The sequence below is a fragment of the Vipera berus genome, assembly GCF_964194415.1.
Source record: "Vipera berus genome assembly, chromosome: 7".
Classification (NCBI taxonomy): Eukaryota; Metazoa; Chordata; class Lepidosauria; order Squamata; family Viperidae; genus Vipera; species Vipera berus.
Window position 1 is genome coordinate 10721649 of NC_138209.1, and position 117114 is coordinate 10838762.

Consider the following 117114-nt stretch of genomic DNA (forward strand, 5'->3'; position numbering starts at 1 on the left):
AAGGAACCAGCTGACGCATATTTAAGTTAAAATAAATAAGCCCATTTATTAGATAAATATGCATCATTACAATAGTTCAAAAATAGATTGGAGAACCATTTGATTGGGATAGTATAAGACTCCTGCCTTGAGTATGGGTTAGACCAGAAGAACTTCCAGTGCTATGATTCTATGAATCAAAAGCAGATAATTAGATGTATGTTGTAAAACAGGGACACATAACTATATGTGGCCACTGAAGCATCCCACAAAATTAAAATTTGAGACTTCTGATGAAGGCTTGGCGATTTAAGTAGAGAAACCATGACAAAAAAAATCAGCTTAAAGAGAGGAGGAAACCAAGAGATAAAATTAGTATCTTAAGCCTCAGCAAGGCTTAAGATCTTGCAACTGTTAAAAACCATTCCCAATTTTTTTAAAAAAATTATCCTAACCTATTCTAATATCATAACATCTCCAGCCATATCCTTGTGGCTCTAGAGGCCAAACAATGTTGTCTGCTCTCCAAAACATTCACTAACTATACGTTTGCTAAAGACTTGGGGGAAAAATATCCAAGTGACAAATGTGCTAAGCAAGATATTGGTCTGCTTTATGTTGTTAACAGTTCCACATTGAACAAAAATAGATTCTTCCTCTTTAAGGTACGTAATCAATGTGTTTATTACTTAACTATTTAAATATTTTTTCAAACACCCCAAAAAAACCCTGTGTATTTACAAGACTGATGCACCATGACAGACCTGTCTATTCCAAATAAAACATGCAAATCATATGTAATACCTGAACTGCTTTTTAAAATAATGTACTAGTTTTGGTTGCATTAAAAGGTTTTTCCACAACAACTTTAAAGTTATAACAGACTAAAGTGGAAAAAAATAACTCAAACACAGCCAATTTTTATCACTAAAGATTAGGGTTCTGCTAACAATTTTTAAAACTGAAAAAGTTTGAAATCCTCTGTTTTAGGCAATCAAATCTATATACTCCACTGCATACAAAATACAAAGCTTTCTTCTCACAAATATCTGGATACCCTCCAGATATTTAATAGCCAACCATGTCAACCACAAAATCAAAAGGATCGGCAATAGGGTCTATGAGGCTGCATATGTCAATTACTTTCCTGTACTCATTAATCTTTATTTCACTTTAAAAGGACATTCAAATTCAATGCCCAAGCCCAAAACAAACTTTTCAGATTGTTATCCCGAAATGAAGAAAAAATCTATACAATTTCTCTGGTGCTACAACCTAGCACTATTTCCCACAATACATTTTTGTAGCTGTATACATGGCACTTTAACAACAAAACAGGATTGTTGTTAAGTTTTCACCCTGCAGGTTCTTTCCAACTATTTCAACTCTTGAAATTCACGTTACTGGGCAGGGGAGAAGGCATATGAAATAATACAGGTAGTCATCGACTTACAACCACAACTGAGCCCAAAATTTAAGCTGCTAAACAAGACACTTGTTAAATGAGTTTGGGCTGATTTCACAATCTGTCTTGCCACAGTTGTTAATTGAATCATTGCAGTTGTTAAATCAGTCACATGGTTGTAAAGCGATCCTGGCTTCCCTGTTGACTTTGCTTGTCACAAAAGGTGATCGATCACATGACCCTGGGACCCTGCAACCATCATAAATATGAGTCAGTTGTCAATGCCTGAATTTTAAGCACACCACCACGGGGCTGCTGCTACCACCGTCGTGTGTGAAAAATGGTCCTAAGTCACTTTTTTTTCAGAGATATTGTAAGTCTAAACAGTCACTAAATGATCTGCTGTAAGCAGAGGACTACCTGTAATAATGGTGTTGTCCTAAGCCAGACCACAAGCCGGTGATTTCGACTAGTTCTTCCCACCTCCACTAGGATGGCCGGGCGGGAGAAGTGGGTCACGAGAAGTGGGTCACGAATGTGGCTGTCTAAAACAGGGATCCAAAGCAATCCCTTCGGAATAGCTATGGAGATTTGCAGTCATCCAGGTCACGGTTGCCCCAAAGGTGCTTTTTCAGGATTCAACTGGACTTTTTTTTCTCTTTTTCTTTTCTCTTTGAAGACGTCTTGCTTCTTCAGCTCTGACTAGATCAGGGGTAGGCAACCTCGGCTCTTTTATGACTCATGGACTTCAACTCCCAGAATTCCTGAGCCAGCATAGCTGGCTCAGGAATTCTGGGAGTTGAAGTCCACGAGTCATAAAAGAGCCGAGGTTGCCTACCCCTGGACTAGATGGTGGGGAATGGAAGGATTTATACTCCTTGCAGACAGCTGGTCATTTGCTTTCTTTTAGACTTTAGTTTACAGAGTGGTTGAGGCCACTTGGAGGCTTCTTCGTATCCTCAGGGTCACCTGAGTAGTGGATTTATACTGACCAGCTGTCTGCAAGGAATATAAACCCTTCCAATCCACCCACCCACCCCCCACCCCCCAAACATCCAGTCAGAGCTGAAGAGGTTTCTTGGATGAGAAGCGGAACAGTCTTCAGGGGAAAACAAGAAAGTCCAGTTGCCTCCTGAAAAGAAAAAAAAGCACCTTTGGGACAAGCCCTTCGGAAGTTTCGACCCTTCCACAGCCGGCGATGCCCGACCGCCCCGCGCCTCAGCCGCCCGAGTTCAGCGCGCTTTTCTTCCAAGGTTCCCTCGGAGAAGGGGAGGGGGAGAAGGGCCGGGTTACGGGGGGCGGAGGAGGGAAGGGAGAGGGAGGAAGGAAGGAAGGAAGGAAAGAAGGAAGGAAGGAAGCAAGCGGCGACGGCGCGTTTCCTGCAAGAGGCGATCGCCTCCCATCGCCGCCGTCTCCTCGGGCCGCCCGTTCAGCTCCTGCGCCTCGCGGAGACCGAAATTGGTGGATATTGGGGGGGGAGGAAGGAAAGGAGGCCGCCCGCTTACCCTTCATCCTCCTCGTTCTTGCTCGCGTCGATTTTGGCTCCCTCCGATTCGGTTGAGCCGCCGCCGCCGCCGCCCCCTCCTCCTCCGCCGCCGCCTTCTCCTCCTCCACCCTCGGCCCCTTCCGTGCCGTCTCCGCCGGGGGCCACGATCCCTTCGAGCTGCTCGGTCTCTTCCGAAGCCTCCGCCATGGCTTCATCTCCGGCGAACTGCTCGTCCGACATGAGTGTGTGTGCCTATTTGTGTGCGTGCGTGTGTGTGTGTGTTGGGGGGGCGCTGTAGAGACTCGGTCTCGAACGAGGAGAGAAATAGATGGCCGCTGAAAGGGAAAAATCGAGTTCCACGGGGAGGGAAGCGGAGCTCCGGCTACGGGGAGAAACAGGCTCCCCCCCCCTTTATTTCCTTCTTTCTCGCACTTTTAATGGCGCCGCCTCGTTGACTCCGATCTAAAATGGCTGACGGGAAGAATGCGACGGCGCGGTCACGTGAGCGAGAGCCGCTCTGCCCCCCCTCGTTTCCTGGCGCGCATTTCCTCCCCGGGTGCAATCACCGAGGCAGGTTGCTAGAGCGGAGCTTCTTTCGCGCCACGCTCGAGCAATGCGGCCTTGGCGCTTCCAACTTTTGTTTCCTTACCCCCTCTCTCTATTGCGGCGTTCCTCGACCTTGAAAATTTGTACGGTGGATGTGGGGAAATCTGAGAATCGCAGTCCGCTCATCTTTTTTTTTTTAAAAAAAAGTTGCCACGGTTGGAAAAAAAACGAATCCTCGAGACGTTAAAAATGGGGGGATTTGCAGCCCTAAAGCGTTGCCATTATGTGCCTGCACCGTTAGACGCCAGAAAATCGCTCCTGCGCTGCAAAACACAAGCCATCTTTCCAACTCATTACTTTGGCAGCCACATTACAACATTTTATATTTTGTTTGTCATCTGCTTTTACCCACTCCCCTAGAAAATTGATAAAAACCCAAGCTTCGGTATATCAATCTTCTAGCGGAGTGGGTAAAACAACAATGACCCAAAAACGCTTCCAATAAAAAATAAAATAAAAATATTACTGTGAACTGCCAGGCAGATAAAATTTCCCGACTGGGGAACTGAAGAAATTAAAATCCTGCAACTTGGGTTTTTTAAAAAATCATTGCCACATCCCTCACCATGAATAGCGTTAAGGCAGAATTAAATTGGTCCAAACTTTTTGGAAACCTTTAAATGCCCCTCAACCACTCTCCAAGACACAATGGTCCTTCAGCAACTAATTTAAACAAAGAGCATCAGGAAAATAAGTACTTGGAGGTGTCTCCCAGCAAAAAAATTTAATATAAAAGTAATGATCTGCAATATTCATCAATATAGCATCTAAAACCATTCGAATCACAGTTGAGTCATCAGTAACTCTATTTGACCACCTTCCATTCCAAACCAGATTTTGAAATATGAGCCAAATCTTCTCATATTCTGGACATTTTTATTCATACTTAAAATACTATATATATATATATACCGGTATATAATTCTTAGTTTTGCTTTGCTCTATTCTTAAAATACAAGCAACACATTTTGCCTTTCCCAGCAATCAGCCATGTACAGAAGTGAAGTTAACTAATCAGCAAGAGTAAATAGAATCAAGTTCATAACTCTTCTCTAAAAAGCTATTTGCTTCCAATTGTTCAATTAACTCTAAAACAACTCACCTGAATCTCAAATGGGCAAAACTGAACTCAGTAAAGCTGGTAATACATTTTGTAATTTTGCTTTTTATAGATCACAGCTCTTGAAAGTGAAGTCCCTTTGAGTCAATCTCAATCCCTTATTTCTTGAATGCATCTATAGAACTTTCTTGAAACATGAAAATATAACTTTTTCTTTACTTCCCAGTAAAGCCTTAAAGTCTTGACGTTTTCAAAATGTTTTATCAGATTCAACCAGTTAGCTTTAGAGATTAGACAACATCAGCCAGCTGCTGCCATTTTCTGGGCAAAACTAACATTAAAAAGTATAAAAATAAGTCTTAAGCTTATAGACAAAATTAGCCTGAATGAGGTAGTTAAGTTTTGAAGCTGTTTATATCCTTAATGCTAGGTTGACATGCAAACTTTCCCAAGTATGCTACATTTTTCTATCACACTTACTTTTAACATTTTATCAAGATTGACAAAATTATATTAAATTTTCTATTCAGGAAAGTGCTCAAATTCAGCTGATATTAGGGGTTTTTTTGTAAAAGCCTTGTTACTTAGGTCTTAACATGATTTCTCCGTAATTCAGGCTTTTTTCTTTGCTGAAATTTTTGCCCAGCCGATTTTCAGATAATCTGCTTTTAGAAAACATTTTTAATCAACAAAATTATAGGGGGGGGGGGGGAAACAATCCTAATTGTAGCGCTTTCATATTTATCTAGAAACAGCCACTATTCTGCTTTCATAAACTGGTTTTGCAGACATATTTTATCAGCATTATCTTTAGGGTTAGAAATAACACAAGGTGGCAGTACATCCAGAATATATTCTCAAGTAGAAGTTGTAAAAAAATCTATTATTTAGCAATCAGTATCTTACCAAAGTTGATGGCTACATAAATTAGGTTTGTGTTTGCCTCTATTTTCATGTGATCACAAAGTGGTCATTTCAATGCATGAAAATTTATTTATTAACATTTCTATATTGAAGATTCCCAGCAGTTAACAAAATTATAACAAATCATAAGGCATTACAACACAGGATACTACTCTTTTGAATAATCATTCTGTTTGCAGCCTCCTCACTGCAATTTTCTAGTCCAGGTACATATCCGTAACACGACACTCCAGTGCTGCTGACCTTCAAGTCCCAGCATCTGTAGGAAGCATGGCAACGGCGTCTCAAAAACTGTTCACCTCTTGCTACTATACAGCAGTGCCAAGAGCACAACCTCAAAATGCAACAGTCACAGAAGTTTTTATTTGAGTCATTCAACAAGAAATTATACAAATAAAATTGTATAAACACAAGAACCACATTGGCATCGTAACACAGATGACAAAAGGACAAAAAAGTAAAAACCATGAAGAAAACTAGCCAGTCACTATGTACAGTTAGACACTGCTGTGTCATACACTAAAAGTCTTTTACAAAACAATTTCATGTCACGAAGACTACCCTCTCCAGTCAGTCCTTTAAGTTCTGCAAGATGGCTTTGCTGTAGTCTCTACCTATAAAACCAAGACAAAATCATTATGAGACCTGTGTGCAACGTTTGAAAGAATTTTTAAAAGGTCCATTTTCATGAACTGCTTTAAGTCCTCTATTATTCCTTGCTTCACCGTTAAAGATCATATGCATCTGTCAACATGAAATAACTTTTGATCACCCAATTACATTTTACATCCCGGTTGACCAGTTCAGCTCAAATGATGGAGCTATGTCAAAGAACTGTAGAAGCTCAGCAAAGCAGTTCTTGGTTTACTAGAAACCAAGCTGTGGAAAGAATCTTTCATAGCTTCAACCGCTAATAAAAATAGAAAGTGGCAATACAAGGAAAATTGTTAGCCAGGTGGTTAAAATAGAAACTGCTCTCTGCACATGATCTTTAATGTTCCCAGATTTAAAAGTTCGTTTTGGCTTGTAGATTTCACTAATAGCTATAAAAGAAAAAAAGCAAGCATTAAATCTTAAAGAACGAACACTTAAAATGAGGTCCACAATTGATATACAACACTAAACAGAAGGCCAAAAATGATTAAGCTGTAAAGGCATTTATGCACTTTTAACTCCTGTAAAAAACCATTTTAAGTTAAGTTAAGACACTTAAATCTTCAAAGTTTTTTTTAAAAAAGAAGCCAAAGTCTGAAGTTTTCCACTTTAATCTTTACGCTGGTACATGAAGTTGGAAGAGACCATACCACAGGACAGCGTTTTCTGGTGTATGCCTTGCGCTCTGCCTGCAACGTGCGACCCCCAGAGATAGACGTGGTCAGGGTGACACACGGCCTGCAAGGAAGTTCCCGCTGGCGGGTACAAACAAGGTATAATGTCAGAGTTAGAAGACAACAATCTTGTTTTGCTTAAGTTGTACCCATTTCAGTACTTTACCTGTTGGTTAACACTTCTATTAAGTTTAATTATTCGTCTACACCACCTGGCACACAAAAATGTAAACAGAAAAACTCTTATGTTTCTCTGACATACTAAGGACGACGAATCACCTTTTACAGAGTTAAAGATCTATAGACACTTAAAACAGAAAGTTTAACAGACATTCACACACGTTTTAATTTTTTTTTAAAAAATAAGCTATCCAAGAGAAGTGATTTTTAAAAATTTATTTGTCTATTGATCTTTAAAATTAGATTAGATACACGAGAGGTGATACATTCACCCAATACACACCTGTTTCTTCCCAAATATTTTCTTTTAATATGGCTGGTAGTTGTTTTGGTGATTACCGCCACCTCGGGATGCCTTTCCGTATGTGCTTTGCTGTCCTATTGCAAGAGAAAATATTGGCAGTTTTAGGAACTGTAAGAAACCTCAGGTTGGTTTGACAACAAAAAAAAAGCACTTGTCAAGCTAGACCTTACTATTTAAACACAAAAAAAAATTCTGTAATACTCTTAAACTTTGACATCAGCTATTGTTATAAAAAGCACCTCAGAAAGTTGACTTTTTCAATTTTTTTTAATTTATTTGGTCTCATTGATTTACAATAAACTCAAAATCAAGACATTACAGTTCAATTAACATAGTTAAAAAGTAAAAGGTAAAGGTTTTTCCTGTCAGTCATGTCCAACTCTACGGCACAGTAGTCCTCTTCTCCGTTTCTTGGCCAAGGGAGCCAGTACTGTCCGAAGGCACACAGAACACATGCTTTCAAATAGCTAGGTGGGCAAGAGCTGGGGCAAGGAATGGAAGCTCATCCCTTCCCGAGGAGCTCAGGTCTCAAACCTGGACTATCAGCTCTCCAGCTGACAAACTCAGCGCTTTTAACTGCTGAGCCATGGCACCCGAGTTAAAAGTAACAACAGTTAAAAGGGTGTTAAAAATATTTTAAATGCTTCTTTGAAAAGCTAATACAACTATTAGAATCCTCAACTCTACAAAGAATGCTTTCGAAAAGCATGCACCCACGCTTTTGAATACATGCAACAGTACTAGCTCTTCCTGGAAAGAGAGACTGACCAGAAAATTAAGTTACAATTTACAATTAAATGGAAAGTCAAATAAAAATCTTACCACTGTAATCAGCATATCCCTGGCCGTAGCCATAACTTGGGTAATTGTACCCAGAATAATCATATCCCCCATAGCTGCTATAGCTTTGATCACTGTAAGGACTGTTGTAACTTCCGTATCCTTGATCATAGTAATTGTTATACCCTTGATTCCAATTTTGGCCTTGACCTAAAAATGAATTGATTGCAGCATTAAGTCTACCTGTGTTTTAAGTTAATAAATAAAAACTAGAAGTTGCTATAGGACAAAATCTGTGAAGTACTTGCTTTGTTCCTTTCCAACGCAGTTTCTAGTCTGGTATTCCAAAACTCATTTAACGCTAGACCAGGGGTAGGCAACCTTGGTTCTTTTATGACTCGTGGACTTCAACTCCCAGAATCCCTGAGCCAGCCATGCTGAGGGGAAAGGGAGAGGTTTCCAAGCTGAGCCATGCTGGCTCAAGAATTCTGGGAGTTGAAGTCCACGAGTCGTAAAAGAGCTAAGGTTGCCTACCCCTGTGCTAGACCAAACAAACTAGAATGTACTTTTCCCTTCGTGCTAAAACTGAGGGAATTTTTTCTTAAATTATTTTATTTGGCGAGTTGTGTACTTCAGCCATTACGTTACAATTTACCATACTTACCCCTGCCACGTCCTCTGGATCCCCCACGCCCACCAGATGAAGCACCTCTGCCTCCCTTTTGTTGTTGCTGCTGCTGCCTATAAACATCTTTGGGTTGTGCTACTTTGATCTCACACTAAGGACAAACAAGAAAGTGAGTGTAACTTTTAATACGAAATGTATGAAGACTATATGAAGTTAATGATTGCAACTTCTACAAGTAACAACCACCAATACCTTGCCAGAACCAATCTGATGGTATCTGCTTTCCAACAATTTCTTTACTGGTTCTTCATCTGAGTAAGTGATGAAGCAGAAACCTCTCCTTTCATTAGTTTTTGTGTCCATGGGAAGTTCTATATTCTCAATCTGAAAGCCACATTAAAAACAATCAAAGTGTATTCACTTAACCCCAAGTTCCTTACCCACCCCGTAATAGGACCTCCAATTTTTAAAACCAATCTCTTTTTCTTCCTTTTTTTAATGCTTGGAAGGTATCGTAAACTTTATGTAGCTGCAATTCACATGTTTTAAATCAACTCCATGAAGTTTAGCCCCTTTTAACTTTTGCCATGCAAAAAAAAAAACGTTTAGAAGATAATCACTAACACCTCACCATATTTGCATTCCTTTCCATGTTATTTCTCCTCTGATTTTCCAGTTCAGACTTTTTAGACCAAAAATTATGTCATCTCTACCCTGACAATCACCACCTTGCTACAAACAACACTGATGTGGTCAAAAAGAACAAAGCAAATTCCCTTGCATCCTTCTCAGTGCAAATTCATTCCCAATTTTTTGCAGGCAATTTGGGCTGCTGTTCTTGATTTAGACCAGGGGTAGGCAACCTCGGCTCTTTTATGACTCCTGGACCTCAACTCCCAGAATTCTGGGAGTTGAAGTCCAGGAGTCATAAAAGAGCCAAGGTTGCCTACCCCTGATTTAGACGTTATACGGGTCAAGTCAGTCAAAAGAAAATGGCAAAAATTACTTGGGCGTATTGCAATAAGCTATGTTTTTAACTAGACATTATACTGGATAACACTCTCCCCTTCCGCCATTTAAATAAAGCTTTAAATGGATTATACCTCTCCAAAACCGCCAAAATACTCCTTGATTTGTTCTTCAGATGTATCTGGACTCAGTCCACCAACAAAGACCTTTTTTGGTGGCTCTTTCCCTTTCAGGGCTTTTGCCCTTTTGGGATCTATTAACTTGCCATCCAGTTTGTGTTCTTTCAATTCCAAGACCTAAAAAAAAGATATTTATTGAAAATTCAGTTCCAGGAGGAAAAATCAACAGATGGTTGGAATTGTTTAGAAAAGATTCCATGGTCCCACAGAGATGACTACATACCTTCTCAACACTGGCAGCATCTTTGAAAAGCACAAACCCAAACCCTCTTGACCTCCCTGTGACAGGATCTGTTTTTATTGTGCAATCCACCACTTCACCAAAGCGAGACAAATACTCTGTCAAGTCTTTTTTGCTTGTATCCCAGCTCAGACCACCAATGAACATTTTACTGGAATGGAAAAAAACAAGGTTTCAAAAACTGGCATTCATATGGTTACATTGATCAAACACAATTAAAAAAACGTACTAGCTAATTTGCCCCAATTCAGGTTGGGGCAAATCAGCTAGTAAGTTTTTCCCCCAAGTACATTGTACTTGGGGGAAAAAAACCAGAAATAATTTTTAATTGAAACAATGAGGGGGAGAATAAAAAATCCAGAATGTCATCCTTCATCTACTTTCCATCACAAAACATGCCAATTGTCATGCAGAAGTTATTAATCTTCTCCAACATTTACAAAACATGAAAATGATCTTCAATATTACCTAAACCAGTGAAGGAAGGAGTGAAATGTCTAACAATCCAAAATAGTTTATTAACATATGCTAGGTATGCAATACATTTGAACATAAACTGTCTTAAGCAAAAAAGCAAAGCAGAATAAAATAGAAAGTGACCTCAGCCATTCTGGAAACATTCCAAATTTAAAACAGTCCCAATCCAGCCATGAAACACCATTTTCAAAACACAGTGCAGTAGAACAGTACAGGAATACTTCTGATACATGTCAAAATATCACTTTTTGAACTCTAAAAACTTTATTTGAATAAAGTACTGAAATTAGGTGTTTGCAATTTCTGCATATCTCTGCTAAATATGACTGTAAGGAACATAAACAATCTCAAAAACTACCCCCTTCTGACAATTAACATTTGGAAGTCTTTAAAAAGAGGGGAGATTTTTTTTATTTAAAAAAATGAAGAGCAGTTCTGTATATTCTGAAATTATGGCCAGCTATCTCAGCTCCATAGACAAAATTTGGAACATGTTTACTGAAAGGGTTAATGGATTACAGTAGGATTTTTTCATAAATAAAAGGTGGGCCAATTCCTGAATCAAAACAGTTGAATAACAAAACTATAGTATTGATGCAATTAGAGATCGAAGAAAGTAACTGGATTACTTCAATATTGTTGTAAAAAAACACCAATGAAATACAACAGATTCCAAGGAAGTAACTTTAAAAAACCAGTAAAAACTTGCATACATTTTATTCCAAGGTAGGTGCCAATCACATCTTCCCATAAAATCAGAATACAGCATTGTGCCTATGAACGGTTACAAACCCCAAAGTATCACAGCAATTGTGTGAGACACTGGATAAGCAAATCCAGATCTTCCTGATGCCAGTCCAATTTCTTAATTATTACATTGCACTCTGTAAATTCTCCTTAACCATAAACACAGGTAAGACGTTTATGCATTTAAAGTGAAGGCTACAACTACTACAGCTCTACAAAAGTGGCAACCTTTCTTCACGAAGATCTCAAGCAACTGTTTTCTTTTAACTGTAATCAAAACAAATAACTGCAACTGGATAACTGAAAACATGTCTACAAAAAACTAAGGCAGGGATAGGCAACCAGCATGGCTGGTTCAGGAAGTTTGGGAGTTGAAGTCCATGAGTCATAAAAGACCCAAGGTTGCCTACCCCTGAACTACGGGAACCACAAATTTTTCAGTAGGAGATAAATAAGCTATAACCAGTATGATGTTGACTTTGCTAATAGGCTACAATGGTGGCATCAGATTTGCCATAGAAAAATGGAACCGGAGGTTCAGAGTTCACTATCTTCAAACTTTCTTTCCTACGTAAATTCCAGCATACAGTAGATAACCTTGATTGTATTTTTACTTTATTATCTTCTCAATGTCAAAGTTGCACATACACTACTGCTTCATTTTATCTTCACAACAACCAATCATGAATTGGCAGAGGGGGCACACATAACTAACCCAAGATCATGAAGACATCTCTTATCTAATCCTCAAACATCAGAACCACACTACAGCTAAGGAGGGCATCCTAAAACCCAGGAGAGTTGGTACCTTATCCTTCATCTGCACCTAAAATAACAATCCAAGCAACTTACTGCATGTTTTAATAATACTGTACAGTACTTTACATCTTTTCGAGATCCATTATGGCTTCCAAGTGTTGTGTGCAGCCTGTAGACACCAAAACAGCTCTCTCCCCATACTCTGTCCTGCACATGGCTTACTTTCTGCTATTTGCAGTCCTCCAAATACAGGCAGTCCCCTATTTATAACCATTCATTTAGTGGCTATTCAAACTATTACAACAGCACTGAAAAAGATGACTGTTTTTCACACAAAAAAGCATCCCCACGGCAACTGCTATGTATTTATGATGGTTGCAGTGCCCCAGGGAAATGCGATCAACTTTTGTGTCCTTCTGACAAGCAATAGATTAGTCAGATTCACTTAACTGCAGTTATTAAACTGCCTTGATTCACTTAACTGTGGCAAGAAAGACTGTAAAATGGGGCAAAACCCATCTGTCTTGCTTAGCAACAGAAATTTGGGGCTCAGTTGTGATCGTAGGACAAAGACTACCTGTAACTACTTTAACAGGCATATACATAGAATGAAGGCTACTGCTAAGCTTGTAAGCCGCCCTGAGTCTTCGGAGAAGGGCGGGATATAAATGGAATTAAAATAAATAAATAAATAAAAGGCATGCTTGCCTCCAATCATCTCCTAGACCAGGGGTCTTCAAACATGGCCCTTTTATGACTTGTGGACTTCAACTCCCAGAATTACTCAGCCAAGCAAGTTGAAGTCCACAAGTCATAAAAGGGCCAAGTTTGAAGACCCCTGTCCTAGACCAGTCTCAAACTTTGCAACATCAAGACACGTAGCCTTCAGCTCCTTTTAATTTCCTAGCCAGCATGCTACGAATTGAAATCCACAGATTTTAAGTTTCGGACACTGCTTTTAGACCACCTTTCTCATCCTGATGTAATCCAGATGCATACAGCTGAGAAGGATACAAAATCATAAATCTAGTATATCTAGAGAACAGACAGCTCTCCCCTGCAAGTGGCTGACAGCAAAGAGGGTGGCAGGTAAAAAAAAAAAAAGAATCCTGATCTGAAATGTGGAACTTTGGAAAGATCGTCCCGGCGGGAGGGTTGGGATTACATGCACCTGATGAGAATCAAAACCCCACGATCTTTCTTGAAAATGTAACGCAGGGGTCTTCAAACTCGGCCCTTTTATGACTCATGGACTTCAACTCCCAGAATTCCTCAGCCAGCTTTGCTGGCTGAGGAATTCTGGGAGTTGAAGTCCATGAGTCATAAAAGGGCCGAGTTTGAAGACCCCTGATGTAACGTTATCGGGGGGGTGGGGCGGCCCTTACGGCCAGCCGCGCTCTTGGCCAGTTCACCCCGCAAGGCTTACGCTGGCCTGAAGCGGAGGAGAGCGCGCGCCTGCAGGGCCCAAGCCAAACCCGATAAGCATCTTGAGGCGACGTCCTCGCCCCGCCCACAAAAGCACCTTCTTGCCAACTCCGCCCTTCCTTCCTCCACTTCAAATGTTGCAAGTTTGGAGTTCGCCCCGCCCACCCGACGGGGCCAGCAACGCGCAATCTCGGCCGCTCCGGATCCACCTCCCCCCCCGTCCGGGTCCGCCCACTAAAGTCCTATAGGCTGCCGGTTGCGTCACGAAAGACCAACCAAGCCCCTCCCCCTCGCCGCTCCACCCATTCGGAGGTGAGGCCCCGCCCCCCTCCCGCGAGAGTGTGGGGGGGCGTGAAAAGACACAAAGGGAAATACGGCGGCGGGAGGTGCAACGCTCGCAAGGAAAGAGCGCGATCACGTGGCAGCTGCCGGGCGAAAGGCCTTACTGAGAGGCCCCCCCCGGATTACTTTTTTTTTTTACGGGCCAAAATGGCGCCCGAGCTATCGACTCGCTCTCTTCTCTCCCCCCCCCCTCTTACTCGTTCGGTAAAGCTGTCCCTTCCTCCTGATTGCGATCCCCCTCGTACCCGTCATCCTGCTGGTTCTTGCTGGCGTTGATCTTGGAGCCTTCGGCGAACTCTTCCTGGCCGCCACCGCCGCCGGCACTTGTGTTGTTGTTGTTATTGCTACTGCCGTAGTCGGTGTTCTCCTCCATAGCGGGAACGGGCCGAGGGGAAAGGAAAAAAAAAAGCGCGCGCACAGACGCAAGGAAAGAGATTGAATACGCGGTCCGACCCGAGTATTAAAATGGCGGCCGTAACAAGAGATCCGGGCAGAGCCTGCGCTGCGTTTATATAGGAACCCCCTCGGCCAATCAGCGCGCTCCAGCGGCGCAGGCGCAGTGCGGCTTCTGAAGGAGCGGCGGCGGGTGGAGGAATTTCGGGGTTGCCCATGGCGGAAGGGCAACGGCGGAGGCGGGGAAGCGCTTGCATGTCTCGGGGAGCCCAACACGCCTTTGCAAGGTTTCCCTTCCCCTGCAACTGCAACTTTGTGGATCCCAATCCCTTTCCAAGCATGGTTTTCTGAATTTGGGCCAGGCTCCGTTGCACAAAGCAAACCCACCGAATGTGACAAAGCATGGGCGAAGCATGGCTTTCATCAGGCATTTCCCCAAAGCATGCAAGCTACATTTATGCAGGCCTAGGAGCGGGTCGGCGACCGCCCCACGTGCGTATGGCGTAACTTGTGAACACCAAGCCGGTCTAACGGGGCCTTTGCGATGGGCTGGATTGAGAGGAGCTGAACAGCCATCGGTTCAAAAATAGGATTTTTTTCCCCCCTAGAATCTTTTTTTTAAAATTAGGCTCTGCATGAAGATGCATCTAGCCTTAAGCATTGCCTTCACTCCTAAGAAGCATCAAGTCCTAAAATGCAGACCTTCGTTTTTCTTTCTGCATTCTTTTTGCCTCCCACTTTTTTTAAAAAAAAATAAACCCTGTTGAAGGAGCCCTTGCGGTCTCAAAAGTTGTTTTTGCTTATTGGGGTTTTGTATAGAAACTGCCTAAACCTTATTAATTTTGTTATGTTATTGGTTCAAGGGGGAATTATTTGACAAGGTACTTTCTATAGTATTTACTCAAGAATGCATTTTCTATTTCTTGTCCGGGATGGTTTTTTTTTACTACAACCATTGATTGCATGCTTCATCTGCAGTTGTAAAGTAGACCATATAACAGGACACCTTATTTTGAAACTAACGAAGAACATCACAGACCAAGTGTTAGGATATATATTAGGATGTATCTCCTAATGTTTAAAAAAAAGGTTTTGCGGGAAGTCAGCTCCCCAGAGAAGGAAATATTAAAAGGGCAGAAAAATATATTTAATAATAATAATAAGTTGGAAGGGACCTTGGAGGTCATCTAGCCCAACCCCCTGCTAAGGCAGGAAACCCTATACAGTTTCAGACAAATGGCTGTCCAGTCTCTTCTTAAAAACTTCCAGTGTTGGAGCATTCACCACTTCTGGAGGCAGGTTGTTCCACTGGTTAGTTGTTCTAACTATCAGGAAGTTTCTCCTTAGTTCTAGGTTGCTTCTCTCCTTGACTAGTTTCCATCCATTGCTTCTTGTCCTGCTTTCAGGTGCCTTGGAGAATTTCCTAAAAAGATATTGAAGAACCAGAAAAGCATGCCCAGTTTGCCTAAAATCTGCATACTCCACCTGAGACAGAACATGGTAGGATTAACTCACAAAGGGCACACCCAAACTCAGGTCAGAATACATGACACATGAAATAGCCTCAAAACAGGAACAGGAAATAACTCCAAACAAAAGGCTCCAGAGGGTGTAAAAACCCACTCCCTACATGTGTTCACTCTGTTTTCTGCCAGGCATCTTCCTGTCTGGTTCTCCTCTTCAACAAACTGCAACCTTCTTTCTTAAGCTGTCGCCATGTTGTTTATTCCCGGCTTGGGTGAATCAAGATGGAGACTTTTCCTTCAACAGTTTATTTTGCATCTATATTGACTGGCATTTGCAAATAATAAAATGAAAATCTTTGAACATCTGTGTACCTGCTTCGAACTCTTTAGATGTGCTGAAAGGTAATTCAAAAATTTTCAAATGATTTAATGTTTATGGATTAATTTAAACTAAAGTTAATCTGCTCTTATTACACACACGTAATAGCTTTTAAATTATTTCTGTTCTACTTGGCTAGGTCCCTAGGAGATAACTGGTCTGCATTATTTTCCATAATACGAGTTGGCTGTCTCACACATAATTGTTTTCCTTGGAAAAGTGACAATGTGACACATCGCCCCCTCCCCCTACAAAACTGATGGAAAACCCATACTTCTGGAGAGACTATTTAGAAGTAAATGTAAACTCTAAATTTTTGTTGTTGGGTATAAAATATCAGTGGACACAGTTTGTGGATGGAACTAATGCAACTTGTGCTTTTGATGGATTAATGGTAGCGTTATTTCCCCCCCCCCCCCAAAAATACTATTTTTTAAAAAAATTATGCTAGTAGTTGACTATCAACTACTTTGGGCAGCTCATAACAATCAAATCAGAGTAAAATATGAAAATGAATGTCACATTAATTTTAATGGGTCTCAAATTTCTTAAGTAAACTGAACAAGAGGAAGCAAAATGGTGCTAAAGGATGCATTCTCTAGTCTAGAACCACTTCTGTATCCCATCATCTCCATGGCCCAGCTTGGATGCCAACGTTCACCCACATTTTGAAGGTCCCTGATGGAAGATGACTGTCTAGAAAAGGTGTAGAAAATTCCATTGTATATGCGAAGCCATCCAAAAATAAAATCAGCAATACCCGGGTTTTTTAGCCAAACTGTTGATGGGTCTTTTGACAATTACAAAAACTGAATCACATCAGTGGCAGCTGCAAATGTATTTATTAAACTTGCAAAGGTTATACATGAAGCTAAGGCACGTCTGGTCCATATCCCTAAAAACGAAGAGAGGTAGGATGCTTTGCCCTTGTTTTGGGAACTTTCTAAAGAGGCAAAATGGTTAGATTATACCTAGGAAAACAAGGATCTTCAATCTACCACCAGTACAGGTAGTCCTCGACTTGCAATAATAATTGAAGCAAAATTTTCTGTTGCTAAGCAAGACAGGTTTTGCTTAATTTTACGACCTTTTTTGCCACAGCTGTTAAATGAACCACTGCAGTTGCTAAGTGAATAACATAACTGTAAAGTGAATCTGGCTTCCCCATTGGTTTTTGCTTGTAAGATTGCAAAAGGTGATCCTATGACACTGCAACCATCCTAAATATGAACCAGTTGCCAAGTATCCGAATTTGGATCATGTAACTATGGGGATGCTGCAACGGTTGTAAGTATGGAAAACAGTCATAAGTCACTTTTTTTAGTGCCACTGTAACTTCAAACGGTCACTAAAATGAATGGTTGTAAGTCGAGGACTACCTGTAACCACATTTGAAAATTTAAGGACATGCTGGTAGGACGGGGGTCTCACTGCCATTGTTGGAAGAAAGATCTTCTGTCGTGGTTTATCCACACTGGGAATAAACATGGCAACTGCTTTGAGAAGAAGGCTGTAGGTTATTGAAAAGGAGAACCAGACAGGAAGATGGCTGGCAGAAAAGAGAGTGAACGCATGCAGGCAGTGGGTTTTTATACCCTCTGGAGCCTTTTGTTTGGAGCTGCTTCCTGTTCCTGTTTGAGGCTATTTCCCGTGCCATATATTCTGAGCTGAGTCTGGGTTTGCCCTTTTGGCAGCTGTGGGTTAATCCTATTATGTCCTGTCTTAGAGTTTGGGTGGGCTATGTAGATTTTAGGTGTCGTGGGTCTTCTTAATCTCCTATCTTCAACTTTCCTGAGGGTCTACACCTGCATTTGTGTAGAGTTGGCTTCTGCTTGGTGAAGTCAGACCTGGGGTTATTAAAAAAACTGGGCATGCTTTCCTGCCTCTTCAAGATCGTTTGAGGAAATGTGTTTTTCTGCCCTTTTAATATTTCCTTCTCTGGGGGCTGACTTCCCACACCATAATGCTGAGGCTGGTTTTTTATCAACACAGTGGCAGGCGCAGTGTCTTTAGATGCCCCCATTTGCCAAAGTCAACGCGGGTTTAGTTATTTAGCATACGGCAGTCAAACTGTGAATAGGTGTTTGCCTATTCGGTTCATTTCCCCCCCCCCCCCGTTTCCTTTTGAGCAGGTGGGTACCCTTTCAAACAGGTTCTTCTCTGGTAATTTTAATAGGTGCAGGAATTGGGGCAACCATCCTAAAGGCCCCGTCCATCAGAGTTTAGGTGTTTCTTTTCACACACACACACACACACGGCAAAAAAAATATCAGGCACCATTAGTTTTTAACACACAGTGAAGTATTAAGCGGCAGGCATTACCGTGCCGTTTTAAACGAAAAGGAAGGAAGCACAGAATTTAGAGCTTCAAATAGGCTCCCTGCGCCTCGACAAATGTTTGCTTTAGAGCAGGGGTCAGCAACCTGAAACAGTGAAAGAGCCACTTGGAACCGTTTCCCTCACAAAAGGAAAAACTGGGAGCAGCAAAAACAATGTGTGCGCATGCGCGTAGATGTGCACATATGGAGAACAGGGTTTGACTGAAGAGTGGAGCCAAGGCGAGATGTGCACCTACCCTGCATATTTGAATTGATTGGTTGAACTTTTTTAGTCCCACTTTTTTTTGGGGGGGGGGGAACTACAGATAGCAGAGGACTGGGAGCCGCAGGAGATGGCTGAAAGAGCCGCATGCGGCTCTGGAGCCGTGGTTTGCAGACCTGTGCTTTAGAGTCATTTGAGATTTGGAGGATTCGCAAGACAAATCGGAAAGCCGGGTTTAAAAGATGCGCAAGGCAGCTATAATAATAATAATATAAAGTTGGAAGGGACCTTGGAGGTCATCTAGTCCAACCCCCTGCTCAGGCAGGAAACCCTATACCATTTCAGGCAAATGGCTGTCCAGTCTCTTCTTAAAAACCTCCAGTGTTGGAGCATTCACCACCTCTGGAGGCAGGTTGTTCCACTGGTTAATTGTTCTAACTGTCAGGAAGTTTCTCCTTAGTTCTAGGTTGCTTCTCTCCTTGACTAGTTTCCATCCGTTGCTTCTTGTCCTGCTTTCAGGTGCTTTGTTCTTATCCCCTAAAAGGCTGATGTCGGCTATTTGGTTTCTTAGCCCAACAGAGACCCTCCCCTCTAAGCGCGCTGGACCAATAATTCCACGGATCGCGTTAAGCCACCCGTGCAAAGCGGTCGCTGGGGAGGCGAGCAGCACCAAAGCCCAGCAAAGCGTTGCCGTTCCAGGCGCAACTTTGAATAACCTAGCTTTTCCTGCGAGAAGCCGGGCGCCGGCTCCGCAGTTCTCAGACGCCTTCGCCCCTGGCTCGATCCATTTCACACACACACGCGCGCGCGCGCGCGCGCTGGGGAAAATGGCCGCTCGTTTTACACAACATGGTCGTTTGGGGCGTGCACCTTCACGCGCGGGTTCTTAACCTCCACCGAGTTCGGGGAACGGCCCTTCCTCGAACCGTTTCGAGTCCCTTTTGTCCTGGAGGGGGGGGGAAAGGAAATGAGCACGAGTCTAGCTGAGAGACGGGCCCCAGTCGTATTTGCGCGCCCATTTCCCCTTCCATTTTTAACAGCTGCAAGGGACCATCATTAACAATCCCGGGATCAGATCGCCTTCCTTTTTTTTTTTACTCCGCTGTAAAACCCGGGAATTTCGCAGCCTTTCGTGGCAGCAGTCCCGGGCGTGAAAGAATAAAACTCCTATCCTAAGTAACCGCCTCCTCAGGCCGGAAAAAGGCCCTTTGCACCTCATGTATCTATTACATTTACTGTTTAATAATTCTTTTTTAAAATTTGTATTCCACGTTTCTTAATTTTTTTTGTGGTGAGCCGCCCTGAGTCCTTAAGGGAAAAGGGCGGCATATAAATTCAATAAATCTAAGCTAAGCTAACCCGCCTGGTTTGCACTCGGAGCCGCGTGCAAGGATAACGAGTTGCAAGCCTTTGCAACCGCGACTGATCCCAGGTGCAAAACCAAGGAAGAACTAGACAAGCGTGCAGCGCTACGCGGTTTGCAACCACCGGCCGCCCACTTGTAACCCCCCGAAGCTGTTTTTTTTTCCTCTCTCTCTCTCTCCGACCGAATAGGCCAGGGGTAGGCAACCTCGGCTCTTTTATGACTCATGGACTTCAACTCCCAGAATTCCTGAGTCAGCATAGCTGACTCAGGAATTCTGGGAGTTGAAGTCCATGAGTCATAAAAGAGCCGAGGTTGCCTACCCCTGGCATAGGCGATTACAAAACCCCCCCCATACACACATTTTATCTTTCCCCCCCCCGCCACCCCATTTCTGGCCACCAATCAGAGCGGCGCGATCCGGGTGCTGCGGCGGCTCCGCTTCCAGCCACGTGGGTCTCCGCCCTCCGCTCGTGCTCGCGAAAGACCGTGGCGGCGCCGCCGACGCCGCTGCTGTCTTGTCTGAATTCCCTCTCCCGAGCTTGCCGGGGGAGGTTTTTGCGGCGCAGCGGACCCGATCCCCGGGAATTCCTGGTTCGCGTATGTCCTCCGGGGAGATCGGGACTCGCGGACATCGGGGCAGCTTCCAACCGGGGACATGGTGGGGTTCACGGTCCCCGCGGAAGTCAGCGTCTTTTTGCTCGACGTAGAAGGCACGACCACTCCGATCACGTTTGTCAAGGTGAGCTGCCTGCGTTGCGATTCCCAGGCTGGTAGGAAAGGGGTGGGTTTTTTTTGGGGGGGGAGGTCGTGTGTGGACGGGGCTATTGCAAAACCCGTGTCTTCCTCTCGCGGGAAGCTGCCTTTTGCCCTGCCTAAACTGAACGCCTGTCGGTATTTTCTCTTGGGTGAGCATTTCCTTCAGTCTGGCCGCCTTTTTTTTCAGAGAAACGTGAGGATTTTGCCCCAAACGTGTCGAGGGCGCAGCCAGTTTAGTGTAGCGGTGAAGATGCTGGGCTGTAACCCAGCAGACTCTGAATTCCATGGTATAGGCTGGACTAGAAGACCTCTAAGGTCCCTTCCAGCTCCATTCTGTTCTTTTCCTCTCTTAAGCACTGAACTGGCTGGGTTTGTTTGAATCAATTCCCCCCCCCCTCTCTCTCTCTCTCAGCCCAGCCTACCCTGCAGGTCTGTTTTTTGTTTGAAAAGGAAAGAGCATTAGTACGCTGCGTTGAGTGGTACAAAATAAAAGGCAGGATGTAAATTGTGTCTGTATCTATTTCCTGTGGTTTGGATGAGTATGACAGTGTAGGACAGTGTCATTGGTGGCTGGAGAATTCTGGGAGTTGAAGTCCGCCCATTTTAAAGTTGCCAAGGTTGAAAAACTACTGGTGTAGGATTGTGTTTTTTAACTGGAGACAGTACACTATTCATTGTTTAACTCTGTTCTTTCTAAAAAGTGCTGGGTTGAGTGTGTGCAGGTTTCCTGTAAAGCCATTCTGACATGGGAAGGAAATTAATCTAACTTCTAGGGTAAATGATTAACTGTTTGGTAGCTGTAAGGTAAGAGAAGATGGAATTACGGTATGTGAGTCGTGTGTTGTTTTAAAAAAAATATTTTGTGTTATATAAAGATTCTCTTTTAAGCCTCATATTTGCTATGCAGTTGAATGTTTTCTGATGATCTATACTAATCTATGCAAAATTTGGATGGGCAGATGGATATGATTTGATGCAGTGTCTTGTGTGAAACCAGCCAACTCTGAGACATTTAGTAAAGCATTATTAAATGATACCTTAGTCGCGTATTTCATTCTGAGATTCTAAGCCAATATTGTTGCGTTTCAATGGAAAAAACGATTAAATTATGTTTTATATCTGCCTTCCCATTTTTTTTCCACAACACCAATCCTGAGAGATAAATTAGACTGACAGAAAGTGCCTCCTATGCCTGTGGGTGGACTTGAACCTGGATCTCTCCAGTACCAGTCTTAACACATTAATTGCGTTGACTTTTCAAGTACCAGAACAGCCCAGTGCAGGTTTATTGGGCAATAAATTGCAGTGCCTCTGTGGGCTTGCTACCTGGAAAGACATGAAGACATAATAGCTAAGAATCCACTTTCTGATTAGAGGAGGATTTTCTTCCAATAATATTCTAAGTGGGATCTGCAAAGTATGCAGCCTTTTCACTTAGCACATGCTTTGTACTGCAATCCACCTTGAAGTAACCCCATCCATTTAGGGGGGAAAAGTCACAGTAACAACTATGAAGAAATAATTATGGACTGCAGCACAATGGCACAATTGATACAGATTATGTAATGGGGGTGGGGGAGGTACTGCTATGGAGAAGACACTCCAGGTCCAATAGATACTATTGGAGTTAGGTGTTCCTTCAAGTAACCAGCCTAGACCATTATGACTCGTGGACTTCAACTCCCAGAATTCCTGAGCCAGCCATGCTGAGGGGAAAGGGAGAGGTTTCCAAACTGAACCATGCTGGCTCAGGAATTCTGGGAGTTGAAGTCCACGAATCATAAAAGAGCCAAAGTTGCCTACCCCTGCTCTAGGCCAGGCAGGGCTTAATAGGCAGCACCTTCAACCGTACCTGGAAGCAAACTGGCAACCTGTGCAGCTACATGGGCGTACTGAGGCGTGGCCATTACTGCCTGCGCTGCTGCATTCTGGATCTGTTTAAACTTCTAGGTGGCCTTCATGGGCAGCCCATGTAGAGCTGATTGCAGTAGTCAAGCCACGAGGTAAGCAAAGTCAACAGGGAAGCCAGATTTCACTTAACAGCCATGTTACTAACTTAGCTGCAGTTATTCACTTAACTGTGCCAAGGAAGGTGAAAAAGGGGCAAAATTCACTTAACAAACGTTTTGCTTAGCAAACATTTTGGTCTCCATTGTGCTCATAAGTTGTTGCTAAATTAAAGAGATCTGTCTTTTATCATCTTTCCTTCCAGAAGGTCTATTCCGCATAAGCATCTAGATCACCGTTATCGAACCTTTAGGCTTACCTGGGCCACACTGAGTGAAGAGGAATTGTCTTGGGCCAATTTGTGTTTGTGTACATACATACTTCCTTTATTTTTATTTGTTTACATTTTATATCTTCTGTGGCTGCATTACAAGTGGTCCAGGGTCTCATGTGGCCCATGGGCCACGAGTTGGTCATGTCTGATCTAGAGTTTCTGGATGAGTGCGTATTGGCATAGAATTTGTTTCAAGGTAACTTACTAGAGAGAATGAATCACATTCCTTTCCTCGAAAACTACTTAAAAGCACATCTCACATCTACCACCAAAGTAGTGTTTGCTGCAGTCCAATGCACGAATAGGTCTTTAGCACAATTAGTCAAGCAGAGATGGAGGTTATCATTTTTGGTTGCACAAAACGGGGCTTTGTTTCAATTGACCTTAATAACTTTAAGAAGGTCTCTTTTATATAGTTAATTTTCCCCATGATTTGCTTTTCGAGCCCGAGCAACCAACCTTAACATACGTTACTTATTTAACATGAAGGTCACATCATGGTCACTTAGCAAGCCCAGTAGACCAGGACATGGAGATCTAGCAGACATGATCAATCTTAGTTTAATTTAGTTCTATCTCATGTAGCTGTGCCTCAAATTATCCTCTTTTTGATGTTTAAGAATAGCACTTACTGTGGCTGATTCAGCATTTAATTATGCAGCTAATTGAAAGGCACATGGTCTGCTGGAGCAGAAAAAAGTATAACGGAGGAATCTGTCTCACATCACTGGCATACAGGAAGTCCTTGACTTACAGCCATTCATTTAGCGACCGTTCAAAGTTGCAAAGGTGCTGAAAAAAGTTACTTGTCTCCAGTCTGCCTATTTATAATCACATCATCCTGACAATCAGGTGATCAGAATTTGAGTGCTTGGTAACCAGCCTGTAATTTACAGCAGATCATGATTCATTTGAGACCTTCCCAGCTGGATTTCAATAAGCAACGTCAATGGGGAAAGCCGGATTCGCTTAATGACTGCGTGATTCACTTAACAACTGCAATGATTTGCTTAACAGGAGCAAAAAGGTCATAAAATTGGTTGTGATTCACTTAATGACTGCCTTGCTTAGCAGCAGGTCCCAATTGTGGTTGTAAGTCAACCTGTAGGTCAAATTTTTCCCATTGGGCCTGTTTGAATTTATTAAGAATTGTGGGGCTTTTGCAGCCAAATCAATCAGGAACCTTAAAAACTATCACATTCGTTATCGCATATTTAGACCATGTGCACAATACGAACAGATTCTTCATTTGTTTTTTTAACAATGAAAGACTGACCCCTTTGCAAAAAAAAATACCTGCATTTAGTAATATACATTTACTCTCAGAAATGATTCTGTCTCTTTTTCATCTTTGTTCTCACTAAGTATTCTCACTATTTTCCTACCTATGTATTTAAATTTCTCTTCGGAGAATTAGACTGCATAGATTTGGTGAAGTGACTAAATTAACAGTATTGGATAATCAATGCTTTTGAAGATGCCCTGAGGGTTTGATGTTGTTTCCAAACATATGTCCACAGTAGCTTAAACCACCTATATGTTTTTGTTGTGTCCCCAGGATATTTTGTTTCCTTACATCAGAGAAAACATTCGAGATTATCTAGACACCCACTGGGAAGAAGAAGAGTGCCAACAAGATGTTGGCCTACTGAGAAAGCAGGTAGAGCATTGGACATCTCTTCTTCATTATTTATTTATTGCCTATCTTAACACAACTCTGGCTCTTTCCATGCCAGTCTGGTTATTGGCAGAATGACAAAACAACAGAATAACAAGAGTTGGAAAGGACTTTGGGAGTCTTCTAGTCCAACCCCCTGCTCAGGCAGGAGACCCTATACCACTTCAGACAAATGGATGTTCAATCTCTGCTTGAAAACCTTCAGTGATGGAGCACCGACAACTTCTGGAAGCAAGCCATTCCACCGATTGTTTTAATTGTCAAGAAATTTTTTCTCCTTAGTTCTAGGTTGGATCTCTCTCTGGCTAGTTTCCATCCGTTGCTTCTTGTCCTGCCTTCAGGGGCTTGGGAAATAGGATGACCCCTTCTTTGTGGCAGCCCCTGAGATATTGGAAGACTGCTATCATGTCACCCCTAGTCCTTCTTTCCATTAAACTAGACATACCCAATTCCTGCAACTGTTCTTCGTATGTTTTAGCCTCCATTCCCCTAATCATTTCTGTTGCTCTTTCTGTTTCTAGAGTCTCAACATCTTTTTAATATTTATTTATTTATTTTATTTTATTTTATTTAGATTTATATACCGCCCTTTCCTGAAGGACTCAGGGCAGTTTACAGGATATTTAAAAGAAAATCAATACAAAAGTTAAAACAAATTTAAAAAGATTAAATGAAACCCTGAGAAAAAATAAAAACCCAGTTAAAATTAAAAATTAAAAAATTCTCAGCCTGGGCCAGAGAGCTCGAAGAGCCAGGTCTTCAGGTCCCGGTGGAATGAACGGAGGTCAGGGGCAGTCCTAAGCTCCGCGGGCAGCTGGTTCCAAAGGGCAGGCGTGCCCACTGAGAAGGCCCTACCCCTGGGTGTTACCCGCCGGCAATCTTTAAACAGCGGCACCCTGAGAAGACCCTCCCTGTGGGAGCGCACTGGACGAAGGGAGCTTGATGCTGGCAGCAGGTGTTCCTGGTTGCCACCAATTATAATACCTGAACCTATACTAGACTTGCAAATAACCCATATCGACTTCCTGATTAATTGACATGATAGTAATGTCCCAATATTTTAGGGGATGCCACAATAAAGAAGGGGTCATCCTATTTCCCTAGCCCCTGAAGGCAGGACAAGAAGCAACGGATGGAAACTTGCCAAAGAGATCCAACCTAGAACTAAGGAGAAATTCCTTGACAATTAATCGGTGGAATGGCTTGCTTCCAGAAGTTGTCGGTGCTCCATCACTGAAGGTTTTTAAGCAGAGATTGAACAGCCATTTGTCTGAAGTGGTATAGGGTCTCCTGCTTGAGCAGGGGGTTGGACTAGAAGACCTCCAAGGTCCCTTCCGACTCTGTTATTCTGAGTGATCAAGTCAATATGACTCTTGATAGATTTTCTCCGTGGGGATCAATTGTCCTTCAGGTTTTCAAATGATGCACCGGTTACTGCTTTAATTCAGTCCATCCGTCTTGCTATTGGCTGACCTCTTCTTCTCTTTCCTTCCAACTTCCTAGCTAACCTCCAACTCTCATAAATTCTGACTTGCCAAATTGCTGAAAATATATATATATATTAATGAGGTATGGAAGAAAGATTTTCCCCCCCCTCCCTTCAAAACCTGATCACCCGGGGACAATTTTTATTTGCCCAGAGGAGTGGGAAGTTGTTACAAGGCTGGACCATGAGTTGTGTATAGGAAGTCACACAAGTCTAGTAGAAAGTGCATTTTTTTAAAAAAAATCTATGTAAAAATTGCATACAGACCTGCACAGAAATGGCATAGAACAAAAATGCAAAAACCTGTTTTTTTACGATTCTGTAATCACACTGTTAAAAATAAGGCTTATGCTGAATGACATTAATAGCATTTTTTAAAATTTAAAACTAATTGCATCGCAAGAAGGCATGAATTAAAGCAAAACACCAGCCCTTGGGTCTTACTGTGATTTACTGGAATGCTTCTGGAACTGACATAGGCCAATGCTTCCCAAGCTTGGTCCTGTGCAGACATGTGAGCTTCAACTTCCAGAATTCAACCAGCAAGGTTCGTATTAAATATTCCAGGAATTGAAGTCCACACATCTGGAGTATATCCAGATTGGTGAAAGTAGCTGTTGGCATTCTCAGGAAATAAAAATGGTGAGCATGTCAGCCTAAGAAGAAACAAGAAGTTATGTGGAAGGCAGGAACTTGTCAAGCCCCGCCGGCCTCCCGTCCGCCCGGGCCTCGACAATGGCCGCGCCGTCGCAGCCGGAGCCCCGCCGAGCAGCCGGCCAGTCCCCAGCTGATCGGCGCGCCCCAGCTGCAGCCTCCTCGAGCCCTGGAGGGCGGGGCCCCGTATCCTGCCGGGGCAAGCCGCCGCAGCCCCGCCGAGCAGCTGGCCGGTCCCCAGCTGATCGGCGTGCCCGAGCAGCCGCCTCCTCGAGCCCTGGAGGGCGTGGCTTCGTATCCTGCCGAGGCAAGCCGCCGCAGCCCCGCCGAGCAGCTGGCCGGTCCCCAGCTGATCGGCGCGCCCGGGTGGCGCCTTCCCCGAGCCCCGGACGCTTTTTCGGAGGGCGTGGCTTCGCCCGGGCATCGCGGAGCACGCTGCCGCAATCCCGCCGAGCAGCTGGCCGGCGCTCAGCTGTTTGGCGCGTCCGATCCCGAACAGCCGCCGGGCGCGCGCTCGCCTCGTCACCGGGGACGGCGCCGGGCACCCACCGGTCCGGCGCTAATGTTTGATACTCGGCGGCTGGACCCTGGACTGCGGATGGCGCCCGGGCGGCAACAGGCTGCACCCAGCGAACAGGCGGACACGCCCCAGCAAACTGTGGAGGGGTGTGTGGCTGTGCCTGTTTTGCCACCCTCCGTTACTGGACTCGGGGGGAGCTTAGCGTCTGCAACGCCAGCACGGACTGGGGCGCGCGAGGGGGCGGAAGGACAGAACTCACCTGGGAGAGGGCTTGACAGGCTGCAGCAGCGCACACGTTGGGTGGTGGCTATGCACGGTGATGGGTGGGGTCTTTATGGGGAGGCGGGCGGATGCCGGTTTGCTTTGAAGGGGTGGGGTTAGGGTGTGGTAACATGATAAAAGAGCGTTGAGGCTAGGTGCCTCAACGCTGACTTTACCGCGGTTTGCTTTGGAGAAGAAATAAACCTTGTTACCCGTTCCTTTTGGAGTGCTTTTGTTTCCTGGCAAAGGACGTCGTGACAGTAAGTCAGCGTTATTCTAGGATACCTACTGCTGTTACTCACGCTTTGGGAATGGCAGAGGATCCATCGGGGCTTGATCTGGCAGCCGAGGAGGAAGGGGCTGTTGGGGCTGCAGATGCAACTCCCCCTGATCCTGGCGAGCCGGAGGAGCCAGCAGTGCGGCCGAAGACCAAGGGGGTTATAGCCTCGGCTGAAGCTGGTGACAGGTGGGAGGTAGGGTCTCTGGCTCAAAGCGGGGGAGGGTGGCAAAGCCCTCCCTTGGAGCGTTGGGACCAAGACTGTGGTGAGGGCCGTCCACGGGCTGGTGTGCCGGCTTGGAGGGAACGGCGGCTGACGGAGGAGGAAGGCGAGGAGTGGAGCTACTCTACGGCCCCAGGGGCCTACACGATGGACGTGTTGCGAGACCGTTTTGGGGAGTTTGGCTATCAGGACACTGCACCTTGGTCACCTGCAGGACCGGCTCAGGAGTCGCAGCGGTGGTCACTACAGAGGCTGACACCCGGCCAGGCGGGCCAGCCCAGTTTCCGCCTGGCAGGCCCAAGGTTTCGGGCCCCGCCATCACGGCTGACGGAGATGGGAGCTGTTCAGGCCGAACGACAACGCCCCGGGATGTCAGACCAGGCAGAGGCCACCAGGTGGGCAACAACGGCTGGGGCTTCCGCCCGGCCATGGAGCAGGCGGCACCAAGCACCAGGTACAAGGGGGCCCAGGCCCCAGGGGGGCCCCTGGGGCCCGGGGGTGTTCTGGGGCCCTCCACCACTGCCGGTTACGTACGACGGCCACCCTGACCGGCTTGCCATGTTCCTAAGCCACACCATTCACCACCTGGACCAGTACGGTGCAGCCTATACCTCCCAATGGGCCATGGTGGTGGCTATTACAGCAAGCCTGCAGGGAGAGGCCGCGGCATGGGCGGCTGACCTGTACGGCGAGCATGCACGGGAACTAGCTGACGTCGGGTTGTTCCTGGAGTCACTGCGGACGCAGTTCGAGGACGTGGCCCGTACTCACAGAGCTGAGGCGGAGGTGGTGGGGCTGCGACAACAAGGCAGGCCCGCAGCAGAGTATGTCGCTGAATTCCGCCGGGTGGCTCGTAAGCTCCGCTCTTGGCCGGAACGCTTGCTGGTACACCACTTCCAGTCGGGGCTGGACGGTGCGCTGCGGAGGGCGTGCGTGGTGCGTGGAGTGCCCGAGCGACTGCTGGAGTGGTACCGGGTCACCGTAGAACTGGACGTCCGGCTGCGCGAATGCAGGGGTAAGGCGGAGGGGGTGGTCGGGACCCGTAGGACCCCCGAAAGGCCGAAGGAGGAGGGTCGGAAGGCCGTGGCCTCAACGGCAAGCCCACCCGTGCCGCCTCCAAGACCGGCTATAAGGTGTTTCCGGTGCGATCAGCCGGGGCACCGAGTGGCCGCTTGCCCCTTGCCGGCACCTCGTGCCACCGCGGCAACTCCCGCCGGAAAAGGCCCTACCGCACGGAAGTCGCTGGAGCGAACAAGAGCAGCTCACCAGCTGGCATCCCTGATGACCACAGCAGCAATCGGTACAGAACCACCCGAGGCCAACGACCCAGAGCCCTACGAGAGCCTGGAGGAGGAGGAGGACCCTATGGTGAGTGACCCAGTGGTGCCCTTCACAGTACCGGTCGTACTCGTCAACCCGCGTACGGGACGTAGGGAGGCTTGCCCAGCACTGATCGACACAGGCAGCACCCGGTGCCTTATCAGCCAAGTGGTGGTTGCTCGGCTGGGATTGGAGGTACGCCGCCTGCCAACTCCTCTTCGTTTCCAGCAAGTGGACGGATCCCTTTTGGGGGGGGCTCCAGTCACTCGGGTGACAGGTCCTATTCGATTGGAGATGGGGACCCACTGGGAGACTTTGCGCTTCCTTGTTGTACCATCAATGACGGAGACAGTGATTCTGGGACTGACATGGCTCGACAAGTAGGGTCCCACGATCTGGTGGGGGGAGGGTTGCCGGCACCTGCGGTTGGGGACAGGGCCACAACCACCACCACACGCATATGTGGGTCCTGTAGAGCGGCCTGGTGGTGAGCGGGTCCAAGGGGCAGAGGGGGTGGCGGAAGCCTGCTTCCCACAGGTGTACGCCGACCTAGCAGAGGTTTTCGACGAAAAAGAGTGCGACGCTCTGCCACCCCACCGAACGACGGATTGTGCCATCGAGCTGGAGCCGGGCGTAAAACTGCCGAAACCACGCATGTACGCGCTGACGCCTCGCGAGATGCAGGAGCTACGTCGTTACGTCGACAAAAACCTCGCGAGGGGGTTCATCCAACCTGCCCGATCCAAGATAGCAGCGCCAATACTATTTCGGGAGAAGAAGGATGGCACGCTTCGCTTGTGTGTCGACTTCCGAGGCGTCAACGCGGTCTGCGTTGAACATCTGTATCCGCTGCCACTCATGAAAGATCTTCTGGCACACCTGTCGACGGACGCATCTTCACGAAGCTAGACCTACGGGAGGCGTATTACCGGGTGCGGATCAGGGCTGGGGATGAGTGGAAAACGGCGTTTAACTGTCCGCTGGGCAGTTTCCAGTTCCGTGTCATGCCGTTCGGACTCCAGGGGGCCCCAGCCGTTTTTATGCAGATGATAAACCAGGTGCTTCACAAGCACCTGTACCGCGGGGTGTTAGTGTACCTGGATGACATTCTGATATACACTAAGACTATGGAAGAGCACGTTGCCCTCGTGCGCCAGGTACTTCGGAAGCTGCTGGCTGCCCGCCTCTATGTGAAGCTCACCAAGTGCGAGTTCCACAAGACGAGGCTGGATTATTTGGGGTATCGCGTGTCGGCGAGCGGCATAGAAATGGACCCTCGCAAAGTGGAAGCCGTCCTGCAATGGCAGGCGCCGCGGACGCGGCGACAGCTTCAGAGTTTCCTGGGGTTCGCGAACTTTTACCGCCAGTTTATTCCAGGTTTTGCAGCGACAGCCCTGCCGCTGACGGACCTGTTGCGGACGCGGAACTCCGGGGTGAAACCACGTCCAGGGTTGAAGCTGGCATGGACCACCACGTGTCAACGGGCGTTCGAGACATTAAAGACCCTGTTTGCGAAGGAGCCGGTGTTGGTACATCCTGACCCCGACCGTCCGTATGTGGTCCAAGTCGACGCCAGCGACGTCGCGGTAGGGGCTGTGCTGTTGCAACGGAACACGGAGGGCGTGTTGCAACCCTGTGCCTATTCTTCCAAAAAACTGTCATCGGCGGAACGTTCGTGGGCGATCTGGGAGAAGGAGGCGTTTGCTGTGCGCGCGGCCTTGGAGACGTGGCGACACCTTCTGGAGGGGGCTGCCCATCCCTTCGAGGTCTGGACAGACCACAAGAACCTGGGGGTTCTGCAGTCCCCGAGGAAGCTGGCGCCCAAGCACGTCAGATGGGCTCTCTTTTTCCGGCGCTTTAATTTCGTCCTGAAGTACGTACCGGGGGGGGCGGAACTTCCTTGCTGACGCACTCTCACGGCTGCCGCAATACGACACCAAACGAGAAGCGGTCATACAAGAACTCATCCCGCCTAATGCATCCCCGAGCGCGACCCAGGCAGTCTGCAGCGTGGGGGACGATTTGTCCCGTGCCATGGACGAGGCCTTAGCTACAGACGCCTGGCTGAAGGAGCATCCCGGACTTCTGACTATGCGTGACGGCTTGGCCTGGCACGGAGATAAGCTGTATGTGCCTCAGGCACTACGCCCCGCCATTTTGCGCCGTTGTCACGACGCCAGGCAGGCCGGTCACTTCGGCTTCCTGAAAACGTTACACTTAGCACGCCGTCAATTTTGGTGGCCGTGCATGAAGGCGGATGTGGAACACCACGTCCGGGGATGCCACGTCTGCGCCACAGCAAAACCCCGTGTCGGGAAGCCATTGGGTCTGCTACAGACGGTTTCGGACCCCGTACGACCATGGCAAGACATCGCCATGGACTTCATTGTCGGGCTGCCGGACAGCAGAGGGTACTCGGTAATCTGGACGGTCATCGATCTTTTTTCCAGACAGGCGCACTTCGTCCCCTGCAAGGGGCTGCCGTCCGCCAAACGGTTGGCACGACTGTTTATGACTCACATCTATCGGCTGCACGGGGTTCCCCGACGGGTTATTTCGGACCGCGGGGTCCAGTTTACAGCACAATTCTGGCGAGAGTTTCTACGACACATCGGCTCTACCCAGGGCCTCAGCTCCGGTTACCACCCAAGCACTAACGGGGCCGCTGAAAGGGCCAACGCCACGGTGGAAAGGTTCCTCAGGAGTTATGTGTCGTATCAGCAAACAGACTGGGCAGACCTCCTGGTGTTTGCGGAAGTCGCCCACAATAACGCCGTGCATAGCAGCACGGGTTTGACACCATTCCAGGTGGTGGCGGGGTATGATTTCGTCCCTGTCCCGGAGTGTGGACAGGGATCGGCGACACCCACCGGGCCTGGGGAGTGGATGCACCAATTAGGGGCCGCCTGGAAAACCGCTAGGGAGGCGATGGTGAAGGCCCAGGCACGGGTGAAGGAGCAGGCAGACAGGAAAAGGGAGCCCTTCGACACCCCCAAGGTCGGGGAGTGGGTGTATCTGTCAACTAAATATTTGCACTTACGGGTACCAAGCAGGAAGCTAGGCCCCAAGTTTCTTGGCCCTTTCCAAGTGATTCAAGTGATCAACCCCGTGACCATCCGTTTACGGCTACCAAGGTTCCTAGGAAAAATCCACCCGGTCTTCCATAGTAGCCTACTAAAGCCCGCTAGGGGAATAACAGAGAAGGCGGGTGAGAACGCTCCGGGGCCTGTGCACGGGGACCGGTATGAAATACAGGCAATCCTAGATTCCCGGGTACGGAGGGGGCAGGTACAGTATCTCGTGATGTGGAAAGGATATCCATTAGCCGAGGCTTCATGGGTGAGGAAAGGAGATGTTCAAGCGGACCGTCTGGTCACGGCTTTTCACCGTACACATCCCTCCAAACCGGGGGGTAGCACTGGGGACTCAGCGGCTCGTCTTTGTGGAGGTCTATCTTGTCATTCTTCTTTTGCAGGAGGGCAGATGGTAGGGGGAGCCGACTGTCAAGCCCCGCCGGCCTCCCGTCCGCCCGGGCCTCGACAATGGCCGCGCCGTCGCAGCCGGAGCCCCGCCGAGCAGCCGGCCGGTCCCCAGCTGATCGGCGCGCCCCAGCTGCAGCCTCCTCGAGCCCTGGAGGGCGGGGCCCCGTATCCTGCCGGGGCAAGCCGCCGCAGCCCCGCCGAGCAGCTGGCCGGTCCCCAGCTGATCGGCGCGCCCGAGCAGCCGCCTCCTCGAGCCCTGGAGAGCGTGGCTTCGTATCCTGCCGAGGCAAGCCGCCGCAGCCCCGCCGAGCAGCTGGCCAGTCCCCAGCTGATCGGCGCGCCCGGGTGGCGCCTTCCCCGAGCCCCGGACGCTTTTTCGGAGGGCGTGGCTTCGCCCGGGCATCGCGGAGCACGCTGCCGCAATCCCGCCGAGCAGCTGGCCGGCGCTCAGCTGTTTGGCGCGTCCGATCCCGAACAGCCGCCGGGCGCGCGCTCGCCTCGTCACCGGGGACGGCGCCGGGCACCCACCGGTCCGGCGCTAACGTTTGATACTCGGCGGCTGGACCCTGGACTGCGGATGGCGCCCGGGCGGCAACAGGCTGCACCCAGCGAACAGGCGGACACGCCCCAGCAAACTGTGGAGGGGTGTGTGGCTGTGCCTGTTTTGCCACCCTCCGTTACTGGACTCGGGGGGAGCTTAGCGTCTGCAACGCCAGCACGGACTGGGGCGCGCGAGGGGGCGGAAGGACAGAACTCACCTGGGAGAGGGCTTGACAGGCTGCAGCAGCGCACACGTTGGGTGGTGGCTATGCACGGTGATGGGTGGGGTCTTTATGGGGAGGCGGGCGGATGCCGGTTTGCTTTGAAGGGGTGGGGTTAGGGTGTGGTAACATGATAAAAGAGCGTTGAGGCTAGGTGCCTCAACGCTGACTTTACCGCGGTTTGCTTTGGAGAAGAAATAAACCTTGTTACCCGTTCCTTTTGGAGTGCTTTTGTTTCCTGGCAAAGGACGTCGTGACAGAACTATTTAGTGGGGGGGGGGGGCCTCTCCATTGCATCCCTGCTGGAAACATCACTTGGAATTCCCATCACCCTTGACATGTTATTTATTTATTTAGAAAATGAATATAGCCACCTATTCACTCATAGCAAGTCTAGATGGCTTGCAAGCAATAAAAACGCAGTATATAAAATATTTTTTTTAAAAAAAAAACAATAACCCACCCACCTACCTCCATGCAACTATACACAGTTAGAGGTCAGTAAAGTGAGGGCCCAGATTGTTGGGGGCGATATGCTGACTCTGTAAACCGCTTAGAGAGGGCTGTAAAAGCACTATGAAGCGGTATATAAGTCTAAGCGCTATTGCCATTTGATGGGGACCATCCTACTCTGGGTTCCCCAGACCCACTGGAAAAAAAACAAGTCTTCGGGGCCTTACGAAAAGGTCAGCGTGGAGGCCAATCTAATTTCTGAAAGGGAGATATTCCAAAAGGAGGGAGCCACCACAGAAAAGACCCTTCTTCTGGGTCCTGCCAGATGTACCTCCTTAAGCTATCACCTTTCTTGCTTTTTGTTTTGACTTCCTTAGGCTGAAGAAGACTCTCATATGGAGGGAGTGGTGCCTATCCCACTGGAAACCAGGGATGGAGAAGAAGAGGTTGAACGGGTCATCCAGGCAGTGATAGACAATGTCCTCTGGCAGATGTCTTTGGATAGGAAGACCACAGCTTTGAAACAGCTCCAGGGCCACATGTGGAGAGCAGCCTACGAAAATGGCTGCTTAAAGGGAGAGTGAGTAGTCCTTTGTGGTGGGCAGACTTCTTTTATGGCTGAGGCTGCTTTATACATAATTTCTTTCATCATCAAAAGAGGTAATGCAGTCGTGATGTCATCAAAAAGGGCCGGGATGGAATGTTTGGTGCTCTTTATCAGTGGGTCATTTTAATGCAGGTGATCCCTGAGTTACAAGCGTTCACTTAACGCTCGTTCAAAGTTACGTGCGTGATGAGCGCCGCCGAGTGCTTACGAGCAAGTCCCAAAATTGCGAACGTTGCAGCGCCACAGCAGTCGTTCGCCCTTACGAGCGACTGCAGGGACACTGCAACATTCACCCTGGTTATTCCCTCCCTCCCCACCCCTTGCCCTGGGTCTCCCTAGGCACCAGGCCTTTAATACTCTGCGAAGATTGAGATCCTTCGCTTTCTTGGCTGCTCCAGGCCTTCAGTGCATTCGCAGAGAATGGAGGCCTAGAGTAATGCAAGATCAATGGGGCGAGATCTCACGCTACTGATCTCGCGTGAGGTATCTTAGTGGGTCAGGGAAGCCTTGGGGGCCTGTTCCATTACTACGCCCTCCATGGCATTCCCCTCCCTGAGATACCTCTTGTTCACTTAACGAGCCCCGTGCGTCTTAACGAGCGAGGGAGTGATCACGTTCGAGGTACAAGATTCACTCCCACGAGTTACGAGTGGAATGGACAGGCTCCATTACACCCGTAACTCAACTACCTGTACAGGTAGTCTTCAGCTTACTATCATTCCTTTAGCAACCGCTTCAAGTGAACAATGGTACTGAAAAAAGTGACTTAACGACCGCTTTTCACACTTACGACCATTGCAACATCCCCACAGTCACGTGAACAAAGTTTGGTTGCTTGGCAACTGACAGGTTGCAGTGTCCTGGGGATCACATTGATCCCCTTTTGTGACCGTCTGACCCAGCAAAGTCAGTGAGGAAGCCAGATTCACTTAACCACCACGTTACTGGCGTAACAACTGCAGTGGTTTAACAGGTGTGGCAAGAAAGGTTGTGAAATGGGACAAACCTCAACTACCGTTTTGCTTGGCCACAGAAGTTTGGGGCTGAGTTGTAGTTGTAAATGGAGGACTACCTGTAGAAAAACTAGCACTTTCTACAATGACTCTAGGCCAGGGCTCTTCAAACTTGGCCCTTTTATGACTTGTGGGCTTCAACTCCCAGAATTCCACAAGTCATAAAAGGACCAAGTTTGAAGGCCCTTGCTCTAGTCTCTGAAATGCTTTTACCACATTTATACAAGACACAACCCCCTTGCTCTGTTTTCTTCATCTTTGGAAGCCCATCTTTCTGCTCAGCTTTTCCTTGAACATTTGATGATGATCTGATTTTACCATGGATGCTTTAATTGCTTTTCAATAGTCCTTTTATTGCTTGCTGCTTAGAGATCACGATTAGGATAAGCTCCCAGTGATGTCATAAAACAGGAAAGCAAGTTTCATTGCCTCTTCAACCATTCTGCCTCCATACTTTGCCCTCCCTACTCCAGGTTCTTTAAGGATGTTGTTCCCGCAGTGAAAAAGTGGAAAGAAGCAGGAAGAAAGGTGTATATTTATTCCTCTGGGAGTGTGGAAGCGCAGAAGCTTTTATTTGGAAACTCTACAGAAGGTGATCTTTTAGAGGTACATATACAGTCTAAATGTCTGTGGAGATTCTCAATCATCCAGGTCATGGTTGTCCCAAGGGTGCTTTTCCAAAGCTTTCCAAACGTTGCAGGAGTAAAACATAGGAAGAACTACATGTTCTTTTTGTAATATTGCATCCATTGTTGTGCGTTGTTTTTTCCCTTGAAAACATTTCACTTCTCATCCAAGAAGCTTCTTCAGTTCTGATTGAATGGTGAGGAGCGGAAGGATTTATATTCTTTCCAGTCACCTGGCCAGCACTCTGAAGATCTGTCATTGGTTCTCTTGAGAGCTGTTGAGGTCACTTGGGGTTTTGTCTGTATCCTCCAAATCACTGAATCAGAGTGTAAATGGGTACGGAACATTCTTGGGACTTCTGAAAGATCTTTGTTGTACACAGGAGATAAATGATGCCGTATCTCTCCCCCTCTGTCAAGAGGGGACTGTCCAGTTTCAGAGTAGTAATGACCAGATGATTGCAAAGAATGTAAATCCTTCCATTCGCTACTATTCAGTCAGAACTGTTTCTTGGAAGAGAAGCAACAGGTTTTCAAGGGGGGGGAAACAAACAAGAAAATCCAGTTGGCTTTTGGAAAAGCATCAAAAGATGAACTAACTGCCCACATAAACGGTCTTCCAGTGTTTCCCTGCCAAAGATAATAGCATTTTCTGCCTCTACAACAACAGTATTATTACAAAGACATCCGTTGTGGTGTGGTGCTTAAGGTGTTGGATTAGGATCATAGGAATTCCAAGTTTCTAGTGTGTCCTTAGCCATAAAAACTCCTCAACTGATTTTGGGCAAGTCCCATGTAGATTACCGCAAGAGAATTGTTGTGGGAATAAAACATAGGAAGAAGGGTTGCAGGAATTGGATATGTCAAGTTTAATGAAAAGAAGGACTTGGGGTGACATGATGACAGTATTCCAACATATAAGGGGCTGCCACAAAGAAGAGGGGTCAACCTGTTCTCCAAATCACCTGAAGGCAGGACAAGAAGCAATGCATGGAAACTAAGCAAGGAGAGAGCCAACCTAGAAATAAGGAGAAATTTCATGAGAATTAATCAGTAGAACAGCTTGTCTTCAGAAATTATGGGTGCTCTATCACTGGAGGTTTTTAAGAAGAGATTGGACAACCATTTGTCTGGAATGGTGTAGTAGGGTTTGCTATTTGAGCAGGGGGTTGGACTAGAAGACCTTGGACGTCCCTTCCAACTCTGTTATTCTGTAATGTTCTCCTTCCACCTTCCAGCTCTTTGATGGTCACTTTGACACCAAGATAGGACCTAAAGTTGACAGTGAGAGCTATCAGCGGATTGCTGCAAGCATTGGATGTGCCACAAACAACATACTGTTCTTGACGGATGTCACTCAAGGTAATAAAAGCTGGTGAGGGCTCCCTGGTGTGGTGAGAGGATACATGTCTAGTTGGTGCTAGAGGCAAGATGAGAGCACATCTGAAGGTCAATAGCCATGTGGACCAAACCTTTACCAAAAAAATTGTGTAATTCCCCCTTTAGGGGAGAGCTGTAGAGGAGATGCTTTGGACCTAAAGCTGATTTGGTTTAATGTTTGATACCACCAGCTGGAATTTGGGAAGATGTGTCCAGGTTCAAGATTTTAAGGCAACTGCGATCCACTCAAGTCTGCTGTGTGACTTCCACATTGCTGGGGTTTGAAATTGCAAAAAGGAAGGAGAATATCCCTGTTTTAACTAATTTTCACATAAAAAAAACTTAACTTGCAAACTTGAGAGTAACATGATTGTTTCTGTTTCTGATGGGGCTGTCAAATTAAGCTTTCCCCTCCCCAGATTATTGCCTGAAACGGTTTGAATGTAGGGATTTTTTTTTACTATATGCTTTCCCCCTTCCCCCACTTGTTTAGATAAGCCCCTTACAGGTAGACTTACGATTAGAATAGAGCCTGCCCATTACAATTATAAGTTGTGACGGTTGTAAAGTTGGATCATCACATGACCAACCTGATTTTACAACTTTTTTCGGGAGGTGGTTGTTAAGTGAATCACCATGGATGCTAAATGAACTCGCAGTTATTAAGTGAATGAATCAGGTGTTAAGTAAACCCATTGTCCGCTATGGGGTGCTTTTGCCAAGACACTTCAGCAAACAAGCCATAAATCGCAGTCACATAACCACGGGACACTGCAAACAGCCATAAATGCAGGCTGGATGCTGAGCACCCACAATGCAGTCATGTGACCGTGGGGGAGGGGCATGAGAACCTTGGAACTGGATCATAAGTATCTTTTGGGAGGTGGTCCGTCATAACTTTGAACGGTCGCTAAGCGACCCATCATCAAGTCAAGGACTACCTATAGTGGCTCCTAAGGAAATGGGAAGTACAGATAGTCTTCGACTTAACAACGGTTCATTTAGTGGCTGTTTGAAGTTACAAAGGCACTGAAAAAAAAAAGATTTACGACCACATTTCACACTTAAACGAGCGTTGCAGCATCCCCGTGGTCACGTGATCAAAATTTGGATGCTTGGCCACTGACTCGTATTTATGACGGTTGCAGTGTCCCGGGGTCATGTGATCACCTTTTGTGACCTTCAGACCTGGGGAAGTCAGATTCACTTCACAACTGTGTTACTAATTTAACAACTGCAATAGTTCACTTAACAGCTGTGGCGAGAAATGGGGCGAAATTCACTTAACAAAATGTCTTGCTTAGCAACAGAAATTTGGGGCTCAATTGAGGTTGTAAGTCGAAGACTCTCTGTACATGGACAGAACAGGTGACACCCTGAAAGTAGATGGTTCAGTGTTGTCTAAATGAGCCTCGCTTTGTGTCCTTCAGAAGCAGATGCTGCCGAAGAAGCGGAAATGCACGTGGCTATAGTGATCCGGCCGGGCAACGCAGGACTGACAGACGATGAGAAATCGTATTACAGACTCATAACTTCTTTCAGTGAACTCTCCCTGCCTTCCTCTGCTTAAAATTTGCATCTAGGAACTAAGGAAGGGATGGGGAAAGATAGAGGAGCAGCTGAGAAAATTCTCCTTACCATTTGCCGTCATTCCTGCCAGTGATACAAGAGTCTCAAAAAAAGAGAAATATTGAACACTTGACTTCCCCGATGACACAGAATTCAACCCCACGGAAAAGTACCAGTTCTGTGATTGTAGCAAAGTGAAGCTCTCAACGTGGCGAGCTTAATTACTTTGGATTTTCAAAAGGAAGATTCAAGAGGTACAGTTCAACAGAAGCTTCTCCAGCCGGTGGGATGCAAATCCCACCTCCCGTTCAGTTCCAAGGGGCCAGCCCCGGAGACGTTCCTCACAGAACGTGTCTTGGGTGTCTGCTACGAACTCCCATCTTTTATTCGCATCACAGCTGATTGCAGGTTTTCAAAGTCTTCCGTTCTTCATTCTCGTTTGGAGTGCACGTTGGGGAAATCGGACTATTGATTAGATCCGTGAGTTGAACAGGTTGCAGTCTTGAGCTCTCCGAATGGTTGGTTTTGGAAAGAGGAAGGAACAACCAGCACCAGGCACCATTAACTAAATCAAGCATGCAAGCTGTGCCAACTGGAATGTGTGTGCATGTGGAAGGCATGATTGATCCTGGTCTCAAAGAGTTGCATGACTGCTCAAAGGTTGTCATACTTAAGCTGGGGAAAGGGGTGGTTGTTGTCCCCACCCCTGGGATCAAATTGCTGGAAAATTGCATTCTATATCTATATGCAGGTTAGTACTTTACCTATTGCACTTGAAGGTACCATGGAGAGCCGATTGTTCGTGTGGTTTCGCTGGTGCAGAGCGCCGCTTGTTTCCTTTTACGCGTGGCATTTCAAAAGTGATAAGCATGTCTCAGTGTTAACACCTCTTCCTTCCTGATTTTAAAAGGCTGCTGGGTGTTCCAGAAGAGACCCAAACCTGTCTCTTCATGTGCATGTTGCACATTTATGTTTTGCTATACGTAATGTTCTGCCTCCCTTAAACCCTGCTCCTTTTCACTAAGGATGTAAGGGGAACAAATCCCAAATCGTACGGAACGGAACTAACGCCGATATTTTTTTTCCCCATCTGGCCAACATATTTGAGTGTTACATCCTTGCTTGGAAATGGGCCTGTTGTAATAACGGCGCAGCTTGATGAAGCACTGAAATCGTAAGATGTCAAGAACATCCCGGTTTTAATTGGAGACCTCCTGAGAATCTAGTAAGATGCCTAGAGATCTTACAGCGGAACAAGCACATAATATCTAATCTTGAAATTTTGATGTCCTCTGTATGTTATGTTGTGGGCAGCCCTTCCGGAATTTGATGATGACGATGTTCCAGTCGGTCTTGCTGTTGCTTTCCAGGTGGAAAGCTCTTGGTGTGAACACACAAATGAGTAGCTGACCCTCAGAATTCTACAATTCCAACAATCAGTGTTGGAAAAGTCAAGACATGGTACGAAAATTCTCACGTAGTGAGCTTATAAATTTCCCCTCGTTCTGGATGCTAATGGAGAATGGTTCCATATTGCCGATGTAGTCAGTGTCAATATAGGATTGTCGCCTTGTGGTGCATGTCTTGCCTTTAAATAAAAGCTATGACTGAAGTAGAAGACTTTGTGTCCGAAAGTGGCTTCAGCTTCCCATTGCACTTGTGAGGGGAAAAGTCAACTTTTATTCTTTGCTGTTGATCTCAGCCTTCCATCCTTCCGAGGTAGGTAAAATGAGGACCCAGATTGTTGGGGGCAATAAGCTGACTTTGTAATAATGCCGCTTGGGGGGGGCTGAAAGCCCTAATAAGCAGGCATATACATAGAATGAAGGCTATTGCTAAGCACATTGATTTGTGCTTTAAATTGTAAGCCGCCCTGTCTTCGGAGAAGGGCGGGATATAAATGGGATTAAAATAAAATAAAAAATCTTTTCGGTTTTAGAGGTATGCCAGTGAAGACAATTCTGTCCAGATCAAGGAAATCTCTGCCTTGTATCTAAACCTTTAGGGATTTAATTCCAATTTTCCTCAAGACAGGTGTCCGTTACTGAGGCCCAGATCCAGATCATCAATACTGGCAGTCATCGACTTACAATGGTTCATTTAGCGAGCGTTCAAAGTTACAACAGCATTGGAAAAAGTGACTTATGACCATTTTTCACACTTATGACCGCTGCAGCATCCCTATGGTCACCTGATTTACATTCAGACACTTGGCGACAAGTTCATATTTATGACGGTCGCAGTGTCCCGGGGTCACGTGATCCCCTTTTGCAACTTTCTGGCAAGCAAAGTCAATAGGGAAGCCAGATTCAATTAACAGCCTTGTTACTAATTTAACAACTGCACTGATTCACTTAACAACTATTGCAAGAAAGGCGGTAAAATGGGAGAAAACCCACTGAATAAATTTCTCGCCTTTCTCCCTACTACGGAGCTTAGGAAGAAAAGAATGCAAACACAAACACAGATGGTCCTCAACTTACAGTTACAATTGCAGCTGTAACTCATGCCAGTCGTTAAGTGGTTCATCGTATGACCAACCTTTTTACTTTTTTTTTTTTGCAGCAGTCGTTAAGTGAATACCATAGATGTTGAATGATCCATTGCCCATTGTGGGTTTTTTTTTTGCCAGAAACTGGAAGTAGATGCCAGTTTCCCACACAGAATATTGTAAATATGAAATATAAATAAAATTGCAGTCACATGATCACAGATACTGCAAATGGACATAAATGCAGGCAGGTTACCAGAGGAATTCAGGTCATAGATACCTTTTTGGGGATCTGTCATAACTTTGGTCACTAAGTGACCGTAAGTCAAGGACTACCTGTATATTCCACATGGAGAAAAACGTAAACATATAATTCCTTATAACTTTGGCTTTGGATGAACCACTTCTGGGTTATCGGTGTTTTCCCTGCATGAACACAGATGTTTCTGTGAGTGAGCAACAAGGCCATTCTCAGTGGACTCCTCTGAATACTTTTAATTACTTGGCATTTGGGCTCAGCTTTAGAAAGCACGCAATGACATAACTATGTTGCTGTGTAGGCACAAGCACCAAATAATCCTCAGGCTTTCCATAAAAGAAATTTATTTAGTGGTCATGTGTCAGTATGCAGTTATGAAGTCTTTGCTCAACCATATTGAAAAATGTGCCGTAAGAAATACTTAAAAGATATTTACACTATTATCATGAAAAAAGTTGGGTTGCATATTAAATGGAGAGAGAAAATGTTCACAAAGCCATTTTTCCTCCCTTTCAGAAAAAATGCAAACTATAAATGATAACAACATAAAAGATTTAAAAAACTGACAATGAATTATTTACAGTAAAACACATTTTAACAAACCCATTTAGTTGCTTGTTGGTGGATTTCTTAGGTTTTCAACCTTTTCATAACTAGGCGAGCACAGCTGGCTTGGATTCCTTCACAGCTGGGGTAAGCAACCTGTTAACCACCAGATGTTTGTAATACAGTCTCTTGCCATTGGCCATCCTGTCCAGAGCTGATGGGAAATGAGATCCAAACATCTGAACAGCATTTAGCTATCTACCCCTGACTTGCAGCCTCTCTCATAAACCCCTCTAATATAGAAACACTTGTGTATTTTACAATTTTGTGTGCGTTTTGTTTCCTATATTGAAAACCATTATCACTTTGACAAAGTGTCCTATTTCTAATTATTAAACTTCCGCTTTTCGCACAATTCGTTGTTGAAATATTTTCTGAGGGTGGCAACTAATTTCATCCCAAAGAAATCTATACCTTCAACTGTAGATATTCCATATGGCAAATTAGCAACTTTTCAATTGCCCTTTATAAGCTCCTTGTTATTGCTACTTGGTTAGCCTTCCAACATCTGATGTTATTATTATTTTTTGCACATCAAGCAATGTTACATTTTTCTCTTTAAGTAACAACTCTATCCCACAACTTCACATTGGCATATCTAGTCTTAACATTCATTCCAAAGTAGAAACATCTTCCAGTCTCTGAAAAAAAAGATGTGTTAAATATACGGGCCATGTAGGAGAAAGAGAACTTTTATGCAACTTGAAAAACTTGTCTAGGAGGAGGATTTTGCAGGATAGTTCCTTGAGATTCCTGCCTCTATGAAAATATTAAAGAACCTGAAACAAATCTTCTGCACCTGGCTAAGTTTCTATAGCTGCCCACCATCCATTAACTGGGCCCCAGAGGGAAGCTGCATAAAAATGTTCCTGGTTTTGTTGTGTGTGTGCGTGTGTGTGTGTGTGTGTGTGTGTGTTCTTGTTCCCCAAGTCAGTGAGAAACGAACCTGTTTTCAGTATAAAGGGTGGTAAAAGCACCAGAATATGGGAAGGCAGATAGACTGACAATCCAAGCCCTGATTTTTGAGGTCAAGCACCATCTGCCTCACTCTCTTAATGGATCATACTGGGGTAAAGTTGGCAGTTCCTTTCAGAGAGTCTGAATTTTTTTTAAAAAAACAGGAAGATAACATTGCACCTCAGCAGACAACTGACCCCAGACACTTAGTAACACAGGAAACTGGTTTGCAACCTCAATAATAGTCTTGGGAACTGTAAATTCCATGGCCAAATGTACAGGTTATAGTATATACACAATGGTATCCAGCAGATACACTCCTGATCTGTAAGATACTTGCTCAGGTGTCACAGTCATAACCCTGTCACGATCGTAGCCTGTCTTTTGTGTGGTGTATGCACACAGACAGCATATGCAGCCTGCATTGCAACTTATCGACACATCATCTGCACCCAATGGATGCCCTATGATACGTCCACAGACCATGGTTGCTGTGTAATCCTGGTCTAAAATTTGCAGATAACAAGACCTTTTCTCTCTTTCATTGTCACTCAAGGTGCAACCGCATATACTGTATGTATGAATAACAGTTCATAGTTCTCTGCTACCTGTTTTATGTAACATAACATAATGCAAAATTAAGTTCTGCCAGCCAGTCCCAAGCAGACCATGGGAAACAAATGTAAATTTGATGACTCAGCATCTCATACCGTATTATAAAATGCCTTATGCAGAAAGAAAGAAAAAAGTGCGGAGGTAGTGGTGGGCCAAAGGTTTCCCAATGAGCCATTTTAAGGACAAAGCACCCTGTCCTAAATGTGTGACAACTGTTCTAAGCAAGAAGTGGACTGTTTTGAACATTGGGGAAAATGTGCCTTGAGTCCAGAAAACGTGCAGGAAGTTTGATAGTATCCCGCTTTGCACTTAGAACAGCCATTTTGCGTTGGAGGCGGGATGTCCCAAAGGCGTTTTTTTTTTCCAACAAGCAGCTGGATTTTATTTCTTTCCTTGGAAAATGTTTCACTTCTCATCCAAGAAACTTCTTCAGTTCTTGGATGAGAAGCGAAATGTCTTCAAGGAAAAACAAAGTCTAGTTGCCTTTTGGAAAAAAGAAAAAAAAAAGCACCTTTGGGGCAACCATGATCTGGATGACTGAGAATCTCCACAGAATTTGAGGCTGGATGTTCAGGCTCAAACCGAAAGCGATTCAGTTGGAAACATTTTTCACATCCATGCAAAGAGGCATCTTGTTCTTTCTTCAGAAGAGAAAGGGAAGGAAGGAAGGAAGGAAGGAAGGAAGGAAGGAAGGAAGGAAGGAAGGAAGGAAGGAAGGAAGGAAGGAAGGAAAGGAAGGAAGGAAGGAAGGAAGGAAGGAAGGAAGGAAGGAAGGAAGGAAGGAAGGAAGGAAGGAAGGAAGGAAGGAAGGAAGGAAGGAAGGAAGGAAAAGAGAAAGGTGATTGCAGGGGAGAAATTAGCAAAAAAGGTAAAACAGTAAATGAAAGAGGCCGTGAGTTCAATCATTTGACATCAAACATCATCCGCCTGGTCAATGGAAGTTGGGTTACACCTGATCGGTTTGATACTCAGAGGCTTCAGAGAGGCTTTCAGAAAAGCTGAGGAAATTCTCTTGGTACTCGGAGCAAATGATCTCAAACCGGTAGTGTCTGAATTCCACCGCGAAGGAGCCGAAGAAACACAGGAAGCACATCACCATTCCCCACTGGACTCGTGACGCATGCATGTGAAACTTAAACTCACTCATCAAAATGAAATCTGAAGCAGGGTCAAGGAAAAGACACAGAAACATACACGGTAACAGGAGCAAACATTGAAATGCCTCTTGGAATCAGGGCTATACCTGAAACCTACATCCCATCGAACCCACGTCTGACCATGAAAAGCAGCAATACTGGCAGTCCTCGACTTACAACCACTTGTTTAGTGACCATTCAAAGTTACATTGGCACTAAAAAAAATTAACTTATGACCATTTTTCCCACAACTGTTGTAGCACCCCCACAGTGTTCAAAAGTCAGGAGCTTGGCAACTGGCATGCATTTATGACGGTTGCAGTGTCCTGGGGTCATGTGATCCCTTTTTGCAACCTGACAAAGTCAACGAAGCCAGATTCACTTAACAACCATGTTACTAACTTAACAACTGCAGTGATTCACTTAACAAATGTGACAAGAAAGGTCACAAAATGGGGCAAAATAACTGTCTTGCTTGGCAATGGAAATTTTGGGCTCAATTATGGGTGTAAGCTTTGAGGACTACTGTATTAAGTTGACAGAATTGTAACTCAACCTTTATTTCACATTGCTTATTCAACCATAGTTTCCAACTTTGCTAGTAATGAGAAGAAGACCATATCAATTTAAGCAACTGGAAATGTTATTCCTTGGCTGCTAAGACTCGTCCAGATATTGCTGCTCGTGTTTTTCCCCCACAGTATATATTTGTGAAACACAAAGATTAGAAACGTCGTATTGTATGTTACAATAAAGTTAAGTTTCTCAGGAAAACCTAAAGCGTGTGCCAATTCAGGCATACGTTATCAACAGTGATTGTGGCTAGGGCAGGGTTTCTTAAATAGTGTTTTGCACAACTCTAAACTTCTACAAGAATTTGATAAGATACAGTATCTCTGGCAGATTAAGAGCAAAAAGGAATGAATTAAAGTTCTCTCAAACACAGCCAATTTTTTTTTATATTCAGCATTTGTCTCTGGATTAGGCAATCTGGGAAAATTGTCTTTCTAAAATTCCACAGCCTAAATAGGTTTCAAAATCTCTGGCATAAAAACATTAGATCTGGAATTTTCAATAGCATAATCCTATATTCAGGACCTCCTTAAGAATGATCTCATCAAGAAAGAAACAGAACATTTCCTGTGGGCTATTTCCCCACACCGTAGGAACTTCCCAGCAGTGTTGACCTCCAGCTGTTTTTAGATTGAATAATTCCCCAATACCGTCTCCCAGCTAGAATCAATTTGAGTTCAGGGCTGCACATTTTCCATTCCTTTTGTAGGGACAAAACGTTTCAGAGAAATCCAAATAAAATCTGAAAACATTGCAGGATGTTTTCATATTTGTACTACACGCATATTTGCACTACCCAGGTGACCCTGAGGACATAGATAAACCTCCAAGGGGGCTCAGTGACTCACTAAAACAGCGGCTCCCAATCTTTTCTACACTCTGCACCCCTGGAGCGCTTCTGATATATTCTCGCACAACTTAACAAACGTTTGAAATATAACGGCAAGAAATTATGCATATACACCAGACATGTCAAACTCGCGACGTCACATGATGTCGTGCAACGTATTGGGACAGTTCTGCCATTGTCAGCAATGGGGTGGGCGCGGCTTCCAGGTGATGCGTCCAGCCCGCGGGTCAGAAGTTTGACACCCCTGATATATACTATAATTTTGACACAAGCCAAGTTTTCGCACCCCTTGGAATATCGTGCGAGCACCCCCCGGTTGGGACCCCCTGCTCTAAAAGAAGGCAAATGACCAGCTGTCTGCAAGGAAAATAAATCCTTCCATTCCCCACCATCCCGTCAGAACGGAAGAAGCTTCTTGGATGAGAAACAAAATGTCTTCAAAGAAAAACAAGGAAGTCCAGTTGCCTCCTGAAAAAGCACCTTTGGGACAACCGTGACCTGGATGACTGAGAATCGGCATGGACTTGCATCAATCCATTGCAAAAGGCAATTTTGTATGAACAATTTCTGACCATACCTTTAACGTCATCACCGTGCAAACCAACCATAATAATTCAAATGCAGCTAACTTTTTAGCACTAAAGCTTTGTTTCCTTGAATACTGAAACGGGGGGGGGGGGGGAGTTTGAAAACCTGTAATTTGGGTCATTTGGCTGTCTCCAAACATCAAATGAAGCACATGAAAATAGGAACAGTATTGAATTTAGTAACAATCCAGAAACAGCTTATCAGGATTCAAGCTGGGGTGTTTTTTTTTGAAAGCAATATTTGCATTTTGAAAAGAAAAAAAAAGAAGCAGCGAAAACTGAAAGGATACATAGGACTAGGCAGAGAGTTATTGCCGCTGACAAAACCACCCGTGGGATTCCAGCTTGTCTACCTTCGTTCTTCAAGTTTATTTTGAGGGTTAGCGCGGACTGAATCCAACAGGCCAGAGTGCCGAACCCGAAGGCCAAAAACGTGCCAACATTGTGTATTTCTTCATCATTGGAAAGCTGGGGGGGGGGAGGGAGAAAGAGCACAGAACAGGTGACCTTGGTTAATACAGCCAAGTTAAAAAAAAACAGCCAAATTTTCCTAAAGTTTCCACTTTCTAGTGCTCAACTCAGAATGCCCTAATACAGATATGTCAAACACCAGGCCCGGGGGCCGGATCCGGCCCGCAAAGTGGTTTCACGTGGCCCGCGAAGCCATCCTGGAAACAGTGAGGGAACGGCCCCCACTGCCTTGGCCCTGGCCCAGAGACCCTCCTCCTGCCAGAGACCCTCAGATCTGTCCCACTCCTGCCCAGGCCCCCATAGGCGCCCTTGATGCGAACGATGTAGAGCTGGCCACGCCCACCCAGTAGGCCATACGCACTCTGGCCACGCCCACCCAGTAGGCCACGCCCACCCTGGCCATACCCACCCGGCCCCTTGAGGGCAACTGCAATGCTGATGCAGCCCTCAATGAAATTGAGTTTGACACCCCTGCCCTAATATATCTGCAATGAGTACTGACACAGCTGGAGAGGTTCCCTTGCCAGGTTCTGCTTATCTCTCAACTTCCCACCTGATACAGGTAGTCCTCAACCTACGACTACAATTGAGCCCAAAATTTCTGTTGCTAAGCGAGACATTGGTTAAGTGCATTTTATCCCCCTTTTTATCACTTTTCTTGCCCTCGTGAAGTGGATCACTGCAGTTAGTGACGTGGTTGCTAAGTGAGTCTGGCTTCCCCGTCGACTTTGCTTGTCAGAAGATCACAAAAGCTGATCACTTGACCCTGGGACACTGCGACCGTCGTAACTATGAGTCAGTTTCAAGCGTATGAATTTTGATCCCATGACCATGGGGATGCTGCAACGGTCATAAGTATGAAAAACAGTCATCACTCACTTTTTCCAGGGCCATTGCAACTTTGAGCGGTCATTGAATGAACTGTTGTAAGTCCAGAATAATCTGTACAGGTGGTCCTCGAATTACAACTCTAATTGTACCCGGAATCATGGTCATAAGTCAGGCTGGTCGTTAAGCTGATCACCATGTGACTGACCCGATTTTATGACATTTTCTGCAGTGGTTGTTTAGCAAACAAGACGGTCTTTAAGCAAACTCATTGTTTGCAGTGGGTGTTTTTCCTAAAAACCGGAAGTTCAAAAACATTGTAAATTGTGGTCACATGACCACAGGATGCTGCAAATGGCCGTGAACACAGGCTGGCTGCCAAGCACCAAAACTATGATCACTTGATGGAGGGGGCGGGGTCAGAACTCCAAAGCTGGGTCGTAACCTGGAGAAGGCTACTAAGTGACTGGTCATAATTTGAGAACTATCTATAACTCTTACATATTTGGAGCTATGAGTTAGAGAGGGATTTTGACATTCTTCTGTCTTTTCTGAAGAAGACCCAGAGATCACTGACGCAGTGTCGCCCTTTCATCATCCCTTATACTTATCCCAGATAATGTAGGTAATGAGGGGCCCTTGGTGCTCTCTGAGCTGGCTTGTTTTCTTGCAGACATTTCATTACCCTAACTAGGTAGCATCATCAGTGCTAGTAAGGAGTGCTGTTTGCTGTCAGTTTACATTCTGGTGTCTTGCCTGCCTGGGTGGGTGGGTGGGTGGTCTTAGGGATTCTTTGGTTGGGCTGTTTACTAATGGCAGTTTCTTGATTGGGGTATTGCTTGCTTGATGGTTGGTCTGAAGCAGTGGTGGGATTCAAATATGTGAACAACCGGTTCTTTGTGTGGATGCCGCTTCTGGAAGTCCATTCTGGGCCTGGGCAACAAAAAATTAGCTACCGGTTCTGCCAAAGTGGTGCGAACCGGCTGAATCCCACCACTGGTCTGAAGGTGACCTTGGAGTAAATCTATTCTATGCTGATTTGGGTGCTGATTACTGGTGGAAAGATGCTAGAGTCTTTTTTTTCTCTTTGGGGCTGGTTGATGATCTCTTTTGCTATAGCCTATAGATGTTGTTAAGGGACGCGGTGGCTCAGTGGGTTAGGATGCTGAGCTTGTCAATCAGAAGGTCGGCAGTTTGGCGGGTTGAATCCCGAGTGCCGCGTAACAGAGTGAGTGCCTGTTACTCGTCCCAGCTTCTGCCAACCTAGCAGTTCGAAAGCACGTAAAAATGCAAGTAGAAAAATAGGGACCGCTACGGTGGGAAGGTAACAGCGTTCCGTGCGCCTTTGGCGTCTAGTCATGCCGGCCACATGACCACGGAGATGTCCTCGGACAAGCGCTGGCTCTTCGGCTTTGAAATGGAGATGAGCACCAGCCCCTAGAGTTGGAAACGACTAGCATGCATGTGTGGGGGAACCTTTACCTTTTTATAGATGTTGTTAATGTCTATGTGTCAATTGACAGCTGATTTGTCAGAGTGCCAGGCTTCTAGAAATTCCCTGGCGTTTTTGGATTTGGCCTGGTCAAAGGATGGTCACATTTTCCCAATTGAAACTATGGTTAAATCTGTCTAGGTGTTATGAAATTAAAGAATTTTCATCATGCCTTTTGATTGCCAGTTGGTGTTTGTGGGAGCGTTCTGCCAGTCTTCTGCCTGTTTGTCCTCCATAGTGGCGGTTGCAGTTCTTAAAATTGTATGTTGTAGATCAGAGGTCCCCAACCTTTTGGGCACCAGGGACCAGTTCTGTGGAGAGAGGTTTTTCCGTGGACTGGAGGGGGTGTGATTTTGTGTGCTGCCTGCATCCCGCAGATGGGGCTTTGCTTGTTTGTGCGGACCGGTTGCTGGCATGCCATGGCCCAGTACCGGTCCACAGACCTGGGGTTGGGGACCCCTGTTGTAGATGACTCCCGTTATTTTCTTCTGAGGTTGCTGGGTCTTTTGGTTAGGATGTTTTGAAGGGCTTTAGGTACTAATTTTTATTTTTTATTTTAATTCCATTTATATCCCGCCCTTCTCCGAAGACTCAGGGCGGCTTACAAGCTTAGCAGTAGCCTTCATTCTATGTATATGCCTGCTTATTAGGGCTTTCTCACACACCCCAAGCGGCATTATTACAAAGTCAGCTTAATTGCCCCCAACAATCTGGGTCCTCATTTTACCTACCTCGGAAGGATGGAAGGCTGAGTCAACCTTGAGCCTGGTGGGATGCGAACCTGCACTAATTGCAGGCAGCTGGTGTTACTTAAGGAGGCATTAGCCCACTGCTCCACCAATGTAAGTTCTAATAAAACTGAGGCTGCCTATGGATTCTAACTGCTCTTACTAATCTATTAAAACCAGGCATATTTTACAATCTTGCCACAAAATCTGGATTTCAGATTTGCAAGCTGGCAAGTTTTTTTTAATCCCTTCATCTCTTAATATGCCACAGTCCTATTCTTGTGCAAATCTATCAGTCTCGTTTCTTGTGCTTATTTCTCGAAGATATCACTATCGTAAATTTGCCAAATTTCTCAGCTGCCCTCAGCCAAAAAGATAGCCTAGAAACTTTATGGCTTGACTCCCAATCAGGGTTTTGGCTCATGCAAATACATCTTAGGTATATCCAGGCAGCCATGCATGCTCAATGGATCTTGCCTTTCTGCCATCAAGTTTTCCTACAGAAAAACTGAAGGAAGTTCAAAAGAAACTTATGTGGCTGAAGCAAGACAAATGGCACCAAACGATCTTGCTAATTACCTCCAAGGCCTAGCATAGTGGACTGATTCTGGCTTAAGTCAATTCAGAAGAAGAAAGCCATTGATAGGGAACTGGGACATTTCATTAAATGAGACAGGAAACCAAGTTCTGGATTCTATTAAGCTATAAAAGTCATCATTTGCTCCAGCACATTTTATTGAATAAAGAAACCATAATCGTTTATGCAGAAACAAAAGCCTTAAGCCATGATTCATAAATAGTGGCTAGATATAACAGTATGTGGGAAAGATCCTGGGAGACTGGGCAAAAAGACAAAGCCAAGGGGAAAGGGAAAGGTAAAAGGTTTCCTCAGGATGGCTGTTTCCAACTCTAGGGGGCAGTGTTCATCTCTGTTTCTCAGCCGAGAGACTCCGTGTTCTCTGAAGACATTTCTGTGGTCATCTAGCCAGCATGACTATATGCCGAGGTGCATGGAGTACTGTTACCTTCCCACTGAAGTGGTACCCATTTATCTACTTGCATTTGCATGTTTTCCAGCTGCTACGTTGGCAGGAGCTGGGGCAAGTAACGGGAGCTCTCCCCATTACATGGCACTTGGGTCTTGAACCCAGGCTGTCAGCTTTCCAGCTTACAAGCTCAACAAATTTAACCCTCTGAACCATCGACAAGAGAACGGTCAGATTTAAAACTAACATAACCCACCGCAGCATAGTAAGTGGGGACAAGAGGCTCAGAAGACACCTTTCCTAGTTTCTCAGGCTGAAGGACTATTCAGGTAGTCCTCAACGTACGACCACAATTGAGCCCAAAACGCATGTTGCTCAGTGAGACATGTGTTTTTCCCCCTTTTACGACTTTTCTTGCCACGTTTGTTAAGCGAAAAGCCGCAGTTGTCAAATTAGCAACATGGTTGTTAAGTGAATCTGGCTTCCCCGTTGACCTTGCTTGTCAGAAGGTCCGTAAAGGTGATCCCATGACCCCAGGATACTGCAAACGTCATAAATATGAGTCAGTTGTCAAGCATCTGAAAGTCACATTGACCGTGGGGATGCCGCAATGGTCGTAAGTGTGAAAAATAGTCGTGTCCCTTTTTTCGGGGCCGTTGTAGCTTCGAACGGTCAGTAAGTGAACTGACGTAAGTCGAGGGCTATCTGACTATCCAGACTTGCGAGATTCTGTCTACAGTAGAATTAGCTCATCTTGTTGCAATTCCTATCTGGTTTACCCCAGGAGATCAACACACTGCACCAAAAGCAACAAAATGAGTGTGAAAGGTGTGAGTCCAACCAGTAAGGACGAGAAAACAAAATACCTGGAAGTTGCCCAGAAGGGTCATACCAAAAGAAGCCAAGCATAAGGCCACCAAGCCACTGACATTGAGCCATGGATTCAAAACCTTTGGCTTTAGCTGAATGAAGCGTAGGACAGCTATGACCAGTGCTGAAAAAAAGAGAAAAAAAACTGGTGATGCAGCTCTGCAATTTTAACTTCCACAGTAAAAGCCATTAAACGTACAAGAGCAGACCCATTCACATGGACAGATGCTGTCATTTACTACAAAACAACTGTTAGCACAGGTTAAGCAGCCCCAAAATGAATTCCCCCTTTAACTTTGTGGATGACTAAACCAGTAAAGTCACTAGCGCCAGGTCCCCAACTCCTATCCCCATGAGATTAGAGATGTATAACTGAGTTTGCACACAAAGCTTAACTTGGTTATACTGCATCAGCCTTTTCCTGTGCTTACAGTGTATAATTAAACCACACTTTGATTAAGCAAATGGGCTTGGCTCAACATATGTTAGCCAAGTTTTTAACTAACCTGCTATATGAGCAGTGCAGTCAATACCGAAGCAAATCACTTGTTATGATTTTGCAGCCCGATTACTACTCATGGGCCTCATACATGGAGCTGAATACTTGCAGAAAGGAATGCTGTACACAGCGGGGGTCTTCCAACGTGGCCCTTTTATGACTTGTGGACTTCCACTCCCAGAATTCCTCAGCCAGCGTTTCTGGCTGAGGAATTCTGGGAATTGAAGTCCACAAGTCATAAAAGGGCCACGTTGGAAGACCCCCGCTGTGTACAGTGTAAAAACCTGATGGGCTTAGAGCAGGGGTCTTCCAACGTGGCCCTTTTATGACTTGTGGACTTCCACTCCCAGAATTCCTCAGCCAGGCATGCTGGCTGCTGGATTCTGGGAGTTGAAGTCCACAAGTCATAAAAGGGCCAAGTTGGAAGACCCCTGGCTTAGAGCAAGATTCTAAATTTTTCAGGAAGCTCACACATAATGTTATAATTTAAATCTTGAGTTAAGTCTTTGGGGTCCATGGCCATGATCTGTGGCCACAAAAGATATTTAAAGGGGTTCCATGGAGAAGAAAAGGTTGCGAACCACTGCTATATGGCCCTGTTTCTCCACCTCAGCAACTTTAAGATATGTGGACTTCAACTCCCAGAGTTCCTCCGCCAGTATTGTTTGTATGCTGAAATTCGTTTTTGAATGCATGTACAACTAACTAGTCCTTGACTTACAGCAGTTCATTTAGTGGCCCTTCAAAGTTACAACGGCACTGAAAAAGTGACATGACCGTTTTTCACACTTAACGACCGCTGCAGAATCCCCATGTGATCAAAATTCAGATGCTTGGCAAAGTCAATGAGGAAGCCAATTGTTAGTAACACTGCTGTTACTAACTTAAACCAATGGTGGTTTAAGTGGTTTAAGTGGTTCCCTTAACAAGAAAGGTGGCAAGAAAGGTCGTAAAATGGGGTAAAACCCATTTAACACTATCTCGCTTAGCAACAGAAATTTTGAGTTCAGTTGTAGTCATAAGTCAAGGACTACCTGCACAGTATAGTGCTATGTTTTCTGGAATATAGTATCAAGAGTCATTCCGTTTTCTGCGAAATTAGCCACAGGCTTACACAAATCATAATTAATAGTGAATCTGCTTCACCTTCAGACTAAGTGGATTTTTAAACCATGGATTTTTAAACAACCTTTGGAACAAAACACTAAGTGCACATTGCCACTTTCACACTTGCAATGCAACTGATGAATGCTTACATTTATCAAACTTGTGGTTTAACAGATCTCAATCCATGAAAACCTCCTAATGGTAAAAGCAGTTCAATGACAAACCTAATTTCTGAGAAGGGGATTGAGCTTTCTCCTGGATATGGCCATGCAGATGGCCACTTAGTGGGGGGCGTTCTACACTGAGCAAAGAGTTGGTCTCAATGTCCTAAGATTCGTTCTCTGTTATACATGGGGGCGATGTGGAGCCTTGCTCTCTGGCTCTGCTTTCTGGGTTCCTTCTCCTGTTACTACAAAATGATCAGAGAAGCCCTGGAAGATTTAGGTTCTTCAGCAGATTTATACCTTGCAGGTTCAACCGTACAAGAAGCACTAAATGAATTTCTTGCATCGGAACCTTCCTTCCACTCTTGACCGAGAGAACTTAGGCTGGCAGGAGTTAAGGCCATTAAGACTGTTCCTTCTCTTTCTCCTCACATGATAGGCATACTTGAGAAAGAAAGCATCAACGAAGCTTTATTGTAGCTACTACTTATTTCCTAACACTGTTTGGTATGGGCTGCTGCTTTGAACTCCCGAGCTTGGCAATTTTACAGCCAAAAAAGCCAAGCTCGGAGATCAAACCAAGAGCCCAACGACCAGCCAGAGCTATTAATATTCAAACACATCTCAACTGCTTAGTATATTCAATTCTCAAGATTATAAAAAAAATATGTCAACGCTGCAAACGAATTTGGCTGAAGCCAATTCCACTTCGTTTTCGGTTGCCACAGAGTTGGGAGGGGGGAATGAGCATTTTTTAGTTTAGTCAAAACAATAAAGTGTTCTGTGGGAACCAAGGTCATTGTTGCCTGAGTTTTGGCGGACTGAAGTTTTAGTTAGGAACCCCGCCAAAGTAGTTTATTGGGGAATGTGATTTATGACATATTACTGGGGTGAGGAAATCAACTTTGTGACATTGTAACCTTTGGGGGGAGGGACTTCAGTCTTGATTTCACTTTTGAACGTGCTGTTATTTTGTAGCCAATAAATATGTTCCTTTAAGGAAATCTCTTGCCTTGGAGTTCCGTTTTTACCGGTCTCATCTATCGGAATCACGACAAAATAACAATCTATAATCTTTTGTGCCTATCTATAACGTGGGAAGACTGACCAGCCGCCCAGAGAAGAAAGATTTACATATAAATGGTACATTAGTGCTGTTATTATATGCACACTCACAACTGTGCGATATTTACACACATGCAAGGTTCTCAAACAACAGTCTGTAAAAGCCTCATGCAAACCAATAATAATAACTGATGATGTGGTTTGTTTGTTTGTTTTTATTTCACATATGAAAAAAACAATAAGAAGGCACTCAAGTGTCAATATTAGAATATTTAACACATCTTTTATGGGCCTAGTTCCTGCTGAGGTAGTAAGCTTTAGGTCTGATGGGGCTCCCCCCAAAAGGATCAATTGGTAGCTTCTTCACAACATTATTGCCCACCAACAAGCTATCACTAATGACAGAAAGCGGCATTTTCACCTTCTATTTTAATTACCCATAATGCTTGGATATGATGTGATTCCAGAGCTTTGTGGAACATTTTAAATGGCAGCCAGCTCACAAGAATCTGCAGAGAGATATTAAACAAGTGACCACCTTGTACAGTAGGACAGGCCCAATTTGAAGAAAAGTACCTGGTTTTTGACTTTAAAGATTCCAGATATTTTTGCCCTACTTGGAATCTCTTGTCTATCCTACATAAGAGTATACAAATAGAAACTGAATATAGTGTCCATTGTTGGTTATTGACTAAAACCACACTAAAGTATTAATGTGTCAGGGAAAATGATACAGCCTAGCTTTTTCCTAGACATGCTAACTTTCTTTTTACTATAATAACTGGAGGATGTGAAGTTGTTCCTAGCCCAAACCCAACTTTACCACCTCAGAGAGAATTTAGCCCTTGTAGCTTGTTGCTCACTAGGTCTCAATGACATGGATTTGGCTGAAACAGGAGATTCTCTAGAGCAGGGGTGGGCAACCTCGGCTCTTTTATGACTCATGGACTTCAACTCCCAGAATAGCTGACTCAGGAATTCTGGGAATTGAAGTCCATGAGTCATAAAAGAGCCGAGATTGCCTACCCCTGCTCTAGAGTGAATTAGAAGAGATAAAAAAAAGAAGTCACACATTCTTCATGCAACGCCTACCTAGGAATGCTGCCATGTTCATGACTTGGCTAAATACACAGCTAGCAGGAGGGACATCACCTGCAATACTTCAAAAATATAATGTGTTTCATTGTAAATCTACTAAAAGCCTGCAACAAAGGTAAATAAATCAATTAAAAATGCACAGGGTAGAAGAGACCTTGTTGGGGAAAAGGATGGGAAAAAAAAGAGAAGAGACAAGAGAAGAGAACGGACAAGGGCATGATTACCTTATATATGGCGGTTTTAAAGAAGTTGGTTTGCTGCGGGACACAAAAGGAAACTAATCACACCTAAGTCAGAATGACAGCATTAGTCATTTGGTACTATTGAACTTGTTTTGCATAGAAATATCTAGATTTAAACAAATGATCTACTTCCAAACAAGATGAAACAGAGCTCTCTGACTGAAATCTATCAAAAACATCTACAGCAATCTTCTTCAGTCCGGGCACCTGGACATGTGGACTTCTACCTGCCTCCAGAGGTGGTGAATGCTCCAACACTGGAGGTTTTTAAGGAGACTGGACAGCCATTTGCCTGAAATGGTATAAGGTTTCCTGCCTGAGCAGGGGGTTGGTCTAGATGACCTCCAAGGTCCCTTCCAACTTTATTATTATTATTATTATTATTATTATTACTCCAAAATTGTCAGCAATGTTGAGGGTACGGCAGGGGTAGGCAACCCTGGCTCTTTTATGACTTGTGGACTTCAACTCCCAGAATTCCTGAGCCAGCTATGCTGAGGAGAAATGGAGAGGTTTCCATACTGAGCCATGCTGGCTCAGGAATTCTGGGAGTTGAAGTCCACAAGTCATAAAAGAGCGGAGGTTGCCTACCCCTGGGGTAGGGGAACCCTAGAGTTCAGGATCCACATATTTGGACATGCAAGATTGGGGAGGGCTTTTCACCGTAAATAACAATTTCTAGAAGTCCTGGTTCTGAACCCTCAGGAAATTCTTTTTGTGAGGTACTCCCCAACTTTAAGATGTCCCAAGTCTCCTTCTGCATTCTGTTCTCCCAACTGTTGCTGCCCTCTTGAGAACTGGTCTCCATTTCTGAATGAAGGTGTGTGGGTTTGTGTCAACTGCCCATCACGGAGAGCCATGATGGTGGGAAAGTGCAAACATCAAATAGTTCCTTCTCATAATCTTTCCTTCACCTCAGCGCTCAGAATGGGGCATGTAATTCGATTTCTCTTCCCGAGTTGTGGAGTCCTTGGGGCACTCTCTCCTTGCTCTCTTGTAAGAAAATTACCAAACTCAGAAAGCACCAAGGACCCCACAATTCAACCAGGAGCTACAAATATTCTCTCTTTCCTTGAGCTGCACAGAAAGGATAGGTGAATTCCAACTCCTCCCAAGCATTGGGCAATCATGATTGTGCTTCTTCTTACTCTTCCTGGTATATACGTGTGTGTTAAATAAGGTCTTTGGTTCTGAATCAAAAGGAAAAGAAGGAAACTCAGCAGGTGTGTCTGTGATCTAAACTGCTTGCCACTCTCATCTCGAGTGTCTCTTCCTCTATCAGTTCCTCTATCCTAATTCTTATTATCAATTGTGCAAATGGTATTTGCTTTTTCGAGCTATTCTGCACGTACACTGATTCTTCTGCTGGCACAGTTTTGTCAGTAATTATCTTTGCTGGCTCAATATAATTATACCTTCCTTCGATATACAGTGGCACCTGTACAGTAGTACAGTATGCTTCAAAACTCATCGAGTTTGCTAGTCGACGCATTTTGATGCGAAAATATTGTCCCAGTCCTTGTTTCTTTGGAACTCGATGCACTGCAATAGGAAAAGGGGGACAGCTGCGGAGAACAGATAGGAAGTTGGCTATGTCAGGAAGGTTGATACAAAAAGAAAAGGGGGACGGCCGCCAGAGGGTGAACAGGAAGTCGGCCAAACTGGGAATCACTGACATAGGAAAAGGGACAGACAGGAAGTCCTTCCTGTCCGAAACAAAGGGTCACATGGTAAGTCACGTGGTTAGTTTGGCACTCATCATTTAGTACTTGGCGCACCTCCTGGAGCCAATGAATGACAAGTGTCAAGGTACCACTGGATCAGAAATGGCCAACTTGCTCCCTCTACTGTGGTTTCATCTCTCCTTCTCCCCATTCTTCGTAGTGTTTACTTTTTTAATTTCTATATTAATGTAGCGCTTATATGCTGGAGAGTGTAAGGTTTACAAGGCATGGTGATAACCAAGACCAGCTCTGTTCTTAGGCTACCACTTGGTAACTGGATTCAACTGGCAAATCTCAGAATGTTGCTAAAAAACAAAGCGAAGAAGAAAAAAGTAGATTCTTGTGCTATGTGGCTCAAGACTATGAGGTACTAATGACCAAGTGCACAATTAAACAAGCTGAACATCTTGTCTTTGTTTTTAATCTACTTTCACTGATCCACATTTGGGTTATTTACAGCACATTGAGTTATTAATATTAATTTAATTATTAAATTAATTAATTTAATAATTATTAAATGGGCTAATGACCACGAACGCTCTCTACGGTTCTTTAAAGTGGATGGGAGCAAAATTATAGCATTCGTCTGCAACTTTTTAAAGAAGTCGTATCTTTTTCTGAGATCATGCAACTGCCATCCCCAGAAAAGACATGGCTGCTTTAAAGAGTTATAGATAGTGGTGACCTTCACAGACTTGTATGTTTCAAACATCTCTTGGGAATTAAATGCCGAGCACTGCATAGCCTTATTTAAAAAAGCATTAACATGTATGTCGGAACTCGAGTTAATAAAAAAGGCTTATAAAAAGGCACTTCAGGCTTAAGGGAAGCTAATTCTATTTTATTATAGACGGCCAGAGAGTTCAGCTCCTAACATTGTTTTGGAAACGAGCCTAACGAAGCCTTTAAATGCCAGATAAGAAGAAAGGAAATACATATTTTAAAAAATTAGTGTTTTACCTGTATGGCACATTTAATGGAAGAATTTTCTCGTCCTCTACTGCTATAAAATATCTGTCGAACATAGGAAAGGAGAAGAATAAAAAATGTTAATACAATTATCTCTCACAACAAAAAAAGAGTGTTATATAAAGGGTTATTGGAACTAGGAGCTGGCAAGAAATTTAGGAGAGTCAGAAAGAAGCATATGTGAGGGAAGAGTGAATGGACTGAGAGGAAGGAAAAGACCAAGAAAGTTATGTTTGGACGGCATTGATAAATTCCTCTAAAAAGAGACAGATGAGAAGTTTAAAGAACTAAGGACAATTAATGAAGTGGCATATGGGTACCACGAAAACTAGAATAACTGAAAGAAATAGAAAGATATGGAGAGATATAGGGAATGCTGTTGCTGTACAGTAATAAAGTTACAGATAGGTAACTTATATATATACGCGGTGGCTCAGTGGGTTAGGACGCTGAGCTTGTCGATCAGAAGGTCAGCAGTTTGGCGGGTCGAATCCCGAGTGCCGCGTAACAGAGTGAGCGCCTGTTACTCGTCCCAGCTTCTGCCAACCTAGCAGTTCGAAAGCACGTAAAAATGCAAGTAGAAAAATAGGGACCACTCCGGTGGGAAGGTAACAGCGTTCCGTGCGCCTTTGGCGTCTAGTCATGCCAGCCACATGACCACGGAGACGTCCTCGGAGAAGCGCTGGCTCTTCGGCTTTGAAACGGAGATGAGCACCGGCCCCTAGAGTCGGAAACGACTAGCACGCATGTGCGGGGGAAACTTTATATACACACACTGGGTGGTTGGCTGTGTTGTGACATCCCGAGATATATATATCATGTTTCCAACTCTTTGGCTCACTAACTTGATATGTTTTACTTTCATCCTGCCCTTGCATAATGTTGCTTTCCCCAGGGAAAAGCCATGAGTTGTCAGGGAAAGCCATGACTTCCTGCAACTTCCTGTGACAATCAAATACAGAATAAGCTCTAATTTATCCTTAAGGAGTCTTTACTCTGAGCAGATAGTGGCGCCTGGCTACCTTTGACTGAGGCTAAGCAGCATGGGGATTGGTTAGATATTCAAGGAAGAGGCTATAGGCCAGGGGTCTTCAAACGTGGCCCTTTTATGACTTGTGGACTTCAACTCCCAGAATTCCTCAGCCAGGCACGCTGGCTGAGGAATTCTGGGAGTTGAAGTCCACAAGTCATAAAAGGGCCAAGTTTGAAGACCCCTGCTATAGGCTCTACTGGGAAATCAAACATCTAGCCATCTTGGAAGAATAGGTCAGTAATAACATCAGCTGACAATTTATGATAGAAAATGAGGTTTCCATCTTCTGACTAATCTTTTGCATACTTCCCAGGGTGGCAAACCATACCCAGATAAAATATTGCATAAGGTAAAAATGGCAAATTAAAACAATGCAGAACAGGACAAGTTTTGCAGATTTGCTTATGTTGCATAAGTATGCAGATTACCATCACATCTGGATTGCAGACACAGGTGCTTCATTTCTTGCATATGTGTGCATGGTTTTTATCAATGGCATTGCTTATATTGGCAAGGCAATATTGTTCAACCTCAGTACGCAAGAGAGGAACATTGGCAGGCTTGGAAAATGCTAATTTTGCATCAGTACTGCAAAAATATAAACAAACAAACTGGGGAAAAATAACTTCCACAGCCCACCAAGAATAACTGCATAATAATCATGGGATTTTGACTGAAAACACTTCCAGGCAAATTTATTATGCAACTATCTTACCTCATTCAAGTTATTGTGATGAAAGAAATAAAGCATTCTAAGAAAAAATATTTGATTATAATAATGTTCCTTGGATAGAATGCTGCTTCTGCTGGAAGCATTTTCAGTCAAGATCTGCTGGAAACATGTTGTGACTTCTATTATTTGACAGACTTGTTTTGTGTCAAATAATCTTTCTTCCAGAAACTACAGCAAAAGGTACTTACACAATCCACAGTCCTGCTGAAGTAAACAATGTCAAGACAAGAGGTAAGAACATCCATACACTGCATTTCTTCCCATCCATGTCTGGGGGAAAAACCAAGGAAACAGGAAATGAACTAAGTTATGTAGAATGGAAGTCAACAGATTCATTGGCTGAAGACATCTTTTTACTAAGCACAGTGTTGTCCATATAGAATATGGGTAATGCAGTTTTTTTCCCAACTTGCTCATTTATCCCACTTGGATCTCTTTTCCTTCTCTGGAGCAACATGATCTTATATGATTCTGTTCAGATGAGGAAATGGGGTTGTGTTATTATGATTATTATTTTTATTTAATTGTATCCCGCCTCTATTATTTTTACAAATAACTCAGGGCAGCAAACATATCCAACACTACACCCTCCTCCTATTTTCCTTACAACAGCAACTCTGTGAGGTAGGTTAGGCTGAGAGAGAGTGACTGGCCAAAAGTCACTTAGCTGGCTTTTATGGCAGAAACATGGTAGAAGTTGAACTCACAGTCTCCTATTTTTTAATTTGGTACCTTAACCACTAGTCCAAAGGGGTTCTTAAATTAAAAACACAGAGCATCATGGTCTGGTTGCTCAAACCTACCTGGACACTATATTCGATCCCCATGTTTCTCATTTTTGGCCAATCAAAGATATGTCGTCTTCAACCCCCAGAATCCCCCAATTTCTCGGGGTTAAAATCTACATATCTTTAAGTTGCTAAGGATGAAATACACTGCTCTATCCATTATCAGCATTTATCTTCCATTCCCGAAGACTGGGATGGAGAAACATCATGTAGGAATGTCTATGGAGATTCTCAGTCATCCAGGTCATGGTTGTCTGAAGAAAGCTGAAGAAGCTTCTTGGATTAGAAGCGAAATGTCTTCACAAAAAAAGAGAGAGAGAGAGAAAGTCCAGTTGCCTCTTGAAAAGGCACCTTTAGGACAATCATGTAGGAATGAATAACTGGCCCACAACCATTTCAGATGTAAATGATATAAAAATTGGGAAAAATATGAGGAGGACACTTTCCAACTAGGAAAAGATTATCAAATCATTGGTGCAGACTTAGCAAAATGGTAGTTCTGTGTGGCATACAGAAGGTGAGCATGCAGTTACTCAAACCACACCCTTAATTTGTTTACAGGTTAAAAACATTGCCTAATATCCTAACCTTGCTTTGTTTTTTGTAGCTTAGCACAGTTGTGCAATTTTATTAATTTGTTTAGTCTGCAGTTTAATATATTATGCAAAGCTAGAAAATGATTAAACTCGGTAACTAGGTTAAGCGTGCTGGGTGAACAACATTCACCCAAGTTATTTGCTACTAGGCAAGCAACTGAATGGTTTAACATTGCTTCTTCATGTTACCCATTCTTGAAACAAGGGACATTCAAAGCACATTTTACATAAATTGTAATGGAACACACATATGTAAAAGCAAATGTCTATGGAAATTCTCAGTCATCCAGGTCATAGTTATCCCAAAGGTGCTTTTTGACAAGGCAACTGGACTTTCTTGTTTTTTCTTGAAAGACATTTCGCTTCTCATCCAAGAAGCTTCTTCAGCTCTGAAAGGTGGGGGAATGGAAGGATTTATACTCCTTGCAGACAGCTGGTCATTTGCATTCTTTTATAGCAGGCATGTCAAACTGCAGGCCCATGGGCCGGATGCATCACAACGAAACCGCACCCTCCCCATTGCTGGCAATGGGGGAAAAGTCGCGATACGTCACGCAACGTCACATGACATTGCGAGTTTGACATGCCTGTTTTAGAGTTGTTAAGACCACCTGAGTAGTGCAAATGGGCATGGAGCCTTCTTGGAACTGCTGAAAGGACTGTGTTGTAGACTGGAGACAGACAATGTGGTATCCCTCCCCCTCTGTTGAGAGAGGGCTGTTCAATTTTGACATAGATGGCCTCTTTGACACCTTTTTCAAACTAACGGTCCTATCTGTCCAAAATGTGGACTTTGCTGTTTTCGAAAGAGTGGCCTTTGTCTTTTAATGGCAGATGGACTATTGAATCTTGTCCTGATGGGTTTGTTCTCCTATGTTGCCCCATGCATTTATGAAGTGGTTGTCACTTCTGAACATGGCTCACTGCATTGTATTCCACGTACGTTGCTCAGTTTGTGTCTGGGTGTTTTATCCTTGGGGTGACAAGCTTCTGCCTTAGTGTAGTCATGGGTATGAAGTGTGCACGTATGTCATGTAAGCTGAGGATCCTCCTCAGCTTTTCCGATAGTCTGGCCTACATTTTGTTTCAAGGACTTAACATTCTTTTCTTTGTAGCTTATATTCATGCTGGGTTTTTTTTTAATTGGCAACATCTTTCAAGTAGTAATAGCAACACTTTTAATTAGCACATGCTTATAGCTAAATGGGAAACAAGTAAATCAAAACAGGAAATTAAAATTATATATAAATATAAAAATAAAATAATATAGCAATTAAAGTAAGACATTCCCAATACAGTACAACAATCAATGTAAAAAATGTTAATACTAGCACAGATTTTGTATGAATCTTTAGCATATGAGAGAAACAGAAAAAGAAAGAGAAAGAGAGGAGATTTTTCCAGTTTTAAATAGTTCTATGAAAAGAAGTGGTTTTCATTTTAAATTTCTGGAGATAGACTGAATGGAAAAAGCCCTAAAACATGAAATGGTAATTTTAAAATGAGAAAAAAAACATGATTGCATTATCAATGCAAGTATTCAAAAGCATGAATGGTAATTAATTTTTTCAAATAATGGAGTGTTCCATAGATACAGCCAGAAGGCAGCTCAGTAATTTAAATGACGACTCTCTGAAATATCCAACCAATATAGGGATTGATGAAAATAAAAAAAAATAGGATTTGCTGAAAAATTCATTCACCAGTATACTGGTTTCTTACTAAACTAGCAGTCAACATTAAACTGAATCTCAGACCTAAAGGAAATCTAAGCCTAACCTAGCTTCACCTGTATCCCAATGTACATTTGTTACCTGGAAAAATGTAGGCTGTTTTTGTTTTCTCTATGTAATTTGCATGCTTGATTTCCAAGCAAGGTGCAAGGTTATCCTTATAATCAGATTTTCTCTACTTCCTTCCATACCAGTCCTCAGTGCCTTGCATATTAACTAACAATTAATTGAAGCTGTTACTCCATCTAGGAAAGATGCCATCACTGACAGACAGCCATTTCTGTCTCCTCCTAACATCCTTGTTAAGAAATTGCCACCTGGGCTTAACTTTTAACTCAGTAATACTGAGTAATGCTAAAATGCCTCAATTTTGCAGCTATGAACTTCCTATTATGGGTTTATCATTTTTCCCATTTCTCTCTTGTGAACAAATGTGCTTCTTGGCTTGGAAATTCTAAAGCAGAATTACTGCATGGAGCTAGGGAAAACCCATTCTACAGTTCCCATTTATGAGCCACTGTGAAATTTTTATTTTCTTTTTTTTTAAATTCCATTTATATCCCGCCCTTCTCCGAAGACTCAGGGCGGCTTACAAGCTTAGCAGTAGCCTTCATTCTATGTATATGCCTGCTTATTAGGGCTTTCACACACCCCCAAGCGGCATTATTACAAAGTCATCTTAATTGCCCCCAACAATCTGGGTCCTCATTTTACCTACCTCGGAAGGATGGAAGGCTGAGTCAACCTTGAGCCTGGTGGGACTCGAACCTGCACTAATTGCAGGCAGCTGGTGTTACTTAAGGAGGCATTAGCCCACTGCTCCACCAAGGCTCTTTAAACTGTACGACACTTGGACGTTTTATAGTACTATGCCCTCCTGTTAATGGACATCTTAATGTTGCTTTATTATATATCACCTGGAGTCACAAAGTCAGCAGAGTGAGAAAGGAAAGCAGTCTAGGAATATGGAGAGGTCATATCTGGATCTCAACCTTCATTGTAGGCTCACTCACATGGAAAGTATTGGTTGCAACTTCTGTTTGGCTGAGGCCGTGATGGCATCAACTTATCCCTTGTGACTTCAGTGGCAATTCTATGGCTCTCTGCCGTCTGCTTGTGTTCAAGGTGGGCCATCACGAGGCAGTCTGGACAGCTGGCACACCAATTGCACTGCTTCTTGTCTCAGGGTGCAAGAATGGAATTAAACCTGAGGAGAAAGGGGGGGGGGGTTGCACCTGTATCTTTCCTCCATCCAATAATAATAATAATAATGGGGCTATGGGGCAGGCAGCCACAGGAGATGGACGCTGCAATGTGGAATGTAGATAAATACAACACAATGCAATTGACAGGGTTGTGGTTAACCTATAAAGAGCTTTCTTGCTTTTTTGCTCAGCATTGGGCGATGTGCCATATCTCTCTACTGGTGTTGACCTGACCATTTTGTTGAAGCTGAGAGAAACAGCTAGCTGTCCCTCTTTTTCAGGAGATGGGGTGCTGACGGCTGGAAGTGTTTTTCTATAATGGGTCTGGCTTTCTGGAATGACTGGTTGGCCCCAACGTTCACCTTCCAGAAACACCTGGAAATGTTTGAGATAGTGTTTAAGGAATTAGAAGTATTGCATTTTTATCTTCTATTATGACATAATGGTCTTCTTTGGTAAGCTGCCAAAAATCTATTTGCTGAGGGATAAAAGTTTGATTAATTAACAAAGCAAAATAAGAAATGTAATTTTACGCTCCCTAATCCTTAGGCCTCACAGCCAGGATAGGCAAGGGAGATTTTGATTGAGCAGCATAAATTAATTCTGTGGAGACTAGGAAAACATTTTATACACTAGTGTGAATTGAGATGTAACTCTTCATGGGGTTTTGGAGGAATGGGGCAACCTTCTAAAGATGACCAATACATAAAATAAATAAATAAATAACTGAGGCAATGTGGCAACTGCTGAAAAAATACTCCCCTAATTCAACATCACCTCCATAGCTTGTTAGGAATGGATCTGAATAGGACTTGTCTTCACACTGGGCTTGATTTTAAATTGAGTAGATCAAATTAAATGGTGGACTAAACTACGGTACTTTGGCTCTCATTCCTTATTAAAAAAAATTAAGTCTCCTTCGAATAAAGCTCAGCTCCTGGTGACTTTATGAACATGTCCACATTGTCTTCTTAGCTACAGTACAGAAGTCTTTTTCCAGACCTTCCTTCTATAACCCTAATCCTTTCATCTATTTTTCCATTCAATTTATACATGAAACTGAATTATATATAAATTTAAAATATGCAGGTAAATATTAAAAGCAATTATGCAAGGAAAACTAGCAATGGTAATGCCCCTTACAGTCCTCTCTATATGAGGGAAATTGTTTAATAGGGCGCACATCCCAGCACTCTGTCATCTCTAGGGATTAATTTATCCTACTGTAAGAGAGTCACCTTCATAATTCATTTGCACATATAGAGGTTGCTTTAACTATGTCAGGAAGAATTGCAAACCTCTTTCCAGTAGCACCTGCCTTAGAAATAGGGGCCTATTTTAACATTCACCACTGCATTGCTGCAGCCTTTATATTAATTAGTATCAGCTACAAAAGAATTTTTTAAAAAATCTATGTTTCGAGACTCATCCAGGGCCACGGATCAATAATATATATTTTTAAGGCATGCATTTTCAACTTCATTCTTAGCCTCAGGACTTCCTTAACTTGCATTAGCAAATGGCTCGTGCCAGAAAATCATGGGAACGTAGCAACCAGCTATTATACCACAATTATAGGAATTAGGTTGGATGGCAGAGCTCACTTTGCAACACCAAGACAGAGATCCAGGTTTCAGCTTAAATCTGCTCTGTCAAATCTGTCTAATGCAGAAATATTTGTGAGGTTTTTATTCCGCCTTCATTGCTTTATAAGAAACTCAAAGCAGCAAATCGACTTAATAGTCCCTCCTCCGATTTCCCTTCACAACAACTCTGTGAGGTGAGCTGAGCTGAAAGACAGAGGGACTGGCCCAAGCTGGATTTCATGCCTAAAGCAGACTAGAACTCACTGTCACCTGGTGATTGGCCCAAAATCACCCAGCCAGCTTTCAGGCCTAAAATGGGGCTAGAACTTACCGTCTCCTGGTTGTTAGGCCAGCACTTTAATCACTACACCAAATGTCATTAGGTCATGCAGATTTGTCCCTTTAAAAAGGAGACGATGCCTGGAAAAACAATATTTACAGAACATATCAGAAAAGGCCAGACTAGAAAAGTTGTTTGATTTGGTTCAAGTCCCAACAGCTTGCTGAAAGAGAGCCAGCCACTCCCTCAGTCCAACCCACCTTGTTTAAGCAGTTGTTAAGAGGATAAAATCAGAGGAGAGCTGCATGTGCCTGGAGAAAATAGAGCATAGAACTGCAATAATCCATTTCTTAAAAAAAAGTGCTGCCCAATTAATCCCGTGCTTTCCATTCTGAATTTCAGTGGGGTTTTTATTTCACCCTCATTCCTTCCAAAAAAAAATAATTAAGTCTCCTTTGAATAAAGCTCAGCTCATGGAGACTTTATAAACGTTGAAATAATAGAAAATACTTGTAGCTCGGGTTCTATATTTTGGCAGTGGTTTGCTCTCCAAGCTTATTTTAAGTTAGTTTTTGAACATTTTGTTACCAGACTAGGTGATATCATCAGCAGGATTTTCTTGTCCTATTCCTCTTTAGTTGAATCTGTCTTCCAAAATTTAGTTTTTCTGGAACAGTCTCTTGGCCTTCTTCTAGGTGACATCTTTTCAGATAGTTAAAAGAATACTATCATCTCCACATTCAATCCTTTTCAAAATTAATCCTCAGGTTCTACAAGCTCTCTTTACAGATTTAGCTTCTAGTTCCCTAATGATGCCTTTTGTCTTTTCTAAACCTGTTCCAAAATCTCTGAATCTTTCTTAAAATGTGATATCCAGAACTGGACAAGATTCAGCAGCTGAGACCTCACTAATCCAGAATAAAGTGGAACAATTAATCCCTATAATTTCTGAAGTACACTGTATTTCCATTCATGCAGCTGAAAATCTTTTTGTAGCTACTTCACACTGCTGACTCATATGTACTTTATAATAGGATTAACACTTTTACAAGTACCACCAACTCAGAACGTTCTTTTCTCCATTTTACGCCTATATATTTGCTTTATTTTGTTTTAAGAAAGAAATTAAGTCTTAATTTCATTGTGCTGTTTTCAGCTCATTTATCAAGGTTGTGTTAGGATTTTATTTCTGCCTTTTTAAAATATTAGCTATCCTATTGGATTTGTGTCAACTGCAAATTTGATAAGCATACCTTCCACCTCTTCCTCCAAGTAATTAATAAAACTGTTGAAGAAAGGGGCATATAACCATGACAACATACAATGCATGCCATCTGCATTTTAAGTATGAAGGGATTTTCTTTCTTTTTAATTTGACAATTTGCATAGGTTCCAACGAGAATAAGATTTAGTCTTTTCCTCTTTAGCCTTTCCTTTCTGAAATTTTGCTCCATTATTGTAAAACAAAAATCCCCATGAAGGTAGACTCCAATTCATCAATAATGCCAAAGCTTTTAATTTCTTAAGAACATCTCATCCAGCAAGATGATAAAGAAAACAAAGGAAGAATGCAAATGTCCAAACAATGACATTTTTTGAAACCAAACATGAAAAAATGTTATGGATGTGCAAATGAGATACTCTACAGCATTAACAGTGTGTCATATTACTAAATATTTATGACATACATAAATATGTGTGTCATATTGTCTAAAAATTCACTTTAAGGAAGGAAAAAACAAGCAACACATTGATCTGTCTTAAAAAATAATAAAATCTATGTGTTAAAATCAAATCTATTTCCAGTCATAACAGAGGTACAGAAAATTCATAGTAGGTGGAAAAACAAAGAAGCGAACCTAGTTTTCCTCTTAACAAAACCCAAGATCATTTTAAAATTTTGTACTGTATTCATTTTAAGGCTATTATTAGTTTAATAACAATAGGGTTATAATTTAGCTTGTTTGGTATAGTGGTTAAGGCACCAGACTAGAAACTGAAAGACTATGAGTTCTGGTCCCACTTTAGCCACTGGGGCCAGTCACCCTCTCTCAGCCCTAGGAAGGAGGCAATGGCAAATCACACTTCTGAAAAACATTGCCAAGAAAACTGCAGGGACTAGTCGAGGCAATCACCAGGTATCAATAATAACTCAAAGGCATTAAAAATAAAATGAGTGCAACGTAACACCCAGACCTAGACTTAACAATTGTCAATAAGAAAGACAAAAAAAAAGTCTGGATAACCTGGAGACAACAGAAGAGAAGAGAAAGAATTGGAGAAGATAACAAAATACAAAGACCTGCAAACAAAAGTGGATCAAATGTGGCAAAAGAAAGCAAAGATAGTACCAATTATAATAGGCGCCTTGGGTGCAATCCTCAAACAACTGGACTATCACTTGAATATCTTCGGCATTGACCAAATTACCATCAGTCAATTGTAAAAGGCAGCTTTACTTGGAATGAATAACTTTTACTTTGGAACTTTTATCCTCCAGGGAGACCTTTAACACCACCATCAAATAACAACATCCTAGGTCCTTGGGAAGGGCTCGATAGATGGATAAAAATACCAAATCCATTCTAAATATCTGGCTATGTGACAAACCATAATAATAATAATAACCCCTTCCATGGATATCCCCTTGTCAGGGAGGGACTTGTGATCCACTGATGAGATTGAGAGCTATGCTGGCTGTAGTCTATTCTTCTAGAAGTGTCACCCATGTGACCCAGATTTTAGTGGAAGAGCCAGATCAGGTCTATCTATCAACCTATTTAATATGGTATGAAAACAGAAAAAGTATCCTATATTGGACCAGTCATCTGATCCAGGTTCAACAAGAACCAGATCAGATGTTACGTTCCTGGCCATCTCTTGACAAGTGGGCAATAGGGTTCAGGAACAATGGCTGGGCAACCAAGGCCTAGCTCTGTAGAACAACCACACACAAGACAGAACAATACTCGGTTGGAAAACCATGCCATTATGACCTACAGGTAGTCCTCGACTTATGACCACAATTGAGCCCAAAATTTCTGTGGCTAAGCAAGGCAATTGTTAAGTGAGTTGTGTCCCATTTTACGTTTTTGCCACAATTGTTAAGTGAACACTGCAGTTGTTAAGTGAATCATGTGGTCGTTAAGCAAATTTGGCTTCCCCCATTTATTGCACCTCTGAGAAGCCAGCTGGGAAGTTTTCGGATGGTAATCGTATGACCCAGGGACTGTGCAACTGTCATAAATACATGCCAGTGGCCATCTCCCCAATTTTGAACACATGACCATCGGGATGCTGCAACGGTCATAAGTGTGAAAAACGGTCACAAGTCACTGTTCAGTACTGTTGTAATTTCAGTCACTAATAAACGTATGGTCATAATTTGAGGACTACCTGTGTTATATATTGGAACCAACAGAGTAGGGCTATTTAAAGCAACTGTACACTGGAAAAGAATTTATCCAGATTCAAATATCACTGAACAACCATTCGCGTCCCACCAGGCTCAAGGTTGACTCAGCCTTCCATCCTTCCGAGGTAGGTAAAATGAGGACCCAGATTGTTGGGAGCAATAAGCTGACTTTGTAATAATGCCGCTTGGGGTGTGTGTGAAAGCCCTAATAAGCAGGCATATACATAGAATGAAGGCTACTGCTAAGCTTGTAAGCCGCCCTGAGAAGGGCGGGATATAAATGGAAATAAAAAAATAAAAAATAAAAAAAATTGCAAATCAAAGGAGATTCATTACCAGAAATAAGATATTCAGGGATGCAAAGCCGGTTCAGAAAATTATAAAAATGGAACAGCAACATTAATAGTAGAATAGTAGAAAAATCTTAGATAGCAACAACTGCAAATGTAAAAGAAAGAGCTGCTTTAAACCACAGAAATGATAATTTAGAAGTACTAACAATGGAACAAGAACAGGCTATCATTTGAAACAACCTATGAATTCACACACACAAAGAATAATTAAAAGGGAACATTTTAGCATATGCAGAATTACCAGAATGACAAAGACTGCCAGCATTGAAATTAGTGCCCCAAAAAGACCTGTCATCTATAATGAAGGATTGAATAAAGTGCTTGCAAGGATTAGAATAACATCTATTGCAGACCAATAAGCTTCCCTACCCTGCAGTAGTGATTACATAAGAATTGTATATTGAAATTATATAGACAAAAAGCAAAATCATATTCTGTTCCAAAGTGGAAGATTAGACTGGAAGCCAAAATAAAGACATTAAGATCATATGCAAGTAATGTACAGAACATGAAAGAGCAAAAAGCGAGGAATATAAGAATCAAGATATTTATTTATTTAATTAAATTTTTATACCGCCCTATTCCCGAAGGACTCAGGGCGGTTTACAGGGCAGCATAAAATACAATATAAAAATAGTATAAATTAAAATAGATTAAATTACTTAAGCCCAACAATTAAAACAATATTAAAAGCTAAAACCCCTTCAGTCCAGGCCTGATAGATCAAAAAACCAGGTTTTCAGATCCCGGCGAAATGAACGCAGATCGGGGGCGGTCCGAAGTTCCACCGGTAAATCATTCCAAAGGGCAGGCGTGCCCACAGAGAATGCCCTCCCCCTGGGGATCACCCGCCGGCACCCTGAGAAGGCCCTCCCTGTGGGAGCGCACAGGACGATGGGAAGTTGATGCCGGCAGCAGGTGTTCCCTTAGATAATCCGGACCCAAGCCATTTAGAGCTTTATAGGTCATTACCAGCATATAGGTCATTACCAGATATAAATATATAAAAATATACAAAATATATATTGGCACCAGAAACAATGAAAAAGCTTTGGAAATCTGTAAACTGATCAGAATCATTTGGCTAGTGAGATGGGCAGTGTCTTAATTTGATAAATAAACAGATAAAATCATAAAGCAACAAATAAGAGAAATTTGAATGCTATGAGGCACGAATCATCCAAGATAAGCAAAATCAACTACTTCAATGAAACCAGATGTAATTCTACCAAATTATAAGTGGCAATAAAAATTATGAAAATAGAAAACCAAATAAAGGAAACAATCCAGTCCTGGAAAGGTTTATGGGAAATTTAAAAAGGCCATAATAAAACATAGGATGGATAAAAGAATTTGAAGATGGATTTAGTAAAAATCAAATGGAAAAACTAATTATAACAGCAGGAATGGTTAAAAAAATTGAGTGAAAAAGATTAAAAATTGGACATCTGGAAATGAGCGGTTGCATGGCTTTTGGCTCAAATATCTGACTAGCTTGAGTCCAATTATAGTTAAAACAGCTTAATTAAATATTGTATAAAGGAGATACCAGTGACTGGTTAATAACTTAATTCAAAAAGATCTAGCAAAACAGACAACACCAGGAAACTATGGGCCAATAACATTCTTGCCTACAATGTTTAAATTACTCACAGGCATAATAGCAGACAACATCCAAGATTATTTAGAAGAAAATAATGTCATTCCAGTAGAACAGAAAGAAAACAAATGGGAAAAAAGGGGAAAAAAACACAATTTACATATGGTCGGGATTGATTATAAAAGGTATTTGATTTATTACCACATAGTTGGATCATCCAATGTTTGGAAATCACTGTTGTCAATAAAAACATTAGAGTGTTTATAGGAAAAAAAAACAAGCAATGGAAGACAGAATTAGTGCTGGAACTGAAAAATATGGGCTTGTCAACCTTAGATGCATCTTCTAGGGCAGGGGTGTCAAACTGCCGGCCCGCAGGCCAGTTGCATCATGCGGAGGCCGCGCCCACCCCAGCTCCGGCAATGCAACACGTCACGTGATACGTCGCAACACGTCACGTGACGCAGCAAGTATGACACCCGTGTTCTTAGGGTGCCTCATTATCACTTTTATTATTTTGTCATTGCTATGTTCCCACTTTCTGCAATTTGGAAGAAAACTAATCTTGGCCATCAAATAGCAAAAATGCCAATAAAATCTCACATTTGCTTTCCATGGTTTATCTGAAGCTATATGGAAAATCAGACACTGAAATCCAGACACTGACAAGCACCTAAGAATTGTTAGCATAGATATAACAATAGAATTTGGCTTAGAGAAATATACTACAGCGGATAGTATTGCAGGCTAAATCACTGCTCACTGCCAGGAGTTTGATCATGACTGGCTCAAGGTTGACTCAGCCTTCCATATTCCGAGGTTAGTATAATGAGGACCCAGATCGTTGAGGGCAATATGCTGACTGCTTAGAGAGGGCTGTAAAGCACTATGAAGCAGTATATAAGTCTAAGTGATATTGCTATAAATTAGGGTAAAATCACAAACAGTAATAGAACTGAAACACCAAACACCAAAGCATCAGAAGCCATCAGGATGAAGAATGCTGGCAAGGAAAAGCATCACATGGTCAATTTCTACAAAACATTGAAGGGAAAGTGGATAAAGATAAAATCTGGCATACAACTGGAACATTAAAAGCAGAAACGGACGGATGATTTCGGCTGTGTAAGCACAAGCTATCCGAACTAACGCAATCAAGGCCACAATTGACAAATCATCAAAGAATTCAAAGTACAGATTGTGCAAAAAAGCAGAAGAAACAGATCACATACTTAATTTATGCACAAAGATTGCACAAGCAGATTCACTGGAACATCTATAAAAATTATCATGTACCACTAATGAAAAATTGGTGGGAAGATAATAGTTGAAAATGAGAAGGATAAAATAGTGTAGGAATATAACCCCAATATAACTGAGGCTGAAAAGAAGAAAATACGGATTGATGTGGCAATACCAGGAGCTAGTAGAACAGAAGACAATGAATTGCAGAAACTCACAATGTATCAGCATCTGAAAATCAAAATTGAAAGACTATGGCATAAATCGGCTGTGGTGGTCGCAGGGGTTATCAGCACCCTGGGTGCCATATCCAAAAATCTCAGATGGCATTTAGAAAATCTGGGCATTGCTTCCGGTGGCGACGCGACGCCGAAGACAGCCGTTTTCGGGCTGCCCGCTCCGCAGCTGTGTTTTTCCATCGTAAACAGCGCCGATCAGCTGTTTAGATGGATTTGAAGCCCCCTCCTCGGGAGAAGAGGAGGGGGTGAGGCCCCAGGTAGGGGTTGAGCTCTCCGGGGCCGCCTGAGCTGAGAGTTTGGGCGGCTGAAGGATTGAGCCCCCCCGAAGCCTGGGTTGCTCCGAGCTGCGCAGCGCCCCTGCTCCAGGATTTATGGAGCAGAGCCAGGCGTTAGCAACCACCCCTGCCAAAAGGAAATACTTTTGATTGTTAAGATGCAGGCAGAGCGGTACAGGAGGTCAAGGTGATGTGGACTCTTATCTTTACTCTCTAGCTCAATGGATTTTATAGCTTTAAAGTGAAAGTGCGCAATAAGTGAAAGTGGGGGAAGATGGCGGCTAAAACTTCTAAAGCTCTTTGGAGTGCGGGGTCTTCCCTGGTGCAACAGACCTCATTGCAAGCTTTGCTTCCTCCTGCACCTCCTCCGGCATTGACGCTTAAGGATTTACAAGATGCTCTTGGAAAGCATTCACAATTGATGTCTGACATGATGGATGAAAAGTTGAAAAAGCTGGAGGAGAAAATGGAGGAGAAAATGGAGAAATTGGAGAAGAAGATGGAAGAGAAGTTTAGAGCAATGAGGGTGGACATGTTGTCTATGATTGAATCTGTAGCTGAATGTGTGCAACAGCTGGATGTAAAAGTGAAGGATCTCAGTCAAAAGAACTCTATATTAGAAGCAAAGGTATTAGAAAATGAAAATATAAGGGATAAAATGGACGGAGAATTGAGCCTTGTTCAGTATCATCAGATGCAGTATGCTATTAGAATCAGGGGTTTAAAGGAGAATTGTAAAGAAGATTTAAAGCAGCTGATTTCTGAGGCTCTGGAAGGGGTATTGGGCCAGCCAGCATCTGAAATTGAGGGAAATATGGACAAAAATTTTTGTGTAAATTCATGGATTGCAAGACAGAGGAAGTTACCCAGAGATGTGGTGGTCTATTTTACAAAGAGAGTAATTAGAGATGAAGTCATTCAAGCTGCTTATGATACTAAACTGGTAGTGGCTGAGCAAGAAGTCTTGGTTTTAAAAGAGATTCCTCCGAAGATTTTAAGGAGAAGGAAAGATTTTGCATTTCTAGTACAGGAACTTAAGAAATGTGATATTAAGTTTAGATGGGAGATTCCAGTTGGACTGGTGGTGACGCATGAAGGTAAAAGACATCGTCTGGTTACTGTGGCCCAGGCACGTGATTTTTATAGCAATGTGTTAAAAGCAACCCCCCTATCATTTTTGGAAGCTGTAAAGGGATACGGCGAGGGAAAGCTTCAAGATGTTGCAGATAGACAGATAGAGGACAATGGTGTTGGAGGGGATCAAGATACAGTTTCATCGGATGTTGCAGGAGGCCAGAGGATGACGTGTGCCGCCCTAAGAAGAGCGAGACGAGAGCAAGAGCAAGACCAGCAGAAAGTTATGGAATCTCCAAAGTGTACTTACAGTGAAGCTGTGGGAGGGGCGCGGTCCAAAGAAGTTTTGGGGGTCATGACAGACGTGCTCCAAAAGCTTTGGAGCGTTAAGATTGGTGATTAAATTTTTAAATTAGAATGTCAATGGATTAAATTTATCATAGAGGAGAAAGAAAGTTTTTTTTTAATATTTAACACAATTTAAGATTGATGTTATTTGCTTGTTAGAAAAGTATATTAGGGTTATGGACTAAAAGTATGTGTTGAACTAAGAATGGGTATGCAAGCTCCTAATTAACAACAAGTTGTCTTACAGACTGCTTAAACCTTTTTTTTTACTCTTTTTATTTGAACTCAAGGATGATTTGGAACTGCGAGACATTTGGCGTGATACATGCAAGAATTATTTTTGATCATGGTTTAGTTTGGTTGGAGATTATTAAGGTTAATAGAGATAGGCGCTTTTGGCGCGTAACTGAGAATTTGTTTAGAAATTAGAGAAAGGTTGGAGAATGTAAATAGTAGGTGAAAGGTTTTTTTTTCGTTTTTTTTGAAATTAATATGAATAAGGACTGGGATTAAGAAAATCTATTCTGAGTAAAGCTCTTTTTCTGTTTTCCTCTTTTTCTTTTTTACTTTATTTGTAATATTAATATTGTTTGTATTCATTTTACATGAGCTAGAGGGAGATAGAATTAATAGTTTATTGCTGATAACATAGGGGTGCTTATGTTTGTTTTTTGATTTTATACCCTGTATTTAGCTCTGGGAAGTCGGGGGGGGGGGAGGAGGGAATGGGTGAGAGGGATAGGGAGGGTTGGGTGGGGGTGGGGGAGGGGGGGATTAAAGTCAAAATGTATTGTAAAACTTTTTAAATAAAAAAAAAGAAAATCTGGGCATTGACAACATTTCCATCTGACAATTGCAAAAGTCCACACAGCTCACATCAGCACATATATTATGCTGATACGTGCTGGGTTCTTGGGAAGATGCATATGAAGGCCAACACAGCTAAAGAACCGGCAGCGGTGATTTCACATATTCTTCCTCCAATTCAAAATGTTCCTAAATTTGCACTAAAGCCAGCATGCTGCCTGGGAAATTCTGTAAATCCACACATCTTCAAGTTGCCAAGGTTGAGAAGCCTTGAGAGTTTACAATCCAGCTTGGAATTCCAAATTAAGGAAATTGCAGAAGGCAGGGAAGAATAAACACTACAGAATAAACAATATGTGAGTCAGACTTCTCCACAAGTGACAACTGCATAATGACAAATCATTTATTAGTTTTATCTTAATTTCAGAAAAGAAGTGATTCAAGGCTTGTCACATTGATCAATTGAAACAGTGCCTTTCGTACAGGTCATGGCGTCGTTCACCATACTTCTTCCTATTTCTCACACAACAACATCTCTCTGAACTATCGCACCAAGCCAACCCATTCCATTTGACAGACTGGAGATATTAAGCTCACTTCCAGTTTACAAAACCGCACTCAGCTTTTAGTTTTTTTAAAAGGAAAAAAAAAAGAAAAAGAAAGAAAAAGAAAGAAGTTCCAGGAACCCTTTAGCTCAGCCTTAAAAGTCCCTAGATACTATGCCAAAATGCAAACACATGCAATGTTTAAAGCTCTGAACATTGGCGATCTCACACAATCAGTCATTTGAGAGCGCTGATTTCTCCCTTGGTAATTTATTCTGACTGCACAATATGATTCCTTTGAAATTATCTGGAGGGTTATAAAAAGCAAAATTAGACAAGAGACATTGACCCAGTTCAGATAACAAAGTAAAGTAGCCTGCAGATTAGCTCAGCATGTTGCCCAAATCTAGAATATGGCTAAGGACCACCTTAACTCTTATCTGTAATAACAGATTGTTTTATGATCATCTTATGTTAACCACACAGACCGGCATGTGTTAGTGGTTAATTTATGATTAAGCAGCCATTATTCCTCCAGGAACACAAAACAAGGAACAAGACTTGCGGCAAAGCTGCTTTTCTGCTGCTCCCTCTTATTATTCTGTTCTAATTGCTGTACTGTCACACATTGACTTTGTTGTTAAAACAAAAAGGTAGGAGAACAATCAGCATTTCCTTCCCACATGCAAAGGCTCTGGCTATAATCATATAAACCCATGGTAGGTTTCAGAAGTATTTTTGAGAAATGAACATCGCAGTAACCAGTGCTTTTTTGTAAAAGAAAAAGGTGCTGGAACTCACACATGTCATACAACCCATCTTACCTACCCTACAAGGTTCCATCCAAAAAAGGTGCCGGAACTCCGTTCTGAGCATTCTATGAGAAAAAAAAAGCCCTGGCAGTAACTATACTGCTTAAAAGGGCATAGTCCAATTACATTCCTACCCATCTTGGTGTGTAATTTGGGGCAAGTTCATCAAGCAAGCACCTTAACCATGGTTAACTCTAATCCTGTTTAGTAGGTCATGCAAATAGAATGGTTGAGGCTTCTAGAGAAGACTAATGCAGTAGAGTCTATCCTAACTGCCACGCAAAGCAATGAAGCATAAAATTGTTGTGATTAATTTGTTTCATGACTTTATACAGGTCTTACGCATGACTGGTTTTGACTATTGAAGCTTGCAGGACCAGGAAAAAACAGAGGACAATAAAGAGAGCTGCTATTCTTATTAAAAGAAAAAGCTTTTATCCATAAATTTGGTACATCTGTCTTTCTTTTTGGAAAGCTCCAGCAGCCGTGTGTTTAACATCTTCAGTGTTAAAACTTACCTTCTAATGTCCAAGAGCTTCAGCATATATGATGCTTTATGGAAAGTCACACTTTGCTGTCAGCCTGCTAGACAGAAAACCACATGTCAGTTACAATATCCAAGACATGCTGTGAGAGGCAATAATCCAGAAAAAAAGAGGCAGACATCTTAGGAGATCTAAGGCAAGCTTAAATCAGGGGTCCTCAACCTTGGCAACTTTAAGACTTGTGGACTTTGCTGGGTGAGGAATTCTGGGAGTTGAAGTCCACAAGTCTTAAAGTTGCCAAGGTTGAGGACCCCTAGCTTAAATGACCAGTTCCCCTGTGCACAGACATGTTTTCTTCACATATGACTACTGAACACAAACAGCAAGAACCTGGAACTGTCCAGATGTCTGAACTTCAATCCCCCTGATTGCACCTACCACTGTCCACAGCAATGCACTGTGGGAGACACAGAACAAAATGATTGGATAGATATAGGCTGCTCATTCCCGCTTTATTCATGCTGTTTCACTGAATCCTTCATGAATGTAGCCAGCAGCAGCTCGCTGGATTTTGTTTTTGTTTTTTAAACTGGATCACAAATTTGAAATTGCAACTTCACCTGGCACTGCATCAGTTCATTAGAGACAGGGCCTTCACAGGGTTTTAAACATTCCCCTGCCAGGAACTGTGTGCAAAGTCAAAATGATGTACATGCCTTCTAGGAGCAGCCTCTGATGATCGGTATTTGCAGGTATAAAGACACACAACTGGGCATGTCCTTGCAAGAAGTGGACACAGCTAGCCTAGTGAAGAAAAGGACCAGGGGTGACATGATAGCAGTCTTCCAATATTTGAGGGGCTCCCACAGAGAGGAGGGGGTCAACCTATTTTCCAAAGCACCCGAAGGCCAGACATGGAATAACAGATGGAAACTGATCGAGGAGAGATTCAACCTGGAAATAAGGAGAAATTTCCTGACAGTGAGAACAATCAACCAATGGAACAGTTTGCCTCCAGAAGTTGTGGGTGCTTCATCACTGGAAGCTTTCAAGAAGAAAATGGACAGCCATTTGTCAGAAATGGCATAGGCTAGTGATGGCGAGTGCCCAAAACCCACATGTATTGTCGGGTGCCAGGTGGGCGTGGTGAATTGGGTAGGCCTGGCGATTGGGTGGGTGTGGCCGATTAGGTGGGCATGGCCGCGGTGGTAACGGCAGACTGGGTGGGACTAAAAAGTTCAATGAATCAATTCCAACTTTGCGAGATCTTTTTTTTTTCAGCGAGAAGTTGAAATTGATTGAACTGTGGGGTTTTTTTGCATACGGCGGCGGAGGTCTAAAGCGAAAAGGTTTTATAAAACCCAGCTGAAGGCCTATTACTGGGGCGACGGCTCGTGTGCCCACAGAGAGGGCTCTGAGTGCCACCACGTGTGCCATAGGTTTGCCATCATGGGCATAGGGTCTCCTGCTTGAGCACGGAGTTGGACTAGATGACCTACGAGGTCCCTTCCAACTCTGTTATTCTGTACAAGTGGAACAAAACGGGATTGAAGATATGAAAAGATTGTGCTCTGGCGTTTGTGATGATCCAACCCTCAATTACTCATTAGTGACTATATATTCAGTCACAAACAGGTGGACATAGATGTAGTCTCAATCTTTGGCCCAACACAATGTTCTGCCTCCTCAGAACATTCACGTTTTTGCAAGATTACTCTTTCTCTCTTTCTCTTTTCAATTTTCTCTCTTTCTTTCTCTCCCCCCCCACCTTTCTCATCTTCCTTTTGCTCAGATAGTAGGTACAAATCTATGGCAATTTCTCCTTTTCTTTTTCTCTCTTTAAATTTGGAGATGAACTAGAATGAAACCACTGTCACCCCAGGTGTCCCGTTTTCTACAAAAAATACAGTTGAAAATCCTTCATCATCTTAGCTATTGTTAGAGTATAAATCAAAAGGTAACCTTGGAAAAGACATAAGGTTTGGAACTCTAACCCATATTCTCAGCACAAATTATGGATTTTAAAAAGTACGTACAGTACAGCCTTAGGTAAGACAACAATATTTATTTACCCCAAAGAGAAAGCCAGCATACTATGCTAAATTTATTCCACGTATCCCTATTTTTTTTTAAAAAAAATCCATTTCCACAGAGAACAAAGAAAGGGTGTGGGCAAGGGAAATCCTTCCTTGTGTCCAGTACTGCAAGCTGAAACATAATAAAGTGGACAAACGGAGATGCATACTTATAAGCACAGAAATACTCTCCCTATTTTTCTGCAAAGCTGTTTCCGTAAGCTTAAACAGCAATTGCAGCAACAGTGTTTTTCCTTTTATCCCTTCCTTCTTTTCCACCCCTCTTTTTATCCTGAGTCCCTCTTTATAATGTGCAAGCCCCTTGTTTGTTTGTTTGTTCGTTCCCCCATCTCAACTGAATGACTCTGGCCAGCTTATAATTCTGAATAGCAAGAGCAAGGGCACTTAGACTTAACATACCGCTTCACAGTGCTTTACAGCCCTCTCTAAGCGATTTACAGTGTCAGCACATTGCTCCCCCCCCCAAACAATCTGGGTCCTCATTTTACTGACCTCGGAACCATAGAAGGCTGATTCGACCGAGCCCATCAGGACTGGACTCCTGGCAGTGGGCAAAGTCAGCCTGCAACACTGCATTCTAACCACTGCACCACCAGAGACATTTAAAACCAATAAAAAACAGTACAAAATAAGATATATACAGCATCCGATTTAACAGTAAACCAAATAGGCAGGGCTCTTTAATACTTTCAGAATTCCAGATTTGAACACAGACCCAGGTTTTTGCAGTTTTTAGGGTTGGGATCACTCTCATCTCTGAAGGGAGGGTGTTCCACAGAGCAGGGCGTACAGCAGAGAAGGCTCCCTGCCTACCAACATTCTTTAACTGATAGGATCCACAACTTGCCCAATCCGCTGGACTGAGATGGACAGGCCAGGATTTGATTGCTGATGCACACCTAGAAGTCTCAAGTGCCCTAACCCATGACAGCCTGCCCTAGCCCTGTTTATTTTATTTTTATTTTATTTTAATTCCATTTATATCCCGCCCTTCTCCGAAGACTCAGGGCGGCTTACAAGCTTAGCAGTAGCCTTCATTCTATGTATATGCCTGCTTATTAGGGCTTTCACACACACCCCAAGCAGCATTATTACAAAGTCAGCTTATTGCCCCCAACAATCTGGGTCCTCATTTTACCTACCTCGGAAGGATGGAAGGCTGAGTCAACCTTGCGCCTGGTGGGATGCGAACCTGCACTAATTGCAGGCAGCTGGTGTTACTTAAGGAGGCATTAGCCCACTGCTCCACCAAGGCTCTGTTCCCCCCCTCCAGATGTGTGGACGTGATCTCTCAGAATTCTTAGCAATGGCCACACCAGTTAGGAATTCTGGGAGCTGCCGTCCCAGCACATCTGGATGTTGCCAGCATTTGGAAAGCTGGTGGAAGAAACCCAAGAATAGTTTCACATCACATCCTTTTAAGGAGCAAAGTTCTGTGCGCCCCCCCCCCCTTAGATTCTCTGGAGGATGCTTGATTGTAGCTTTGGAACTTGATTGACAGTCAAACATGGGGAAGGACAATACCCAGCCCCCATTCCAATGGTGGCATCTAAACCGCCCTATTCCTTTGCCAGTTGTTTCTAAGAACAAAATTAACCTGAATTAAAAGATGCTCTTTCCTCTTTTTCAGGCCCACTGTACAATACTATTCCCACTTTTTTTTGCACACTCGCGCACACCCATCTCTCACACTCCAGGGCACTTCACTATGGTTGAAACAATAGCAAGCACATGGCTCTGGAGTGTCCTTCGGCTGCCTGCGACACACGCCAGAAAGAAAGAAATCGTCGTTATCACCACCATCCACACCACTAAGGCTTTCCAAGATCGATTTTCATTAATGGCTGCAGGATGGAAATATCTAAAGTAAGGGGCATCTCCCCCCCCCCAAAAAAAAACAGTTTGCTTCAAAGGACTGGGATAAAGGAGACAACTCTGAGGTTTTTACTGGGCTGCAATGAGGAGCTCACTGGAAAAAAAACGCAAGCAAATGAGGCTCCTCAGAGGATGGCCTCACTCCAGGGCAGGTGAAGCCTTGCAAAAAGTGGCTATGCTTGAATGATGCAGGAAAGCAAGCTTTTAGCACAGAGAGCTAGGCTTGGGGAGGAGAAAAAAAAATATTAATAGCATCATCTGATACCGGCTTCATCAGGGGTTACCCCCACCCCCCCAAGGAAGAGAGAGCAAAGGACTGCAGCTTGCAGTCACTGGCAAGCTGGATTTCAGGTCAGATAAACTGCTGCATGCCTCCCAAAGTGGGTGATTTGCTGTTTCCCCTTCTTCCTCCCCCCACCCCACCCTTCCAGGTTGGTGGAGAGGGTTGAAGAGGCAGCAGAAAGGCAGCAGGAAATCCAGGGAAGAAGGACAAGGGTTGGCTAAGACAGGGAAACGGGGAGAAATCAAGTCAAACCATCCTCCTTTGCAAACACCAGCGGCCAATCCTTCGGGACTGCACCCAGATCTTGGCGGTGCCTGCAAGAAGGAGAAAGTGCGGGCAGAGGCGCGGGGGGGGGGAGAGGGGTGTGTGTGTGTGTGTGTGTGTATAGAGGCAGGGGGGTTAAGCACACGGTATCCCCCAATATTCAGAGTTGCTGGGGCCACCACAGGACCGGGACTGGATGGCAACTGCCCGGGTAGCTTGGACTCTGATGGATGGTCCAGGCGGCAGGAAGGAGCGCAATTGCTGCGCCCTGGAGCGGGGCAGGGAGGGAGGGGACGCAGAGGTTACAGATGCACCGGAGGGGGGGGAGGAAAGGGGAGCCCGGTGGAAAGCGAGCATCCGACCTACCCACCTGTCGAGAGCCTGGGACCGACCCGATGGACTAGCCCGCGAGGAGGAGGAGGAGGAAGAAGAGGAAGAAGAAGAGAAGGGGCGACGATCGCAGCAGCCCAAGGACCACCTGGCCGCGCCGCGTTGCTGCGGGGACCTGCCCGCCCTGTCTGGCCGGCCTCTCCGGGGTCAGAGACAAAAGAGCGCCTGCCTGCTTCTCTCCCTCCGATGCTCGCAAGGGGAAAATAAGGGGTGGGGGGTGGGGGTGGGGGGGAAACACACCCCAAAAGGGGCGTGGGACGGATGGATCCTGATAGGAAGGGGTGCGGGCGGGGGTGGGGACATCCTGACGACGCAAGAGAAAACCTCCGGGCCGCCGGCAAGAGCTGGAGGGAAGCAGGGACTGGGGGGGGGGCGCGGCGGGCAGGACCGACCTCCCCCTCTTGGCCGAGGCTCCCCGCGCAGCCCCCCGCCGCAGTCCTTCCCCGCCGCCCCGCCTGGCCAGAGAGGGACGCTGGGCAGGCTGTGGGGACTGCGGTTGCCGGGCACGTGTGAACGGGAGACATGCGGGGACTACGTCTCCAGCACTCGTGGAGGCCTTGCCAAGTGCGCAACGGAGAGAGAGAGAGATATATGCTTTTTTTGTTTTTGTTTTGTTCCAAGAGCTCTTTCCAATGATCAGGTCTCCTGGGACTCTTTCGTTTAAATTAGTGATCAAATCTTATATTGGTTTTCTTTTACTTGGGTAGCGGTCATGTTTCTATGTCGGTCACAACACTGCGGTCGGTGGCTTAAAAAAGATTTGACCAATGAAGAATAGAAAATACACCTATTACAATACAGTGTCGATAAAGGGGAACATTTATAGCTCAGGATTGAAATGAGGGGGGTCCTTGGTGCTTTTTTTTTTCCCTTGCAGATCTTTCATTACCCAATCATCAGTGCTATTCCGCAGTCAGTAGCACTGACGTTGTTACCTAGTTTGGATAGTGAAGCGTCTGCCAGAAAGAAAAAGAAAAAAAAAACAAGCTCAGAGACCACCTCATACTTACAGTACATACACATCCTACTGTGGGAAGAATGCGTTTGCAATTGATAAAAACAGGCTCACAATCGAGTAGTGTAATGCACACTATGTGGGTTCCCTTAAGACAGACATGTCAAACACAAGGCCCGGGGGCCGGATCCGGCCCGCAAAGTGGTTTCATGTGGCCCGCGAAGCCATCCTGGAAACAGTGAGGGAACGGCCCCCGCTGCCTTGGCCCTGGCCCAGAGACCCTCCTCCTGCCAGAGACCCTCAGATCTGTCCCACTCCTGCCCAGGCCCCCATAGGCACCCTTGATGCGAACGATGTAGAGCTGGCCACGCCCACCCAGTAGGCCATACGCACTCTAGCCACGCCCACCCAGTAGGCCACGCCCACCCAGGCCACACCCACCCGGCCCCCTGAGGGCAACCGTAATGCTGATGTGGCCCTCAATGGAATTGAGTTTGACACCCCTGCCTTAAGACAAGGACCCAACTGATATATTGCTCTCAGTACATTTTATTTAACCATATGTGCTACCTGGCTGAGTTCAACAACAAACTATACCAAGAATCTTGGTTTGCAAGCCAAAGGGGCTGGCTGAGCTTACATGACCCAGCCTAGAACAAGCAGAGCCAATCTTTAGCTTTGTTGTGCATTGTGTGAATTCAGGCTAGAAAGGGTTTTATTTGAGCTCCTTAAGGTAACTGGTGGAAAGGTATTTTAATTACTGTAAGCCGATTGTTAGCAGTTGGCTGAATCTCTCTCTACCTTGTGTCAACACATGAAAGTCCAAAGTATGACACATGATTTAAATGTCCTCTTTTCTACTTCCGTTAAAAACCGTACATACTAATAACATACAGGTGAAACTCGAAAAATTAGAATATCGTGCAAAAGTTCATTTATTTCAGTAAGGCAACTTAAAAGGGGAAACTAATATATGAGACAGACTCATTACATGCAAAGCAAGATAGTTCAAGCCGTGACTTGTCGTAATTGTGATGATTATGGCTTACAGCTCATGAAAACCCCAAATCCACAATCTCAGAAAATTAGAATATGGTGAAAAGGTGCAATATTCTAGGCTCAAAGTGTCCCACTCTAATCAGCTAATTAAGCCATAACACCTGCAAAGGGTTCCTGAGCCTTTAAATGGTCTCTCAGTCTGGTTCAGTAGGAATCACAATCATGGGGAAGACTGGTGACCTGACAGTTGTGCAGAAAACCACACCCTCCATAAGGAGGGAAAGCCTCAAAAGGTAATTGCAAAAGAAGTTGGATGTTCCCAAAGTGCTGTATCAAAGCGCATTAATAGAAAGTTATGTGGAAGGGAAAAGTGTGGAAGAAAAAGGTGCACAAGCAGCAGGGATGACCGCAGCCTGGAAAGGATTGTCAGGAAAATGCCATTCAAAAGTGTTGGGGACTTTCACAAGGAGTGGACTGAGGCTGGAGTCAGTGCATCAAGAGTCACCACACACAGACGGATCCTGGACATGGGCTTCAAATGTCGTATTCCTCTTGTCAAGCCACTCCTGAACAACAAACAACGTCAAAAGCATCTTACCTGGGCTAAAGAAAAACAGACCTGGTCTGTTGCTCAGTGGTCCAAAGTCCTCTTTTCTGATGAGAGCAACTTTTGCATCTCATTTGGAAACCAAGGACCCAGAGTCGAGGAAGAATGGAGAGGCACACACTGCAAGATGCTTGAAGTCCAGTGTGAAGTTTCCACAGTCTGTGTTGATTTGGGGAGCCATGTCATCTGTTGGTGTTGGTCCACTGTGCTTCATTAAGTCCAGGGTCAACACAGCCGTCTACCAGGAGATTTTGGAGCACTTCATGCTTCCTTCCGCAGACGAGCTTTATGGGGATGCTGATTTCATTTTCCAGCAGGACTCGGCACCTGCCCACACTGCCAAAAGCACCAAAACCTGGTTCAGTGACCGTGGGGTTACTGTGCTTGATTGGCCAGCAAAGTCGCCTGACCTGAACCCCATAGAGAATCTATGGGGCATTGCCAAGAGAAAGATGAGAGACATGAGACCGAACAATGCAGAAGAGCTGAAGGCCGCTATTGAAGCATCCTGGTCTTCCATAACACCTCAGCAGTGCTACAGGCTGATAGATTCCGTGCCATGCCGCATTGAGGCAGTAATTGCTGCAAAAGGGGCCCAAACCAAGTACTGAGTACATATGCATGCTTATACCTTTTTAAACTGCCCTTGTTTTTATAAGAACATCTGAAGAAGAAAAAGAACTCTTCATGCTGATCGACTAGATTGGGCCGCTTGTGTTGGGCCTAAAAGGGGTATTATTGACAACAGATATTGGATTTAAAAAAAAAACCTGAGGTAACCCTGACTGCTCTTAATAAAAAAAAAGCTGGCAGTGGCTCTATTGAACCTCTTCTGGGAAAATGGGGTGCTTAAACCTTTTTTTTTTTGGCAAAACAACAAAAAAAGGAAGAAGAAGAAGAAGCATTTTTTTTGAAAAAGTTCTGTCTTTTAAGCGGTTCCTATTTTTAATTCCAGACTTCTTCCTTGTAGCCATCTCACATTGTCTTCAGTTTCAGTTGGTTTATGTACTTGATTATTTATTTATTTATTTATTTATTTTATTTTATTTTATTTTATTTTATTAGTTTTCTATACCGCCCTATTCCCAAAGGACTCAGGGCGGTTTACAGGGCAATATTTAAAAGACAATATAAATTAAGATTAAAAATAGAATTAAAAAGAATTAAATTAATAATAGCCCAAAAATAAAACAATGTTAAAACTTAAAACTAAAAACCCCCTCAGTCCAGGCCAGATAGATCGAAAAGCCAGTGGAGGGTCAGTTAGTTCATGCAGTTACTTTTCCTTTCTTTTTTTTTTCTTATGGATGAAGAGCAGAACTGCCTTCCTGGAATTGATGCTTCATCATAAAATGTTTCTGAATCCAGACTTTTACTTTGTAGTTAACTGGTAGCAATTTCCTATGGTGAATTCCTCTAATCCAGACATGTCAAACACAAGGCCCGGGGGCCAGATCCGGCCCGCGAAGTGGTTTCATGCGGCCCGCGAAGCCATCCTGGAAACAGTGAGGGAACGGCCCCCACTGCCTTGGCCCTGGCCCAGAGACCCTCCTTCTGCCAGAGACCCTCAGATCTGTCCCACTCCTGCCCAGGCCCCCATGCGAACGATGTAGAGCTGGCCACGCCCTCCCAGTAGGCCACACGCACTCTAGCCACGCCCACCCAGTAGGCCACGCCCACCCTGGCCATACCCACCCGGCCCCTTGAGGGCAACCGCAATGCTGATACGGCCCTCAATAAAATTGAGTTTGACACCCCTGCTCTAATCTTTTAGAAGTTAATTGCAGGTATATCCCTCATTTCTTTGGGGAGCTCAAGAGATTGTTACAACAGTCCACAAGTTACAACAGTTCAATTAGTGACTGTTCAAAGTGACAACGGCACTGAAAAATGTGACTTATGACCATTTTTCCGTTACGACCTCTGCAGCATCTCCATGATCATGTGATCGAAATTCAGATGCTTGGCAACTGCTTCGTCTTTATGACCGTTGCCGGGTTCCAAAGTCACAAGCCCAGGGCAATGTGAAAGGAGTGTGGAAAAAAAGGGAATGTGGCAGGTACTCATGAGCAATTAAGGCCTCACCTTTCTTTAAACATAAAAAATGGTGGGGATTTGATCAGGTGCCTGTACCATCTTAACTCTATTGAATCACTCCATTCTAGAAAAGTCTATAGTGATTTTCATCAGAACAAATGGGGCGCTCTCTCTGCCCTTGCGATTGTGGTGACATATAGTTGCTAGTGTTTGTGTGCTGCCCAGTGCACACTTGAGGACAGAACACAATGTCAAGTGTGTCCCAGTTTAGGTCCACAGGAAAGAAAGACCCTCAACTCCATTTGTAGTGAAAGATATACTTTGACTAAAGGCAAGCAGTTACAGCGTAGCAAAGGATTTCCCATTTAAAGGTAAAGGTAAAGGTTCCCCTGCACATGCGTGCTAGTCGTTTCCAACTCTAGGGGCTGGTGCTCATCTCCGTTTCAAAGCCGAAGAGCCAGCGCTTGTCCGAGGACGCCTCCGTGGTCATGTGGCCGGCATGACTAGACGCCAAAGGCGCACGGAACGCTGTTACCTTCCCACCGTAGTGGTCCCTATTTTTCTACTTGCATTTTTAACATGCTTTCGAACTGCTAGGTTGGCAGAAGCTGGGACGAGTAACAGGCGCTCACTCTGTTACGCGGCACTCGGGATTCGACCTGCCAAACTGCCGACCTTCTGATCAACAAGCTCAGTGTCCTAACCCACTGAGCCACCGCGTCCCTATATTATCCCCAGTAATTTTGCTTTCTCCCCCCTTGGTCCTCTTGGTGATATCCAATAAGGTTCAGTTTAGGTGTTTGGGTAACAACTCCACATTTTGGCACCTTTTTGGATCGGTGTTCCACATTCCATTCCCAGGCTACTGTCCTTTGATTTCTCAATCACTGTCTCTCCATAGTGCCTCTGGTTCCTGTCATTCCCCCCCTCTTCCTATCTTCCCAATCCCCCTCCCCCTCCCCACATTTTATGGCAATTTGCCATCATACCGAAGTGAAGCACGGCTGAAGCAGTTTGATGGCAGATCTGACAATTAATGTTGCTATATTATGGGAAAAATCTGTTTAACTTGTGTGCATTTTAATCTTATATTTTACCTTTTATGTCACAGAGTATGCCTTATTTTAATTGTGATGCATCTGACACAAATAAACAAACATCAAGCCCAGTTGTAAATATGGTTACAGAAAGCTCTGAGGTCCATTCACCCAGCTTCATAATCCTGACTCCCTCAAACCACAATGTCTGGATTGCACAATACAAACTAAAACACAAGCTATTTTATTACCCAAGACACAAAACATCTGAGGTTAGCCCAAGGGATGTAATAAATTAGGCTGAGGGATAACACCCCAAGCCTTTCACTGAGTTTCATAGTTGAATGGGAATTTGAACCTTATTCAATATCTAAGCACTGTAACCAACTGAGTTCGGCAGGTAAGCAAGCCAGTCGCGTGTCTTGACGTGTTCCTAAATGATTTATTTCCTAAATCTGAGGTTTCTTCAGGTCTTCTATGAGAGCTGAGGTTGATGTTTGTCTGTGATGGTTTGCTTTGGAGACTGACTCTATAGCATTGTGGTTAGTTAAAATATTAACTTGGGTTGGGAAATCTAACTTCCAAATTAGATTTGTCTCAGGGCCCACTGTTAAGTTGATTGAAGGAGGTGAAAGGAGAACTTCTTGAATATCATCATGAGCTCCCATAGAGGCAGGGCTTTTTTTCTCATAGAACGCTCAGAACGGAGTTCCGGCACCTTTTTTGGATGGATCCTTGTAGGGTAGGCAAGGCGGGTTGTATGACATGTGTGAGTTCCGGCACCTTTTTCTTTTACAAAAAAAGCACTGCATAGAGGGGATGAAGGCAATAAATACATTAGCATAATATACATTCACATCATACATATATGCATGTTAATTTGCCTTCCAGGAGAAAAGAAAAGAGAATCCCATGTTCAACACTACACACACACACACACACACCACTCACACTGTTATACAGTGTATACTGGGAGAGAAAGAGAGAGAAATTTTCTCTCCATGTGAACAGGCCTTAATCTCTTCAGGATTAATTTATTTTTGTCTGGGAATATTTTTAAACATTCTCATTTAAAAGAGTCACCTTTCCCCCCCCCCCCAAACTCCAGGCAGGTACTCCTTTGTTCCAAGCCTTTGGGGTGAAATTTATTTATTTATTTAGAACCTTATGTGGCCCCTTAGCATTTAACCATAATAATCAGTAAGAGCAGAATACGGGTAGTCCTTATTTAACAACCACAACTGGGACTGATAAGTTGGCTAAGAAGTGAAGCAGTCGCTAAGTGGAACCACAACTGCGCTTACAATCTTACTTCAACTTTCCTTTGCTTTACAGACCTGCAAAAGCTTGGTTGGAAGGTTATTTTTTTCATCATCATTGTAACTGCAAGCAGTCAAAATTTCTAATTTGGAAGTTAGATTTCCCAACCCAAGTTAATATTTTAACTAACCACAATGCTATAGAGTCAGTCTCCAAAGCAAACCATCACAGACAAACATCAACCTCAGCTCTCATAGAAGACCTGAAGAAACCTCAGATTTAGGAAATAAATCATTTAGGAACACGTCAAGACACGCGACTGGCTTGCTTACCTGCCGAACTCAGTTGGTTACAGTGCTTAGATATTGAATAAGGTTCAAATTCCCATTCAACTATGAAACTCAGTGAAAGGCTTGGGGTGTTATCCCTCAGCCTAATTTATTACATCCCTTGGGCTAACCTCAGATGTTTTGTGTCTTGGGTAATAAAATAGCTTGTGTTTTAGTTTGTATTGTGCAATCCAGACATTGTGGTTTGAGGGAGTCAGGATTATGAAGCTGGGTGAATGGACCTCAGAGCTTTCTGTAACCATATTTACAACTGGGCTTGATGTTTGTTTATTTGTATCAGATGCATCACAATTGCGCTTACAATCTTACTTCAACTTTCCTTTGCTTTACAGACCTGCAAAAGCTTGGTTGGAAGGTTATTTTTTCCATCATCATTGTAACTGCAAGCAGTCACTAAACAAGGACAACCTGTAAATAAAATCAACAACCCCCACAACAGCTCCTGGCATGTCAACCACAACAGCCTACAAACTCTATATCAGGGGTCTTCAAACTTGGCCCTTTTGTGACTTGTGGATTTCAACTCCCAGAATTCCTCAGCCAGGCATTTGGGTGAAATTAATTAATGGATGAATCATTCCTATTCTTTGCACCATTCTTTGCATCATTTGTTGACACTGTAAGACGAAAACAAAAAACAATTGAAATCAAAGAGCTTCCTTATTCAGTTGCAAAGATATCTTTTTAAGAAAACAAATAGCAAAACTTTAAGTCAGGGGTCTTCAAACTTGGCCCTTTTATGATTTGTGGACTTCAACTCCCAGAATTCCTCAGCCAGGCATGCTGGCTGAGGAATTCTGGGAGTTGAAGTCCACAAGTCATAAAAGGGCCAAGTTTGAAGACCCCTGCTCTACATACTCTTACATTTGTTAGACTCGTTTCTATCCTAGCTCCCCACTGAAATGAAAACCTTCCATTCTGGATTTGAATTTATTCTCATGGACATGTTATCCTGTTGGTTTTATTCTCTTCTCTCCTGCATCTCACCCTGTACTACCATGCATTCTGGATTCTCCTGGTTGGACCCTCTGAATTCCCCAGTGCATCCATGCATCAAGCACTGTCCTGAATGCAACGCTTGGATAATGAACTCCTTCCGATGGACTATAACAGAAATTTCAAATTTCAAATTCGGAATAGAACTGGAAGGGACCTTGGAGGTCTTCTAGTCCAACCCCCTGCTCAAGCCTTTCCACCGATTAATTGTTCTCACTGTAAACTCTTCTCCTTCATTCCAGTTTATAGTCCTCTTCCTCTTCTCGACCTTTTTCAAGGGCTTGCATGCTTCAAGAGCCATTCACAGAACCCAAACCACAAACATCAGATGTCTTATTTCAAATTAAGGCAGTAGTTGGTTGTGTAATATCTCGCTGGTGTCATCTGTACGACCCATTATAGTAGCTTTACGTTCTGACTAATAACCACATATTTCCTTAAGTTAGTTGCACAGAAACTAGATGAAAGCCAGATGTCTCAAGGGGAGATATAACAATATATTTAGTTGGCCAGCTGTTTCCATAATAGCCGAAAGGATTTCTGTTCACAGGCCATAAAGGCGTAATAAATAAAATACTTGGACAGTGCACTGACATTACATTCTTGTCTCCTTGTAAATACTTTTGTAGGCTTTTATTTTTTTTTCTCTTCCTTTATCCTGTCTATCAGTAATGATTTTTTTCACTTGCATTCCACATCCAAGCATTGATGCTGAGACGTTTATAGGTAGTCCTGAGACAAATCTAATTTGGAAGTTAGATTTCCCAACCCAAGTTAATATTTTAACTAACCACAATGCTATAGAATCAGTCTCCAAACCTAACCATCACAGACAAAGATCAACTTACGCCCCTGACTGAGCCCAAAATTTCTATTGCTAAGTGAGACAACTTTCTTGTCACAGTTGTTAAGTGAATAACCGCACTTGTTAAGTTAGTGACGCAGTTGTTAAGTGAATCTGGCTTTCCCATTGACTTTGCTTGTCAGAAGGTCACAAAAGGGGATCACATGACCCCGGGACACTGCAACACTCATAAATGTGAACCCAGTTGCCAATTGTCTGAATTTGGATCACGTGACCACGGGGGATGCTGCAACAGTCGTAAGTGTAAAAAATGGTCATAAGTCACTTTTTTTCAGTGCTGTTGTAACTTTGAACAGTCACTAAATGAATGGTTGTAAGACCAGGACTAGTTGGATTCTCCCTCTCTCTCTCTCCTACAAAATTTTAATTCTGCTTGTCATGTTTTCTCCAGCAAATTCTATGACAAGAAAGACTTAAAGCAGGGGTCTTCAAACGTGGACCTTTCATGACTTGTGGACTTCAACTCCCAGAATTCCTCAGCCAGCCAGCATGCCTGGCTGAGGAATTCTGGGAGTTGAAGTCCACAAATCATAAAAGGGCCAAGTTTGAAGACCCCTGACTTAAAGTTTTGCTATTTGTTTTCTTAAAAAGATATTGTTGCAACTGAATAAGGAAGCTCTTTGATTTCATTTGTTTTTTGTTTTCGTCTTACAGTGTCAACAAATGATGCAAAGAATGGTGCAAAGAATAAGAGTGATTCATCCATTTATTAATTTCACCCAAATGTGATCAATCTACATGATATGAATTAGTAATTCACAATAATAAAGATATTCAAATGTTAAGAGAGAAAAGGGGATTTTTTTCTGGAAATTTGTTTCATAACCACAACAGTTTCTGAAAAACCACTACATTGCTTAAGATCATTTGCTAAAAAGGAAAAAAGAAAGAGAAGGAAAAAAAATCATACAAATCAGCATTTTTCAATGAATAAATTGTTGGTTTATCTAGTATGCTAATTATTTTAGCTAAACATTATATGTGGAGGATCCATAATTCTGGATGTTTTGCTAAATTCAAAATATTGGGGATATAGCGGGGAGGGGAAAAAAAAGAATTCTCAATCAACAGCTGGTCACTCTAAAACAGGGGTGTCAAACTCAATTCCATTGAGGGCCGCATCAGCATTGCAGTTGCCCTCAAGGGGCCGGGTGGGTATGGCTAGGGTGGGCGTGGCCTACTGGGTGGGCATGGCTAGAGTGCATATGGCCTACTGGGTGGGCATGGCCAGCTCTACATCGTTCGCATCAAGGGTGCCTATGGGGGCCTGGGCAGGAGTGGGACAGATCTGAGGGTCTCTGGCAGAAGGAGGGTCTCTGGGCCAGGGCCAAGGCAGTGGGGGCCGTTCCCTCACCATTTCCAGGATGGCTTCGCGGGCCACATGAAACCATGTTGCGGGCCGGATCTGGCCCCCGGGCCTTGTGTTTGACATGTCTGCTCTAAAATGATGTTGATGATTGCATTACCCTGGGATTAAATTATTGTAATCTAGGACAAGCCCAAACAATGGGGCTTGATGTCAATGTCTTTAGCTCCATAAGCTGAACCTATATGGAGTTGCTAACCACTATCAATGGAATTTGTCTTCACATTAAAGCAGGGGTCCCCAACCTATGGGCTTAGTTTGGTGATAGTCAGGACCTTGGCTGGCTTATGGGGTTTATCACGACTTACAGACGATGCTATGACTGCCATCCCTGAGATGGTAGAAGTAACTGTTCTTTGGATAACAGGAATCAAACATGGCAAAACCAGAAGACCTACAAAAGCTAACACAACCAGAAAAATTTCCCTTCACTGATCACCAAAGATCTCTCCAAACCAGCTTGTGTCCATGGCAGCTGTCCAGGTTTCGGAAGAAGCTGGGTGTATTTCGTTCACACACAGGCAGCAACGTATAAAAGGAAGGGCACACACACCCTTGTTTGCACAAAACTTTCTTTTGTAGTGGTGGTCAACATCCAGGGACTTGCAACCTAAGGACTCGAACTTGCCAAGTGGTAAATGGTCAGGAAGCCACAAACACGAATCACTCTGCACTCTAAGCTTGGTTGTTTTCTTGCAGACGTTTCATTACCCAACTAGGTAACATCATCAGTGCTGGAGGGTGTGGGATTGGCTCTATGTTTATACAGGTAGTCAGTGGCGTAGCGTGGGTTGTCAGCACCCGGGGCAAGGCAAGTAATTTGCGCCCCCTAACCTGTGGATTTTAGCATTCGAGTCTCTTCCACTAGCTCAGGAATTCTGGGAGTTGAAGTCCATGAGTCATAAAAGAGCCAAGGTTGCCTACCCCTGAGTTAGGTTCAAGGCAAAAAAGGGTCTCTGGAGAAGAGGGAAAATGCTAGTTTAAAACTGAAACAAGGCAACTTTAAGGTGCCTCAGCTGTGATTTAGGATGAGACAAAGAGAGGACATGGCGTTGAAAATGGTTAATGGGGCATGTTTGTTCCACTCTTAGTGGACGTCAGGATAAACCCCACAAGAGAATGACCTTACAACAGATGTGAATAGGCTTGGACTACCGTACGTTTGTAGATTGAGTGCATACATCACATGGAGCGATGATGGGCTTCATCAAGATTTATGATCCCACAATTGGCTAGTTTTCTCCATCTTGTCCTAAACCCTGGATACCAACCACGGTTTATGGCTTAGCATGTGGCGTGGGGTTGACCCAACATGTTAGGCGACAAACAATGACTTCCAACTTACAATGCCTCAGCTTCCCAAGGTTATTCCAAAGCCGGAAAAGCCAACCAACCCACCCTGCAGCTTTGCCTGCTTAGGCTGTACCCCAGGAATTCATACTTGCTGCGGCGCCCGACCTATTTTCTGCCCAGACGCTGCTTATCCAAGCCAAGCCGCCTCCTTCTCTTTGGCACCTCGCCCCAAAGATTCGCCGGACTGGCTGGAAACTCTCGCTGCTGGCGACGTGTGTCGGGGGGGGCGGTCCCGATCGCCTCCTGCAGGGGGAACCGAGTGGCCGCAGAGAGTCAATACGGCAGGAGGAGGAGGAGGAGGAGCAGCAGCAGCAAGCAGCCGCAGGTGCGGCAGCTGCAGTTGTTATCTTTACCTCCGGGAAAGGAGGAGACGGGGGCGGGAGCTGGGTCGGGGGGGCCGGGCTTGCAGGTTGAGAGCCAAGCGGAGGAGAGCCGTGGCGGGAGAAAGAGAGGGAGGCAAGACACCGCCAAGCCTCCCCACCCCCACCCGAGAAAGGAGGCGATCCGCAGCCGCGAGAGGACGGGATCCCGCTCTGGCTGGGCGCAGCGAATGCGGTTGCTTTCTACGCTCCGCCCGCTCGCTCGCTCACTCACTCACTCGCTCCTCCGACCCTCGGCGAAGCGGAATCGTCCCCCTCCGGCGAGCTTAATGGGTGCCCCCCCAGATGTTGCGCCCGGTGCGGCCGGCCCCCCCTGCACCCCCCACGCTACGCCACTGCAGGTAGTCCTTAACTTACAACAGTTTGTTTACTGACCACTCAAAGTTACAATGAAACTGAAAAATGTGGCTCATGCCCATTGCAGCATCCCCATGATCATGTGATCAAAATTCAGATACTTGGCAGCTGATTCATACTTATGACCGTTGCCATGTCCCAGGACCACGTGATCACCTTTTTCAACCTTTTGACAAGCTAAGTCAACCAGGAAGCCAGATTCACTTTAACCACCGGGTTACTAACTTGTCAACTGCAGTGATTCACTTAACAACTGTGGCAAGAAAGGTTGTAAAATGGGGCAAAACTCGCTTAACTGTCTCACCCATTGACAGAAACTTTGGGCTCAATGGTGGTCGTAAGTTGAGGACTAGCTGTACTTTTCCAGAAAGTCTTCAAAACAAATGGTGAGACTTGCTCATAGGAGGCGGATGGTTGGATCGTTTCCTGCTGAGAGTTACTTGCACTGACTTTATCGATGGTTTCGTCTTATGAATGCCAGCTTCTGGATGTGAACCACCCACAATCAGCAGATGAGGTAGTGTACAAATATATTATTTTAAAAAAACTAAAAATGGGGCACAGCGCATATGAATTGGCTCATCTAGAGCAGGGCTTTTCAACCTTTTCACCCATTGTACCACTTTTAGGATATGGCAATATCCGAGTACCACCAGTCGCCTAGCAAGGTGTCGAAAACTTAATGACCCAAAAAAAAGGGAAAAAAGTGAAGTACAGGTAGTTCTCGACTTACAACAGTTGGCTTAGTGACTGTTTGAAGTTACAATGGCACTGAAAAAGTGCTCCCCAAGCCACAGCTGAGCAAGATACCTGCCTACGCTCTTCCTCCTGTCTGAGGTTTTCATTGTTGTGAGCATTTCTGTTGAGGATTGGCAGCGGGGGTGGGGTGGGGGGGTGTTTGGTTTTTATTCCCCCCCGTCTGCTGAGTGGTTGCAGGAGGTTTTGGTCACTCCACATGACCCTGGGACACTGTGACCATCATAAATATGTATCAGTTGCCAAGCATCTGAATGTAAATCACAAGACCCTGGAGATGCTGCAACATTCCAGCTGATCGGCGCTTCCACTGAGCCCTGACAGCCCCGAAGAAGCATTGATCCTGGTGCTTTCGCTGAACCCTGACAGCCCTGCAGCTCCAGCCATCTCTCGCTCAGGCTTGTGCAGTGCTGCCATTCCCCTCCTCCGCTACCACTTTTCTAGGATGGTCGCATACCACCCGCCAGATGCCAATGTACCACAGGTGGTTCCCCTACCACTGGTTGAAAAGGCTTGATCTAGAGCAGGGGTATGCAACCTTGGCTCTTTTATGACTTGTGGGCTTCAACTCCCAGAATTCCTGAGTCAGCTGGTTCAGGAATTCTGGGTATTGAAGTCCACAAGTCATAGAAGAGCCAAAGTTGCCTACCTCTGATCTAGATCAGAGATATGAACCTTTTGGGCACCAGGGACCGGTTCTGTGGAGAAAGGTTTTTCCGCGAACTGGAGAGTGTGTGGTTTTGTGTGCTGCCTGCATCCCACAGATGGAGCTTTGCTTGTTTGTGCGGATCAGTTGCTGGCATGCCGCAGCCTGGTACCAGTCCCCGGACCGGGGGTTGGGGAGCCCTGATCTAGAGGATAAATAATAGGTTAGTTCAAAAAACACCAATAAACTTGAATAAAATCTCTCTTGAATCCTGGGGGATGGTGGTGTCTTCTTGGCAATCATAAAACAGTGACATGCCTTTCTTTTCTTCTTGGATTTGTTTTGTTCTTTCCTAGTGGTCTCCATACCAATCAGTTCAAATCCTGCTTAGCTTTTTCATGATCGGTAGGCAACGCTACTTGGGCAGTTTTGAGCATTTATGAGCTAAGCCGATTATTTCTGTAAAAGTAATTTATAATTGATTAAAGATTCCTTGAGGAACAGATGCCCACTGTGATTACGAATAGCTCCACAGCTGTTTATTTTGCCTACGGGCAGACTTTTGCATCGAAAAGTGGCTATGTGTCCCAGTTTACATGATCCTCTTATTTGACAGGTATCCAGTCTAATTCCAAGCTAAAGAGAAGAGAAAAAGAGACCTCCATCGGCAATTAACATTTATTCTCTTTTTTTGATCCTGATGCAGTGGGCTGCAATTCTGTCCAAAGTGCAATGTTTATGTCAGCAGTGGTTTCGAAATAGTTCTTGCTTCTGTTTTGCTTGAATGCATATTTATGTTTTGCAGAAGACTATGAAATATCACCATGCTGTTTGTTTTCTAAGGAAGTTGAAAGAGGCTAGAAATAAAGATAGTCCATAGAAATGGCAAAAGAAGAAGTAGCATTAATGGTCACTTTTGGTAGACATTATAGAAGGAGTGCAGATATCCTCAACTTACCACAGTTTGTCTAGTGACCGTTTGAAGCTACAGCATTGAAAAAGTGACTTATGACCATTTTTCACACTTATGTCCATTGCAGCATCCCCATGGTCGTGATCAAAATTCACAAGTCGAGACTACCTGTATATCGATATAGATTCTTAGTCATGCAGGAAGAATTCTCTGGATGTTGAGTCAGAGCTATTGGAACTTTTTTTTTAGCATATACAGCTATTATGCAACCTTTCTGCTCTTTTTAATATTTTGATGTAGGAGGAGGACAGGCAGAGACTGTGGGTGGAGTCAAACGAGACATCAGCCCAGAGCCCTTATGTTCCCACAAGCAGTCCAGCCCCCTCTTGAATTCCATTAACTCCTATCTAGCACCAATTTAGCACTGACTGTTAGTTGACTAGATTCTTATGAATAGCATGAGCAATAGATCAGCTTAACTAGAAGTTAGTGTGGTCAGCAAAAGAGATTTGGCTTGGCTTAGTGGTTAGGGCACCAAGCTAATCTTGCCATAGGCATGAAAGCCAGTTATGTGACTCTGGGCCAATCACCAGGAAACTAAGACTTCTAGTCTCACTTTAGCCATGAAAGCTGGCTGGGTGACTTTGGGTCAATCACTGTCTCTCAGCCGAACCCCACCTCATGGATTGTTGCTATGGGGAAATTAGGAGGAGTAAAAGGTCTTGGATACGTTCACGGTCTTGAATTACTTATAAAAATAATAAAATCTGGATATAACCTTCATTAGGGTCAGCCGAAGATCCATTCCAAGCCGGGAATAAACAAAATGGAGACTGCTTTAGAAAGAAGGTTCTTGTTTATTTAGTTGCAGAAGCAGACAGAAATGTTCTGGGGCAGCTGACCCAGATGAAGACTTTTCTTTCAACAAAACAAATAAATAAAGACCATTTGAGAGCTTCCAAGTTTGTTGCAAAAATTCAAGACTTCTGTCTCAATAATAATAATAATAATAATAATAATAATAATAATAATAATAATAATAATAATAATAATAATAATAATAATAATAATAATAAGAAGAAGAAGAAGAAGAAGAAGAAGAAGAAGAAGAAGAAGAAGAAGAAGAAGAAGAAGAAGAAGAAGAAGAAGAAGAAGAAGAAGAAGAAGAAGTTGGAAGGGACCTTGGAGGTCGTCTAGTCCAACCCCCTGCACAGGCAGGAAGCCTCATACCATTTCAGACAAATGGCTGTCCAGTCTCTTCTTAAAAACTTCCAGTGTTGGAGCATTCACCACTTCTAGAGGCAGGTTGTTCCACTGGTTAATTGTTCTAACTGTCAGGAAGTTTCTCCTTAGTTCTAGGTTGCTTCTCTCCTTGTCTAGTTTCCATCCGTTGCTTCTTGTCCTGCTTTCACATGTCCTGCTCTCACATATTCTGGGTCTTTTGAAACGCTAAAGATTTCCTGGTCATGCTGTTAGGTATTTTCTGTAGCGAACCACCAACCATCAAAGGCCGTTGGCCTACCATTTAACAAGACCCAGTAGAGTAGAGGCTGCCTTTTCCCCTTAGTGGCTCTTTCAGCCATCAGGATGCAATGGTGATTTTTTGCTAAGTGTCGTTCCTGTTTTAACATACTGTTCTCTTCTGCCATATCCTCTTCTCGCCCCAGGGATCTGGGTTTTCCTTTCTTCTGAAATCCAGGAAAGAGGGGGGGGAAAAAACAAAAGAAACCACACGGGGAGCAAAGGAGGAGAACAATGAAAACTTTTCATCTGTTTTTGTAAGAGGCCAATTCACAGGATTCAGAGGGAGGCCTACAACCCTCAAACTACACCGCAAAAAGAAACGCACAGCCAAGGGAGTTGGTGTCTTTTGAAATAAGAGAATTGACACACATTCCTTATAAACCAGGGTCCCACTCACTTCTGTTTGATAGTTTTTCTTCTTCTCAATACAGGTAGTCCTCAATTTATGACCACAGCTGTGCTGAAAATTTTCCATGGCTAAGCAAGACAGTTGTTAAGTGAGTTTTGCCCCACTTTATAATCTTTCTTGCCACAGTTCTTAAGCAAATCGCTGCAGTTGTTAAGTTGGTAACACGGTTGCTAAGTGAATCTGGCTTCCCCATTGACTTTGCTTCTCAGAAGGTTGCAAAAGGGGATCACATGACATTGCAACCATCATAAATATCGGCCAGTTGGCAAGTGAATTTTGATCACACGATCATAGGGATGCTGCAACGGTCATAAGTGTGAAAAACAGTCATAAATTACTTTTTTCAGTGCCAGTGTAACGTTGAATGGCCCTTCAATGAATGGTTGTAAGTCAAAGACTACCTGGTAAATATGAAAAACTGAAGGAAGGAGAGTGGACTTCAGTTTTTACTGGAAGAAAACATCATAGAATAAGAACCTTAGTAGATTACAATGCAAAAACCAGAAGAATGGTAGCACATTCCCACTAACATAAAACTTGTGCTTTTTAATAAAATTTGTTATTAGGAAAACATGCTACAGCAGGGGTCTTCAAACTTAGCCCTTTTATGACTCATGGACTTCATCTCCCAGAATTCCTTAGCCAGCGTGCCTAGCTGAGGAATTCTAGGAGTTGAAGTCCATGAGTCATAAAAGGGCCAAATTTGAAGACCCCTGTGCTATAGATTCTGTCTGATTTATTGGAATGGCCAAAACTTAGAGATTTGCCTTTGCAAACTCTGCCTCTTTACAGGACTTGCAGTTGGGACAGGCTGCAGAATAATCATCTCTAGGATCTTCACCGCAACACGGGCAACATGTTGTTGTTACACTTATAGTTATTAATGCAATTATCCTGATCATGTTATAATTATAAGCGGTCCCACGTTAAAGCCAAATGAACTTTGTTTCAGCAGCAGAAATGTATCATGCAATTTACTATCTGTTCATAGATTTCCCAAGTTGGACCAAAAATGAAAGTGGCACCTATTACTTCCTAGTACTGCCCAGCAGTACAGCAAGTGAACTCAACTTTTAAAAGAAATGCATTTAGTTTGCCAAATGAGGGCTGCAAAACTTTGAATCGCCACTAAATGGTAGCAAACAGTTAAACTTTTTGTTTGTTTAAGAAACTCTTTGCTGCCGTCTAACAATCATCTGGATTTTGCAGCAGAGATGAGGTAGCCTTAATTTATTGATCCATTCTACTCAATCAGTTTGTGGTTCCGAAAGATGAAGGAATGGTTGTTAAGAATTAAGGGTTGTTGAAGGAAAAGTCTTCATCATGGTTCAGTCCAAGCCGGGAACAAACAACATGGCGACTGCTTTAGAAAGAAGGTTGCAGTTTATTGAAGAGGAGAGCCAGACAGGAAGATGACTCTGGAAGAGGAGAGAGAGAGAGAGAGCACATGTAGGGAGCGGGTTTTTATACCCTCTGGGGCCTTTGTTTGGAGTTGTTTCCTGTTCCTGTTTGAGGCTTTATATTTCCTGTGGCATGTATTCTGAGCTGAGTCTGAGTGTGTCCCTTTGGCATCTCTGTGTTAATCCTATTATGTCCTGTCTTAGAGTTTGGGTGGGGTATGTAGATTTTAGGTGTTTTTGTCTTCGTAATCTTCTAGCTTCAACTATCTACAGAGCTGGTTTCTGCTTGGGGGAAGGAGACTTGGGGATATTAAGAAAAAACTGGGCAGGCTTTTCTGCCTCTTTAAGATCCTTTGAGGAAATATATTTTTCCGCCCTTTTAATATTTCCTTCTCTGGGTGGCTGACTTCCCACAGGGCAACAGATTTGAGCCCAGACAGATTTTAAATAGCTTGGATCATACATCATATGCTTTGCTTGGTCACGGTTTAGTATGTTGTAGGAATCCACCTCTTTTGTTTATAGTAATAATATAAAGTAACAAAATACCATGAGTTTCGACTAAGGCTGCTGTATGAACTTATCCAATTACAATGTATTTAAAAATAATTGTAGGAATCCAAAATATTTGAAGCTGTTTTTGCTTCCTTTCCTAACTACTTTTAAACTGTTTTGCATGTAATCCTAAAAATTTTCAGAGTACTGTAAAGCATTCATAGCCCTTTTTGACAATCTTTTTCTAGACATTCCATAAACACTGTGCTAAGCTATAGTTTGACCATGTACAGGGCTGGGTGTGCATAAGTTTCCAGAGGACTGAAATTATCCTGCTGCATTTCCTGATTGCATCCATACTGTCCATGGATTTACTCAGGAAGATCATTATAGAAGTACCCAGACCCCAAGTTCATTAAAGATGCATCACGTTTAAAGCAGTTAAGAAGATTTTTGAAACCCAGCAACCTCTTGAACCCTATACCATTTCAGACAAATGCCTATCCAATGTCTTCTTAAAAACTTCCAGTGTTGGAGCATTCACCGCTTCTGGAGGCAGATTGTTCCACTGGTTAGTTGTTCTAACTGTCAGGAAGTTTCTCCTTAGTTCTAGGTTGCTTCTCTCCTTGACTAGTTTCCATCCATTGCTTCTTGTCCTGCCTTCAGATGCTTTGGAGAATAGCTTGACTCTCTCTTCTTTGCGGCAGCCCCTGAGATATTGGAATACTGCTATTATGTCACACACACACCCCAGTCCTTCTTTTCATTGCACATGTATTTTGCTTGGATTTAACATGAGCATGTTGTCTGTTCATTATTCAGTAAACCATGTTTAATTAAAGAGGAGACAGCAAACCTTCACAAGGCATTCTTCCAGCTTTCTTTGACTTTCAGCAAAAAAAAAAAACAACCTGTACATTATTGAAAGTGAAAGAGCGATGACCCACAAGAAACTATATCCTGCTTAGTACAGGGTTGATTCATCTCATAAAGCTGAATTCCCACCATTATAGTCATGAATATTGCATAAGATGTATTAGGATACCGTTTAGTAATTCAGTAATGATTGTAAAAAACATTCCTGGTCAAAATCGCTCAGATTCGAGCCGGTTTGGATTCTGACTGGGCAGAGGCTGATGGGGAGGAATTGAGCGGTCTAGAGAATGTTACCTGGAGTGAATTCGATCCTGTGACCCCAGATGAGGTGGACAGGATCATGAGGAGACTGAGTTCCGCCACGTGTTTATTGGACCCGTGCCCCTCCTGGCTGGTATATGCAACCCGGGAGGAGACACGAGGCTGGTTCCAGGCAGTAATAACTGCTTCTTTGAGGGAGGGTACCTTCCCTGCCGCCTTGAAGAAGGCGGTGGTGAGGCCCCTCCTCAAGAAGCCTGCCCTGGACCTGGCTATTTTGAACAACTATCGTCTGGTCTCCAACCTTTGCTTTCTTGCGAAGGTGGTTGAGAGCGTGGTGGCACTTCAGCTCCCTCTGTTCCTGGAGGAAACTGATTATCTGGACCCATACCAATCGGGCTTCAGGACCGGGTACAGCACGGAGACGGCATTGGTTGCGCTGGTGAATGATCTCTGCCGGGCTCGGGACAGGGGTTGTTCCTCTGTCCTAGTCCTATTAGACCTCTCAGCGGCTTTTGATACCATCGACCATGGTATCTTACTGCGGCGTCTCAGGGGGTTGGGAGTGGGGGGCACTGTTTTACAGTGGTTCTCCTCCTACCTCCTGGGCCGCTCGCAGTCGGTGTTGACGGGAGGGCAGAGGTCTGCCCCGAGGCCTCTCGTTTGTGGAGTTCCTCAGGGGTCGGTCCTCTCTCCCCTCTTGTTCAACATCTATATGAAGCCGCTGGGTGAGCTCATTCGTGGTTTCAGGGTGGGGTATCATCAGTATGCTGATGATACCCAGCTTTTTCTTTCCACCCCGAACCAACCCAGTGATGCCCTCGACGTGATGTCCCGTTGCCGGGAAGCGGTCCGGGTTTGGATGGGGAGAAACAGGCTTTGTCTCAATCCTGCCAAGACTGAGTGGCTGTGCATACCGGCATCTCAGACTAACCAATCTTTTCCATCGTTAACTATGGGGGGTGAGGTGTTACCCCCCCGTTGATAGGGCCCGCAACTTGGGTGTCCTCCTGGATTCACGGCTCAGTTTGGAAGATCATATAGGAGCCGTGGCCAGGGGGGCTTTTGCCCAGGTTCGCCTGGTGCGCCAGTTACGGCCCTATCTGGACCGAGATGCCCTACGCACAGTCACCCATGCGCTCGTGACCTCCCGGCTAGACTACTGCAATGCTCTCTACATGGGGCTGCCCCTGAGGACCACTCAGAGGCTTCAGCTGGTGCAGAATGCAGCCGCGCGAGTTGTGATGGGAGTCTCCCGATACTCCCATGTAACACCTCTTCTCCGCGAGCTGCATTGGCTTCCAGTTGCCCTCCGGGTGAGATTCAAGGTGCTGGTGATGACCTATAAAGCCCTAAATGGCATGGGCCCGGATTATCTAAGGGAGCACCTGCTGCCAGCGTCAATTTCCCATCATCCTGTGCGCTCCCACAGGGAGGGCCTCCTCAGGGTACCACCGGTCAAGGATTGCCGATGGGCGATCCACAGGGGGAGGGCGTTCTCTGTGGGCGTGCCTGCCCTATGGAATCAACTGCCAACGGAACTCCGGACTGCCCCCGACCTTCGTTCATTTCGCCGGGACCTAAAAACCTGGCTCTTTGAGCTATCTGGTCTGGACTGAGGGGTTTAATGTTTTTAAATTGTGATTTAATTTTTGTGGCTAGACTTAATTTAATTTATTTTAATTTTATATTAGATTGTTTTTAAATTTTGCCTTGTAAACCGCCCTGAGTCCTTTGGGAATAGGGCAGTATATAAACCGAATAAATAAATAAATTTTTACTTGATGAAGATTACTACAAGGAAACACTTGATTGCCCTAAATGCTAAATGCTGCTTGCTCGTAAGTAAGTCCTTTGGCACGGCATTTATGCCTGTGTGAAACAGAGAATTGGGACACTAATTGCATACAATAATAAGGTTTGGAGTGTTTAGAATCAGTCAGGCCAATTTATTTTTTGCTATTTTTCCCCCTCCAAGGTCAAGTACTTCAAAAGTAGTTGCCAAGGAAACTTAATTCATTTTGCCAGCTTCCTCAGTATGGTAGAGTTCATGGGTTTCTCCTCTCTCCCCCTTTTCATAAACAAAACAGATTCGTGACTTTTTTGCCAAAAAAAAAGATATTTATTTTTCAAAGAGAGGCACATACAAATAGTCCTCAACACATGACCACAACTGAGTTGAAAATTTTTGTTGCTAAGTGAGACATTTGTTAAATGGGTTTTGCCCCATTTTACCATCTTTCTTGCCACAGTTGTTAAGGGAGCCATCAGAGTTGTTAAATTAGTAACCTGGTTGTTAAGTAAATCAGAGCCTTGGTGGAGCAGTGGGCTAATGCCTCCTTAAGTAACACCAGCTGCCTGCAATTAGTGCAGGTTCGCATCCCACCAGGCTCAAGGTTGACTCAGCCTTTCATCCTTCCGAGGTAGGTAAAATGAGGACCCAGATTGTTGGGGGCAATAAGCTGACTTTGTAATAATGACCCTTGGGGTGTGTGTGAAAGCCCTAATAAGCAGGCATATACATAGAATGAAGGCTACTGCTAAGCTTGTAAGCCGCCCTGAGTCTTCGGAGAAGGGCGGGATATAAATGGAAATAAAATAAATAAAATAAAATAAATAAATCTGACTTCCCCATTGACTTGGTGTCATGGTTCTGACATTCATTGCATTGACACTTGGCTTGTCAGTAGGTTGCAAAAGGAGATCACATGACTGGAGGTAAAGTAAAAGTAAAGGTAAAGGTTCCCCTGCACATGCGTGCTAGTCGTTTCCGACTCTAGGATGGTGCTCATCTCCGTTTCAAAGCCGAAGAGCCAGCGCTTGTCCGAGGACGTCTCCGTGGTCATGTGGCCGGCATGACTAGATGCCAAAGGCACACGGAACGCTGTTACCTTCCCACCGTAGTGGTCCCTATTTTTCTACTTGCATTTTTACGTGCTTTCGAACTTCTAGGTTGGCAGAAGCTGGGACGAGTAACAGGCGCTCACTCTGCTACGCGGCACTCGGGATTCGACCCGCCAAACTGCCGACTATCTGATCGACAAGCTCAGCGTCCTAACCCACTGAGCCACTGCATCCCTTATGACTGGAGGAGATGACTGCAAATATGAGCCAGTTACCAAGTGTCTGAATTTTGATCACAGGACTGCAGGGATGCTGCAATGGTCATAAGTGTGATAAAAGGTCATAAGTCACTTTTTAAAACCCCTTGTAAATGAACTAAATGAACAGTTGTAGGTCAAGGACTCCCTGTCCTTAAAGGCCAAAGCTTTGGAAGATAATGGATAGGTGGGATGTGAGGTCAGGGAGAATGTCGTTAGATCATATTTATGAATTAGGCACCAAGCTAGAAACCAGGAGAATGTAAGCCTTAGGCATAAAGCCAGCAGGATGACCTTGGGCCAGTCAATCTCTCTCAGCCCTAGAAAGGAGGTAAGAACAAATTGCCTTCTGAAATCTTGACAAGAAAACTGCAAAGTGCTCCAGACAGTTGCCAAGAGTCAACATTGAATTGAATGCACCAAAACAATGAAGGGGGGGGGGATAACAATTTAGAGAACCGCTGCCTTTCTTTGAAAGATCTAACATTTTGCAGCAAAAGTATTCAGAAGGCAACTAAGATGCCCGCTACTACACTGAGTAGAACTTTTCCGGGAGCTCTATGACATAAAAGTCCTATGTTACACAAAAGGAAGAACAGACGGAGAGATTTTATAGTCCCAAAGGTGCTTTTCAAAAGGCAACTGGACTTTCACTTCTCATCCAAGAAACTTCTTCAGTTCTTGGATCCAAAACATTTTCAAGGGGGAAAAAAAATCAAGAAAGGCCAGTTGCCTTTTGAAAAGCACCTTTGGGACAACCATGACCTGAATGATTGAGAATCTCCATATAGAGAGATTCTGTATTTTGCATTCTCTTCCAGCTGTCAAGAGGGATCTGCAGAGAAGGAGTTCTAGTAAGTTCTAGTCCTGTCTTAGACATGAAAGTTGACTGGGTGACGTTGGGCCAATCACCAGGAGATGGTGAGTTCTAGTCCTTTCTTAGACATGAAAGTTGACTGGGTGACTTTGGGCCAATCACCAGGAGATGGTGAGTTCTAGTTCTGTCTTAGACATGAAAGTTGACTGGGTGAGTTTGGGCCAATCACCAGAAGATGGTGAGTTCTAGTCTTGTCTGAGACATGAAAGTCAGCTGGGTAACTTTGGGCCAACCATCAGAAGATGGTGAGTTCTAGTTCTGCCTTAGCCATGAAAGCTGACTGGGTGACTTTGGGCCAATCACCAGGAGACTGTGAATTCTAACCCAGTCTTAGGCAAGAAAGTTGGCTGAGTGATCGTGAGTCAATCACCGGGAGATGATGAGGTCTAGTTCCAGGCCCCTCATTTTCTCCTAGTACAGCGCAGCTCACAGGGTTAAGTTGTGGGGAAAATAGGAGGAGGAAGGAGTATTAAGAATATAGGCTGCCTTGAATTATTTAAAAAACAATAATAAAGGCAGGAAATAAATGAATAAATGATGAAGAATTTGTTCCTGCCATTGCCAGGGCTGAAGGTAATGCCATCTCAAGTCCGTATTATGGAGCTAAGCTGCCTTTGATCCATCAGATCACTTTATTCACATTCCTGAATCTGACACATCTCTTTAGACTTTCTCAGACATTGGACTTGCCAATAAAGTTGATGCAGTGCTGGCATCCAATCTTCTGAGGATGGAGCTGTTATTCATTCCCTCTGGGAGGGAAAAATCCAAAGTCTCCTTAATTTCCCAGAATGCCTTACCCCCCACAGACACACCTCCCACTCCACAAATGAATAATTATTTTCCCCAAAATTGGATAAGCTTTCCTTAAGTTAAATTTAATAACCCATGAAGTGTCAAGGGAAGTGGTTAAATTTTGGCAGTGAGCTCCTTTGCATCCTGGCTGCCAAGTGACTTAAGTGTATCAGTTCTGGGAAATAAGTTGTTTGTTTCCAACAAAATATTCCCAGCTCCTTCTTTCTACTGCAATTCTGGAATATCTGTCACTATCAAAGGCAGATGGATGGACTATTCCCAACTAGACCAACTCTCAGTGACCGTTGGGTCATATAGTTAGACAGAAATCTCATGTATGCATGTCTGTGTTCTAGACTTATAGACTGTATGTACACATAGTTACATTAAGACATGACTGATCAAATTAAAGATGGATCTTTCTGTAAGAATATCAGAACAAACAATATTTATGTCCTAGGAACTGGATTGGTATTTCTAGATGGCAAAAATCTGGGCAAACAGTAGAGGGGGACAGAAAGAATAGAAAGCCAGAAAAAAATGCAAAGCTTTCATTTATTGATGTCAAGGTATTGATTTAACAGCTAACCAGCTTATGTAATGTAAGATGTAATGATGGGAATGACTCAGCAGGGTCTGTGACTCTTTAAGAGCCTTTGTATAAAGAGAAGGCTCTGCTGATGTGTTCTCTCTCTTCCATTTCCTGTTGTAACTGTGGTTTGTTGGATCCTGCTGTATTAGCACGTGTATGTATATTCTTCCTGGTGCTTGATATTGTAATGTAGATAGTGTAAGATAAACCACCATTTACTATAAACCACTGTTTACTGTTTTTACTCCTGGGTTATCTCGCACAATAAGACTGTGCATGCTCTGACAATTGATCTGTCATATTTTGCAAGAGATATTATGGCCGTCTTGTTAATCTTACACTTTTTTGGAAGAAATCCTTGAAAGAGCAGATGGCTTAAATCAGCGCAGCCTTAATTTTATGGTACTATATACAGATTCCCGGAATTAGATTTTTAAAAATCTGCCTTTTTTTTACATTTGAGGATTTTGGAGGTTTAAAATGTCTTAAATAATTGTCTTAAATGTTGTAAAAAGTTAAAGCACATATTTCATTTCTTACAAACTCTAACCTCCCCCCAAATAGGGCCTATTTTAAGTCCTGGCTTTACCCTCTTTTGCACTGTTGTTTTCAATTTATTGCACAAAACTCAGATCAGCCCATAAGTTAAGAAGAGACGGTTGAATGGTTTATTAAAAATACAGTATATCTATGGTATACAGTATTTCTTCCAACCATTCCATCAACATTAGTGATGTCATAGGGGTGGGGCTTAAACAGTTCAGCCTACTTTAATGAATGGGCTATGGATGTGCTGGTTGGTTTGGAACTTCATTAGTGTTAATACCTACCTTTGGGTCCAACTTTTTGAAGATGTTAGGACCTTCAACCCAAAATGAATGCAATGGTTGATTAATTGTGGCTGGGATCTTCAGAGGCAAAGTCTGTATTTCCTGAACTTTAAAAATAAATGCAACATAAGATATACATTTAATTAACTGTCAGATTTATAATTGCAATACATTTGAAAATTAAATGCCATCATTCATTTTGACTCAGTGGCATTAACACAACAAGAAAGAGATTTAAAAACTCTTCAGTGATAAATTTACTCAGGTACTAGCCTCACATGAGCAATAAAATAAAAATAATAATAATTAAAAAAAATATTTTTATTTTTCCTAATCTTTGTTCTGTTTAAGTATCATTTTGGAGAGAAGCATTAAAATGTGGTTATTCCTTTTTAAAATAAAATATGCTCTTTCAATTTTTTCTCTTTTTTTAGAGGTTGTCCATGTTATCTTTTTTTAACACTAAATTTAGCTCTATATAATAATCTACTTAAGAATTTTTCCAGATTCTGTAATTCCCTGAATCCTACATTTTCCCCCCTTGATCATGATTGGAACATTTGACACTTTAGCCTTCCTACAGGATACCTTAAAGAAAATAATCAAACTACAATCAAACCATCAGCAATTTTTTTTAGCCTCCTAGAATGCAGTTAATCTGGCCCTGGAGAGTTTGCACTATAACTATATTATATTGCAATATTTATTTTGGCCATTCAAAAGCACGCTTGTATAATTACAGGAATTTCCCAAGCAAAACTACTAAAACCCATTTTCTGGGCTTTAGGTCAGTAAGGAAAAAGAACGTTCTTAGCGAAACAACAAAATCTTCCAAAGCTCTGAGATAGTTGTGAAGAATGTGATCAATTTCTTCCACATCCCCCTTTTACAGCCTGCTGTAATCCCTTAATTCGGGGTAGAGGCGGGTGACTGGATGGAGCTGACCATTAACCAGCTGCATGCCCTTCCTGACGCCTGCGTGGAGTTCACAGCAAATATCTTGTGTGTGTGTGTGTGTGTGTGTGCCCCAGGAGAGAAACATCTACCACTACCTAGGATTGAAATCTTAACCTTCCGAATGGGAGGCAACGTCTGAAGCAAATTAACTTTCATTTCATCACAATGCTCCTATTTGCAATTACAGTATAGGGCAGGGGTAGGCAACCTCGGCTCTTTTATGACTCATGGACTTCAACTCCCAGAATTCCTGAGCCAGCTGGCTCAGGAATTCTGGGAGTTGAAGTCCATGAGTCATAAAAGAGCCAAGGTTACCTACCCCTGGTATAGGGATAGTAATGCTGACTGCTTTTCTGGATGGTAACATAAGCACTCTGAAATATTCTACATGTCTTTCTGTATAGCAACTTTAATTTGGCCTAATTGTACAAGCAAGTAAGGCCCTGCCTTTGCTGTATCTTCATTCATATGAAGAGTGACATCTAGTGAATACATTTTAAAGCAATCCTGTGCATTCAGATGTTAAATGTAAACTGGGCTTGGCAAATCAGCTGCAAATTGTTGATTATTGGATCTAAAGTACAAATAACAAACAAATCAAAGCTGGAGAATCCATTGCATGTTTTTTGCTCTGAGAGATTCTGGAGCCCAAAACCCTTAATCTGATATTTCCTACTCAAATGACGAGACCTGTAAAAAGATGGATGTCCTTGGTGGCAATAATAATAATAATAATGGTGATGATGATGATGATGATGATGATGATGATGATGATGATGTTGGAAGGGACCATGGAGATCTTCTAGTCCAACCCTCTGCTCTAGTAGGAAACTCTATATCATCTCAGACAAATGGTTGTCCAATCTCCTCTTAAAAACCTCCAGTGTTGGAGCATTCACAACTTCTGGAGGCAGGTTGTTCCACTGATCAATTGTTTTCACTGTCAGGAAATTTCTTAGTTCTAGGTTGCTTCTCTCTTTGGTTAGTTTCCATCCGTTGCTTCTTGTCCTGCCTTTGTTCAAGGGCTCAAAAAGGAGAACATCACCATGACCTGTTGTTTTTAAGCACACCCAATATTTATTGTGAATATTTCACAACTGGCAACAGAGAACCTGAACTTTTCTCCCAATGATTAAGACTTAATTTGTGCTATCAGTGGAATGGTGAAGAAAAACTTATAGTCTTCTTGAGTTCGCTAAGGAATATTGTATTGCCCTGATCTCATATTTACATGTTAAACATCTTTAATCTCTATTCTCAGCTTATGATTCTCCAGGTATATTGGATGCAAAATGAAGAATTCCTGTGAGCTACAATTCCAATCCATCATATGTGGTAATTGCATGACATCATGACATATGTGTTGTCGTTTGCCCCATTTGTTTCCCTCCAATGATTTAGACTTATTCTCTATCTCAGCACATAAAATTCTGTATCAATATCACCTCAGATATCTTCTTAAATCCTAGCAATTATCACAGAAATAAGGTTTGTAAATGCAAAGAGTTGTAGATTTTTCGCTCCTTGACATTCTCTTGAACTGATTAATGTATTCAGCTAATCCTGGGTTCTTTAAATGACTGTTGGTTGAGTCAATCAAAGAAGCCAGATCTAGACAAGCTCCATTAAGCTTAGTATCTTGCAGAAACTTTGTCAAAAGCTGGAATCTATCATGGGAGCTTGACGAACCCAAATTGAAAAAAGGAAACCCTAATACTGCAGAGTGTTCAGCTTTATTGAGGCTATCGAAAGTGTGAAATGTTGTTCCTTATCTGTTAAGGAAAAACCAACAGATACACGGTTTCGGTGTCACAGGGATAAAGTCAGATATACCTTTAAGTATTTGCATTCTGTTCTGTTCCACAAGATGGGGTAAGAGGAGGAAAAGTAAAAAGAGACAAAACCTCAAGACTCCTAGTTAACCGTTCCACATTTCATCTCGTCTTTTGTCTCCGTGAGAGAAAGGGAGAATTAATTTCTTGACCAGAGCCACACAGTGCTCAGAGGGAACAATAGACACCTGGATTAGAGTGTCATGTTATTTACACAACACACTTACACCCTTTCTAACCTGATTGTGTTGTATGGGAAGGGCCAGCATGCTTGCACTTGTTGAATTAATGATTATTCTGAGGGCAAAAAGGAAAAGAAGCAACATCAATATGCCCCAGACCTCATTAGATAAAAGGGCAAGATTAAAATCTTCCTTTCCTTTCCTTTCCTTTCCTTTCCTTTCCTTTCCTTTCCTTTCCTTTCCTTTCCTTTCCTTTCCTTTCATTTCCCCTTCCCTCTTCCCTCTTTCTTTCCTTTTCTATTTCTTTTTCTTTCTTTCTCTCTCTTTTTATCTATCTATATATTTATCTACCTACATATTTACCTATCTATCTTTATCTGCCTATAATCAATCAATCTATCTATCTATCTATCTATCTATCTATCTATCTATCTATCTATCTATCTATCTATCTCTATCTATCTATCTATCTATCTATCTATCTATCTATCTATCCATCCATCCATCCATCCATCCATCATTCCATCCATCTACTGTATCTCTCCCCAAGATTTGGCTTTCAGTGTTTTAGGTTTTTTTTTGAACCATCATTTACATTTTCATCAGGCATTTTCCCCACAGAATCAAAACAGCGGAATCATGAACATTTGGCAAATGTTGAATTAAAAGCCATTATATAATCCCATGCCCAGAATTCATTTGTTTCATGAAACATCACTGGTCAAATAAGAATCAGGGATAAGCAACTCATTAGTAATGGATTTAGTAAAAAAAAATCCACTGAAGCATTTTAATAAAAAATAAAAAAAATTAAATGTGTTCTAATGTAAACAATGATGAGATCAGATGTCAACAGGGCATTATTTAATATGATGCAATCAGCATTTAGCAAACTAATTAAATATACTACTGGTAATAAATTATATGCCACAGTAACCTTACTTGACACTACAAAAACCACAATGTTGGTATTAACCAGGTCTTCAGGAAAAGGTCACTCCAAAGCCAAAGTGCCCCTACAGAGAATAGCTTTTCCTGGGTGTTCAGTTAACAAGTAGGCTCAACAGTGAGACGCTGGTGAAGCGGGCACAGCAGCGCCTGCATTTTCTGCATCGCATGAGAAAAGCTCATCTTCCTTCCCCTGTCCTGACCACTTTCTACAGAGGGACGTTCGAGAGCATCCTGTCATACAGCATCACAATCTGGTTTGGAAACATCCATGCTTCAGACAGGAAGGCGGTGCAGAGAGTGGTGAGGATGGCCGAAAAGATCATTGGCAGTTCCCTCCCTCCCATCCAGGACATAGCACAGAAGCGTTGTTTGAGCAGGGTCCGCAAGATTGTCTGGGACACCAGACATCCTCCTCATGACCTGTTTTCCTTGTTCCCTTCTGGGAGGAGGCTCTGTGGTATCCGAACCAGAACATCCAGATTCAGTCACAGCTTTGTCCCATACAGTATTAACCTTGTGAACTCTAAAGCTTCCACCTTCCGTTACGTATTCAAAATGGACAGTGAATAATATTTATATGTTGCTTATATGTAAGGGTGTAGGTCTATACATTATGTTGTATATAGTATATTTTAAACGTGTGTTATGTATGAGTACACTTTGAGAGGAAGCAACTAAATTTCATTTTTAATGTGTGCCACTATGCCCACAGGGGAAAAAATGACAATAAAGGTTATCTAATCTTTCCTTCATCACCACGCCCCCATCTATGGGGCTCTGAAAAGATCACCCTCCAAGTCTTAAACCTGAAAGAGGTAGGTTCTATGAGAAGTACTCAATTGTCCTTTAGCATCATTATCAGAAGCTTGGAATCCAGCTAGTAAGCTAAGGGCCAGAAATGCTATTGAGACCAGTATGTAAGAGTGGCAAACTGCCTTGACCAAGCCTCTGGGGTCTTCAAACTTGGCCCTTTTATGACTTGTGGACTTCAACTCCCAGAATTCCTCAGCCAGCGGGCCTGGCTGAGGAATTCTGGGAGTTGAAGTCCCCAAGTCATAAAAGGGCTAAGTTTGAAGACCCCTACCTAGCACAAGCTTCATAAATTTTATTTAAGAGAAAGTGACTTGGACATGAATGGATGCTTCATGGAACTGAAGTTTGAATGTTGATATCTGGTAGATAGGAATCAAAATAGCTCCTGAATATGGAGTAGCTTGGATGTCCATTTTGTCCTTACTTTGACCAGTTGGAATATAAAATAGGTATCCAAACATTTAACATGAAGCTTTATTTGATTTAAGACATCATTCAGCTGTATACATTAGAAATGACAATGTCTATATCACAAAATGACGATAAAATCAATAATTTAAACATATTCATTTTCATTTTTGGCCCATAAAAGCATATATATGTTAATATACTGTAAATACCTGCTGTTTAATAAATGAACTGCATATTCAACGAGAAAACGAAGCAAATGAGGAAAAAGAAAAGGAGAATTAAAGCAGCGGAGTCCCGGTCTTGCCATAAGGGGAATCTCTCTGTGTCTTGTTTTAATCATTAGTGATTCCAAGTCGTTTAGAAATGCTTCTTGTTTCAATGTGGCTACAGAGCACAGTTTAAAAACAACAACAACAAGTGTATGAGCATTGAAGAGTGGCACTTGAAAGATCTCCAAGAAGGAATTGCAAAACACAGCAAATTGCTTTTGCTAATCAGCATTCCTGACCCCTTTTATCAGAAGAGAAAAGCAACCACGAAATTTCCTTTCCTTATATAACATTATCAAACACATCTTCATCAGGCTCACAAGAAATAAATCCCAACAGAGCAAGTGAGAATTTGGAATAAATCAAAAGACTGGAGTGTGCCTGGAGTTATCTAAAGAGCTTGGTTTCATTAGAATGATTGAAATGCAAGATACAGTACGAGCCTCCCTTATGAAAAGATTTTTTGTGCCCTTTTTCCATACTGTTTTTAAATTACATTCTTTACTTTTTTTTCAGTAGCCATCTCTTGCAGCCGAGAACTTGTGGCCACTGAGCAGTGGTCCCCAAACTTTCTGGCACCAGGGAACAGTTTTGTAGAAGACAATTTTTCCACGGGGTTGGGTGGTTTTGTGCGCAACCTAGATCCTGCACATGTGCAGATGAAGCTTTGCTTGCTCGCCTGCTGTTTGCGCGGCTCAGTTTCTAACAGGCCACGGACTGGTACCAGTACCACAGCCCAGGGGACCCTTGCCCTGAGCAGACAAACCAATATGACATTGCACCGACTTCCTTGGATGCTAGTTTACTGTATCAGATGCTTATATGTTTCTGACGCAGTGCACTGCAATCCCCCAAAATTTATGCAGGAATAAACATGCCCATTTTTAAAAGTGCCACAAGACCTCTTGTTTTTTTTATCATTTTGTTCAGCCCTCCTCTACAGAAACAGCAGGATAGGTGATCGGCATCATTGTGGATCTAGTAAATAGTAAAAGCTAGAAGCAGGCAATTATCAGAAAAAAGAAATCTTACTGAGAACAATAATACTGAATTATGATCCGAATAATGCTGGTGATGGGATAACTATATAACATTTCTTGGAATTGATTATACTGTAGGTCCTTTTGCTTCAGATAGGAACACAATTTGGGATCTCTCCTTAGATCGGTGTTTTCAACTTTGGCCACTTTCAGATGGGTGGACTTCAACTCCCAGAATGCTGGGAGCTGAAGTCCCCCCATCTTAAAGTGACCAAGGTTGAGAAGCACTGCCTTAGACCAGTTAGATCAGGGGTCTTCAAACTTGGCCCTTTTATGACTTGTGGACTTCAACTCCCAGAATTCCTCAGCCAGTTTGCCTGGCTGAGGAATTCTGGGAGTTGAAGTCCACAAGTCATAAAAGGGCCAAGTTTGAAGACCCCTGAGTTAGATAATGTGATAATTACAGTACCTTCCCATTTGCTTCAGTGGAGGAAGTAGCCTTGCAACCGCTTTTCCTGGATTATTATTCTCATCTACCAAGCTATCCTTTCAATAAAACAAGTGGGAAAGTTCTTTTCAAAGAGTCTTTTTAAAGGTGTACAAGACTGTAGGAATCAGACTACAGTTCATTGCCAACTTAGCATGACCCAATGGGCTTATTTACTGCAGAGGGCGAGGGCAAGGATACCAACTTGGAGAAGAATGGTGTGTGGATAGGATGACTACATCAGATGAAATATCATTTGCTTTTAATACTAAATAATATGTAATCTTCAAAAAAAAAGTTGCATTTAAGACAGCTTTAATTCTACAATCAACTCCACCAAAACCAGGTGTAGATGGAGGAATTTTACATTCTTTGGGGTGATATCAGGAGCTTTTTAGCTACAGTAGCTTTAAAGAAAGATTGACTACTGATGGTGAGCATCATGTACAACTGTAAGAGACTATTCTGCAGCTAGATCAGGGGTCTCCAAACTTGGCAATTTTAAGACTTCTG

The 117114-nt window shown here is 43.6% G+C and overlaps 4 protein-coding genes across 11 annotated transcripts in view; 1 reads left to right on the plus strand and 3 right to left on the minus strand.

Moving 5' to 3' along the window:
- The window catches only part of HNRNPD (heterogeneous nuclear ribonucleoprotein D), a 13418-nt gene extending 10064 nt beyond the window's left edge, over positions 1–3354 (minus strand). For 2 of the 4 annotated variants that reach the window (XR_014027117.1, XM_081332761.1), the window contains exon 1: positions 2890–3354. Coding sequence is in view for 1 of the 4 variants with exons in the window: in XM_081332761.1 (XP_081188887.1) it covers positions 2890–3110 (221 nt within the window). In the remaining 3 variants the exon portion in view is untranslated. Of the gene's footprint in view, positions 1–1804; positions 2397–2889 lie in introns of those variants that run through there. The other 2 variants (XR_014027118.1, XR_014027119.1) reach the window with 2 other exon arrangements.
- A 2450-nt stretch (positions 3355–5804) lies between these two features.
- Positions 5805–14317, minus strand: HNRNPDL (heterogeneous nuclear ribonucleoprotein D like). Of its 3 annotated transcripts, XR_014027121.1 has the most exons (9): positions 14017–14317; positions 10052–10220; positions 9784–9945; positions 8933–9064; positions 8717–8831; positions 8095–8262; positions 7252–7346; positions 6765–6869; positions 5805–6074 (listed from the first exon to the last, which is right to left on the minus strand). XR_014027121.1 is itself a non-coding variant. In XM_081332804.1 (8 exons), the coding sequence occupies exons 1-7, from the start codon at positions 14190–14192 to the stop codon at positions 7276–7278; spliced, it is 993 nt and encodes a 330-aa protein (XP_081188930.1). In that variant the 5' UTR covers positions 14193–14316; the 3' UTR covers positions 5805–6074; positions 7252–7275. The 3 variants fall into 3 exon arrangements, 2 of the variants coding, with proteins under 2 accessions (XP_081188930.1, XP_081188931.1); XM_081332804.1 differs by lacking the exon at positions 6765–6869 and having other exon boundaries at positions 14017–14316; XM_081332805.1 differs by lacking the exon at positions 6765–6869 and having other exon boundaries at positions 14065–14315.
- A 6060-nt stretch (positions 14318–20377) lies between these two features.
- Positions 20378–41078, plus strand: ENOPH1 (enolase-phosphatase 1). The gene is made up of 6 exons (XM_081333047.1): positions 20378–20703; positions 24560–24661; positions 34494–34696; positions 36210–36342; positions 37601–37724; positions 39173–41078. The coding sequence occupies exons 1-6, from the start codon at positions 20620–20622 to the stop codon at positions 39310–39312; spliced, it is 786 nt and encodes a 261-aa protein (XP_081189173.1). The 5' UTR covers positions 20378–20619; the 3' UTR covers positions 39313–41078.
- A 2186-nt stretch (positions 41079–43264) lies between these two features.
- On the minus strand, positions 43265–83858 carry TMEM150C (transmembrane protein 150C). 3 transcript variants are annotated; one of them, XM_081333044.1, is made up of 12 exons: positions 83666–83849; positions 78811–78874; positions 77710–77787; positions 67634–67722; positions 65525–65718; positions 61583–61664; positions 59620–59673; positions 56918–56950; positions 56688–56755; positions 52757–52884; positions 47676–47853; positions 43265–45397 (listed from the first exon to the last, which is right to left on the minus strand). In XM_081333044.1, the coding sequence occupies exons 5-12, from the start codon at positions 65643–65645 to the stop codon at positions 45186–45188; spliced, it is 876 nt and encodes a 291-aa protein (XP_081189170.1). In that variant the 5' UTR covers positions 65646–65718; positions 67634–67722; positions 77710–77787; positions 78811–78874; positions 83666–83849; the 3' UTR covers positions 43265–45185. The 3 variants fall into 3 exon arrangements, with proteins under 3 accessions (XP_081189170.1, XP_081189171.1, XP_081189172.1); XM_081333045.1 differs by lacking the exons at positions 67634–67722; positions 77710–77787 and having other exon boundaries at positions 78811–78877; positions 83666–83858; XM_081333046.1 differs by lacking the exons at positions 67634–67722; positions 77710–77787.
- Positions 83859–117114: the final 33256 nt, after the last annotated feature.

Coding starts and splice junctions, on each gene's coding strand:
- HNRNPDL (XM_081332804.1), bottom strand. CDS start 14,192: ATGGAGGAGAACACCGACTACGGCAGTAGCAATAACAACAACAACACA. Junction 9,065..9,783: donor ATTTTGGCGGTTTTGGAGAG/GTATAATCCATT, acceptor TGTGGCTTTCAG/ATTGAGAATATAGAACTTCC. Junction 8,263..8,716: donor ATCCAGAGGACGTGGCAGGG/GTAAGTATGGTA, acceptor ATTCATTTTTAG/GTCAAGGCCAAAATTGGAAT.
- ENOPH1 (XM_081333047.1), top strand. CDS start 20,620: ATGGTGGGGTTCACGGTCCCCGCGGAAGTCAGCGTCTTTTTGCTCGAC. Junction 24,662..34,493: donor TTGGCCTACTGAGAAAGCAG/GTAGAGCATTGG, acceptor TGACTTCCTTAG/GCTGAAGAAGACTCTCATAT. Junction 34,697..36,209: donor AATGGCTGCTTAAAGGGAGA/GTGAGTAGTCCT, acceptor TCCCTACTCCAG/GTTCTTTAAGGATGTTGTTC.
- TMEM150C (XM_081333045.1), bottom strand. CDS start 65,645: ATGGCCCACCTTGAACACAAGCAGACGGCAGAGAGCCATAGAATTGCC. Junction 59,674..61,582: donor TCAGCAGGACTGTGGATTGT/GTAAGTACCTTT, acceptor TATGTTCGACAG/ATATTTTATAGCAGTAGAGG. Junction 52,885..56,687: donor GAACATGGCAGCATTCCTAG/GTAGGCGTTGCA, acceptor TCTTTTTTTCAG/CACTGGTCATAGCTGTCCTA.